Source organism: Amblyraja radiata, chromosome 4 (genome assembly GCF_010909765.2).
Source record: "Amblyraja radiata isolate CabotCenter1 chromosome 4, sAmbRad1.1.pri, whole genome shotgun sequence".
In the NCBI taxonomy this organism is placed as follows: domain Eukaryota; kingdom Metazoa; phylum Chordata; class Chondrichthyes; order Rajiformes; family Rajidae; genus Amblyraja; species Amblyraja radiata.
In genome coordinates this window covers 64,545,574-64,689,752 of record NC_045959.1, presented here as the reverse complement: position 1 = coordinate 64,689,752, position 144,179 = coordinate 64,545,574, and the positions used below count along the sequence as shown (strand labels likewise).

The window sequence follows — 144,179 nt, the reverse complement described above, 5'->3', positions numbered from 1 at the left end:
TTCTGTTTTTGGATTGAATTCTGTTTTTAATTTGTGTCATTGTGATGTCTTTAATTACTTGTTTTACTCCGATTATATGTTTTTATTCCGATTACTATGTAAGGTGTCCTTGAGATTTTGTATGAAAGGCGCCCATTAAATATAAAATTTATTATTATTATTATTATTAATCTTATTCAAGTCCAGTGGCAGCACAATAACCAGCCTTTGGGCAGGGAGGATTTGAATGCCAGGACCTGCTGCCAGAGAATGAATGATTGGACTCTGACATTCAGCACAAAGGGGAGATTGAGGTTAGATGATGGAACCCCAGGATTGCGGGTTTTATTGGGGGAGGCGGGGGCAGGTGCAGAAGATTAGCTCTGTTCCTGCTGGACATCACCCAAACTTTGCCCGTTCCCCTTTGCAGAACAAACTTAAGACAGCAGTCATTCAAGAAACTATTTTATTCCCATCAAGTGTAAAATAAAAAGTCCATAGGATTGGAGATGATAAGTTGAAACATTTCAACTAGATTATTAATGGTGTTTTTCTATACTATTAGTAAAAGTCTCATCTTGACCACTTCCTGTCTACATTGTAAATACATTTTAGATAAAAATACTACCCTATATCGTTATGATTTGTTTCGCCATCTTACTTACCGTCCTCCTCTCCTCCAACTGCCCCAAGTTTTTTTCCCGTTCGGTGAAATAATAAAAAAATTATGAATGTTTAAATAAATCGTGAGATCAGCAGATTGGTCTTCTCGCCTGTCAGTCACCGCGATGAAGGTTACGCCCCTTCTGGGGGGCCAGGAGAATAAAACCCCGGACATGAGTCAGTCACCCTGGAAGACCGTGAGTGAGAGTTGAGTCCAGAACTGTGAGTCTATGCTGTGAGTGAACTGAACTGTGAGTCTGCAAACTGTGCTGCTTGAATTGAATTGAAGGGTTGGTCTTCAAACTGTGCTGCTTGAACTGAATTGAAGGGTGGGTCTGCAAACTGTGCTGCTTGAACTGAATTGAAGGGTGGGTCTGCAAACTGTGCTGCTTGAACTGAATTCAAGGGTTGGTCTGCAAACTGTGCTGCATGAACTGAATGTCACGCTCATTCCGGAAGTCCTGCTCACTGCGGAAGTCCCGCTCAGGGGAGAGGCCGCGCTCAACCGTGTGAGTAGATTCAAGAGAGTTTTACTGTTATAGATATGTGTGAGAGTGTGTGATGGATGGTGTGAGTGTGTGTTTGAGAGTGATGGCGTGTGTTTGATATGGTGGGTGTGTGTGAGATGGAGGGTGTGTGTGTGTGTGAGATGGAGGGTATGTGTGTGTGTGAGATGGAGGGTGTGTATGTGCGTGTGAGATGGAGTGTGTGTGTCTGTGAGATGGAGTTTGTGTGTGTGATGGACGGTGTGTGTGTGATGGAGGGTGTGTGTGTGTGTGTGAGCCCACCAGCCGTGAGTGAGTCAACTGCCAACCTACCAGCCATGAGTGAGTCAACTGCCAGCCCACTAGCTGTGAGTGAGTCGTCTGCCAGCCCACCAGCCCTGAGTGAGTCGGCTGCCAGTCCACCAGCCATGAGTGAATCAGCTGCCAGCCCACCAGCCATGAGTGAGTCGGCTGCCAGCCCACCAGGCCCGTGTGAATTGGGTGCCAGCCCACCAGGCCCGAGTGACTGAGCTGCCAGCCCACCAGGCCCGTGTGAATTGGGTGCCAGCCCACCAGGCCCGAGTGACTGAGCTGCCAGCCCACCAGGCCCGAGTGACTGAACTGCCACCCAAGAATCCATTTGGCCCACAATGTCCATACTAGCCCTCTGGAAACCAGCCCCTTCATCCCATAACGCTCATACTAGCGCTCCAGAAAGCCCTCCCCCCCCCCACTCCCTCCACCCCCGCCCCCCTCCCCCACTGGCCACCAATATTGGAATTGGTGGAGAGGTGGAATATTGCATTGGGGGACCAGCCCTCCCGTGTGAACATGGGACCCAACGGGTCCCACTTAGTCTAATATTCTTACAATTCTTCTTTGTTTATTTATAAATCTATCAATTTTTTGGAAGAATCCATAACTGAAACATTGACTGATTAACTAAGCATTTTCTGTTTTTATTTCAGATTTCCAATAAATACAGCTGTAATATCTCTCATGTTTAAGTTTTATATTCATAGAATGATATTACAGAGGGTAGTATGGTGATGCTGTTATCCAAAGCTAAAGATGCATGTTCAATGCTGACCCTGGTGTTGTCTGTGCAGAGTTTGTATATTCTTTCTGTGACTGTACAAGTTTCTTCCAAGTGCTCCTAAGTTTGGAGGCTTTCTCTCACATCCCAGAGATGTGATGGTAGATTAATTTGCGACTCTAAATTACCCTTTGGTGAAAGTTAATGTTAAAAGGAATAAAATACTTTGGTTTAGTTTAGTTTAGAGATACAGCGCGGAAACGGGCCCTTCGGCCAACTGAGTCCGCACCGACCAGCGATCCCCACACCATCCTACACACACTCGGGACAATTTACGTATACACCAAACCAATTAACCTACACAGCTGTACGTCTATGGAGTGTGGGAGGAAACCGAAGATCTCAGAGAAAACCCATGCGGTCACGGGGAGAACGTACAAACTCCGTACAGACATCACCCGGGATCGAACCCAGGTCTCCCATGCAGCTAGCGCTGTAAGGCAGCAGCTCTATCGCCGCGCCTCTGTGGCCGCCCTTGCTTCATTTCATCATCATTGAAAACATTAGCGATACTGTGGTGCTGGTTTCCAATGGGCACGGTGACGGAAGCACCACACATCTCTGTCCTCCATGCAGCTGGCAAGTTCCTCGTTTGTCTCTACACATGCGTCTTCAATCAACATCTTCAGCATCGTCTTGATTAGCCGTCCAAGGTCACGTCTTCCATGGGTGGGTTCCCACAGCACAACCTAGTTTGCTGCCATTTCTGGGTGGCGGTGATTAACAGTGGTTGTATTCGGTGTTTGACTGAACTAGACTAAGGGGGTAACATTGGGATCGGAATTACATAACTATGTTTCAGAGGTTCAGGGAAGTAAGGAAAAGGAGAATGGGACCAATTGCTACCCAGAGAGCTAACATGGATCTCATATGCCAATTAAAATTGTTCAAAATCAATATGAAAAATGGAGGCCATTCAATCCATTGATCTTAGAGTCATAGAGTGATACAGTGTGGAAACAGGCCTACACCGGCCAACATGTCCCAGCTACACTAGTCCCACCTGCCTGCGCTTAGTCCATATCCATCCAAACTTGTCCTATCCATGTACCTCTCTAACTGTTTCTTAAACGTTGGGATAGTCCCAGCCTCAACTACCTCCTCTGGTAGCTTGTTCCATACACCCGCCGCCCGTTGTGTGACAAGGTTACCCCTCAGATTCCTATTAAATCTCTTCCCCTTCAACTTAAACCTATGTCCTCCGCTCCCCGATCCCCAGGGCAAGAGATTTGGTGCATATACCCGATCTATTCCTGTCATGATTTTATACACCTCTATAATTCACCCCTCATCCTCCTGTGCTCCAAGGAATAACCCAACCTACTCACCCTCTCCCTATAGCTCAGAACCATGCACCTGCACTTCTAGATCCCTCTGCTCTACAACATTCCCCACAGCCCTACCATTCACTGATAAGGTCCTGCCCTTGTTTGACATCCCACAATGCAACATTTCTCTGTATTAAATTCCATCAAGCATTCCTCAGCCCACCTTGCCAATCGATCAAGATCCTGCTGCAATCTTTCACAACTGATAATTGCTAATTTCTAAGCTTCCCCCAGTCTAGTTTCAGTAAAAACACTGAATCAAGAACTTGAAACAACTAATCTTTATTTTAACAAAAGCGCGTCACAGTTCAACTACTGTACCTATCCCACCACGGGTTCGATCCTCGTATCTGCCTGTTCAAGCACTCTAGGCCTTGCTCAGACAGAGACACTCCAGAAAGTCACACAGTCCCAAGCCCTCTCCCAGAAGATTGACCCTGGACCTCGTGGTAGCAAACTTTTATATGTCCCAGGAGCTTGAGGGGCCGAACCAACAATACAATACAATACAATACGGTTTTATTCGTCACATTGCACATAAAGTGCAAGTGAAATGGGGGTGGTCTCTTAATAATCCAATTACAGATATCGATTAACCCCATACATAACAGACATTTCCCTAACGCAATAATACAGCAGCTCAATACATTGTATAAGAAAGAAAGCTCTCGAAGGAAGCTAACAAGAACAAACATTGAAACATGTGCCCTGAGATGCAAACAATTTCTCCAAGGCTCAACAGTTCGACCAATCATCAATTAACAGGATGACCGTCTTGCAACATTATGTATACTATTTACAATGCTTTTGCAGCGATCCAATAGAAATGATGCATTTAAGGTTAGTTTGCAAAACCACTATAGATGTTATCAATTTAAGAGAAACAGGGAGAGCACCTGGACCCCATACCATCCTGCATATCAGTCTGAGCCTAGACTGGCTGGCACCAATCAAAGCCTGTAAAGTTCAGCTGACAAGGGTTAAGCAATTCTGACAAGTAATAATAATAATAAATTTTATTTAATGGGCGCCTTTCAGACATCTCAAGGACACCTTACATAGTAATCGGAATAACATATAATCGGAATATAACAAGTAATAAAGAGATCACAGAGACACAAATTAAAAACAGAATTCAATCCAAAAACAGAAAATCAAAAACACAGTGTGAGGGATCCTCCATTTTAGGGTGTCTTTAATTTAGTCAATATTAACACGACCATCTTCACTATCTGCAAAACCACCTGCTTTTGTATCATCTTGTGCTGGATAATTTGGTAGAGCTACCCAATAAAAATATGGATGTTCTTTCTTTGTAATCCTGAAAATTATTTCCTGTCAAGTTTTTATGAAGTTCCCTTCTGAATCCCACACTTTCAAACAGTACGTTCCAAATCACATCAACCGCACATTAAAATAATTATGTGCCATTTTTGCATTCCTACATTAAAAAATCCAATCAACCAATGATCATTTTAATAGCTTTCTCAATTTATTGCATCACCTTTTCATGTTTAGACTAATCTTTAGAGATACAGCGCGGAAACAGGTCCTTCGGCCCACGGAGTCTGCGTCCACCAGCGATCACCCCGTACCCTCACACTATCCTAAACACTCGGAACAATTTACAATTTTACTGAAACTAATTAACCTACAAACCGGCATGTCTTTGGAGTGTGGGAGGGAACCAGATTGCCCACAGGAAACCCATGCGATCACAGGGAGAAAGTACAAACATCGTTCAGACAGTCAGGGTCAAACACAGGTCTCTGGTGCTGTAGGCCAGTAACGCTACTGCTGCACCACTATACTGCCCTCTGCTGTAAACGTCGCCCAGGTCAGGGTTTGGTTATTCATTCAAGGGATGTGGGCTTTGTGGGTTGAGTTCAAGTGAGTTCAAGTGAGTTTATTGTCATGTGTCTCTGTATAGGACAATGAAATTCTTGCTTTGCTTAAGCACACAGAAAATAGTAGGCATTTACTACAAAACAGATAAATGTGTCCATATACCATGATATAAGCATTAAGTGCCTGTCCTTAATTACCCCAAAAGCTTTCGGATTTTAGGATCATGATCACTTTCATGCTGTTTTTTTCTCTTCATTATAAAATATGTTCACATTTCCTTATGGTATGTATATTCCATCTTCAGTACATTTGTGGATTTCAACAACTGGGATGTTCAGGAGCCTATTACTGTCCCACTCTTGTATACTATCGTCCCAAGTATCATGCTGCAATCTTTGTCCACCCATACCTATCAAGCCTTGGTTGAGCAGTAGTTCTACTCACAATTCTTGGCCGATGACCGTTTCATTTTCTCTCAAGTCTGGAAAATAAAAAGCGACCATTGAGAAGTATTCTTTGCTTTCAGTCACTGATCATTTTCAGTCTCAACATTTGTATTCCTTTAACCTTGGATGAACTTATTTCCGGATTGGGTGACTTTCTACTTTATTGACAGTTAATCTTTTATAAATATTCTCCAATTACTGCAAACACTTTGATCATTTACTGTAGTAGGTAGCCTTTTCTCGGGTGGAGACAAATGCATAGTTGTTTAGTACCTCCGCTGAGTACACCATCAGCAGATGACCTTCTTTCTCATCCCCCATCAGCCCCAATCCTCCTTTGACTGCCCTATTACTATTTATGTGATTACATTATAAAAAAACGAGTTACATTTACGGTATATAATGTGGTTAATACAGCAAAACATTTCAAGGAACTGCACAGAGGTATTAAACAAAATGTAACACCTAACAAATTAGAGGTATTATTGACCCTTCTCATGTGATTTAACCTATGTGGCAAGTGGACCACTCAAACACAATTATATTTCAAGGGTTTTATTACTATTCAATGCTTAGCCAAAACACATCCACAATTTAATAAACATCTGATGGATTAAATCCATACCCCACTACATGATGCATTTTTTGAAATCAAATAGGGGCAATTCATATGTAGTAATTTATATATCGTAAATAAACACAAAGTGCTGCAGTAATTCAGTGGGTCAAGCAACATCTCAAACCCCTTCTTCAGACTGGAGGTCTTCTTCCAGTCTGAGAAGGATTCTGACCCAAATCTTTTTCTCCTGAGATTCTGCCTGTCCCGCTCAGTTACTCCAGCACTTTATGTCTATCTTCGATATAAAACAGCATCTGCAGTTCCTTACTAGAAATATATAGTAAATGACAGGGTGCGAAGGAATATTGATGAAATGAGGGACCTTGGGATTCAAGTCCATAGTTCCTGTAAAGTGAAAGGTAGTAGTGAAGAAGGCACATGAAGATCTCACCTTCATAGGACAGGACATAGAATGTAATAGTTTGGACATAATGTTGCAACTTTACAAAACACTGGTTAGATCACACCAATGGCCTACCCCTTATTCTTAAACTGTGACCCCTGGTTCTGGAATCTCCCAACATCAGGAGAGTTTTTTCCTGCATCTACCCTATCCAATCCTCTAAGAATTTATATCTATATTACTAAATCTCTCTTCTTGACCGCTTTTGGCCATCTCTGCTGTGATTTCCGAGAGAACGCCGCCACCTATGGTCGTCATTTTTGGCCACCTCGCTCAGAGCCCCACTCCGCCGCATGTGTGCTGAGGATTTTTCCCATCGATGAAAAATGACAGAGATATTAATGTTTTTACAAAATTCCCCATTGTCTCTGCTGCCCCTGCTGGAGGGAGGGGGAGGGACTATAAAACCAGGAAGTGGTGTGCCTCAATCAGTCTCTGCAAGTGGTGTGCCTCAATCGGTCTCTGCAAGTGGTGTGCCTCAATCAGAGCTCTGAATAACACTGAACAAATGTCTCCACAGCTGTGAGTACCCATCATGTGGTTTGAAAATAAAAATATGGTTAGTTTGAGGAAAAAAGCACTGCCTGCAAATGGTTGTTTGGGTTGAAGTAAAAAGGCACCCTCTCTCTCTCTCCCCACCTCTCTCTCTCCCTATCCCTCTCTCTTTCTCTCTCTCTCTCTCCCCCCCTGTCTCTCTCCCTTTCTCCCTCTCTCTCTCCCCTCCTCTCTCTCCCCCCTCTCCCCCCTCTCCCCCTCTCCTCTCCCCCTCCTCCCTCCTCTCCTCCCTCTTCTCCTCGCTCCCCCCTCCCCCCCCCTCCCCCCCCTCCCTCTCCTCCCTCCCTCTCCTAAACCCCCTCCCCTCCACACCCCCTACTTCCCTCCACCCTCCCCCTCCCTGCTCCCCACCTCTCCCCCTCACCCCCCTCTCAGCACCCCCTCTCTCTCCCCCACACTCTCACCCTCTCTCTCTCCTCCCCTCCTCCCCCACCTTTCCACCCTCACCCACCCTCCCTCTTCTCCTCCTCTCCACCCCCCTCTCCCTCTTGCCTCTCTCTCTGTGTCTCTGTCTCTCTCTCTGTCTCTGCCCCTTCTCTCTCTGCCCTCACTCTCTAACCCCGCCCCCCTCCCTCTCTAGATGTGACTGCAAGTTGGGGGCTATGCGTCAGTAGATAGGGGGTGGTTATGGGGTAAAAGGAGCAAATTAATAATATTAATATAATATCAAGGGGGGTAATTAGCGTGAGTGCGGGGGGAGATAGTTAGTGTGTGTGACGCTGCATGCCGCCTCCCCCCCCCCCCCCCCACAACCACACGTTGGGGGAACAGACCCAACGGGTCTGCACTTGGTCTAGTGTTTCTATAAAATACCCTCTCATCCTTCTAAAGTCCAGTAAATACAAACCCAGTCGACCCATTCTTTCAGCATATGTCAGTCCCGCCATCACGGGAATTAACCTGGTGAACCTACAATGCACTCCCTGAATGGCAATAATGTCCATCATCAAATTAGGAGACCAAAATTGCACACAATTCTCTTGGTGCGATCTCACGAGGCCCCTGTACAACTGCAGTGGGACCTCCTTGTTTCTATGTCAAATCCTCTCGCAATGAAGGCCAACTTTCTTCACTGCCTGTTGTACGGCATGCTTACTTTCAGTGACTGATGTACAAGCACACCCAGGTCTTTCGCCTTCTCCTAATCTGACATAATTCAGATAATAATCTGCCTTCCTGTTCTTGCCACCAAATGGGATAATCGTACATTTATCCACATTATACTGCACCTACTATGCTTCTGCCCACTCACCCAACCTATCCAAGTCACTCTGCAGCCTCATAGCATCCTCCTCGCAGCTCACACTACCACCCAGCTTTGTGTCATCTGCAAACTTAGAGATGTTACATTTTAATTCCCTCGTCTAAATCGTTGTTATATTGTAAACAACTGGGGTCCCAGCACCGAATCTTGCGGCACCCCTAGTCACTGCCTGCCATTCTGAAAAGGACCCGTTAATTCCTACTCTTTGCTTCCTATCTGCCAACCAGTTCTCTATCCATCAATACCCTACACCCAATTTGCATGAGCTCTAATTTTGCCCATTAATCTCTTGTGTGGGATTTGTCAAAGGCTTTTTGAAAGTCCAGATACACCACATCCACTGGTTCTCCCGTATCCATTCTAATTGTTACATCCTCAAAAAAAATCCAGAAGATTGGTCAAGCATGATTTCCCCTTCATAAATCCATGCTGACTTTTACCGATCCCATCACTGCTTTACAAATGTGCTGCTATAACATTTTTAATAATCGACTCCAGCATCTTCCCACTACAGATGTAAGGCTAACTGGTCTATAAAACCCCGTTTTCTCTCTCCCTCCTTTTTTTAAAAGTGGGGTTACATTGGCTACCCTCCAGTCCACAGGAACTGATCCAGAGTCGAGAGAACATTGGAAAATGATCACTAATACATCCATGATTTCTAGGATCACCTCCTTGAGTGCAGACCATCAGGCCCTGGAGATTTAGCTGCCTTCAGTTCCAACAGCTTATCTAACACCATTTCCTGACTAATGTGGATTCCCTTCAGTTCCTCCCTGCCACTAGATCCTCAGTCCCCTCGTACTTCCGGGTGATTATTTGTGTCTTCCTTAAGGGCCTGTCCCACTTGGCGACTTTTTCAGCAACTGCCGGCGTCAATGGCTGACGTATCAGGGTCAGCAAAAGATTTTGAACATTTCAAAATCCAGCGGGGCCAAAAAAATGTTGCGACACTTGAGGAAACACCGCACGTCAATACATCATCACGCTGCGTCACATCGCGACTTTTTCCGGTGACCTGATACGTCAGTCAATGATGCCGGTAGTCGCCGAAAAAATCGCCCAGTGGGACAGGCCCTTTAGTGAAGACAGAACCAGTACTGGTTTAACTGTTCTGCCATCCCCTTGTTTCCCATTATAAATTCACCTGTCTCTGACTGTAACGGACCTACGTTTGTTTTCACTAATCTTTTCCGTTTTACATACCTAAAGAAACTTTTACAGTCTGTTTTTATATTCCCAGCAAGCTTTCTTTCATGCTCTTCCCCCCCCCCCTCTTAATTAACCCCTTTGTCCTCCTCTGTTGAGTTAAAAATTTCTCCCAGTTCTCTGGTTTGCCAATTTATATGCCTCTTCCTTGGACAGTGAATCTAATCGGAGAACTAGGGTGGGGAAGGGATGGAGAGAGAGGGAAAGCAAGTGTTACTTGGTTAAAGAAATCAATAGGGAGGTTGCATGAAAGGTCATAGGGTCAAAGGGCGTGATGCACGGAGTAGCGCAATCCTTCTGGAGTACAAGGCAGCTTCCGGCACACATGAGTAACACACGAAGCACGTACATTCTTACCTGTTACAAACCGCCAAAATGGTCAATTATTGTGCTGTAAAAAATTGTGGAAATAGAGTTAACCGTGAGGGATATTTGTCGTGCTTCATAATTCCAAAAGTGAGGAGAAATGATGGTAGAGAGAAGCACGAGCTGAAGGGCCGACAACAGTTGGCGAAGGGTTGGCGAACATTGGCCGTGCAGATATCAAGATTGAAAATATTGAGAATTACCTAATTATGCTAATTAAAGCATTCCATCTACATCTCTGGTAATGAAATCGTAGGTTCAATAATTGTATGGTAGAAAATGACGCACACACATACTCGGAGCTTTGCTGTGTTACGACATAAATGAATGAAATGGTCTCCGGTAAATGCTTGAATTTGTGCTTGCTCTGTCCTTTCTTCCTAAACAATGTCTGTCATTGCTTGGGAATTAAATTGTGTTCTCAAATGGAGCTCAAGTAAATACCCTTATTGTTTCAGATGGGGTTTCATTAAACGGTTTATTAGACATTTGTAATGTGCGTGAATCAAAGATGATATCTAGCACAATTGTGGCTGAAGGTTCTTTTCTCTTTGCAAAATTACTGGTGAATATTTTATTAAGTTGCAGTGCCTCCTGGAATAGGTTTAAAGTTAAATGCACAAACAATGATTTTAAATCAGTCTGAAAGTGCTTTTACACTGCAGCATGAGGATATTTTAGATGCAGTTTGGGTTCCAACCTGACAGCACCGTGGTCACATTGCATCTACCTGCTTGGAAAGATAATCTTGTTAACTTCTGCCTGCCTGGAAAAGTAATAATCTCTTTTGAATCGGCTACCCATACCTATCACTTACCACTTGTACTCCAGAAGGAGTTGCGTGGCAACAGTACGGGTTAGGTGTCCTGACCTCGCCAGCCGTGCAAGGGCCCTATAATACCGCTGGGTTATAAGCAGCCCAAGCGAAATATGACAGTGGAGGAAGCTCAGGATAGAAACATAGAAACATAGAAACATAGAAAGGTCAGTGTGGGAATGGGAAGGGGAGTTAAAATGTTTGGCAACCGGGAGATCATGTACACCGAGGCAGACTAAGCAGAGGTGTTCAGCAAAAGGATTGCTGAGTCAGCGCTTGGTCTCACTGATATAGAACAGTCCACACCTGGAACAGCGGATACAGTAGATGAGGTTGGAGGAGGTGCAAGTGAACCTCTACCTCACCTGAAAGGACTGTTGGGATGTTTGGACGGACTCGAGGGAGGAGGTATAGGGACAGGTGTTGCATCTCCTGCGGTTGCTGGGGAAAGTACCTACGGAGTAGGTGGTTTTTAAAGCGGAGATTTATTTTATTTATTTTTATTTACTTTTATTATTTATTTCGAACAGAATAAAATAATAAAAAAGCAAGTGTGAAACAGCATACAAAAACAAAACAAGAGTATTTATAAAGTGTCATAAACAATATCTATAAATAAATGAAATCGTATGTGTCCGAAAAGGAGCAGGAAGAAGCCAAAGCTTATTAATTCCCACCCCTTATTCAACTGCTTGTAATTATCTTATACAAATTTAGCAGCTATATGTACACCATATGTACACCAGCCACTATATGTACACCAAAATATTTACATTTATGCACTAATCAAATATTTACAAAGCCATACAAAAAAACAAAAAAAGAAAAAGAAAAGAAAAAACCCTCATATACTATACAATATCTTAGTCATATATACAACCCATCACTCTATAATCACCCTTCCCAATACAATCAGTATAACAAATATCCCACTCACAATCACCTATCCTCATCCCAATATCCTTTTAAACAAGTGTTTTTGTACATCTTTTTAAACTGAATTATGTTTGTGCTAAGTTTTTTCTCCTGTTCCAGACCATTCCACAAATTCACACCACAGATTGCTATGCACATACTTTTAAGAGTTGTTCTGACATTGAGTTTTTTTAAATTATGTTCCCCTCTCAAATTATACCCACCCTGTCTTTCCATAAACAGATTTTGTATATTTCTTGGAAGTAAATTTTTTCTTGCTTTGTACATGATTTGCGCAGTCTTAAATTTAACCAGATCGGTGAACTTCAGTGTATGTGACTTTAAGTATAATAAATTGGTATGTTCAAGATATCCAACGTTAATGATAATTCTTATTGCTCTTTTTTGTAATGTGCATAACGGCTGTAGGTTGGTTTTGTAGGTGTCACCCCATATCTCCACACAGTAACTCAGATATGGCAATATGAGTGTATTATAGAGTATGTAATGATTTGTGGTCCAGAATGTGTCTTGATTTTCCCAATATTGCTATAGGCTTTGCCAGTTTTGCTTTCACGTGGTTTATATGTGGTTTCCAGCAGATTTTGTGGTCTAAGATCACACCAAGAAATTTATTTTCATATACTCTTTCTATACTTATGTTATCTATTTTCAATTGTACTTCAGGGTTTATTTTATGTTTTCCAAATAGCATAATCTTTGTTTTGCTTAAATTTAGAGACAATTTGTTGACATCAAACCACTGTTTTAATTTATTCATTTCTGATGTGATGACCTCCAAAAGCTGCTTCAAATTGTCACCGGAACAAAAAATATTCGTATTTAATAGGTTCCTGATTAATAAGGAGCAGGAGAATGGGGCTGAGAGGGGGAAATAGAACAGCCTTGATGGGGAATGGCAGAGCAGTCTTGATGGGTCGAATGGATGGAATTTGCTCCTACATCTGATGAAAACAATGCCTGAAAGTCAGTCAGTCTTCTGCATGCGTCAGACTGTGACGTGGTAGACGTCTGCCGCCCTCCAATCATAATCACCCATCCCGCTGAACATTCTATCGCACATTAGGTGAACACAGGGCCGGATTTACGTATAAGCTAGACAAGCTGAAGCTTAGGGCCTTGAGATCTAGGGGGGCCTACTCACCTCGCTGCCTCACCGGACCCGTCGAACCTCGCTGATCATCCACCCACCGGGACCTCCTACTCTTTGCCCGCTGACCCAGACTCCACTCCCCCGCCCACCAGCAGCCCGCAGCCGTCGCCTTACCAGCAGCCTGGACTCAACACCGGGCCTGAAGTTTCCATGCTGCAGATTCCCACTCCCCTGGGTTTGACTGCGCTGGGTCCAAGTGCTAGGCCCCTCCCAAAGCTGGTAATCTCAATGGCTGTTCCACTGGGTCTTCCCCATTCCCCTCAAACCATGTGACCCCAGCTCTTCCACACCCACACTACAGTCTTCATACCCCCCTACCACCTGACCACCCACCACCCCTTCACCAGCCTTGGCCTCAGTCCACTCACCTGCCTTCCTCCGGCCCCAACCCCCATCCCAGCCTTATGTTCACCATCCCCCCTGACCTCCCCCTCTCAGATACCGAACGGTTGGTCCTCAGCAGAGGTCTCACCTTTGTCCCACTCCGTCCCCACCTCAATAAGTTCCACGCCCGCCGCGATTTGGAGCTCTTCTTCCGTCGCCTCCGTTTCACACCGTTCTTCCATGGGAAGGAGTTCTCGCCCCCATTGATGATCCCTTTTCCCATCCCCTCCTCTTGGACCCCCCCTCATGGCCATTGGTACAATGAAATTTGGGGGTCACCATCTTATGTCGGAACGGGAGAACATTCTCAGGGGCACCGCGGCTCCCGAAGTCCACAGGCTGAGCTAGGTGGAGATTCACACCGGCGGCCCTGGGCAATGGGTTCCCAGGGCTCCGTGATATTAAAATCAGCACGGCCCGAGGCTGGGAGCTCTGCAAACCACAGCTCCATAATGTTGAAATAGCAGGCCCAACACTCCAGAGCTTCAAACGGCGATCCAGGTAAGGCATCGCCACCTCCGTGGTGAACCCAATATGTATTTTAAAACCAACTGTTTAATGACAACATACCGTAGGATCTAAAAGTGTCACACTGTCACTGTCGGGTAGTCATGGTCCTCTAGTCGTGGGGGTGGAGGATTGGGAGGGGGGGGGGGGCTCACAAGTGAAATAGCTTAGGACCTCTCTTCATCTAAATCCGCACTGGGTGAACACCTCTGCTCAACCTGCCAAGGCCTACGCGATCTCCCGATTGCTAAACACTTTAACTCCCCCTCCCATTCTCACACTGACCTTTCTGTCCAGGGCCTCCTCCACTGTCAGTGTGAGGTCAAACGCAAATTGGAGGAACTGCACCTCATATTTCGCTTGTGCAACTTACAACCCAGCGAAATTATATTGATTTCTCTAACTTTAAGTAACCCTTGCTTTCCCCTGACTCTCAGTCTGAAGAAGGGTCTCATTCCCGAAAGGTCATTCTCGAAAGGCCTGCTCCAGCACCTTGTCTATCTTTGGTGTTTAACCAGCATCTGCAGTTCCTTCCTACACAATATTTCATTTGTAAGTAGTTCCCTGATTCAAAAATGTCTTATATCAACGCAAAGCCGGTGTTTTTTAATGCAGAGAGTGATAGTAAGAGAAGGAAAATGGGGTTGAGAAGGAAAAATAGATCAGCCATGATGGGGAATGGCAGAGCAGACTTAAAGGGCTGAATTAGGTTACTTTCCATCATCGATCTCTGTGCACTGTAAGTGGTCACAAGGTTAATTCCCGGGATGGCGGGACAGTCATATGCAGAGAGAATGGAGCGGCTGAGCTTGTTACTCTGGAATTTAGAAGGATAAGAGGGGATCTTATTGAAACATATAAGATTATTAAGGGTTTGGACACGATCGAGGCAGGCAACATGTTCCCGATGTTGCGGGAGTCCAGAACAAGGGGCCACAGTTTAAGAATAAGGGGTAAGCCATTTAGAACGAAGATGAGGAAACATTTTTTCACACAGAGTGTTGTGAGTCTGTGAAATTCTCTGCCAGGGCGGTGGAGGCTGACTCTCTGGATACTTTCAAGAGAGAGCTAGATAGGGCTCTTAAAGATAGCGTTGTCAGGGGATATGGGGAGAGGGCAGGAACGGGGTACTGATTGTGGATGATCAGTCACGATCACATTGAATGATGGTGCTGGCTTGAAAGGCCGAATGGGCTACTGCACCTATTGTTTATTGCCCTGATTATTCCACAATTCCTTATATCTTATACTCTAGTCGTTGGGTTATTTTCAAAGTAGAAATTGAAAGTTTGTTGATTAGTAAGGAGCAGGAGAATGAGGCTGAGGGAAAAATAGAACAGCCATGATGTAGATAGGCGGAGCAGACCCAATGGGCCGAATGGCCTGATTCTGCTCCTACGTCTTAGGAAAGAATGCAGAAGCAGAACCGATATTGCATTTAGATTACTTTTCTTTAAAAATATATATTTTTATTAAAAGCATATGTGCAAATAGTAATAAACAACACATTAGTTACAGAGTTCTAACATAGCTTCAATTTTAAAAGTTTTTTTTAAAGAAATGAAATAAAGAAAGAGATAAGAGAAACTATAAACTAATAGAAAGAAAGAAAGCAAGAAAGAAAGATTACAAATATAAAGATTATGGAGATAGATCCGGGAGATGTTGAGTATAATTGTTCATCCAACCCTAAACTTAAGTTTTGACTTTAATTTTGTGTTAAACCAGTTTACTTTTTTAAAAATTCAATAAATAGAGACCATATTTTTAAAAATAGTTCTGGTTTGTCAATTAAGACAAATCTTATATTTTCCAAATGCAAGGTCTCGATCATTTCCGTAATCCACATTTTAATTGTGGGTGTCAAGTCAAACTGAAATGAAAGAACAGGTGCAGAGAAATGCTATATTGAAATCACGAGACAGTGATTAAAGTGGGCGGAACCCCAGCCTGCCGAGTTCTGCCCGGGGCTTTCAAAAGGGCACATAGCACCAGAAGCCAGGGAAGAAGACGGAAGAGACTTGCGGGCGGCAAAACTTGAACAGTAAATCAAAAGGACTGTCCGAAAAGACTGCCGCGATAGCCAAAAAAGGCAAGCAGGACTGATTTTCTACAGACCCGATTGGCAGCCGGTTTTTCACCTGGTAAAGACTAAAACTGCTAAAAACTGCTAAAGACTAATCTGCCAAAATAAAAGGAGGAGAAAATAAAAGGTGGAAAAGAAGTGTTTGGTCTGAGTGAATCCAGTTCATCATTTCGGGGTAGATAAATCAAATCCCTTTCAAGCGGGGAATCTGCAAAAACATTAGAAGACTTGACAGTGAAAAACCGTTGTGACCAGGAGATCTGGAAACCTGGAAAAGAGACAGTTAAGTCAAGATAAATCATGGCTGATGAAGTTACTGGAAAGTCAGCTGAGCAGCTCAAGGTGGAGAGGACAACAGCAAAACGGGCATTCTCTCTCCTTGTTAACAGCATCATTAGGAACCATAAAGAAATGTCTGAAGAGGAGCTCAGGAACAATTTCAACAAACTCATGCAGGAGGCCGAAAAAGTCATGGAAGCCAATGACGATGTGGAGGCTGGACTCATTGCAGAGCTGGAGGCGGAGCTGGACGCAGATGAGGAAACTGTGTTAACTGAACAGCAAAAAGCCGACCTGGCAAAGACTGCAAAGGAGTGTGAGTCGAAACTAAAAGAGGTCAAAGGGCTCATCCAGGACACTCTATGGGCAAACTTTGGAAATGTTGAATTATCCACCTCACTACAGACAGCAGATGGTGCATGTGAACTTGCTGCTGCCACCGCACCATCAAATAGCAACCAAGAAGCATATTAGATTAGATTAGACTTTATTAATCACCTTATTCAGGGGAAATTCAGATGTCCTTGCAGCACACTAATAAAAATACAACATAGTATTCATGAAGAAATTCAACACCAAAACATAAAAACATCCCCCCACAGTGATTCCCACTGTGGGGAAGGCACAAAGTCCAGTCCCCATCCTCTTGTCCACCCAAAGTCGGGCCTATTGAGGCCTCCACAGTCGCCGCCACGGCGCCCGATGTTCTCGCCGGGTGATGGTACTCCGGCGTCGGGAGAACCCCCAGCGGCTTGGGGTGCCAGGAACGGCCGCCTTCCCACCGGAGCCCGCGGCTTCCAAGCCAACAGACCGCGCCAGATGGAGCTCCGCACACTGGCGATCTCGGTGAGAGATCCCAGGCTCCGGGATGTAAAGTTCAACGTCGCAGCTGGCCGCTCCGCAGAACCGCGGCTCCACGATATTTTCATCGGCGGTCCCAGCATACTGGAGTCCCAGCGCGGCGACCCAGGAAAGGCATCGCCCGCTCCACGACAGCGCTCCAGCGCTGCGCCGCCGCCAAAGCCGATGTTCTGCGCCGCTGCCAAAGCCAATGTTCTGGCCAGGTCCCCTCAGGGAAACGTCGCTTCAGGACCCGCTGGTAGGCCGCGAGGACAGGTCGAAGACGCTGCTCGGAGGAAGGCAACCACTCCGACCAGGTAGGGACTTGGAAAAGCAGTTTCCCTCTTCCCCCCCACCACCCCCCACACATAAAAAGATTTAGACCCCCTGACTGTACACTTAACGAACTAAAAATAATAAAAAAGAAGGGGAAAAAACGGACAGCTGCAGGACAGGCAGCCGTTCAGGACAGCGCCTCCTCCGGTATGAATTCATGCTTAACCACCTGCAGAAACTGGTAGAGACTGCAAAGGAGACGTACAGTCGGTGGAAACGTTGGGTCCCTCTGGATAAGCAAGAGAGCTTCCAGAAACACCTAAGAACACTCGAGCTTCTCGTCCCCAAGCTGGTTTCCAGGAAGGCTGACTTCATACAGGCAAGAATAAAGAAGGACGCTGAAGGATTAGCACAAGCGGCGAATGCTTTCAATTATCCTTCACCAGCCATCAGACTGAGACCCACGGCCCTTCCTAAGTTTACTGGAAACAAGCTTGACTTTTATAGATGGAGGAAGGATTGGGAAGCACTGCAAAAGCAAGGTGAACCCACTGGACCAAATGAGGTGAAGAAGGTTCAATTACTGGACAGTCTGGAGGACAAAATTACAAGAGACCTCCGCCTCACAAGTTATAACACTGCAGATGATATCTTTCGTGCCCTAGAGAACCGGTTTGGAAATCAAACAGCTATTGCTATTGAGATAGTGGAGGAGCTTCAGAGAATCCCACCTGTCAGAGGACATCAGCCCTTAAAATAGTGGAATTAATTCAAGCTGTGGAAAAGGCGCTTAAGGACTTGAGCGATCTCGGAGACACAGGCGCTATTAAAAATCCACTGATGACAAAATCAATTGAAACCAAGCTTCCAGAAACCCTCAAGAAGGAATGGCTGGTTTATTTAGCTGACAAGAGGAATGCTGTGGCACCAGAGAAACGGTTTGACAGTCTCTTGTCATTTCTCAAAGAGCAGGAGAGCATATACGAACAGCTCGAGCAACTGAGGGACGAGGAGCCGAGTAGAAAGGAAACTCGGACTGAACCAAGACATGCCAGAACCAAGTCTACCAAGTCAGGAAATGACCACACAGGTTGTGTAGTCTGTGGTGACGTAAAGCATAAAAGGAAGCTGTACTTCTGCAAGCAGTTTCGAGGGCTAAAGCTGACAGAGAAAAGAGCTGCAGTAAAGAAGTTGAGAGCATGCAAAAAGTGTCTTGAAGTTCATACTGCAAACCTGCATATCTGTGTAAAAATCAAATCTGCAAGGATGAACAGACTCCTGAGCATCATTTTTATCTGTGCCCCAATTATGAGATGAGGAAAAGCAGTGTGGATCAGAGAAGGAGCAAATTTGGTCCGGAGGAAGATAAAGGCAAGAAGAAATATACAGTGGACCAAGAGGAGCTTTTCAGCAAACTTCCACCAGAGTTGGCAAAACAATGCCGAGATGTGTTCTCCAACACTGCATCAAGAGCCTTCAACACTGCAAAGCATCAGCCAAGCCTCCTAAAGGAAGGTGGACTGCAAGAGCATCCAGTGATTATGATGCTTCTGGAGGTCGTAGCAAATGCTGGACAAAAGGTTGGGACATTAATTGACTTGGCTTCAGATACCAACTACATAACTCACAAGGCTGCGAGTAGACTGAACCTTAGGAGTGGAGACATCACGCTTATCGTCCATGGAGTTGGGGGGATGAAGGTCCACGTAGAGACGAGGCGCTACCTTCTAAAGATCCGAGTGAAGACTCCCAAGGGCACACTCAAGTCGCACCAGTTAGTTTGTTATGGATTGGACAGCATTGCAGATGTTCACAAACATGTGACACCACAGCAGCTGCAAAAGTTCTTTCCAGACGTCCCACTTGAGGAACTTGTGAGACCAAAAGAGATACATTTGCTCATAAGCCATAGAGAAGGTCAGCTAGCGCCTCAGAGGATTAGAACTGTTGGAGATCTCATTCTGTGGGATGGACCACTGGGAAAGACTGTTGGAGGTTGTCATCCTGAGCTGTTTGAGAAGCTTACCATGTCAGCCCACATGTCCAAAACACACTTCGCAAGATCAATGAGAGCAGCTGCTTTAAAGTATGAGGAGCTCACTGCCCCAGTCCCTGAGGAACTTTCACCAAACGGACAGGTCGCCGTCAAAGTCCAGAAGTCACGTACATCAACCGCCAATCGGGACTTCTTGGATTGGTGGAAGTGGGATAGCATTGGAGCAGCATGCGAGCCAAATTGCGGGGGTTGCCGCTGTGGAAACTGCCAGCCAGGCGGAAAAGAAATGACTCTTGCTGAAGAGAGAGAGCTCGAAGTGGTAAGGGAAGGCCTCACCTACGTAACAGGAGACCGTCACAGTAAAGACCCACATTGGCATGCTAGCTATCCTTGGTTGGAAGACCCAGCTTCTCTACCAAATAATAAAAGGACAGTGGAAGCCACATTTCTCAGGACGGAGAGGCAGCTATCCAGAGAACCTGAATGGAAAAGTGCCTACACAGCTCAGGTGCACGACATGGTGGACCGAAAGGCTGCAATCAAATTGTCCGAAGACATGATTGCAAACTGGAAGGGACCAGTGTGGTATGTGAGTCACCTTATTGCTCCAAACCCCCACTCTGTCACAACCCCAGTGAGACTAGTGTGGAACAGCAGCCAAAAGTGCAATGGTGTCAGCTTAAATGATTTGCTGATGAAATGTCCAGACGTCCTCAACCAAATTCGCGCCGTCCTCCTCAGATTCAGAGGCGGAATCTATGCTGCTCTGGGAGACATAAAGAAGATGTATAACTCAGTCTGGTTGGAGGACCGTGAAGTACACTTACACAGATTCCTCTGGCGAGATTCCGAGGATGAGGAGCTGGGAGAGTATGCTATCACAAGAGTGAACATCGGAGACAAACCTGCGGGGTGCATTGCACAGTTGGAAATGCGTGAGACTGCTAATCTTCCTTCTTTTACCCACCTCAAGGATGAGCAGCAAGTACTCCAGAAAGACAGCTATGTTGACGACATCCTGACATCTCACAACAGCCTCGACCAGTTGAGAATCATCACAGCAAATGTGGAACGAATCCTAAAAGCTGGTGGGTTTGAGCTCAAATCTTGGGTTCTGTTTGGCCAAAGTGGGAGGAAGGAGGACAGTGATGCTTTAAAGAAAAGCAAAACAAAAAGCATGATCCTACCAAACCAAATGCATGATGATGATAACAAGGCACTTGGTCTGGGCTACATTGTTGAAGAGGACATGCTCCACGTTATGGTGGGAATCAATTTCACCAAGAGAAAGAAAAAGATGCGGATTGGTCAAGGCCTTCTACAAGAGCAAATCAAAACTCAGACGCCAAATCCCCTAACAAGAAGAGAGCTTCTCAGCCAGGTAGCAGGGCTATATGACCCCATCGGCATAGTGGCTCCTGTTAAGCAGAAGGGAACGATTCTAGTACGCAGAGCTTTACAAGAAGCAAAAGAGGGAAGCTGTTTGGTCAGAGACACATGGGACATGGCACTCTCAGATGGACTCAGGGAGGATGCAATTAAGCTCTTTGAAGAGTACGTACAAGTTGGAAAAGTCAAGTTTGTCAGGGCACTGACTCCCTCTTGCTCCGCAACTGAACCCTTGGGAATCACCTTTTCTGATGGAAGTGAGCACACCTACGGGGCAGTGATGTACCAGAGATGGGATTCAGACCATGGCCCAATTGTCAGACTTGTGGAATCCAAGGCCAAGTTAACTCCCTTGGACCACAGAGGAGACGCTGTTAAAGCAGAGATGTGCGGAGCAGTGTTCGCCTCACGCTTAAAGAAGTAATTTGAGCTACACAGTCGAATTCAAGTGGAGAAGTGGTATCATCTTATGGATAGCCAAACAATCCTTGGTGCAATACAGCGAGAAAGCTACGGATTTCAGACATTCTTCGCCAATCGGATTGGAGAGATTCAAACAAGCACCAACATTCAGGGCTGGCGGTGGATTCCTGGCCCACAAAACATCGCTGATGTAATCACCAGAGGTGCCAGCCCTCAAGACCTTGATCAGTATTCGGAGTGGCAAAATGGACCGAAGTTCCTGGTATTCCCTGTGAGTGAGTGGCCAATAAAATCAGCTAAAGAACTGGCTGCCACTGCCAGAGAGAATATCAACAAGTTACAGAAGAAAGCTTTTGTTGCAGCACTATCAAGAGCCAAAGTAGAGAACCAAGAACCGGATTCAACAAACCCAAAGAGACCACCTGCAGGGTCAGCTATTCAGAACCTTGTTGATGTCAAGCGGTTCAGCATTCTAACTCGACTGATCAAGACAGTCGCATGGATTGGAGAGCAGCGAAGAGGTTTCTTGGCAAGAACAAAGCCCTAAACAATCCAAAGTGGGAGGCCATCTCTTTGACAGGAGTCATTACAGTAAGAGAACGAGAAAATGCTCTAAAAGACATTTTTTGTGCTGCGCAATTGGGCACAACTTTCCCAAGCACCACAACAGATCGACTGGTAGCCTATAAAGACCAAGATTTTGGGCTGATGGTTTGTGGTGGTAGAGTGCAGAGCTTTGAAGAGGATAAAGTTGCTGTTCCCATCCTGCCCGTTGAGGCCTGGGTGTCCATGCTGCTAGCTCGGGAGGCTCACAGGGAGAGTCATGACGGAGTGGCTGGGACCTTGCTTGAAATGAGAAGAAAGGCTTGGGTCATAAAAGGAAGGAGCAAGTGGCACACCACTCAGAGAAATGTTCACTGCCTGGAGACATTGTCTGGTTAAGTGACCAAAATGCACTGAGGGGGCAATACAAGCTGGGCAGAGTCGTCAGCTCCAATCCAGACCGCAAAGGCATCGTGAGAGACGTTAATATACGGATCTTTCCAAGTTACTCCATTCCTCTGACAAAGGCTTTGAAAGGAAGGGCAAGGCATTCCACTCAGGGGAAGGAGAGGATCCAAGCCACGACTGTTCACAGGGATGTTAGGCGGCTGGTTGTCTTACTTCCAGTAGAAGTACAAGACACAAATGCATCAGGAGACCAAGTTCAAACCTAGATTTCAAAGTTTGACTTTAAAGCGTCGATCTCCCAAGTGGTTCCATTGGAAGATCGAGTGGGAGGTGTCAAACTGAAATGAAAGAACAGGTGCAGAGAAATGCTACATTGAAATCACGAGACAGTGATTAAAGTGGGCGGAACCCCAGCCTGCCGAGTTCTGCCCGGGGCTTTCAAAAGGGCACACAGCACCAGAAGCCAGGGAAGAAGACGGAAGAGACTTGCGGGCGGCAAAACTTGAACAGTAAATCAAAAGGACTGTCCGAAAAGACTGCCACGATAGCCAGAAAAGGCAAGCAGGACTGATTTTCTACAGACCCGATTGGCAGCCGGTTTTTCACCTGGTAAAGACTAAAACTGCTAAAGACTAATCTGCCAAAATAAAAGGAGAAGAAAATAAAAGGTGGAAAAGAAGTGTTTGGTCTGAGTGAATCCAGTTCATCATTTCGGGGTAGATAAATCAAATCCCTTTCAAGCGGGGAATCTGCAAAAACATTAGAAGGCTTGACAGTGGGGGTTGCTGTTTTTTTCCAAAATTTGGGTATTAATTTTTTTGCAGTTATTAAACTGTAATCAAGAAAGTGTCTCTGGCTTATCGTAAAGTTTGTGCTATGTTCTGATAATCCTAATACTATTAATTTTGGATCTGGGTCCAGTTGATTATCGATAACTTTAGAGATAAATTTTTAAATGTCCGTCCAAAAATTTTGCTTTTTTATACAAGTTGCAAAAGTGTGAGAAATTGGCTTCTTGAAATTGACATTTAGAGGAGAAGAGAAGTACTTGGGAAGATCCTGTTTAATTTTGTCTTCGAATAGTGTAATCTATGTAATATTTTAAATTGTATTAAGGAATGTCTAGTATTTAACGAGCAGTGATATATATGTTTTAAACTTTCATCCCATGTGTCTTTCATTATGGGTTGAGCCAGTTCATCCTCCCATGCTCGTCTGTATGACTCTGATGACGGAATGTCAGTATCTAAAAGGGTATTATAAATATAAGATGTTGTGAGGCAAATGAAACTTTCACTACTCGTAATTTACTTAACTTTATTTAAGCTTTAAGCAACTTATTTCTTTAATACATAAACTCAGAAACGTCTGGCAAACATGGCTGATTCCGCAGGCATTTCCCGCCCAAAATACTTCGTACATGCGCACACTCCGAAAAAGTCCTGCGCATGCGCACACTCTAGAAGAGCTCCGCACATGCGCCCACTTCATTCTCCCCTCCTATTTATAAGTTGAGATGGTCAGGAGGTTTAATACGTCTTGATGACCGTCGCAGCACTGGAGCATCAGGGGATAATGGTGTTTCAATAGCTGGGGGTATATATATTGCTTGGTCATCAACTTCACTCATATTGTTATTTAGATTTACAATTTTAGAATTTCTTATAGAAGTTTCCATAGTTGGAAGTGTTGGAGGAAGTTCTCGATTAGTGTTATCAAGAAGTGACGGAGCTGATGGAGGAAGTTCTCGATTAGTGTTATAAATAAGTGACGGAGCTGATGGAGAAGACGGACATGGTGCAAGGTCATGAAGTGAGACAGTTGACTGACGTCCATCCCAATACTTGATAGTTGCATAAGAAGGGTTGACATCAGTCAGTTCAACTTCATCAACAAAAGGTTCATTCTTATTTAATCGGACATAACGGTGAAGCAACACAGGCCCAGGGCTAGTCAACCATGATGGCAGAGAAGTACCACTAGAAGAACGCCGTTTGAAGTTAAAGAACCGCTCGTGTGGAGTTGTATTGGTAGCAGTTGACGGTAGAGATCTGATGGAGTGTAATGCATCTGGTAGAACACATTCCCAATGCTGATCTGGTATATCATTTGACTTTAAAGCCAGTTTCACTGCTTTCCAAATGATTCTGTTATACCTCTCTACCTGACCATTTCCAATAGGATGATATGGTGTTGTTTTACTTGTTGCAATTCCTCTCTTAGAAAGGTAGTCCTTTAAATCTTTTGACATGAATGAGATGGCCCTATCAGAATGTATGTAACTTGGAAATCCACAGAATGAAAACAGTTGATCTAAACATTTGATAACCACAGCAGCTGACATATTTGGACAAGGAAAGGCAAATGGAAACCTCGAATATTTGTCAACTAATGTAAGTATATAAACATTTTGAGAGGAGGATGATAAAGGCCCTTTGAAGTCAATACTCAAACGTTCCATAGGTTGAGTAGCTTTGATCAATCTTCCTTCTTCAGGACGGAAGAACCTTGGTTTTAATTCAGCACAGATTCTACATGAAGCACACGTCATCTTCACATCTTCTGTAGAGAAAGGTAAGTTTTTGGAAAGAACATAGTGTAACAAACGAGTGACTCCAGGATGACACAGCCCATTGTGAAGATCAGTGAGTGCAGAAGAATGAACAGAGGCACAAAATGCTCGAGTTATTGTATCTGGAGCGACATTATCCTTACCAGGGCGGTACTCAATTGAATAACTATATGCAGATAATTCAATCCTTCATTCATGAATTTTACTGTTTTTAATCTTCGTTTGTTTCCGATTATCCAGCATAAAAGCTACTGAACGCTGATCTGTTCAAAGTGAAGTGCTGGCGAGCAAGGAAATGACTCAATTTCCTCACTGCTTCCATAATTGCTGTAGCTTCCTTTTCGACGGGTGGGTAGTGCAATTCACTACCTTGGGGAGTACGAGACATGAAAGCCACTGGTCGTCCTCCTTGATTTAATGTTGCTGATACTGCTAAATCAGAGGCTTCACATTCAACAACAAAGGGGAGATCCTCATCGATGGCGTGTAATGTCGCAGATTCCAATTGTTTCTTTAAAGAAGTAAAGGCACCAATTGCTGTAGAGTCAAGGGGAAAAGATTTTGCTCTAATCAAAGGTTGAATTTTGTCAGATAAGTTTGGTATCCATTTAGCATAATATGCAAACATCCCAAGAACCCTTCGTAGAGAGTTTAATGTAGCTGGAACAGGTATCTCTTGGAGTGGGCGGAGTCTTTCTGGATCAGGCTTGATTATATCATTTCCAACTCAATAACCAAGAATATTAATTGATGACACTGATGTATTGACAGCCTCATTTAATGTTAGCTTTTTAGAATGTACAACATTCTAAAACCGTTGTACATTTTCATCATGTTCAGCTTGGTCTTTTCCTGCAATAGTTATATTATCAAGATAAGGGAAAGTATATTTAAGGTTTTCCTGTTCAACAAGTTTGTCCATCTCTCTGAAAAATAGCCACACCATCAGTTACACCAAGAGGAACTCTGCAGTAGTGATATAACTTCCCATTTGCTTCAAACGCAGTGTATTTCTTCTCTGATTCTTTCAAAGGAATTTGGTAGCAAGCACTTTTTAAGTCAAAAGTAGAGAATATCTTATACTTAGCTAATGTATTGATAATCTCTTCTATTCGAGGTAATGGATATGCATCAAGCTCCGTGAACTGGTTTATAGTTTGAGAGTAATCAATGCAGAGCCTCTTTCTATGTCTCTCCAAGGGGTCCTTAACCACGACAACTTGTGCCCTTCAAGGGGAAGAACTGGGTTCTATAATCCCTTCTTGTAAAAGATTAGTTACTTCTGTGTTGATAAAGTTCCTATCATCTTTACTAAAATGTCGATTTGATAGCAATTGGCTTGCACTTGGAGGATAAATTAGTGAATAATGAAGGACATTCAACAGATGCAGCAGAAAAACCACACAATACTGGTGGCTTTGACAATACAAGATCAGGCATAGTTCCTTCATACATTATTTGAAGTGATCTGTGCTGTTTCTGGAAATCCTGACCTTGAATTATATCGCTACACAAATTTTTCAAAATACCAAGACATACAGATTTATAGCTAGTTTTGTTCGGAATAAAGTCTACAATACAAGATCCTATAATTTGAGAATTGAGAGTTGTCCGAGCCATCGAGATTTCTCTATTTGAAGGAATTATAGTTAGATTTAGTCGAGACACAACTTGTTCACATAAAACTTTCTGAACTGCCAGAATCAAGTAGTACATTAAGTGTATGGCCATTAATGGATACCGTTGTGGCTGCATGAGACAAGCTCTGAGGAAATGCAGCTGTAATTGCACATAAAGAAGGCGTATACATGGCAGCAGTCACAATTTTAGTAGTTGCTTTGGACTTGCGTACTCTAGAATAATGTCCCTTCTTGCCACAACTATTACAAGTTGCTTCTCGAGTAGGACATATCTCTCTCTTATGAATATTACCCCTGCAAAAGTAACAGTTCCTTTTTGAATAATTATATGCTGCAGCAAGGGCACCTTTATCAGTAGAAATTGTTTCAGTTTGCTCCATATTAGTACTTGGGTGAAATTATTTTGTAGTAGTTGCAGCAGAATACACATTAGATGAGCCACAAGCATCTGAATTTTTCTGAGCCAAGAGTAAGCTTGATTGTAAGCTGACTGTAAATCCAAGGTTTTGTGTTCTAATAGTGTCTGTCGTATTAAAGGCGATGCCAAACCATTGATAAAAGAGTCTCAAACAACTTCCTGTCGATATTGATCAGCCGTAACTGCTTTGAAGGCAGTCTTTACTAAGTCTTTGAAGTTCTTGTAAAAATTCATCAAGTGACTCACCAGGTTTTTGTTTCCAAGTAGCAAGGAGGTGTCGAGCGAATATCACGCTGGGTGTCTTAACGAAGAGTCTGCTTAGTACATCAATAGCAGAATCATAAGTTGCACATTCCTCTATGTAATCATATACATCAGAAGAGACGAAGCTTATTAATGTCTTGAGTCTGTCTGGTGCATCATTGCCACACTCATCAATGAAGTTATTTAGTATACGAAGCCAGTGCTTCCAATTCTTTGCAGCAGCAGGTGAGTTGGGATCCAGATCCAAGCGCTGTGGTTTCAATAGTTTCTCCATCCCTGTTTGACTTCTAAGATAAGTTGCTTAAATTGTTGTGAGGCAAATGAAACTTTCATTACTCGTAATTTACTTAACTTTATTTAAGCTTTAAGCAACTTATTTCTTTAATACATAAACTCAAAAACGTCTGGCAAACATGGCTAATTCCACAGGCTTTTCCCGCCCGAAATACTTCACACATGCGCACACTCCGGAAAAGTCCTGCACAAGCACACACTCTAGAAGAGCTCCGCACATGCGCGCATGCGCCCACTTCGTAAGATATTAATTTATTTGTATTGGGATGTCGGTTCAGCCATTCATCAAGGATTTCTGGACCCCTAAATCTATAATCTTGCGTATAATAATTTTACATAATTTCTAAGTTGTAAATATCTAAAAAAATTAACATATAATTCATACTTTTGCTGTAATTCCTGAAAAGAGAGAAAAGTCCCCTTTTGATAAAGGTCCCCCATCATTTTAATTCCATGAGTTTTCCATTGAACAAATCCTCTATCTAAGACAGACGGTTTGAAAGAAGGGTTATTTACAATAGGGAGAGATAAATTACCCCATTTTAAGGTACATTTTAATTGTTTCCAGATACGGATAACACTATGTATAATCGGATTTCCTCCATGTTTTTTAATTCAAATTTATTGGAGCTAAAAGAATCGAGCCTATGTCAAAAGGTAAACAATCCTCATTAGATTAAACATTTAGATTAATTTTCATCACTGATCTTGTGCATTGTAAGTAGTTCCCTGATTATTCCACAATTCCTTATATATTATACGCCAAGTCGTTGGGTTATTTCCAAAGCAGAAATTGAAAGTGTTGATTAGTAAGGAGCAGGAGAATGAAGCAACTGGGGGAAATAGATGGGCCATAATGGGGATAGGCGGAGCAGACTCGACGGGCTGAATGGCCTAATTCCGCTTCTACGTCTGAAAGTCAAAGTCTTCCGCGCGCGCCCGACTATGACGTTCCGGACGTCGGCAGCCGTCCAATCACAATCGCACATGCGTGACGCAGGACGTTCCATCGCACGTGACCTGCGGCACGCAGCTCAGCGCCGCGGCGCTTCTGCGTGCGTCCCATTATGACGCGCGGGAGCGTGTGACGTATGGAGGGGGGGGGGGGGGGGGGGGAAGCGAGCGAGAGAGAGCGCACGCAACGGCCGCAACATGGGGGGGACGAGGGGAGGCAGAGCGGCGGCCGAGCAGCGGCAACAACAACACCAGCAACAGCAGCACAGCGCCGACGACAGCTGACTCACCGGCGGCCACATCCCGGCCTGCTAAAGGGGGGTTAGGTAGGAGGGGGGGCTGGCTGCGTGGCGGCTTCCCAGCCCCACCCGACGGCGGCGGCGGGCGACCGTTGGCGATGTCCGCGCAATGGGTGTCCATGGGGAGTCACCTGCGAGGGGTCCTGGACGTGGCCCTCAGGGTCCCCTGTATCTTCCTCATCGACGCCATCTTGAACTCCTACTACGACGCGGACGAGCCGTTGCCCGTGGTGGCTCGGCAAGTATCGCGGCGGCTGTTGGGTGAGTGAGGGCAGTCGGAGCCACCGCCGCTGGGGAGGGAGGGAGGGCAGGCCCCGGAGTTACACTTGCTACTGGCAGGACGCCCGCCGCGTCCCCTCGCACAAGTTGATCTCTCCTATTTGGGTCGGGTGATGTTCTAAAAGTAAAGGTTACTGGAGTCAATTGCAGTCCTGTGGGAACGTGCGCAGAGTTGTCGGCCGATCATTTACTATCGCAATCCGGCTGGCAAGAAACATAGACATAGAACATAGAAATTAGGTGCAGGAGTAGGCCATTCGGCCCTTCGAGCCTGCACCGCCATTCAATATGATCATGGCTGATCATCCAACTCAGTATCCCGTACCTGCCTTCTCTCCATACCCTCTGATCCCCTTAGCCACAAGGGCCACATCTAACTCCCTCTTAAATATAGCCAATGAACTGGCCTCGACTACCCTCTGTGGCAGGGAGTTCCAGAGATTCACCACTCTCTGTGTGAAAAAAGTTCTTCTCATCTCGGTTTTAAAGGATTTCCCCCCTTATCCTTAAGCTGTGACCCCTTGTCCTGGACTTCCCCAACATCGGGAGCAATCTTCCTGCATCTAGCCTGTCCAACCCCTTAAGAATGTTGTAAGTTTCTATAAGATCCCCTCTCAATCTCCTAAATTCTAGAGAGTATAAACCGAGTCTATCCAGTCTTTCTTCATAAGACAGTCCTGACATCCCAGGAATCAGTCTGGTGAACCTTCTCTGCACTCCCTCTATGGCAATAATGTCCTTCCTCAGATTTGGAGACCAAAACTGTACGCAATACTCCAGGTGTGGTCTCACCAAGACCCTGTACAACTGCAGTAGAACCTCCCTGCTCCTATACTCAAATCCTTTTGCTATGAAAGCTAACATACCATTCGCTTTCTTTACTGCCTGCTGCACCTGCATGCCCACTTTCAATGACTGGTGTACCATGACACCCAGGTCTCGCTGCATCTCCCCTTTTCCTAGTCGGCCACCATTTAGATAATAGAAGACTTTCTCACCATCTTCTCTGACCTTCCTCTCTCCAATTTGGAAGGGTCTGTCCTCAGCAGGGGACCCCAGCGTTTACAACTAAATGACTTGCGAGTTCACCATGATATTGAACTCTTCTAACGTCTTTGCCCCCCCGGTCTCTGGCAAAGAGGCCTCATTGCACTCACCGCCCCTCAGTGATGATCCCTGAACATTTTCACTGCACCTTCTGGACTTCTGCTGGTCTTCTACCCACTCTGGACACTTCAATTTCCAACTGCTGGCATGACATCAACCATCTTGAGTCTCCACTCCCTTCACCCATCTTGATTTCTCCACTCCCCTCATCCACGCCTGTGTCAACCCCTCTGAACATGCACTCAATAACAATCCCAATATTGTCATCAAATCTGTACCATTGTCACTTCCTCGTATCTACCCCTTGACAGTGACCCCATGGATAAGCCACCAACTCCCAAGCCATCTCACCACCTCCAGCGATCTCCAACCCTGCACCTCCTTCCAAACGTCCACATGCAAGAGCCCTGGCAGACTCATTGTTTCTGCCTGCATCTGCCTGCCAAAATCGTCTCCAAATACTTTTTTCTTCTTTCTCAAAGGCAGTCATCATCATCAAAGACCCACACCATCATGACCACACTCTCATTTCACTCTTGTTGGGAAGTAGGTGTAGGAGTCTGAAAACTGACCACACGTTTCAAGTTTAGCTTCTTCCCAGCCATCATCAGGCTCTTGGACACAACACTAGCCAAACTATGGACTGTCTTTGGTTGCATTAAGGACTTTGGACTTTTTGTACAAGTATTAGGGTATGGAGAGAAGGCAGGTACAGGATACTGAGTTGGATGATCAGCCATGATCATATTGAATGGCGGTGCTGGCTCGAAGGGCCGAATGGCCTACTCCTGCACCTAATTTCTATGTTTCTATGTTATTAGTGTATTGATTTTTTTATTACATCTATTAGTAATGTGTTTGCAGGCCTTTTGTGCTGCTACAGGTAAGAATTTCATTGTTGAAACTAAGAAACTAAGAAACTTGGGAAAGTTAATGGAGATGTTTTGAAGACAGTCTGTATTATAGTTGTGAAGGTGCTGGACATCCAAAGACATTTGAAAGTGGATACATTTCACATGCTGGATCAGATACTTCCAAGGATATTGGAAAGCTATTTTAGAAATTGCAGGCTGAGATGTATGAATTATTGTTAGCCACACGCGAGGTGCCAAAGGACTGGAGAGTGGCTAATGTCTCTATTTAAAAAGGGCTGCAAAGAAAAATCTGGGAGCTATAAACGGTGAGTGACATCTGTGGTAGGAAAGCTACTATAAAGGATTCTGAGATATACATGCATTTGGAAAGACGGGTTGATTTCGGATAGTTATGGCCATCGTGTGTGGGAGAACGTGTCACAAATTTAATTGTTTTTTAAGAAAGAACCAAGAAGGTTGATGAGGGCAAGGCTATAGACCTTTTTGACTTTTGCAAGTGTTCTACATGGTAGTTTGCTCTGGAAGGTGAGCTAATGGGTTCTTGTGAGTGCAACGATTTGTATGAGAATGTACGAGGCATGATTAGTACGTTTGCAGATGACACTAAAATAAGTATACTAAAATAGGTGGTTGTGAAGATGGTTATCAAGAGTTGTGGCAGGATCTTGATCATCTGAGCAAGTGGACTGAAGAGGCAAATAGAATTTAATTTGGATAATGGGCCTATCCCACTAACGGGACATTTTCGGCGACTGCCGGCACCCGTCATAGGTCGGTAAAATTTTTCTACATGTTCAAAGTCCAGCGGCGACCAGAAAGACGCTATAACTCTTTGGTCGACTGAGGTGACTACTCACGACCATACAGGCGACACCCCGGCGACATGTCGCGGGGTGAAGCCTGTATGGTCGTGAGTAGTCGCCCAAAGACCTTGTTCCTCAGTCTGAAGAAGTGTCTCGACCCGAAACGTTGCCTATTTCCTTCGCTCCATAGATGCTGCCTCACCCGCTGAGTTTCTCCAGCATTTTTGTCTACCTTCGATTTTCCAACATCTGCAGTTCCTTCTTCTGGTCACTGCTGGATTTTCAGCATGTTGAAAATTTTCGGCGACCTGCAATGACCTACGACGGGTGTCAGCAGTCGTCGAAAAAGTTGCGTAAGTGAAACAGGCCCATAAGTATGAAATTTGGCATCTTGGGAATCAATCTAGGGCAAGACCTTCATGGTGCACGTTAGGGCCCTGAGAGTGTTATAAAACGGTGTGATTGAGGGGTGCAAATACCTAGTACCCTGGAAGCAGCTTTGCAGATAAATAATGTGGTGATGAAGGCTTCATCAGTCAGGCAGTTGAGTATTGAATTTGGGATATTTTTACAGTTGAGATATTGGTGAGGCTGCACTTGGCGTATTGTGTTCAATTTTGGTCACGCTGCTATAAGAATAATGTCATTAAGCAGGAAAGGATATGTAGAACATTTATTATGTTGTTGCCAGGACTTGAGAGCCTGGGCTCTCGGGAGATGTTAGGCAGGCTAGAACTTTATTTATTGGAGCACAAGAGACTGAGGGGTCATCTTACTGTGGTATATAAAATCGTAAGGCAATAGATAGGGTGAATGCACAAGGTATTTTTCCAAGGTTAGGCGAATCAAGAACCAGAGGGCATTATTTAAGGTTAGGGGAGAAGGCGCTAACTTGTTCACTCAGGATGATAACTATATGGAACGAATAGCCAGCGGAGGTAGTGGAGGCAAGTATAACAGCATTGAAAAAAACATTTGGACAGGTATATCGTTAGGAAGGATTTGGAGGGATATGGGCCGAACACTGGCAAATGTGGCTAGTTAGATGGGGCCTCTTGGTCAGCATGAACATGTCGGACAGTTTCCATGCTGACATAATATTTTACCCTAGGTAGACAAAAATGCTGGAGAACCTGAGCGGGTGAGGCAGCATCTGTTACAAAATTTTGAGATTTTAAAAATCAAGCCTGTAATTTATCCCATCAGATAAAGCATAAAAATAACTATTTTGAGACCTAATTCACTTTCATATCTTCAGTATTAAAAAAGTTATGGTCATTTTCATACTCGGATATTGCAATCGTGTTCGCTATTGCTTTTCCATGAACTTAACACAAAGACTTTAAGACTTTTGCCTTCCATCACAGTGAGGAGGTGCCTGGTGAACTCACTGTGGTGGATGTTAAATTTGTGTTTATTGTGTGTTTTTGTTATTTTTATTATATGTATGACTGCAAGGCAACAACATTTCGTTCAGACCGAAAGGTCTGAATGACAATAAAGGATACTTTGAATTTAACTTTGGTAGGGGAAAGAGGGAGAAAGCGAGGACTGCCTGAAATTGGACGTCAATGTTCGTACCACTGGGGTGTAAACTACCCAAGCAAAATATGAGGTGCTGCTCCTCCAATTTGCGGTGGGACTCACTCTGGCCATGGAGGAGGCCCAGGAGAGAAAGGTCGGATTCGGAATGTGATGGGGAGTTGAAGTGCTGGTAAAAAAGGGTAATATTTTACCCTTATTTGCTCGTTGCACAAGCATGGTAGGTTTAAATGACCTGTTTACAAGGACACCAAAGTGCCTTTAAACATCAACATTTTCCTGTTTCACTATTTAAAAAAAATACTCAACGTTCTTTCTAGCAAAGCAAATTACCTCGTTTTTAAAAGTTGTATGCCTGTCCACTTGGCTATTACATTGCTCATTTACTCAAGCTTCACTCTATTGAAACTGCTTTGCATCCTAATTGCTACTCACCTTGTCACTCGTTCTGTCATTGGTAAAGTAGGATTTTTTTTGTGGCTTTCGCCAAATAGTTAACCTAGCACGTGGTGAGGTGTGCCATAACAGTGACCCATTTGTTGCTCTACGAACCAAGGCCTGCCAACACAATTAGTATGTGACAATCTGTCGGGTATGGAAAAAAAAGACCGCAAGAGATGAAGGGAATTAAAAGAATGATAGATCTTCAAAAGATAAATCATAAATCACAAAGTAATAAGTTAATAGTCAGTTTGAAGGGAATCGTCTCATAGGGCTGTAGGGATCATATCATCTGACCTGCTGTGCATGTCGTAGTAGGCTATTGTCCAACATTAATAAGTAATTACACAGACAAACATAGAAAAATAGGTGCAGGAGTAGGCCATTCAGCCCTTTGAGCCCGCACCGCCATTCAATATGATCATGGCTGATCATCTAAAATCAGTACCCTGTCCCTGCTTTTTCCCTATATCCCTTGATTCCTTTAGCCTTGAGCTAAAGCTAACTCTTGAAAGCATCCAGTGAATTTGCTTCACTGACACTGTGGCAGAGAATTCCACAGATTCGCAACTCTCTGGGTGAAAACGTTTTTCCTCATCCCAGTCCTATCCATGTCACTCTGCAGCCTCATAGCACCCTCCTCGCAGCTCACACTGCCATCCAGCTTGTGTCATCCACAAACACGGAGATGTTACATTTAATTCCCTTGTCTAATTCGTTAATATATATTGTAAAGAACGGGTCCTAGCACCGAGCTTTGCGGCAAAGAGGCTTAACTGTCACATAATTTTGCCGTATCAAATTCCTTTGCTGCACCCATTTCTAAGTTTGCAGATGGCACAAAGCTGGGTGGCAGTGGTGAGCTGCGAGGAGGATGCTATGGGGTTGCAGGGTGACTTAGATAGGTTCGGTGAGTGGGCAGAAGCATGGCAGATGCACTATAATGTGGATAAATGTGAGGTTATCCAATTTGGTGGCACGAACAGGAAGACAGATTATTATCTGAATGGGAGACACAAAACGCTGGAGTTACTCAGCGGGACTGGCAGTATCTCTGGAGTGAAGGAATGGGTGACGCTTTTTTCCTGCACCTACCCTGTCCAATCCTCTAAGAATTTTATATGTTTTTATAAGATCCCCTCTCATTCTTCCAAATTCCAGCAAATACAAGCCCAGTCGACCCATTCTTTCATCATATGTCAGTCCAGCCATCCCGTTAATTAACCTGGTGAACCTACACTGCACTCCCTCAATAGCAATAATGTCCTTCCCCAAATTGGGGGTTAGTCCACTTCAGTTTTCTCTTCAGTATATAAAAGGCATGCTGAATTGAGTTCAGATTGGGTGATTGACTTGGCCACTGAAGGATTTACCATTTTTTAGCTTTGAAACACTCTGTTGCTTTAGCAGTATGTTTGGGATCATTGTCTTGCTGTAGTATGAACCACCGGCCAATGCCTTTTGAGACATTTGTTTGAACTTGAGTAGATAGGATGTGTCTATACACCAGCTTCTATAAGCAGTTGTATCATCAATGAAGCTATGTGAGCCAGTACCTTCAGCAGCCATAAATGCCCAGGCAATAACCCCCACCACTGTTTCACAGATGAGGTGGTATACTTTGGATCTTGGGCAGTTCGTTCTCTCCTCCATACTTTGCTCTTGCCATCACTCTGATATGTTAATCTTTGTCTCATCTATCCCCAAGACCCTTTCCCAGAACTGTGGTTGCTCATTTAAGTACTTCTTGGCAAAGTAACCTGGCCATCCTATTTTTGCGGCTAACCAGTGGTTTGCATCTTGCAGTGTAGCTTCTGTTTTTCTGTTCATGAAGACTTCTGCGGGCAGTGGTCAATGACAAATCCATACCTGACTCCTGAAGAGTGCTTCTGATCTGCTGGACAGGTGTGTGGGGATTTTTCTTTATTATAGATATAATTATTCGGTCATCAGCTGGACAGGTGTTTAGGGATTTTTCTTTATTATAGAGAGAAGCTACTGTCATCAGCTGTGGAGGTCTTCCTTGGCCTGCCAGTCGCTTTGCGATTAGTAAGCTCACCAGTGCTCTTTCTTCTTAATGATGTTCCAAACAGTTGATTTTGGCAAGCCTAAGGTTTGGCTGATGTCTCTTAACAGTTTTATTCTTGTTTCTCGGTCTCATAATGGCTTTTGACTTTCATTGGCACAACTTTGTTCCTCATGTTGATAAACAGTATTAAAAGTTTCCAAAGGTGATGGACAAACTGAAAGAAAGACTAGATGCTGAGAGTTCTCTTATACCTGCATTAAGGAGGCAATTAAACACACCTGAGCAATTACAAACGCCTGTGAAGCCATGTGTTCCAAACATTATGGTGCCCTGAAATGGGTGACTATGTATAAACACACCTGTAATTTCTACATGGTCAGACTAAAATGTATAAAAATAGCCTTTAATAAAACCTGACAATGTGCACTTTAACCACATGTGATTTTCTCTATTATAAATCTCAAATTGTGGCGTACAGAGGCAAATAAATAAATGATGGGTCTTTGTCTCAAATATTATGGAGGGCACTGTATGCAGCAACCTATACCCAGCCACTGACACTCTCCTCCGCTTAGCGGAGTTGGTCCTCACCCTCAACAACTTTACATTTGACTCCTCCCATTTCCTCCAAACACAAGGCGTAGCTATGGGCACACGCATGGGCCCCAGCTACGCCTGCCTCTTTGTCGGGTACGTTGAACAATCCTTGTTCGAGACGTACCAGGGCCCCATCCCCGACCTCTACCTCCGTTACATTGACGACTGCTTTGGGGCCACCTCCTGCACCTACACACAACTGACTGACTTCATCCACTTCACCACCAACTTCAATCCGGCATCCAATACACCTGGACGATTTCCGACACTTCCCTACCATTCCTTGACCTCACCATCTCCATCGCAGAGGACAGACTCCTGACCGACATACATTACAAACCCACTGACTCACATGGCTATCTGGACTACACGTCTTCCCACCCTGCCCCCTGTAAAGACTCCATCCCCTACTCCCAATTCCTCCGCCTACGCCACATCTGTTCCCAGGATGAGACATTCCATACCAGGGCATCGGAAATGTCCTCGTTCTTCAGGGAACGGGGATTCCCCTCCGCCACCATAGATGAGGCTCACACCAGGGTCTCATCCATACCCCGTAACACTGCTCTCTCTTCCCATCCCCGCACTCGCAACAAGGGCAGAGTCCCTCCGGTCCTCACCTTTCACCCCACCAGTCGGCAAATACAACACATAATCCTCCGCCATTTCCGCCACCTCCAACGTGACCCCACCACTCGCCACATCTTCCCATCTCCCCTCATGTCTGCCTTCCGCAAAGACCGCTCCCTCCGCAACTCCCTCGTCAATTCTTCCCTTCCCTCCCGCACCACCCCCACCCCGGGCACTTTCCGTTGCAACCGCAAGAAATGCAACACCTGTCCCTTCACCTCCCCCCTCGACTCCATTCAAGGACCCAAGCAGTCGTTCCAGGTGCGACAAAGGTTCACCTGTATCTCCTCCAACCTCATCTACTGCATCCGCTGCTCTAGATGTCAGCTGATTTACATCGGGGAGACTAAGCGTAGGTTGGGCGATCGTTTCGCCGAACACCTCCGCTCAGTCCGCAATAACCTACCTGAACTCCCGGTGGCTCAGCACTTCAACTCCCCCTCCCATTGCCAATCCGAACTCTCTGTCCTGGGTCTCCTCCATTGCCAGAGTGAGCAACAGCGGAAATTGGAGGAACAGCACCTCATATTCCGTCTGGGGACCTTGCGTCCGGATAGCATTAACATTGAATTCTCCCAATTTTGCTAGCCCTTTCTGTCTCCTCCCCTTCCTTAACCCTCTAGCTGTCTCCTCCCACCCTCCCATCCGCCCGCCCTCGGGCTCCTCCTCCTCCCCTTTTCCTTCCTTCTCCCCCCCCCCCCCCTCACCCCCCATCAGTCTGAAGAAGGGTTTCGGCCCGAAACGTCGCCTATTTCCTTCGCTCCATAGATGCTGCTGCACCCGCTGAGTTTCCACAGCAATTTTGTGTACCTTCGATATTCCAGCATCTGCAGTTCCTTTTTGAACACTATGCAGAGTTCAGTTTTCATTTTAAAGTTTTATATTCTGTTACTATTTTTATATTTCTGTTTTGCTGCCCATTGTTGTAATGGAAAATAATATGAATTTGCCCATGTTTGAATTTATGTAGCTGCTTTCTAGATTGTAAATAGTATGCATTCCATTAAGTTTGTTCATATGAATTTTAATTAGGGGAAACCATTGCTTGAAATATATCCATGCACATACATAATTAACATGTGTGTTATTTGTCTTCTGTGATACCAAATAGAGAAATAGAACATTGCTTGATGCAGATAAAACCGCCAATGTGATATACAATTGGATATGAGAACAAAGGAGATAGCAAACCGAAAATTGATTAAGGGTAGAGAGACATTTTTTTCTACAAAAAGACAAAAGTTAGAACAACTGAAAGAAAGTTGTTAATTATGTGATCAGGGCTTGAATATGTGATCCAATTATTTTATTTCAGTTGTTGAGCAACATTAGCTATTTTTGGTATTAATATATCTCCATATGTCTCTCTCAAGAAGCAACTACAGGTGCACAACCTTTTATCCGAAAGCCTTGGGACCAGACACTTTTCGTAATTCAGAATTTGTCGGCCTTCGGAATGGAAATTTTTTAGCGTAGATTTTAACGGCTGGCTCAGTGGTAGAGTGCTCGGGTCATATCCGCAAGGTCGCGAGTTTGCGCCTTGATCCCGGCAGTTACTCGGTCGCGAGTTTGAGTCTTCAATGTAGTTTTTTCTTGCAGAATAAATGTTTGTATGAAATGCAGTGTAGGAGAGGTGTACTGACTGTGTGGGCAGAACTTTGGAAGTGATTGCCCACCAGTCTAAAAAGCCGCTGTGTCTCCCTGTCCCTGGGATAGCAGGGGGCGATCAAACAGCACAATACCCCCCTCCCCCTCCAACTCCAGAGGAATCCGCTCCCCGATGGGCCGCTACGGCGACAAGTGGTAGTTTGCCCACAGCCCGAGCTGCGCCACCCCAAGAACAAGACGTACCTTGCACACCATCAGCTTCTGCCCCTACGTATTCCTCTGGAGTTGGAGCGGGGCTGGGCTGGAGTTGCTGCTGGCTGTGGGTCTCTGGGATCTCCGTGCTTGCAGTGGGCCTGGGGGTCGGTGTCCCGTTCGTCCTGACGTCTCCGGCAACCCCCCTGGACTGGAGCTGAGACTGGGAACTGTACCGCCCTTGGCCCCTCCCTCTGCAACTGCAAACAACCCCACTCTCCTGCAAGGGCGGTACAGTTCCCGGAGGATGGCAGGTGGCCGGAGACGTCAGGACCAACAGGAACCCACTCCCCGATGGGCCCCCTACGACGCCCCGAGCTGCGCCCCGTCATCCGCAACCCAGGTTCCTCTGTAGTTGGAGGGGTGCTGGGCTGGGCTGTTGTTGGCTGTGGGTCTCTGGGATCTCCGTGCTTGCAGTGGGCCTGGAGGTCGGTGTCCCGATGAGGGGGCGCAGCTCGGGGAACGGCTTCTGGTGGTCCTGACGTCTCCGGCCAGTTTGCAGTTTTCCTCTGGAGTTGGAACGGGGCTGGGCTGCTGCTGACGGTGGGTCTCTGGGATCTCCGTGCTTGCAGTGGGCCTGGGGGTCGGTTGGTTCTGACGTCTCCGGTGACTGGCACTGACCTGCTGGTATCGCCGACGTGAAGACAGTGCAAAGCCCCCGCGCTGGTGCAATGAGCGGGGAGCTGGAGAGGGGAGGGAAGGGGTCACACACATGGCCGGGAAGCAGAGGGGTGTAGGTGGGGTGAAACATGAAGGGAGCGACAATCTGCTGCTGCCTGCCCGCTGAGTTAAAAAGTTCCCACGCAAGACTCACGATACACTGTGTATCGTGAGTCTACCGTGGGAACTTTTTAACTCAGCGGGCAGGCAGCAGCATATTGTCAATTATTAACCCTCCCGCGCAATATACCCTCACCTTCTCTTTTATGAATGGGGATTTAGTTCCCCTTTCTTCGAAGACCGACCGGAGGTTCCGCTGTCACCTCTGCGGGCCACCCTCGGTGAACGTTTTCAAGGACCTTTCTTCAAGGACCGAAAAAATGTCCGCTATTCGGAGGTTTTCGTTATTTGGATCTTCGGATAAAAGGTTGTGCACCTGTATAACACATTCCTTTGCCTCTTGCATAAAACTCCATAAATTTTGGAAAGGAATCTGATTACATTGCAGTAGAACTGGCTGTCATGGGCTATTTTCTGTGTAGGACAATCAGGCTTAGAACATTTTCAGTAAGTTTTTTATTTTACCAATGCATATTTCCAAGTTTTCAGTATTAAAATTTGTAGTTTCAAATGATGTGCTATCTGACCTATTGCTCCAGACCAGTATTGGTTCCGTAGCAATTACTGAATGTGATACTTCAAATATGTGCACTATTATATTAAGTTTTGTTCTAACTTTTTGTTTGAATTGTGTCTATAATGGCAGTTTTTACAACATTCTCAAAATCCAACTTCGATAGCCATTAATTATCGGAGATGATTTGAAGGTATAGCCTAATGCACTCACAACACAAAAGACAGCGAAGATGAATCTTCCAGACGTCGTTTCTTGATTAATTAGTCATTTATTGAAGTAATACAAAACAAATAACATAACTTTCCATTCTTAATCGCTGTTCCATTCAAGTCATATAAATCACATACAAGTTTCTTATAAAGGTATGTTGTCTCGTAACATGTGTGTTGTAATCATGGTAGGAAACTATTTCCCTTCATACTCCGACACAAAAATAAAACTTCTAGTCTGCGCGAGACTCCTCGAACAAAATAACCCATCCCTACTACGTATCAAATCCCACCGACAAAAATACAGACAGATAAAGACTAAAATATAAAAAAATGTTAAACATGGCTCTTACAGTGTCCATTATAAATTGCAAGCTATTTTGCTTAGATCAGCTATTCCCCTAACAGATTACATCTGAGTCAACTCCTACATGTGACTTGTATTTCTTTAGATATTTCCTGTCCCGTCTCAATTACCTTTTGGAGCGGGTGGGGAAATATGCATGACAAGTTGTGGAAGTGGATATTCTTTCAATTTGAGCACACCTGAGATGGCTGTTAGCCGATTCAGTGGAGAAGTATTTAGGATTTTTTTCCTTTAATGGAGTAATTGATTCGATACGATAGAACCTTATTTATCCCAGGAGGGAAATTGATCTGCCAACAGTCATAAAACACAAGATACATGAAGGATTGGGGATGTGCAAAGATTTGGGGGGGGGGGGGGGGGGGGGGGGTGTCAATCAACCCCATGACTGAAGGGGGAGGAGTTGTACAGTTTGACAGGGAAGATGGATCTCCTGTGGTGTTCTGTACTGCATCTTGGTGGAACCAGTCTGTTGCTGAAGATACTCCACAGGTTGGCTTGTGTCACGGAGAGGGTGAGCTGTATTGTCCAAGATGCTCTGCAGTTTGAGGGGCATCCTCTCCTCCAAGCCCACCTCCCATGAATCCAACTCCGCCCCCAGGACGGAGCCAGTCTTCCTGTTGAGTTTGTTAATCCTGTTGGCATCTGCGGCCTTTTCCCTGCTGCCCCAACTCATCAGGATGTACATGCCCAATTAGTGAAGCTTTCTGCACTATAACGCTTAATGTTAAGTGGCAGAAACATTGCATCGATGTTTACAATAAGTGTTATTTGAAATGGTAGATACAACAGCGTCAACAAATTTATATATGCCAGACTGATAGTTGCAGAGACCATTGACATGAGTACTGGTAGAAACAAACTGCAGCCTATTGACTGTTGATAAGATTTTGAGAAATAGATTACTATTGATTGTGGAATATTACTTTTGAAGGTGCATGATGTGTCATGAAGAGCAGGGATGTTATAATGATGCGAAAAAGGATTAAGCATGTAGTTTAGATTGGAATCAACAATACATGTCCCTGGATTTGACGTTGATCTGTGGATGTACAGGACTTCAAAAAGATATGGGGCGATTTTTTAATACAGTTCAGTACGTATCATTATACATAATTACTTGGAAACTTCTTAGATAAGCCTTCTAACTTATTAGATAAACTTCTCAGATACACTACAAATCAATAGCAGTAGTACATTGAGTCAGTATACAAAATTGCCAGATTTAGTGCCATCTTCAAGTCCCAGTTGTAAGTGCAAGGTTCTTGGCCTGACCATGAAGGCCTGTTGTCCAGGCAGCTTTGCAGAGTTAGCCTGGCCATGTATAGCCATGGTGTCCTCAGCCGCTCCTCCATTGCTGCGGGCCGCATCCAGTCCTCTTAGAGCAGCACCCGGGCCAACGAAACCCAGGCTGTTGCAGGGCCTCTAGCAGGCCACTCCACCATCGATGCTGTGCACTACCACCCGCTGCCGTTCTGCTTACCAAGCCTCTGTGTTTGGAATTGCTTCTGGTTCCCTGTGCACGGGTGAGCTGGGCCTTCCGGGTGAGTCCTCGATCCCCAACAGGCAAGTCTGCAGGAGGTGAGCCAGGCCTGCTGGTGGGTCTAGCTGTAGCTTGCTGGGATACTCCCACCGCACAGCTTGCCTAGATTTGCTTTAGCTGCTTCAAGAAGTCTGCATATCTGCGTCATATTTAGCTTGCTGGAGAGGCAGCAAGTGCAGATAATGTGGCAACACAACATTTCCCAAAGTTGCTGAAATAAACTATCAATAAGAAATGGAATTGAATTTTTGATGTGAAGTGTTGCAGTTGAACCAGGGCAGGACCTGCAGAGTAAATGGTAGAGCCCACAAGAGTGTTGCAAGAACATAGAGATCGGAGAGTACCGATGCATGCTCCATGAAAGTGGTGAGTCAGACAGACAGTGTGATGAAGAAGTACTTTAGCGAACTTGCCTTCATTGGGAAGTACATTGAGCTTTCCTATCCATATACTTGTTCAAATGTATTTTTCTATCCTTCCAGAGCAGCCTATCATGTCGGCCTTGCATGTTGTACTTCCAAGACATAATAGAGAATTTGTCCATTGCTTAAAAGTTAAAGGATTCCTTTCAAAGGATAACAACCTACAAAGTAGAAAATACATGTTTAAAAGTAGTTGCCAAAAGATGAGGTGATATTTTGCTAGGATTAGTGTTGGGAACTTTTTTTCATTCAAACCTCTTTAGATTCTGAAGCAAACAACACTGTTGAAGGAAACTGCATCTGTGCGGTTGAAGGTGGCATTGTTAACATTTCAGCTTAAAGCCCCACATTAGAGAAGATGGCTAGTAAAAAGAAAGGTGGAAAATTGCCCAGTGGGTGATGGGTGGATTGAGGATGGGTAAAAGATGACTGGCAGACAGGAACCAGGAGGGGGAATGGTGGAGTAGAACACCAGAGGTAGGTGTGAGATAGGTAGAAACAGACAAGAGAGAAAAAGGGCAGATGGAAACAATTTTGCTTATTTTGGGTGGTGGAGGAGAGTGGAATGGTTGAGACAGCTGCTGGGAAGTGATAAGTAGGGACATGAACGTTACCAGTACTGGAATATGATAAGAAAATGACACTGGTAAACATTAGGGGAGAGATGAAAGCCAGATTGAGTCAAATGGCAGAGATGATCCAGTGGATGAGATGTGGGCAGTAAGTGGATGGAACCAGAAGGGGGAGGGGGACATAATTGGTGATGTGAGACTGGTGGGGTGGTATGGGAAAGGGAAAAGAAACAAAATATGTATAGGAGCTGTTCCCTTGATAAGGGCATTGTCTAATGTGCCTTTAAAGCTGTAGCAAGTAAGAATGTAATTATCCCGGTTCATATCCATTGCATTTGATAAATGAACATGCTTGACTCTTGGAAACACAAGGAACTGCAATTGCTGGTTTATAAAAAAGACAGTGCTGGAGTTACTCAGCAGGTCGGGCAGCATCTCCGAAGAACATGAATGGGTGACGTATCTGGTCAGGACCCCTCTTCAGATTGTGGCGGGAGAGAGGTGGCGGCAGGACAGAGCTTAACAAAGTGATAGGTAGATGTAGATAGATTGGGGGTGGGGGGGGGGGGGGGGTGGGGGTGATGGGTAGATGTTTGAAGGAATGCCAGAGATGAAGAGCCAAAAATGTGAGCTAACGATAGAAGTGAAAATTGTAAAGCCAGAGGAAGAATACAGGTGGAAGGGGTGAAATTGACGTGAATTCAGATGAGGCATAAAGGAATGGAGGGAGGGGGGTTGTCAGTTAGTTACATTGGTGAATCTGAATTTGGAGAATTCAATGGTCAAACCATTAGATTGTCAGCCACCCAAGCAAAATCTTGAGATGCTGTTCCTCCAGTTTGCATATAGCCTCTCTGGCAATGGATGAGGCCCAGGACAGAAAGAAGGTAAGTATAGAAAGGGGATTAAAATGGTTTGCAACAATGAAATCCAGCAGGACTTGGTAGATTGAGCGCAAGTGTTCAGGGAAATGGTTGCCTCGTCTATGCTGCCCGACTTGCCTCTGGTTTGGACACGCTAGAGGCAGGAATCATGTTCCCGATGTTGGGGGAGTCCAGAACCAGGGGCCACAGTTTAAGAATAAGGGGTAAGGCATTTAGAACGGAGATGAGGAAACACTTTTCACACAGTTGTGAGTCTGTGAAATTCTCTGCCTCAGGTGGTGGTCGGTTCACAGGATACTTTCAAGAGAGAGCTTAATAGGGCTCTTAAAGGTAGCAGAGTCGGGGATATGGGGAGAAGGCAGGAACGGGGTACTGATTCTGGATGATCAGCCATGATCATATTGAATGGCGGTGCTGTCTCGAAGGGTCAAATGGCCTACTCCTGCACCCATTGTCTATGGTGACGATTCTTTACCTTGTAATGGTCTTTAAGGTAGTAGTAAGATAAAGCAGCTGGAGGAAAGACATTTCTCTGGACACAGGTTTAGATGGAGTATCATTGTCTTTTTTTTCTGCTGGAAATGTGTGAATCCTATCATGTCAGTATGAAGAATGGTTCCAACTCAGTCATTTGTCCATTTCCTTCTACAGATGCTGCCTGATCAGCTGAATTCCTCCATTACTTTGTTTTATATATATCATGCAAGGGATTAAATGAAAATGTTATAAAATTGTATTTAAAATTTTCTCGTTATATTTGACAATGACAATCTTTTACAATGTCTTTCAGGTCTTTTAGTATCGTGTGTTGTTCTGATCCTATCGCAAAGGGCTCTCTTCAGACTGTACGTGTTTGGCTGCGTGGTTCTACTTGCTACAACTTCTGTCCTTATAAACTACTACACGACTCTCCACACAGACTTCTACAATGCATATTACTCTGCAGTGATTGGGATGCAGCTATTGCCGCGTAATGGTGCAACACTCTGGTTGGCCCTCATTGCTGTTCAACTCACACTTGGTATTGGATATGTAACGTTGCTCAGCATTCCATCAATCTTTTCTGCATTAACTGTGGTAAATTTCCTACTGCCTATACTGGGTCTGGCCTTGGAGTTACCAGAAGACTTTCAGAATCTGTTAGTTGCCTTTTCAGGCATGTATATAACAGCACAGACTTTACTTTACATTACAATGAATTTAAAATGGTTTTATTATACAGTAAGGTATGTTTATTTGCTGGTACGACATATGTATCGTATCTATGGATTACAAGTTATAGTGGAAGATACATGGAAGAGGATCCGTTTCCCTGATGTATTAAGAGTTTTCTGGTTGACTCGGCTAATGGCACAAGCCATCATTTTAGTTTACGTTGTTAAAGTAACGCAAGGTGACTCTGAGAACAAAAGTTATTTTATTTCCTGGAATGACAGTTGGGAAGTGCTCTGCAATCTTATAATAAGTGGTTGTGATTCAACATTGACTGTTCTCGGCATGAGTGCAGTCATTTCATCGTTAGCACATTATCTGGGACTTGGAATCTTGGCTTTCATTGGGTCTACCGAGGAAGAAGACAAACGATTGGGATTTGTAGCTCCAGTTTTATTTTTTATTTTGGCGCTACAGACAGGTTTGAGTGGACTGGAACCTGAAGAAAGACTAGTTCGCCTTAGTCGAAATATGTGCCTTCTGTTGACTGCAATCCTCCATTTCATTCATGGAATGACAGATCCTGTGCTCATGTCACTTGGTGCCTCCCATGTTTCCTCCTTCAGAAGACACTTGCCTGTTCTCTTGGTTTCCATTAGCCTTTTCATTCTTCCAATTATACTCAGCTGCACCTTGTGGCAGGTCCACACATTGAACACTTGGTTGTTTGCTGTGACAGCGTTCTGTGTTGAATTGTGCTTAAAAGTAATTGTTTCCCTTACTGTGTATACTTTGTTTATAATTGATGGATATTACAATGTGCTGTGGGAAAAACTAGATGATTATATTTACTATGTTCGTTCAACAGGGAACGTTATTGAGTTCATTTTTGGAGTTATAATGTTTGGAAATGGAGCGTACACAATGATGTTTGAATCTGGGAGTAAAATCCGTGCCTGTATGATGTGCTTACATGCTTACTTTAACATTTATTTGCAAGCTAAGAATGGATGGAAAACATTTATAAATCGGAGGACTGCTGTTAAGAAAATTAATTCTTTGCCAGAAATAAGAGGCAATAGTTTGCATGACATTGGTGATGTGTGTGCAATTTGCTACCAAGAGTTCACTACTTCAGCACGTATTACACCTTGCAATCATTATTTCCATGCGCTTTGCCTGCGCAAATGGTTGTACATTCAGGATACATGCCCCATGTGCCATCAAGGAGTGTACATTGAGGAGAACCAGAATGAAAGTGCAGTATTTGTCAATAATAATGGAAATGTTCCCCAGCACCAACAAGTGGTGGATCACTTAGTGATGGCAGATGCTGCTGTTGATGCTGACAGTGATCTCAATGAAGACAATGATAGCATTGAATATGATGAAGAGGAGTGGGCAACGCAGAATGGCAATGTCGGGTTGGTGGATGAGTACCTTGATGATGATACAGATGCAAGTGATGAATGAGATTGTAGATGCCGCAACTTTAAAAAAAAACTGCCAATGAAACATCAGGGAAGAAAGTGACGTTTTTTTGCTTGGGTGATTGTTGAAAGTCACTTCAGACCAGTGATCTGAAGGGTAGGAAGTGAAAATTACATTCCACTTATCACTGGAGTGCTGAATGGACAAAGCACAACAGCTGTGAAAGACACTGGTTATGGACAAGTAATTGTTTCAGCCAACTTATTTATTATGATCTGCTGTATGGTTTACCTCTTTAAAAATTGCTGGCCTCTTGTGCACCATAAATTTGTGTATACTGTACATGAAATAAAAAGTTTGACTTACATAATTGTTTGGTTTCCAAAAATGTTTGAGTTAATGCAAGAAATATTTAAGTTGCATCATAAGTATTTTCACCATATTTCCTTCCTCGCCAGCTCGTGAAATTAATACAGCATGGATCACCATTCTCTGATCTGTATGGGCATTTGAAGTTATCAAATTAAATGCTTAAAGTCCTTTTTGAAATAACATGTTATTTCTCATCTGTCCATTTTTCTCTTGGTCTACAGCATTTTTAAAAAACCTTGTTTATGTGGAACTGGCGTTGGGCTGAATATTTAAATTTCTCTTAGACATTTAACTCCATGTCAAATACTTAAATAGCATAAGTGCAATGGCACTGAATTCAATTTTATCTCAAGGATTTTTTGAAAAAACTGCTATTATTTCTCACCTTGAAATGATTTGTCATCTACATTGCATCACAGCAACCAAATAGATTATTAATCCAACTAGTTTGTGCAGATGTTCATGTCCCTCAAGTTGTATTCCATTCCACCTACCTATTCATGTTTCTGATATCCATGGGAACCAAAATTATTGTGCTTGGAGAACACTCAGTGGACTAAATATTGTTGGCATCTACAGTGCCCTCCATAATGTTTGGGACAAAGACCCATCATTTATTTATTTACAGCAATGTCAGGTAAATGAAAGTAGTCTTGTTTAGTATTTTGCTGCATATCCTTTGCATGCAATGACTGCTTGAACTCTGCAATTCATGGACATCACCAGTTACTGGGTGTATTCTCTGGTGTTGCTCTGCGAGGCCTGTATTACAGCCATTTTTAGCTTATGCTTGTTTTGGGGGCTAGTCCCCTTCAATTTTTTCTTTAGCATATAAAAGGCTTGCTCAGTTGGGTTCAGATCGGGTGATTAACTTGGCCACTCAAGAATCGACAATTTTTTAGCTTTGAAAAACTCCTTTGTTGCTTTAGCAGTATGTTTAGGATTATTGTCTTGCTGTAGAATGAACCGCCGGCCAATGAGTTTTGAGGCATTTGTTTGAATTTGAGCAGATAGGATGTGTTTATACACATCAGAATTCATTACGCTACTACCATCAGCAGTTGTATTAGCAATGAAGATAAGTGAGCAGGAACCTTCAGCAGCTATACATGCCCAGGCCATAACACCCCCACCACTGTGTTTCACAGATGAGGTAGTATGCTTTGGATCTTGGGCAGTTCCTTCTCTCCTCCATACTTTGCTCTTGCCATCACTCTGATATAAGTTAATCTTTGTCTCATCTGTCCACGACCTTTTTCCAGAACTGTAGTTGCTCTTTCAAGTACTTCTTGGCAAACTGTAACTTGGCCATCCTATTTTTGCAGTTAACCAGTGGTTTACATCTTGCAGTGTAGCCTCTGTATTTCTGTTCATGAAGTCTTCTGCGGACATTGGTCATTGACAAATCCTCATCTGACTCCTGAAGAGTGTTTCCGATCTGTCCGACAGGTGTTTGGGGACTTTTCTTTATTATAGAGAGAACTCTTCTGTCATCAGCAGTGGAGGTCTTCCTTGGCCTGCCAGTCCCATTGCGATTGGTAAGCTCACCAGTGCTCTCTTTCTTCTTAATGATGTTCCAAACAGTTGATTTTGGCAAGCCTAAGGTTTGGCTGATGTCTCTTAACAGTTTTATTCTTGTTTCTCGGTCTCATAATGGCTTTTGACTTTCATTGGCACAACTTTGTTCCTCATGTTGATAAACAGTATTAAAAGTTTCCAAAGGTGATGGACAAACTGAAGGAAAGACTAGATGCTGAGAGTTCTCTTATACCTGCATTAAGGAGGCAATTAAACACACCTGAGAAGGCATTTAAACACACCTGAGCAATTACAAACACTCATGAAGCCATGTGTCCCAAATGGGGGACTATGTATAAACACAGCTGTCATTTCTACATGGTGAAACCAAAATGTATAAAAATGGCCTTTAATAAAATCTGTCTGTGCACTTTAACCATATATGATGTTTTCTATTACAAATCTCAAACTGTGGAGTACAGAGGCAAAATAAATAAAGTAGGAGTCTTTGTCCCAAACATTATGGAGGGCACTGTATGTGCTTGTGATTTGCACTAGTGCAGAAAGGGTGCTGGACTGATGATGTACGTACTGTCAAACTGCAGCACTTGTGGTTTGGAAGGGTTGCTGACAATAGTGATCTAGAACTGGGAAGCAAACCTTAACTTGAGGGTTCTGCTTGCCATTAACCTGTACCATCAACAGCTACACGGGTTCACTGCTAGAGTCCAAGGAGTTCAGGTAGGTGTCTGCATTAACATTACAATTTTACATACTGCATTGTTCCAGCTCACTGTCAATGTTTACATATGCTGACGTAGTTTTTGCAATTCCCTTATTCTCATCACCGTAAAACCACATACTTTGATTCTCTTGTCCTCAAATTCACCATCTTTCCTGCAGTAACCCCATCCTTCTTTGATCTTTAAGTCATCCTTAAGTTCTAAAATGTTTATTTAGCGATTGGAAGCATTTTTTGTTTTTTGACCCACGGAACCTTGTTTTCTGCTTGCAAAATAGTTGCTACAGCTCAAATTTGGTAGTTGGGCCATATAATATCCCTAATTTAAGCTATTGCCTCAACCTGTGATGGTTCTTTTCTGAGGAAATATATTTTTATCACTTCCATCTAAGATTGATTAGAAACGGATTTGTTCTAATGACCCCTACTTTTTTTTTGCTCAAAAGTTGAAACCTTTCTTACACATGCAATATCCATCTTGTTCATTAATCTTTTATTCTCCAACAGGATCTGAGGTATTTTAAATCCCATTCATCTGCTTTACTGTGCAAATTGTTCAATCTTTCCCAATTGTTCCAATCTCTGCAGTTGCAGGTTTAACTTGCTATTTTCCAGCGATAGTAAAGGACTTTGCTGAAATTGTCCATCCAAGTTCCAGTGTGGTGAGATTGGTTTGGTTTAAATTGCTTAAAATTCCTCGACCTGGAGCTTCTAAAATGTATACTAGCAGGTATCAACCAGGTCCATGACCAATTCCATGATCTTTCCTGTGTTTCTCTTCTAACTGTGATTTAGTTCCCACTTGCTAGTTTCCTCCACATCAGAATATTGACATTTAATATTTAACATTTAAAAAAATCACTGCTGTGGAGACTGGTTAAATCACAAAAAACAAACATGTTCATCTTATCTGTAATTGGTATTTGCCGGTGATTTATTTTCCTATTATAGTTTGTTCAATTTCTAATGTTGACATGTATTGTCTTCAATCTACAAACTTCCTCAAAGCCCATTGTTCATCTACGAACTTCGCTCCAAAAGGTAGAACACCCTCTCAGGCCCCCGTGGCCCCCAGCAACACCATGATCTCAGTCACAGGCCAATGTCAGAAGATTCTTCATGAGGGTGAACCCTCGGAAAACGTCTTACCATGTTCCATCTTAAATGGCCGATAGTACTAGTCCATTCTAGCTAATTTGAAGCAGTAAAATTTTGGCCAATTATCCACTTCCCAATACTGTACACTAAAAAAGTAAATGTATCCCTTGATAGCATTCCAGCGTCAATCAGCAAACTAATCGTTGCATACGATGGTTCTTGATCCACCTAACATTGGACAAACCTGATGAATCATTACATGAGGCTGAATTTTAATATATTCCAGAAACATTTATAAAATTAAAGATGCTGTGTTGATATTTTATAGATTGCTATTGTAAATAAAAATTATAGAAACAAATGGAAGGTGAGGTGCAAAGTAGGTGCATGTTCTTAATATACCCACTCAATTTATCAAAAAAGTTTAGAGATTGTTTATTTCAGTGCAAGTTCCTAAGTATCTAAATTACAGTTAAACTTTTTTTTTCTGCCAGCTATGAAGATTAATTAAGTTCTGTGATTAAAAATTTTAAGGTGACCTCTTTTGCTATTTATTGTACCATTTTTCCTCACTTTCATTTACCTGACGCATGAAATATTGGAGACAAAAGAGATTGCACATGCTGGAATCTTGAGCAAAAAAAACAAGTGTAGATTATGCAACTGTTTTGCCGAGCATAATTATTCTGTACACCATGTCATTTGCTTCTCCCTCCATTCATTTTTCCCATACTTCCCCATCTGGTTTCACCTGCCCAAATTCCCCTTCTGGTTCCACCTATCAGCTTCTGACCACCCGCCCATGCACTGTTAATACATTGGTATTCTTTCACTTGCTTCATAGTCCTGATACTGCGTAATGACCCAAACTACAACAGTTGCCTCCATAACTGCTGCTTGACCGAGTTCTCCGTGTTCTGATTTTTGTTCTTTTTTCCAGCAGCTGTTCTCTTTTTCCGCGTCGTTGTATTTTTCATTGAACTAGTGTTATAGGCAACTTCAACATATTAACCACAAAATATTGCTTTATATTTATTTATTTTTTCAAATGAATATACTAACCAAATAATACTTTACCATTTCTTGCATTTTCATAATTTACTTTGTCACAATGTTGGTTTATTAACATTGATTGTATACAACATTGTGTTCAACTCAGTCGTTGCTATATATTTTCTGAATCAGCACCGGAACATGATTGTACATACATAGATGAACATGCTATTTTATAATAATTTACAATGGCCTGCTCCACGTAAACCACTCCATTACATCTAAGTTCATAATATGTCTATGTGGGTTAGAAATGATTAGATTAAATTTCACATTAATACTATAGTTCCTTGGTTGTTTGCTACTGTCACACTTCGTGGTCCAAAGCAGACTCGCCCATTATAACATAATTGACCATTTGATTTTTATTTACATAGGAACTGGACATTTAAACAACACTATTCCTCACACAAGAGATGTATTACAATGTTAGAAGCAATCAGGATTTGTATTTAATAATACAGTAATGTAAAATGTATTGTTTACATTTTGGGTAATATTTTTTAAAATCTCATTGAGGTATTTAACTGAATTTCTGATTATAATCTTGACTTATTCAAGTGAGTACTAAAGGGAAGCTATTTCCCTTTACAAATAGATGTTTTCCTTGGGTCAGGTAATTTCAGTGTCTAGTAATGGCAAGGGTAAAATTCACACTATGTCTATGAGTTCAACATCCATCTTGTATAACACAATAAACTAAGGAACTGCCCAAGTATCTGTCAGCTGCCAGTTAAGTTGTGTCAAATTGAGAACTAATAGATTGGAATGATATGATTGGTGATCAGCTATTAGGAAAGAAGACTTTCACGGTGTTATTATACATGGTGTTGCTCAGTTCACGCGTGTCCTCTTCTCGCACTGCAGCCATTATTTCCAATATTTGACTGTTAAGGAAACATTTCAGAAACGTTAATTTGGAAAATAATACGTTTCTAAGCATATACAGATCTTGTGTGCAGAGTTAATTTTGAGAGCAAATTAACAACATTCTATGGTAAATATTTTCCAGTTCCTGTAGCACAATGTTTCAGGAAAGCTGGCTTTGATAAGAATTATTCACTTGTTTTATGGTTTAATATTCATAAAATTCAACAGAGGACAAAGGGGTTAATAAAGACGGGGGAAAAAGAGCGTGAAAGAAAGCTTCGGGGGAATATAAAAACTGACAAAGCTTCTTCAGATATGTAAAAAGGAAAAGATTAGTGAACAAGTGTAGGTCCCTTACAATCAGACGTGGATTTATAATGGTAACAAGGAAATGGCAGAACAGTTAAACGAGTACTTTGGTTCTGTCTTCCCTAAGGAAGACACAAGCAATCTCCCAGAAATACTAGGGGACCGAGGATCTAGTGGGAGGGAGGAACTGAAGGAAATCCACACGAGTCAGGAAACGGTGGGGACTGAAGGCAGATAAATCCCCAGGCCGTATTTCCCGACAATGAAGACGCTATTTTTTTTTTACCCTAAAATAAGGCCGGAAAAATTACATGAGTCTTGGAGGCCGAAGGCTAGGCTTTTCATAGGCCTATAGCAGGTTGTCAAACTCATTTTACGTCACGGGCAAAATGCGACTTCATCGGGGAAATCATCCCACGTGCCGGATCGGATGCAGCTCGCGGTCAATGAGTTTGACACCCCTGGCCTATAGGAAGCTTTTCAGTACAAAATGGCAATCCAATCAGAAGCGACATGCATGCGCGCGGGGATTTTCGCCTGGTCTAGGTAGGAGCTGTGTAAATTTTGTTTAAGTTGTTTAAGACGACTGTCTCTTTGATGATAGTGATACTTCGAACAGCAGTAATGACCCTGATGAATTACCGGGATTATGCTTTGAAGATTAGAATGCTTTCTGTTTTTGTAATCTCTAATCTTTGTTCCGTGCACAATTAAATGTTATTTTATTCCGAACGCTATATATTTTTTATTACCACACCGGTGTATACATTATCTGTGTTTTGCACTGGAAATGGCCACCACATGGAAATGGCCGCCACAACGGCGAATGTCCGTTTTTTATTTTTCAAAATTTCGTGACTCAAAATGGGGTGCATCTTCAACGTAGGTGCGTCTTCATTGCCGGGAAATACGGTAATCTTGTGGAATTTTTTGAGGATGTAACAAGTAGAATGGATAAGGAAGAGCCAGTGGATGTGGGGTATCTGGAGTTTCAAAAAGCTTTTGACAAGGTCCCACACAAGAGATTAGTATGCAAAATTAGAGCACATGGAATTTGGGGGTAAGGTATTGACATGCATAAAGAAATGTTTGGCAGACAGGAAGCAAAGAGTAGGAATTAACAGGTCCTTTTCAGAATGGCAGGAGGTGACTAGTGGGGGTCCGGGACCCCAGTTATTTACAATATATATTAACGATTTAGACTAGGGAATTAAATATAACATCTCCAAGTTTGCGGATGACAAAGCTAGGTGGCAGTGTGACCTGCGAGGAGGATGCTTTGAAGCTGCAGTGTGACTTGGATAGGTTGGCTGAATGGGCAGATGCATGGCAGATACAATATAATGTGGATAAATGTGAGGTTATACACTTTGGTGGCAAGAACAGGAAGGCAGATTATTATCTGAATGGTGTCAGATTAGGAAAAGGGGCGGTCCAACGAGACCTGGGTGTGCTCGTACATCAGTCACTGACAGTAAGCATGCGGGTACGGTAGGCAGTGAAGAAAGCTAATCGCATGTTGGTCTTCATTGCGATTTAGGAACAAGGAGATCCTGCTGCAGTTGTACAGGCCCCTGGTGAGACTGCAGCTGGAGTATTGTGTGCAATTTTGGTCTCCTAATTTGAGGACATTCTTGCTATTGAGAGAGTACAGCGTAAATTCACCAGGTTAATTCCCGGAATGGCGGGACCGAGATATGATGAAAGAATGGGTTGACTGGGCTTGTATTCACTGGAATTTAGAAGGATGAGAGGGCATCTTATAGCAACATATAAAATTCTTAAAGGATTAGACAGGCTAGATGCAGGAAATAATTTTCCCGATGTTGGGGAGTCCAGAACTGGGAGTCAGTTTAAAAATAAGGGGTAGGCCATTTAGAACTAAGATGAGGAAAAACGTTTTCACCCAGAGCGTTGTGAATCTGTGGAATTCTCTGCCACAGAAGGTGGTGGAGATCAATTCACTAGGTGTTTTCAAGAGAGAGTTAGATGTAGCTCTTAAGGCTAAATGAATCAAGGGATATGGGGGAAAAAGCAGGAACGGGGTACTGATTTTAGGTGATCAGTCATGATCATATTGAATGGCGGTGCTGGCTCGAAGGGCCAAATGGCCTACTCGTGCATCTATGTTCCAATGTTTCTAAATAAATGTTCTATTCCTGGATTACATAACCCTTAGTTCTTTGCGGATTCTAGGTTCCTTTCTGTCTTAGACACTATTTGAATTTACGTGAAATAGCCAGTTCACCTCAGAAGGTTTGAGAGTTTCATGATTAACACCTCTAATAAATGCAATGGTTAATATGGTTTGCCCAACTGGGAAAGTCACAATGCTGGAGTAACTCAGCAGGCCAGGCACCATCTCTGGAGAGAAGGAATGATTGATGTTTTGGGTCAAGACCCTTCTTCAGACCAACTGAGTTGTTGGGAATAAATGCAATTGTAAAATTACGGAGACTATTTCATTTGTAAGTTATAACAGTTTGAAAAATAGTGCAGCAGCAAGCAGACAGAAGCATGAAAAGAAATGTACAAATGGGGGTGGCAGAAGGATAACAGGTAGGAGAAATCGGGAAAGAATTGGAAATGTAATGGAGGACCCCAGTGAGATGAAAGATTAGCACTCTGGCAGTTCTACCTTAATTAGGTAGAAGATTCAAACTTGCATGGAAATAGTTGAGTGATAAGTGCAACAAAATTCAGGAGAAACTAAAGGGTGTTCACAATATTTGAATTAGAGATAGATAGGTTATATAATCATGGAATAGTTACAAAAAATGCTCAACAGGCCAGGCAGCATTTACAAAAAGAGAATGGTCAACTTTTTAGGCTCTAGATCTAGGCCTTTTATCAGATCAACTCTGGAAAAGGGTATGAAAACCTGAAATATTAACTAGTAGGAAGTGGCAGCGCTCGCCTGCAGCTGCGGCTCGCCTGCAGTCCGTTTGTCTTTTCTTTTGTCCAGTTTCAGTTTATTTCAGTTTTTTAGTTGTGTATGTGTGGGGGTGTGGGAGAAACTTGTTTTTAGTCTCTTCCTTCGGGGGGATGTGACCGTTTCTTGTCGTATCCCCTGTCTCTGTCTGCACTGAGGCCTAATGGCGGAGCTGGCAGCCTCCAACTTGGACTGACCTCGAGGCTCCAGAGGCAGAGCCAGGACTTACCAACGCGAGGCTGGACGACTTTGGGACTGGTGGCGTTGCGGCGGTGGTGAACCGACTTTGGAGCCTCGGCCGCGGGCCAGTGGACGACAACATCGGGAGCTCGCAGGTCCCAGGTTGGTGACCGGTTTTCCAGAGCTCCCGTAACAACAGCTTCGTCTGCTGGACTGGAGGGTGGCAGCTTGGTCCACCCCGGGCCGTGGAGTTTGAACCGGCCCGTTCGTGGAGCTCGGATTCAGCCGCGGGACTTACCATCACCTGGCGGGGTAACAACATCGGAAGCCTGGATCGCCTCAATGCAGTGGGAGAACAAGGAGGGAAGAGACAAGGACTTTAAGACTTTTGCCTGCCATCAGTGAGGGCCTGGTAGACTCACTGTGGTGGATGTTAAATCTGTGTGTTTTGTTATTTTATTCTATGTTATGACTGCAAGGCACAAAGTTTCATTCAGACAGAAAAGTCTGAATGACAATAAAGGATACTTTACTGCTCTTTCCATACGTTCTGCACAGTTTGTAACATTGCCAATATGATTTTATTTCCAGTTTCCAATTTCTAATTTGTTTTTCCCACAATCATAAATTACTATGATGAATTAATAATGCCTTCCTTGAGGATTTGTCTTCAGTTGGTAAGTTGAGGTTGATGGCATCTAATTTTTAAACTCTTATTTTATGCCTGATGCTCTAAATTGAAATGAAGAGGTTTAGTTTCTTGATTTGGTCATTTACAGGCAATGCGACTAATACATTATATTTATCTTGGATGAAACACAAGAAAATGTAATAACACTACTAAATGCCAAAATATGATCTAGTTAATGAAGCATACGGAATAGCAGTTTCTTGGTCACACATCGTTAATCTCCAGCATAGAAACATAGAAACATAGAAATTAGGTGCAGGAGTAGGCCATTCGGCCCTTCGAGCCTGCACCGCCATTCAATATGATCATGGCTGATCATACAACTCAGTATCCTGTACCTGCCTTCTCTCCATACCCTCTGATCCCCTTAGCCACTAGGGCCACATCTAACTCCCTCTTAAATATAGCCAATGAACTGGCCTCGACTACCCTTTGTGGCAGGGAGTTCCAGAGATTCACCACTCTCTGTGTGAAAAAAGTTCTTCTCATCTCAGTTTTAAAGGATTTCCCCCTTATCCTTAAGCTGTGACCCCTTGTCCTGGACTTCCCCAACATCGGGAGCAATCTTCCTGCATCTAGCCTGTCCAACCCCTTAAGAATATTGTAAGTTTCTATAAGATCCCCTCTCAATCTCCTAAATTCTAGAGAGTATAAACCAAGTCTATCCAGTCTTTCTTCATAAGACAGTCCTGACATCCCAGGAATCAGTCTGGTGAACCTTCTCTGCACTCCCTCTATGGGAATAATGTCCTTCCTCAGATTTGGAGACCAAAACTGTACGCAATACTCCAGGTGTGGTCTCACCAAGACCCTGTACAACTGCAGTAGAACCTCCCTGCTCCTATACTCAAATCCTTTTGCTATGAAAGTTAACATACCATTCGCTTTCTTCACTGCCTGCTGCACCTGCATGCCCACTTTCAATGACTGGTGTACCATGACACCCAGGTCTCGCTGCATCTCCCCTTTTCCTAGTTGGCCACCATTTAGATAATAGTCTGCTTTCCTGTTTTTTCCACCAAAATGGATAACCTCACATTTATCCACATTATACTGCATCTGCCAAACATTTGCCCACTCACCCAGCCTATCCAAGTCACCTTGCAGTCTCCTAGCATCCTCCTCACAGCTAACACTGCCCCCCAGCTTAGTGTCATCCGCAAACTTGGAGATATTGCCTTCAATTCCCTCATCCAGATCATTAATATATATTGTAAATAGCTGGGGTCCCAGCACTGAGCCTTGCGGTACCCCACTAGTCACTGCCTGCCATTGTGAAAAGGACCCGTTTACTCCTACTCTTTGCTTCCTGTTTGCCAGCCAGTTCTCTATCCACATCAATACTGAACCCCCAATGCCGTGTGCTTTAAGTTTGTAAACTAATCTCTTATGTGGGACCTTGTCGAAAGCCTTCTGGAAGTCCAGATACACCACATCCACTGGTTCTCCCCTATCCACGCTACTAGTTACATCCTCGAAAAATTCTATAAGATTCGTCAGACATGATTTACCTATTGTAAATCCATGCTGACTTTTATGTGATGTCTTGAAAGTATGGCTTCTTAATAGCTTTCAATAATCATGAGAGAATTCTAGCAAAATACTTGCCATGAAACGTGAACATCTGAATCGACTGGGTGTTCGGAGTGGATGGGGGCAGCGGCCGAGAAACAAGGTTTTTCCCTGCTATGGATACTTACATAACATGGCATGGTTCATTTCTGTCCTTGAGGCAAGAACCCTCTTCCCACTTCTTCTTTGTTGGAAAAGTTGTTTTCACATATTTAGCGCCGGCATGAGTGTTCTTTACTCCACACCATGGTGCATCTTTTAAAAAAAAACAAATTACACCAGAGGTTTAAGAACCTGGGGCCAGGAGATAGCTCTGGCAGATAGCATTAAGGACAATCCCAAAAGGTTTTATAAATACACAAGGGGGGAAAAGAGTAACTAGAGAGAGAGTGGGACCCCTCGGGAATCAAAGCGGTCGCCTCTATGTGGAGCCACAGGAGATGGGCAAGGTCCTCAATGAGTATTTCTCCTCTGTATTTACTGAAGGCAAAGATAGGAGGACGGAGGAACTTGGGGGCAGTTAATGGAAGTGCCTTGAGAGCAGGCAGTGTTACGGTTGAAGAGGTGCTGATGGTAGACAAATCTCCAGGGCCTGAGCAGATATATCCGAGGACATTGTGGGAAACCAGAGAGGAAATTGCCGGAGCCCTAGTTGAAATTTACAAGTCGTCTTTAAATACAGGAGAGGTGCCGGAAGACTGGAAGGTGGCAAATGTTGTGCCTCTATTCAAGAAGGGCTGCAGGGAAAATGCTGGGAACGATAGGCCAGTGAGCTAAACATCTGTAGTTGGAAAGTTACTAGAGGGTATTCTGAGGGATAGGATATACAGGCATTTGGATGGACAAGGGCTGATTAGGGAGAGTCAGCATGGTTTTGTACGTGTGCTATCATGACTCACAAATCTGAGTATTTTGAAGACGTGACCAAACATTTTGATGAGGGCAGGGCTGTAGACGTATATATGGATTGGCATTCAACAAGGTTCCGCATGGTAGGCTGCTCCGGAAGGTAAGATCGCATGGCATCTAAGGAGAGATGGCTAAATGGATAGAAAATTTGCTTAATGGAAGGAAGCAGAGAGAGATGGTGGAAGGTTGCTGCTCGGACTGGAGGCCTATGATGAGTGGTGTGCCTCGGTTTGGTGCTGGGCCCATTACTGTTTGTCATCTACATCAATGACTTGGATGAGAACATACATGGCAAGATTAGCAAGTTTGCTCCAAAGTTGGTGGATCTGCAGATGGTTGTGAAAAATTGCAGAAGGATCTTGATCAATTGGCCAGATGGGCTGAGGAATGGTTGATGGAATTTAGGTGTTTGTGTTTTAGATAGTCTTAACACGGGCAGGACCTACACAGTGAATGGTAGGGCTCTGGGTAGTGTAGAGCAGAGGGATCTAGGAGTGCAGGTGCATGGTTCCTTGAAGGTCGAGTTGCAGGTAGATAAGATGGTCTAAAAGGCTTTTGTCACATTGGGCTTCATCAGTCAGGGTATTGCGTATAGAAATTGGAAGGTCATGTTGCAGTTGTATAAGATGTTGGTGAGATTGCATTTAGAGTATTATGTTCAGTTCTGGGCACCATGTTTTACGAAATGTGTTGTCAAGCTGGAAAGGGTACAGAGAAGATTTACAAGGATGTTGCCAGGGTCTGAGCTATAGGAAAAGATTGAGCAGGCTGGGACTCTATCCCTTGGAATGTAGGAGGATGAGCGGTGATCTTATAGGTGTATAAAATCATGAGAATAGATACATAGACAGTAGGTGCAGGCCATTCGGCCCTTCGAGCCAGCACTGCCATTCAATGTGATCATGGCTGAATAGAGCGGGTACACAATCTCTTGTCCAAAGTAGGAGAAACGAGAACCAGAGGACGTAGGTTTAAGGTGGAGGGTGTATGGAACAAGCTGCCAGAGGGGGTAGTTGAGGCTGGGACTGTCCCAATGATTAACAAATGGTTAGACAGGTACATGGATAGGACAGGTTGAGGGATATGGACCAAACGCAGGCAGGTGGGCTAGTGTAGCTGAGACGTGTTGGCCAGTGTGGGCAAGTTGGGCCGAAGGGCCTGTTTCCACACTATCACTCTATGACACACCCAAACAGATATCTATAATGAACAGATTCTGATCCAGATAATGGAATACAATAATTTTTCTTTTCTGGAGCTGGAGTTCATATATTCAAACAGCAGGAATAGGAGCAAGGGCAGACACCACCCAAGTCCGGAATGAGGATGGATCTCTGTCACTGAGGTGCCAGCTCTACTAAATACACCGCCATTCTAAATTTAGTCCTAAATGACCTCCTATAATTTTGACACTGTAACACTAGCCCCAGATTCTTCAGCCAACAGAATGTCCTCTATCTCAAATAACATTGACATGGAAGAGTAAAGCACAGGGCCAGAACCTTTGGCATATGATGTTTGTGCTCAACATGTTGCCAATTTAAACTACCCCAAGCTGCATATCCCTTCATAATTGTTGATCTAGCTACAAGCCTCAATCCCCACAATTATATCTGCTTTGACCACTAACTAGCCCTAGTCGCACATTTCTAGCACCCACCACTATATACATTTTATTTTTAAAGTTGTCACACACAACTCCTTTTAACTTTCTCCATCTGACCTTTTGGCTTTGACATTACCGTGCTAGAGAAAAGGACTGCATTCAGAGTGCTATAGACTTGTACATCAATGCTGTTATACTTTCCCCTTGTATTTGACCTCCCAGAGTGCAAAACTTCACGTGCCATTTCTCTGCCCATGTCTATAATTTATCGCTATCCTGCTGCATCATTTGACAGCAGCCTTCACTGTCTGCAACTCCACCAATTTGGTGCTATCAGCCAACTTACTAACCAACCCATCTACATTTAGGCAAAATAATTTTTAATATCACAAATAGGTCACATCACTGATCTCTGTAGAACACCAATCAGAGCTCGAGCCAAAGAAACATCCTTCCAGCTGTAAGCCAGTTCTGAATCCTAACTACAACGTCACCTTGTATTTCATGCATCGTAATCTTCTAGATCTTACTAAAATCCATGTTGACAACATTTTCTGCTCTACCCTCAGCAATTTCTTTTGTCAACTCTTTAAAACAATTAATTAAGTTTAAGATGTAATCTGCACAAAGTCCCTAATTAGCTCATTCTCCCAAAATGAGAATAAATTCTATCCTGAAGAATAGGGACATATTCTCCAATAGCCGTCCTATACATAGATGGTTGAAAGTACTGAAGAGTAAGTATCACCAGCAACTTGTCCTGGACTAGCCATAAGCCAAGGAAACACAACAACACCTCTACTTAGAAGGCTTAGTATGTTTGGCATGTCCCCGACAACTCCCATCAATTTCTACAGATGTACCATAGAAAGCATTTTATCGAGAGGCATCGCAGTATGGTTTGGAAGCAGCTAAATCCAAGACCGCAAGAAATGGCAGAGAATTGTGGATGGAGCCCAGAGCATCACACAAACCAACCTCCCTTCCATTGACTCTATCTACACTTCACACTGCCTCAGCAAGGCCACCAGCATAATCAAGGATGTCTCTCACTGCAGACACTCCCTCGTCTCCCCACTCCCATCAGGCAAGAGGAACAGTGTGAAACTCCAGATTCAGGTACATTTCTTCTCAGATGTTATCAGACAACCGAACCATCTTATGTTCTGGACAGTCAAAGCTGCCACAGCCAGACATAAAAACAGCTTTTTTTCCACGAGTAGTAGCTCTACTCAACCAAAAATATGTAGCCTCCTTTTGCTCTGGTATTTTATTTAATTCACATGTTTAATCGATAATGTTTTATTATTAATGTTTAATGTGTCATTCCTAACTATCACTATGTCATATAGTCACTTGCGGGCGGAGCACCAAGGCAAATTCCTTGTATGCGAATACCTGGCCAATAAACTCATTCATTTCACCAACTAGAGAGCAGTCACAAACTACCATCTACCTCTAACTTTAATCAGACATTACCTTGCACTAAACGTTATTCCCTTTATCCTGTATCTGCGGATGGCTCAATTGTAATCAACGCAGTCTTTCCATTGACTGGATAGCACAAAAGAAAAGCTTTTCACTGTACCTCAATACATGTGACAATAAACTAAACTACCATATTTTTGCAGTTCAACAGCCACCAATTTTCTAGCATATCTATTCTTCTTCTTAAATAAAGGAACAACATAGTTATTCTCAAACCTCTTCTGTGGCTAGAGAGAATGCAAAGATCTTTGTCATGGCTCCAACAAAACTCTTCTCTTGCCTCTCAATAACCTAGGATAGATCCTATCAGGCCCCGTGTACTTATCCACATTAATGTCTTCAAGAGACACAACACCGCTATCATATTGATCTCACTATTCTCCATGTCTTGGTGAATACCAATGCATAATTATTTAGTACCTAGACTAGTTCCTCTGACTCCAAGCATAAATCCCCTCATCTTTGAATGGTCCATTCACTTCTAATTACCCTCTTGTTTTTAATATAGGTATAAAAAGTCTTAGGATATGCCATACAACACAAGTATCTACCCAAACTTACTTTCACAGCCTTTGGCCCAGTTGTGAAAAAGATCATCAACCTGAAACATAAATCTATTTCCATCTCTGGGGCCTGAACCGACATTACAGCACTTCCTTATTTGAAAAACAGCTTACCGGTTTCTATCATCAGTCTTTCACTTGGGATAGATTTCATAGCTTCAAGGTTGGATTCTGTTTTTAAAGAGCTGAAAAAAGTTTGTAATTAGAGCAAGAAAATTAATTATGTGTCCATTCCAAAATAAGAAATAATCTAGATTTTAAATTGGGATATTTCAAATTATTCAATGGCAATTGCTCCGATATTGACTGAGCAAATTCAATCTTGCCTCGAGCTTGTAGTTCTGTAGAAAATCATTATAAGTCAGCAAGTCTGTGACTTCCAAACCAATGCATTGAAATACTTAAGTCAGATGAGCTGGAGGTCAGTTATCAATGCATCTGACCTCCTGCTCCATCTCTGGAGTCACCTTTGAGTCCAACAATAGGACACTATGATCAGTGACGGGTCTAGTCAATTGATATTCTGCTTGGATTTTTCCATAATTCGTCATATATTTGTTTACAATAAACTGTCAAAACTGGCAGCAAAATAAAATAAAATTGCTAATGCAGTGACTGACACCAAAAAGGTAATGTTTCTGTTGCTTCTCTCCTTACAATCCTATTTTTTTAAATATGTACAACTGGTATTCAATTAGATCTTTTTACTTCTTAGTTTCTTTTCCTTCAGTGTTCTGACTTAGGGTTTTGGACCTGACACATTAACTCCATTTCTCCTTCCACAGCTGCTGCTTGACATAAGGGTATTGCCATCATTTTGTTTATATTTTAGATATCCACGTCTGCTCAATTGTGACGATCATTAGGTCTCATCCAGTTTCATTGAACTGGTGTTCATTGCATTTATTCCTTTTGACTAAAGAGGTCCCAGCACAGATCTCTCCGCACAGACCTCCAGCCTGAATATTGTTCGTCCACTACAACCATCTATCTGTATTTATAAACCAGTTCTGAATCCATACGACCAGGTCACTATTAATCCTGTGCAGCTTAATCTTCTGGATCAGCCTACTATGGAGGATTTTATCAAACATTACTAAAATCTATGTCGACAACATCCACCTCCGTACCCTCAATGATCACCTTCGTTGCCCCCTCAAAAAACTCGATCAAGTAGTAAGACACGATCCACTGTGTACAAAACCATGCTGATTGTCCCGAAGTAACCTATTGTCTTCCAAATGGGAGTAAATCCTATCTGGAAGAATTGTCTTAATGGTTTCCCTACCAGTGATGTGAGGCACACTGGCCCTTAATTCCCTGGATTCTCTCTACTTTCCTTCTTAAAGAATGGAACAACGTTAGCTGCACTTCAGTCCTCCAGGATGCGCCTGCAGCTCCTGGAGGACTGCAAATGTCTTTATCAAATCCCCCTGCAATATCTTCTCCTGCCTCTCTCAAAAACCTGGGATAGATCCCATCAGGCCCTGGGCATTTATCCACCTTAATGTTCTTCAGGAACCCTAACACCATCTCCACCTTACACTGTCCTCAATGTCCCTCTCCTTGGTGAAAACAAATTACTCATATGTTCCTTTATATTTGAGAGTCCTGCTTCTCCCTGGTCACCCTCTTGTTTTTTTTAATATAGATAAAAATTGCTTCGGGATTTTATTTAATCTGTCTCGCCAAAGCCATTGCATGGCCGTTTTCACCCTTCTAATTGCCCACTTGAGTTCTTTCCTCCTTTCTTTTATCCCTCAATAGCCCTGACTGATTCAATTGAGGATGAAGGGATACAAGTAACATCAACAAATTTGCAGATGACACAAAGCTGGGTGGCAGCGTGAACTGTGAGGAGGGTGCAATGAGAAAGATGACTTGGACAGGTTGGATGAGTGGGCAGATGCATGGAGATGCAGTATAATGTGGATAAATGTAACCACTTTGGTAGCAAAAAGAAGGCAGATTATTATCTAAATTATGTCAAGTTGGGGAAAGGGGAAGCACAACGGGATCTGGGGTGGTCCTTGTTCATCAGTCAATGAAAGTAAGCATGCAGATACAACAGGCAGTGAAAGAAGCGAATAGCATGTTGGCCTTTATAACAAGAGGAGTATAGGAGCAAAGAGGTCCTTCTGCAGTTGTACAGGGCCCTAGTACAACACCTGTTTACAAATACACAGGACTAGATGTTAAAAGTCCAAAGTGCCAAATATCAATTTACTCCCGATGGTGATGGGAGCCTTCTGCACTCACCTATGCTCCTCCGATGTTGAGAAAGGCTAGGCAGACACGTCATTGGGGTTATCAAGTGGGCACCTACTTTCATCGACGTTTCGCTGATTGAACCCACGACGTCTCCAGTAGGCTCAGCGGTGCATACTGGCATCCCAGAACCACCCCCCTCTGCATCTGTCTAGTCGGTTATTTGGGAGACCAAATGGGGTCTTTCCTCTTCAGCCAGAGCCACTGGCTACTCCGCTCTGCCACCCGTGATGTTTCTTTGATGGCCTGGCGTAGGGCTTGTCCGCTGATCCCCAGGTCCTTCATCAGTCTTAAGGTAGATGTTGCCACGAATCCTCGACATCCAACTTCTACCGGGCAGATCTTAACTCTCCAGCCCTGCTGTTCTGCCTCCGCTGCAAGCTCTGTAAATCGCAGTTTCTTTCTTTCGAAGGCTTCCTGCACAGCATCCTCCCAAGGGACTGTGAGCTCCACAAAACACACCATGTGCTGAGAGTTCGACCAGAGCACAAGATACGGCCTCAAGTTGGTGATGGCTATCTCTGATGTAACTGTGGCGGTGCTGGCTCGAAGGGCCAAATGGCCCACTCCTGTACCTATTGTCTATTATCATTGCAAGCACTTTCTTTTTCTTTTACACCAAATTTACAATCAGTTTGCTCATCTGATGTTCCATTATTTGGCCATCCTCATCCTTCCTCCTCATTGGAATATGCCAGTCCTGAACTTCGATCAACTAGCCTTCAAACGACTCCCACATGTCAGATGTGGACTTATCCAATAACAGCTGTTCCCAATGCACCCAACTGAATTCCTGTCTAACAACGTTGTAATTTGCCTTACTCCAAGTTGGTACTTTTCCACTGGGTCCAGACTTTTCCCTATTCAAATCAATCTTAAAATGTATGGATCTGTGATCACTATCCCCAAAATGCTCTTCCACTAAAATACAACTCACCTGGCCAACATAAATTCAATGAATTTGTAAGTAGTTGACGATTTAGAAAAGTTGTGCCAATTATTGGAGCTGTTCAAGATTTGATCTCCTGTACTTAGTCCACAATGCATGTAATCTATCTATAGTGCATGTAATCTATCTTCACTTTGTTCTTGTGTCTGTGTGGGCCAGGGTTGTGTCAGCTTTCTGTCAATCTCCTTAATTCCTATCTTCTTTCAAACGCTAGGCCACAGCCGTCCCATTTTCACACATGCTACTCACATTTTCCCCACGAACGCGGTAAATATCTTCCCGTCGCATTTCAACCTATATTTCCCAAGTTACTAACCTTTTAAAAAGTTTCAAAATATTAAAGTTTTTCAAGCTCTCATTTTGAAGAAAATAATTCCGACTGACGTCACAATCCATTTGCACGCCCCCGGCGCGAGGGTCACTCAAGCACTTCAACCCGCTTAGCCCCGCTGGGATCCCTCATTCTACCCCTCCTCTCTCTAACCCCCTCCCTCTCTAGCCCCTCCCTCTCTAGCCCCCTACGAGGGGAACTACAGCACTCCAACCCGCTCGGCCCAGCTGGGACGCGCTCGGACCCGCACACTCGGCTCCGCTGGGGCCTGTTCGGACCTGCATGCTTGGCTCGGACTCGCTAAGCCCAGCTCCATCGGCTCCATTCAAAGAGGTGAGGGAGGGATTGGGGGAGTGGAGGAAGAAAAAATCCTGGGAAATTGAGGAGGGTGCAAGGCGGGATTGAGGAGGAGGTAGGGAGAGTTGTTCAAACGTCTACACTTGCTCTCATGCCCCCTCCCTCTCTACCCCCCTCTCCCTCTACCCTCCCTCCCCCCCACTCGACCCCCCTCCCCTGACTCTACTTCCCTCTCTCTAACTAGGTATGTTACAAAACTTATCTTCAGCGGCGCTGCAGTTCCGACACTGGCCATGTGCGCGATTTTGGCGCCTTAAGGGGGGGGGCGGGATTAAAATGCCGTTTTCTCCTGCCTGTCCGAGATATATTTTCTTGGGTTACTACCTGATGCTTAAAAATCGTTCCGACTGCTGTTCTCGGAATTAAAAAAAAAACCGCGGGACAATTTAAGCGCTGGAGTAAAATAAAAATCTAATTCTAACGCCGTCAACGGGACGGATCTCACGTACGGGACAAAACATAAGGTAAGTCGTGTATTTTACATATAAACTTGCTTCTTAGGATTACTTTAATCAAAATTTCATCAACGAAAATGTGATTAAGGCCCCATAAGAACCGGCAGTGTTTTTCCTGCCGATATATGGTTTAAATTCACCGCAACCGCAACGTTCCAAACGAGCGTGTTCCACAAAATCTCACTCGCAAGTTGATTTAAATGGCTATTAATTTACGGGAATTAAACACTAAATTCCTTCCATTTGGCCTATAAATTCATGACAATGAGATTTAAACATCATGTTATATTGTGAATTCTTGTGTGAATGTTATTTGGACACTTAGGCTATTAAAAATGTTAACCTTATCTTGTTAACCTTATCTTAAGAAATGGATAGATGTTTAGATCTAGTAATTGAATTTTATAATTAGCTACAATTAGGTAACTAATTATATGCTTTAATTTCAGGTCATCCAAGTAAGATTGTTTCATATTTGTTTCAGAATGCTTCAATCTATAATAACTGAAAATGTCTCTTAACTCTTAATTTATAAGAAAGTTATGGGCTTATGACTGTGACTGTCCTCGATCACAGCTTTTGAGTTAAGTCAATGGAAAAGCAATAGGGAACACGATGCTAATTTCAAAGTATGAAAATGGCCATAACCTTTTTAATACTGAAGATATGAAAGTGAATTAGGTGTCAAATTAAACTTTTTATGCTTTATCTGATGGGATAAATTGCAGACTTGATTTTTAAAATCTCAAAATTGTGTAACATTGCTACTCTAACTCCCTCACTCTTTATCCCTCTCCCTTTCCCTCTACCCTCCCTCTCTACCCCCGCCTCACCTCCCTCTCTACTCCCTCCCTCGCCACCCCCTCACCTCCTTCTGCCTCTCTACGGCCTCCCTTTCTACCCCCCTCATACCCTCCCTCTCTACCCTCTCCGCCTCCCCCTCTCCACCCCCTCCCTCCACTCTCACTCTCTAACCCTTCCCCCTCCCCTCCCTCTCTGCTCCCCTTACCCTCTCCCTCTCTACCCCCTCTCTCTAGCCACGTCTGTGCAGTTGGGGGCTATGCGTGAGTGGATAGGGCGGGGGATGGGGGAAATGGAGCGAATGAAAGTGTTACTTGAAATTAAAGAAATCAACCAGGGCTCTCACTTAACTTTTTTTTCTCTGTTGCCTGCCGGGCAACCTAGGCGGCTTTTTAGGTTGCCAAATGACAGTTTAGGTGGTCATTTCAGACGGCTTGCATGACACGTGCGATGATGTGCTCGGATGAAGCGAGTAGTTACCAGTCGGAATTATCGTCAATGAAACATTCACATATTATTTCTGCTTCAAATAAAGTCACAAACTAAACATATTCACCAATCAAGACATGATAGATACCACAATGACATGCAGCAAAATTACAACACAGTATCTCATCTCTTTTTACACGTTGCAATGAATGCAATTTCTATTATTTCTTTCCACTTCCAAACAAAAATCTGGTTGGATTATTCAGCGTATGATCAACCTCGGTGAGACGAAGTGCAGGCTCCACTCAGTTCGCAATAACCAACCTGATCTCCCGATGGCTCAGCACTTCAACTCCCCCTCCCATTCCGAATCCAACCTTCTGTCCTGGGCCTCCTCCATGGCCAGAGTGAGGCCCACCGCAAATTGGTGGAACAGCACCTCATATTTTGCTTGGGTAGTTTACACCCCAGTGGTATGAACATTGGCTTCTCCAATTTCAGGTAGTTCTTGCTTTCTCCCTCCTTCCCCGCCTATTTCCTTCGCTCCATAGATGCTGCCTCACTCGCTGAGTTTCTCCAGCATTTTTGGCTACCCACACGCTTGCAGGGAGAATGTGCAAATTCAACACAGACAGTGCCCGAGGACAGGATCGAACACAGATCTCTGGCATGTGAGGCAGTAAGTGCACCAGATGTGCCACTATATTTTATTTTCCAACACACAAAAAATTATACGTTGATAACTTTGGGTACTAAAAAAAAAGAAACTATCCATTTCCAGTCTTAAATCTCGAAGTGATGCTATATCCCCCTTTACAGCTACTGTATGTTTTAATTCAGTTCAAGACTATGGGGCAGTACATTGGCCATAAAATTGATGCCTAAAATTGCCAGAGACCCGGAATTGATCCTGAATATGGGTGCTGTCTGTATGGAGTTTGCTCCTTTCCCCTTTGATTGCATGGGTTTTCTCCGGGTGCTCTTGTTTCCTTCCACATTCCAAAGGTGTGCAGGAACCTTTGTTTATAGAGTACTATGTTTACATATTCTGTTGTGCTGCTACAAGTAAGGATTTCATTGTTCTAACTGGGGTGTGAGAGAATAAAACACTCTTGACTTACGTCGCTAATGTGTGGGATAGAACTAGTGTACGGGTGATCGGTGTGGACTCGGTGAGCTGAAGGGCCTGTTTCCACGCTGTATCTTTAAATTAAACTAAAAACACTAAAACCAGGGGAAATCTAAAGAAGGGTCACTACCCAAAATGTCTTCTATCCAGAGATGCTGGCTGCTCCATGGAGTTCCCCCGCACAATTAAAGCATGGAATAGACTTCACCCTACCATAGTTACCCAACCAGACGCAACTAAATTTAAGGTAGCTCTTATTTCCCAAGAACCCTTTTTTGCTTAAGTCCAAGTCAAGAGAGTTTTGTCATGTGTCCCAGATAGGACAATGAAATTCGTGCTTGCTGCAGCACAACAGAATATGTAAACATAATACAGAACAGGAGATAAAAGTTCAGAGTGTCTATATACCATAGACCATATATATATATACACAATAAATAAACAGATAAAGTGCAATAGGCTGTTATTTTTCAGAGTTTGGAGTTTGGTGGTGGTGGGTCCACTCCTTTTAAATTACATTTGGAATATTTTTGGAGGACCAGGAAACTAAGAAGCAAGAGTTACTCCAGGGAGTTACTTCAGGGAGTGATTCTGCATTGGTTATCAGCGATCGCGGCGAGTGGACCAGATCTCCCACAATGCAAAGGGAGGGAGAAAGTGGCCGACGCCGACCAGTTGCCGTGGCAGTGCGCATGTGCAGGGCGGCACATGCGCACAACCACTGCCGATGTGCTGGCCATGGTTGTGCGCATGTGCAGGCCGCGGCAGTGCGCATGTGTAAGGCGGCCGGCCGTGCCGGCGGATGAGGAGCGAGCGGAGAGCGGAGACCCAAAACCTGGACCCAGATATGGATGGTGGGCGGAGACGGAGAGTGACAGAGAGAGAGAGGGAGAGATAGAGGGGGCCTGCTCAGAATTAAACGATAGGTGTCCCGGTTGCTTGCCAAGCCAGGCAAAATGGCATGGCATTTAGGTTGCCCGGTGGCACTTTAGGTCGCCATTGGCACCCGGGCAACCGCTAATTTCGAGCCCTGTCAACGTTCAAATCGTGGGTTGTAAGCTGCCCAAGAGCAATAAAAGGTGCTGTTCCTCCAATTTGCGTTTGGCGTCACACTGACAGTGGAGCAGGCCCGGGACAAAAAGGTCAGATTTGGAATGGGAAGGGGAGTTAATTAATTGACCTGCTCCATTATAATACATTTGACATCAACACTACATTTGAAAATGTCCCAGAACCTGACTGCTGTTCAACAAAGCTCCCAGGTTTAATATATTTAGATGAACAGTCTGCAGACTTCAATTTGCATTTGTGTCATGATGATTATAAAACAAACAATGGAAAATCAGTTTGAAGAGAACCATGGACCAGGTTCCAGAATGTGAATGGAAGCAAGCAGATGGGAAACTGATCTCTTACATTACAAACCTTGCAGCACCATCCACCTTTGACACTGAGGATTCCAAGTGCCCCATGGTCACTTTGTGCCAAAGCCACTAATTTACTACAACATTTCAACATTGGATATTTTCCAAATTGGAATTGTCAGATTTACTCCACAGGTCAATGTTCCTGATCAGTAAACTATGTGCTTGATAGTGCATGGAACCAGAGAGCTGTTCAAATCCCTCTAAGGCATCTGTGGGATTTAAATCCAACTAACAAAATAAATCTGAAGAAGGGTACTGATCCAAAATGTCACTTATCCACGTCTTCCAGAAATGCTGTCTGACCCACTGAGTTGCAACAACTTGTCTTTTTTGGTCAACTAGCATCTGCAGTTCCTTCTGTCTCTCTCTTAATTAAATATTAATTAATATTGATTATAATATTAATATAATATCAAGGGGGGGGAATTAGTGTGTGTGTGTGACGCCGCAAGCCCCCCTCCCCCCGCAACCACACGTTGAGAGGATGGGACCCAACGGGTCCCACTTGGTCTAGTAATGTACTGAGTGATTTTTCCAATGGGCATTACCTAATGATGTCTGACATACTCTCCTTTCTTTTATTAATACAGAAAATGTCCTAACCAATGTTTGCAATTTAACTCAATTTAACTATTTGAAGCTGTTCATCTATTTCTAATGATTTTGTATGACAATTCTACAGATGGTATTTATAAATACATGTATATTGTGTTTAACCTCAAGTCTAGATATTAACTACAAAATGAATGGTTATCGATTACAAGATCCACTCAGGTTTTATTTACGTCTACATATTGTCAGATGTTTAATGTGGAATCAACTGTGAGATTATTTTGATTGTTTTGATAATAAAAGTATAATTTAGTTTTTTTTTTAGACTTCTTCTGATACATTGTGGAAACAGGCCCTTTGGCACACCGAGTCCACAGGGATCAACACTACCACTATCCTATTTGCTAGGGGCAATTTACAATCTATAGAAGAAAATGAATCTATAACTCTGCACGTCTTTGGAAAGTGGGAGGGAACCAGACCACCCCGGAGAAAACCCAGGTGGTCACACGGAGAACGTACAAACTCAGTACAGGATCAGGACCTGTAGTCAGGATCAAACCCGGGTCTGTGGCGTGCGCCACTGTGCTGCACTCAATTCATAGTATTAAATTGTGCATCTTCTTTACTAAAAATCATCTATGTATTAAGGTGGCAATTATTCAATTACTTTAGATTATATTAAACCCTTGCAAACAAATATATAAAGACCAAGCTTTCAAAGCACAGACATTGCTACCAGCTAAAATTAAAATCAAGACTTAAACCCATCAGTCAGGAGGATCATGTGGAAATATTTCCTTCAATTCTGAAGCATTCTTTAAGTTTTTTGAAATGGGGCTGAAATAGAAGATTTTCTATTTGATCTTTGGTTTGATCTTCAAGGTTAGATGAATGGATGAGAGCTCTAGGAAAAAATGTTCATTACTGTTCCCTAAACTCTTTAGACCCTAAAATGAAGCATTGGAAACAAATAATCCACCATAAAGTCCCATTCACACATGATCCCAATGTTTACTGACCTAATTGATTCATAGCAAGAGTTGATTTCATAGTGAGAGGATTTGAGTATAGGAGGTCCTGCTGCAGTTGCCCAGGGCCCTGATGAGACTGCACCTGGAATAGTGTGTGCAGTTTTGGTCTCCTAATTTGGGGAAGGACATTCTTGCTATTGAGGGAGTGCAGTGTAGGTTCACCAGGTTAATTCCGGGATGGCGGGACTGACATATGATGAAAGTATGGACGGACTGGGCTTATATTCACTGGAATTTAGGATAAGAGGAGATCTTATAGAAACATATAAAATTCTTAAAGGATTGGACAGGCTAGATACAGGAAAAATAGTGCCGATGTTGGTGGAGTCCAGAACCAGGGGTCACAGTTTAAGAATAAGCGGTAGGCCATTTAGGACTGAGATGAGGAAAAACTTTTTCAGCCAGAGAGAAAGGCAGTGGAGGCCAATTCACTGGATGTATTCAAGAGAGAGTTAGATAGAGCTCTTAGGGCTAATGGAATCAAGGGCTTTGGGGAGAAAGGGGGAACAGGGTACTGATTCTGAATGATCAGCCATGATCATCTTGAATGGTGGTGCTGGCTCGAAGGGCCGAATGACCTACTCCTGCACCTATTTTCTATGATTCTTGTTTCTGATAATACCTTTAATACCTTAAATAATTTTTAAATGTTAATTCTAGCCATCAAATCATCCTTTAAATGATGCTGCTCCTCCCTATCACTCTTACCCTCCCCAGCCCCAACATTGGTCAAAGGTAACTGCTCTCCTCTATTGTTCTTGTGTATTCTCTATTGCATACATGCCAGCAGTTTTTTTTAAAGCCCAGGGATCTGGATTCATTTATTACTTCTTTGCCTTTCTGCCTTTTTTTTTTCATTTCAATGCGCCTAAAAACCTAATCCAGTCTCTAATAACTAACATAGCTATGTGCTAAATTTTGTTTGATAATAATCGGTGTCTTGGGACATTTTACTTACCCAAAGGTGCTGATGATGTCAGAAAATACATTATAGGACATGGTGGAATTATACCGCCATCTTGTGGACAGAGTCTACAACTACTTTGGCACTAGCACCAAAGACTATATATAATGGATATATAATGAATATTGGCAATATTAAATATGATTCATTAACAAAATGCATTTTAAAATTTATGACAATGAGCTATCATTGCAGGATGGAATATCTTCAGGAAGCAGAATAGTAACAGGCCAGGTGTGTAACAAGGAACTGCAGATGCTGGTTTACAATGATGACAAGACAAAATGCTGGAGTAACTCAGCGGGTCAGGCAGCATCTCTGGAGAGAAGGAATAGGTGACGCTTTGGTTCGAGATCCTTCATCAGACTAAGGGTCATGGAGGGGGACACTGGAGATATGGGAAGGTACAAAACAAAGCAGAGCCTGCATTGATGACTCGAGAAAGGTGAAGCTCACCATGGTCATTGTTGGCTGGGGACGAGATGATAACGAAGGAATACAAACGGTGAAAAGAGCAAGGGGACCAGGGTGGGCGAGGGACAGAGTGAGAGGGAATGGAAGAGTCACTTGAAGTTAGAGAAATCAATATTCATGCCGCAGGGTTGTAAACTGCTGAAGTGATATACGAGGTGTTGTTCCTCCAATTTGTGTGTGTGTGGCCTCACTCTTTCAGATATTCGAGTTTCAGGAATATTAAATCAGGGCATAAACATAGGCATGATAATTCAGGCCTTTAAGCTACTAACAAGATGAGAAATATTTGCAACCTCACAGTAACTGCAATTCAAGCTTACCAGCCATTGATTCCTATATAGAGGCCCATTTCTAAAAGGGCAGCAGCTTCTTCTTTTGTGCCATCAAAAGAGTGCACCTACAATAAATGAAGTCAAATTAACAAGTCAGTTCCAAAAATACACTAACTTTATATTTGCTGGCTTTAATCATGAAATATATTATTGTTTGAAGTAGGATAGATAATAATCATATGTGTTTCTCAAAATATGTATGTGTAGGCAGATGGGAAGTGTTTAAATTGGCATCATGGTCAGCACAGACGATGGTGGGGGTGGCGGGGGGGGGGGGGGGGGGGGGGGGAGGAGAATCAGTTCCTGTGCTGTACTGTGGGTAAAACGACTGTGCATTCACCTTATCTATACCCATCATGGTATTATAAACATGGTCCTATGCTCCAAGGAATAAACCTTAGCCTGCCTAACCTCTCCCTATAACTCAGGCCTTCAAGTCTTGACAACATTCTCACCAATCCAGTTTGTTCCCATTCCAGTTTAATGACCACTTTCCTATAACAGGGTATTGTGTATTTATCCAAACAGGAGATTATGATAGGCTACAGGAAGCCAAGCAGTACATATGCCGCCAACGTAGAGACGTAAAGCTTCAAGTTCCTAGGAATAAATATTACCAGCAATTTGTCTTGGATCAGCCACATTGAAGCTATGGCCTAGAAAGCACACCAACACCTCTACTTCCGTAGAAGGCATAAGGGCCTGTTCCACTTACGCGACTTTTCAGCAAACTGTCTGTGACCTTCAAGCTCGGGGGCACTCGCCTGAAAAACCGCGAGCTGGAACAACCGTCAGCGCGGAACACACACACACACACAAACACATCGCAAAGGCGGGGGCCAGGGAAAGCGGGGGAGCGCTGTCAAATTCACATGGTGCAAAGCCAAGGTGATACCCGCGATGAACAGGAAGGCTAAAGACGGCTAGCACAGTGTACGGTAAGTCCTTTAAAAGAGCGGGGAGAAGGGGGGAGAAGGAGTGGAGACACTTTTAAAAAGCCAGACAACTTTGAATGTCAGAGATACACATCTGTGAAGTTTAGCGGGCATTTAACATTATCGGTCCGTTTTCCTTGATTCTGAAAACTCGTGCTTACGTTTTTTGTTCCCAAATGAGCCAATTAAAATGCCCGGTCAGCAAAGGTGATTGCCTACAGCTACCTCGACTACCTACAACAACATGGCGACCCCATTACCACTGCACTACGAGCTCAAAATTATTGATTTTCTCCATGCCGACCAATTTCTGGTCGCAGAAAAATTTTCAACATGTTGAAAATATTTCCGCGACCAAACTGAGGCCGCAAGTAGTAACCACTATGCGGGAACCCCTCTCGACCATGAAGGAGACTTACCAGAGACCACCTACGGCCATGTGTCGACTATGCTGCGAACTTGTGGCGAGTGTAGAGTCTCCTAAACTCGCCAATAAGGTCGCCTTAGTGGGACAGGCCTTTAAGAATTTTGGCATCTCCTAAACAACCCTCACCAATTTCTACAGATACTCTGTAGAAACCAATCCCCTCCAGTCACTCCCTCTTCAAGCAAAGAGTACAGAAGTTTGAAAATGCAAACGTCCAGGTCACTATCTTCCGAACTGTTATCAGGCTACTGAACAGTCCTCTCATCAACTAAAGTGCATTCCTGACCTCCCATCTATCCCGTTGAAGACTTCTGAACTATCTTTAGTCAGACTTTATTGAACTTCATTGTTATATCTTACACTAAATGTTGTACCTTTTATCTGTGTACTGTGGCGGCTTGATTGTATTCATATCGTTTTATTTAACTGGATAGCACTCAAACAAAAGCTTTTCACTGTACCTCAGTACATGTGACAATAATAAAGTAAACAAAACCATTCCTCAGCCCACTTAACTTGCCGATCAAGATCCCAGTATAAAACGATAATTTTTTCACTGTCATCTGCAACTTTACCAACTATGTTTTATACATAGTTCTTCAAAATTGTTTAATTAAATGGTAAACAACAATGCGCCAGGCATTGATCCCCGAGACATGATTTCCCATGCACAAATCCGTGTTGAGTATCCCAAATTAGTCCTTGTTTATCCAAATGTTGGCATATCATGCCCTTCAGAATCTCTTCCAGTAACTTACCCACCATTAATGTCAGGTTCACTGGCCTCTCCTTTCCTTGCTTTCCCTTGCTGCATTTTTTAAATAGTACAACATTAACTACTGCCCAGCCTTCCAGAACTTCACCTGTGGCCAAAGATGAAGCAAATATCCCTGCAAGGGCCTCCACAATTTCCACAAATCATGGGCTGGGTAGATTGGCATAAGCATTAAGGTTAGACTTACCACTCCTCCAACACATCTATCCATATTTCTCTTCACTATATCTACAAATGAAACAGATGAAATTTTTACACATTTTATTATTTTCATGCCCAACGTACTTTTATATTTTTGTGAATGCATAGAAAACAAATACAAAAACTAAGTTAAAGAAATCAAGCAGTTTCAACCTTAAATTTGGCCAGCCATTCAGGGTAAGCTGTGATTCCCTCAGCAAGACCACAAATAAATGTAAACTAACACGACTTTTCAACAGAATGCTTGACTAATCTTCCTGAATTTTTTGAGCATGTAACAAATAAAATGGATAAGTGAGAGCCAGTGGATGTAGTGTATCTGGACTTTCAAAAAGCCTTTGATAAGGTCCCACACAGGAGATTAGTGAGCAAAATTAGAGCACATGGTATTGGGGGTAGGATATTGACATGGAAAGAAAATTGGTTGGCAGACAAAGGAAACAAAGAGTAGGATTAACTTGTGAACCTTGAGGGAGCAGCTGAGCTTGTATTCACTGGAGGGAGTGCACGTAGGTTCACAAGGTTCACAAGTTTAATTCCAGGAATGGCGGGACTGTCATATGATGCGGGAGCGGATTGCCTCCACACGGAGGGCCCGAGCGCCGCCGGCTACGGGAGTCAAGGTCGTCCCGTCAATGGAGGGCTCGAGGCCCACGACCGAGGAAGAACAGAAGGAAGAGACTTGAATTTTATTTCACCTTCCATCACAGTGAGGAATGTGTAGGAGTCACTGTGGTGGATGTTCATGTTAAAATGTGTTTTTGTGTGATCTGTTGCTTTTTAATGTATGACTGACCTGGCCAATGAAATTCCTCGTATATTGCAAAACATACTTGGCGAATAAAGTGTGATTCTGATTCTGAATGGAGCAGCTGAGCTTGTATTCACTGGAATTTAGAAGGATGAGAGGATATCTTACAGAAACATATAAAATTATTAAGGGATTGGACACGCTAGATGCAGGAAACATGTTCCCGGTGTTGGGGGAGTCCAGAACCAGGGGCCACAGTTTAAGAATAAGGGGTAGGCCATTTAGAACTGAGGTGAGGAAAAACATTTTCACACAGAGAGTTGTGAATTTGTGGAATCAGAAGGCAGTGGAGGCCAATTCACTGGATGTATTCAAAAGAGTTACATAGAGCTCTTGGGGCTAACGGAATCAAAGGATATGGGGAGAAGGCAGGAATGGGGTACTGTTTGTAGATGATCAGCCATGATCACATTGAATGGCGGTGCTGGCTCGACGGGCCGAATGGTCTACTCCTGCACCTATTTTCTATGTATCTATGTAGAATGGCAGAGGCGGAGACAGTAGGCTGTGGGAGAGCTGGGAAGGGGAGGGGAAGGAGGGAGAAAGCAAGGACTACCTGAAATTGGAGGTCAATGTTCATACCGCTGTGGTGTAAACTGCCCAAGCGAAATATGAGGTGCTGCTCCTTCAATTTGCGGTGGGACTCACTGTGGCCATGGAGGAGGCCCAGGACAGAAAGGTCGGATTCGGAATTGGAGGGGGGGGGGGGGGGTTGTAGTGTTGGGCCACCGGGTTACTTAGTGCGAACTGAGCGGAGGTGTTGGACGAAGCGATCGCCAAGAATACGCTTGATCTCACTGATGTAGAGCAGTTGACACCTAGAGCAGCGGATGCAATAGATGAGGTTGGAGGAGGTGCAGTTGAACCTCTGCCACACCTGGAAATACTGCTTGGGTCCTTGGATGGAGTCAAAGGTGTAAAGCGGCAAGTGCAGCATTTCCTGCGGTTGCAAGGGAAGTACCAGGGGAGGGGGTGGTTTGGGTGGGAAGGAGGGACGAATTGACCAAGGAGTTACGGAGGGAGCGGTCTCTGCAGAAAGCCGAATGGGGAGGAGATGGGAAGATGTGGCCAGTGGTGGGATCCCGTTGCAGGTGGCGAAACTGTCGGAAGATAATCTGTTGTATGCGATGGCTGGTGGGTTGGAAGGTGAGGACAAGGGGGACTCTGTCCTTGTTACGAGTGGGGGGGATGGGGAGTGAGATCAATGTCAATAAAATTCAACAGGCACATTATAACATGCCAGTGAGGGATTGGCGGATATATGATAGAGGAAGATCATACATCATTGAAAAACAAGATCACACATCATTGAAAAACTCTTTTCACAACATTTCCATGAAAAAAACTCAATTATTTAGCTGCCTGCCACAGCTGATTTGTATCTCAATGCCCAGATGCCATAAGAGTTCCAGTGATCCCCAATCAAAAAAATAAAGACATTAGGAACTGCATATGCTGGAATCTTGAGCAAAATAAAAGTCCTGAAGGAACTCAGTGGATCAGGCAGCATCTGTGAAGGGAAACAATCCAGAGGATGTTTTAGACACAAAATGCTGGAATAACTCAGCGAAACAGGCAGCATCGCTGGGGAGAAGGAATGGGTGACGTTTCACATCCAAACCCTTCTTTAGTCAGTTCTTCGTCACCCATTCCTTCTTGAGTTACTCCAGCATTTTGTGTTTATTTTCATTTTAAACCAGCATCTGTGGTTCCGTCATACACAGAGGATGTTTCAGGTTGGATCTCTTCTTCAGACTGATAAGTCTGAAGGATACCGACCTGAAACATCGTCTGTCCATTTCCCTCCACAGAGGCTGTCTGACCTGCCAAGGTCCTCTACCACTGTATTTTATAAAGCAAAATATACTGAATTAATCTCCCATGAATAAAATTGCCAGCATTGAATACACTCAGATCAGCAACTAATGAAAACCTTACGCTGTCTATAGTTTACAGTTTCCTTTATTGTCACGTGTACCGAGGTACAGTGAAAAGCTTTTGTTGCGTGCTATCCAGCGTCTACACAATCTACTTCAACATTTTAGTTAGCTTACAACTGTGTTACAAAGCAGTTCACAAACTGCAATGTCGCAAAATTCCAGGTAGTTGGGATTATATTGGCGACATCATTAATACTGTGAAATAAATACAAACGTTGGTGAAAATATACATCAGGTCAGGGCAGCATCTGCAATGAAAGAAATAGAGTTACCTTTTCAGGATATTAGAACCGGTCAACTCTGTTTTCCTCTTCGTTGATGCTGTCTGATCTGCTGAGAATTTCCAGCATTCCCTGTTTTTATTTCAGATTTTCAGTGTCTGCAGTATTTTCATCGTTTTGCTTGAATGGATTAAATTAAACCTTTTTGATTTCAGTTTTCTGGTGCCACATTATGGCCTCATGTGGCCATAATTACCAGCTATACATTTCTACCTTTTTCTTGCAACCAATACATGTTAAATGATTTTGAATTTATCATTGCACGAATTAGCATGTTTGTCTTAAAATGTTGCATTTGCCAAAGAAAAAAAAATTAAGTTCAAAGCACTAACCATTAATGTGAAAATCATACGGAAACATCTGTTGAAGCAACTCCACAGTTCACAATGAAAATTTGGAAGTTGCTATCCAAGATGCACCACTCCACTTTGCAAAAAATGGCAACACACTCTGATTTACCATTCAAATTAATTGAATGGTATGACTTTCTTGCATTTGCTTGGAATGTGCAAACGAAACAAAAATCACCAGGTTGGTCTTTGGCTTTTTACATAATTTGTTAACCTTACAATAAATATTAATGACTACCAGTTTAACTCTCCAGCATTGAAAATGAACAACCTAATTTTTTTCAGGTTTCATTTGTATTAAATAATACTTTATAAACTCGCTTATAATCCAACCATTCTTTCCCCTTTTTTTTCCCTAATGATTGGACAATTAATTTATCACCCGCAATTATTTCCTTGTTCATCCTTATTCATTGTTATATTCTCTTAATCACACTCTGCACCCTTCAATCTGATTTGATTAACTTGCCCTCTTTTACTTGATCCTGGAGAAGATTTCCCTTTTACTCCTCCAGCAATGTGTAGAATATATCGGGGTGCTTTGCTAGGTTACAACAAATTCTCCGCCATTTAACAAGTTTGACTTTTCCCAAAAAATAAAGCTTATGCTATTCGACACAGAAAAACAACCTGAGAGGCAAGGATAAATTATAACAATTCAAAAAATAAGCCATGACTTGGTGCCAGTGCAAACATGGAGTCATTTTAAAAAGATTAACAACATTTGGAAGCTGTTGTATCAATTTGGAATACAGCACCAGAATTGAGGGTATTACTTGTATGGATGAAAATGTGTGTTTGATGGTGATGTTAGACTAACAGTTCACTAATTCAAATCCCATCATGACAAATTGTAAAAATTAACTCATTTATTGAGGACTGAAAAAGTAACAATGAATGCCAGCAGCCAAAAAATTCAGCAAGTATATTTTCTTAGAGATGTTGTCAGCATTCCGTTGCTTATGTTTTCAGACTCAAAAGAATGTAAATATCTTGTTATGCATCAAGAGTTATTACGACATTGCTGTTTGTCATCTTTATCAACAACTTGAATGAGAATGTAGAAGATATGATCAGGAAGTTTGCCAATTACACTAAAAGAGGTGGCATCGTAGTCAGTGAAGATAATCATCAAATAAATTACTGCGGGATCTTGATCAGCTGGGCAAGTGGGCCAAGGAATGGCTAATGAGATTTAATTCAGATAAATGTGAGGTGTTGCATTTTGAGAAGTTAAACCAAGGTAGGACCTTCCCAGTGAATGGTAGAGTCGTGGAACACAGAACGTAAAACAGTTGAGCACAGGAATAGACTCTTTAGCCCACAATGCACAAACATATTGAAAGTGGTATTATAGGAGGATGAGTGATAACAAAGGGTTTTTGAGGAGCTGGTCTTCATCAGTCAGGGAATGGAGTATAGAAGTTGGGACATTATTTTCCATTTATTCAAGACATTAGTGAGGCCGCACTTCAGAGTATTGTGTTCAGTTTTGGCCACCCTGTTACAGGAAAAATGCCATTAAGCTGGAAAGAGTTCAGTGAAGATTTACGTGTAAGATTGGCCAGGCTGGGATTTTATTCCTTGCAGCACAGGAGGCTGAGGAGTAGTTATAGAGATGGATAAAATCATGAGGGTGAATGCACAGAGTATTTTTCCCCTGGGTAGGACAATCATGAACTAGAGAGCATAGATTTAAGGTGAGAGAGAAAAGATTTAATAGGAATCTGAGGAGCATCTTTTTCCACACAGAGGGTAGTAGGTATATGGAATGAGCTGCCGGATGAAGTGGTTAAGGCCGTTACTATAACAACATTTACAGGAACATGGATAGCATAGATTGAGAAGAATATGGGTCAAATGTGGACAAATGGGTCTAGCTTAGATGGCACATCTTGATTAGCATAGATTGGTTGGGCCAAACGGCCCATTACTAATCTGTATAATTCGATGTCTCTGTGACACGGGCAATAAGTGTAATCTTGCCAAGGTTTAAATATAGAAACGCTTAGAAAATCAGGGGGATACGTTGCCTCAAAAAATAAACAACTAAATGATAATGAAATCAGGAAGTTGTTTATTTTTAATTTTGTTACTAGAAAAGTACAGCAATTTAAAGCTAAAAATGCACCTGTATCAGAAGGAAAGTAAACCCAGTGTACAGCAGAGGTATCAGCAAGCACTTGGGAATCAAGGGTAACAAACACTTCACCAAGGTGCATCTTATTCCTGCCCCATTTGAGATCAGCTTATTCATTACGAATCCAAATAAAACTTAAGTATGCAAGGACCAGTGGATCAAGTACTTGAAGCAAAGAAGCAAAGAACTTGATTTAATAATATCACAGAAACCTTTCTTGTAATTTCAAGCATACCTAGAAATTCTGGATGTGAATTTCTGCAGTGTAGAAACATGGGTAATTTAGTTGCTTCTGCCAAGTCAAATTGCTTTTCAAAATATCTGAAAGAAAAAGTATATTCTCATTATTTATTTTGACCACTTTTTTTTTTTTAAGTTCAAAAAAATTTACTTATTAGGTCTTAATGTCAGTTTACCCTCATTATATAACACAATAGTTGCATTCCTGAGAAACACCCCCGTAAGAAAATCTTGTTATAAAAACAATTATGTCAATGAGGGAAAAAGCGGGGTTAGGGACTCGAGAATCTCAGCCTTGCAGTAACATGCTTATTCTTCCTGCAGGATTTAAAAAATATAAAGGTCCTTAAAATAGACATGTGGTTTTTATTCCAGCAAGCTAAAAAATGCTAAAAGCTGTATGTTACATTGTTTAATAGAGTATCATTGCATACGTGTCAATAGAAGCAATTGCTTGTCAATTTCTATGACCACCCACAGTTACAGTAGCAGCGGTTTCCTTAAGAGACAATGGCGCCTGATTACAGCAAGGAGGCCCTACACTTTTTTTCTCCCTTGCAGCTATTTTTTCCTGCTTGTCAGTTCACAAAGTAAATTTATGTGGTTCTGTAGCTCCCGATCAAAATGGTGTTATAACCATTTTGGCACACTTAATACAAATGATGTTCCCTAATTCATCACTTCCATTATATCAAATTTGTGTTATGGAAACATGTGCTGCAGCAGAGCTACTTGTATATTAAAACATAATATACTCTTGGGCTTGGGAAATGGAAATTTTGAAAATGGAAAGATACTTCCATGAATGGGACAGGGAAAATAAAATGACATCTAGTTGAGATCAATATGCCTAATTACAAAAGTTTAAAACAAATCAATGTTTGGGGTTTGTACAATGAGCAAGGAAAAAAAAAGAATCAGGAAACAACATCTGTAACTTGTATTCCCCTGTTTTAATAAGAAATACACCAGTTTTATTCCCTATAGTGTCTAACAAATCCCCCAAAACCTGGAGAGTCCATTTTACCCTTCAGAGCTCATCAAATCTTATCATTGAATATAGAACAATACAACCTATCAACAGGCTCCTCAACCTACAATGTCTTAGCTGACCACAATGTCAATTTAAACTAATCTCATCAGCCTGCAAATAGTTTATATCCCTCCATTGAGAGACACTGTTCACCAGACTTGGAGTTTATAACATTGAAATGCCGACCCTTCTATCTGCCGCGGAGTTCACAGTTGTTGTTACTATGGCTGTTTACATTCTACCAAGCGCTAATGTCAAGCTAGCAATGATCACCCTGCTAACATCCATCAACAAACTACAGACTGCGCAGCCTGATGGGATTTTCATCGTGGCTGGAGACTTTAACCAGGCAAATCTAAAAACTGTCCTCCCTAAATTCCACCAGCGCGTCACATGTCCACGAGAGGTCAAAACACATTGGATCATGTATACAGCAACATCAAGGATGGATACAAAGCCTCCCCCCTCCCTCACCTCGGCCAGTCTGACCATCTATCCATCTTTCTCACCCCAGCATACTGACCTCTCATCGTGAAAACTAAGCCCAGTGTGAGAAACATAAAGACTTGGCCTGAGGGCGCTGCCGCCTTACTTCAGGACTGCTTTGAGCGCACCCAGTGGGATCTTTTTGCAAACCAGGACATAACAGACTACTCATCCACAGTCATGTTCTACATACAGAACTGCATCAATAACGTCACTGTCGACAGAGGTCAGGTGTTATCCAAACAGCAAACCATGGATGACCAGTGATGTTAGGAAGTTGCTGAGGGAATGCAACTCAGCCTATAGATCTGGCAATGATGAACTGTACAGCACTGCCAGATCCAAACTAAAGAGAGCCATCAAAGAGGCAAAGGCAGCCTATGGAAGAAGACTAGAGGGGCACTTTAACGAGAGGGACCCTCGGCGTGTCTGGCAGGGTATTCAGCAACTTACCAACTACAAGGGCAACGGAGGGCCAACCGGATCATCAAGTTTGCAGATAACACGACTGTGGTGGGGCTGATAAATAGCAACGATGAGTCTGCCTACAGGGATGAAGTCCAAAAACTGACTGTCTGGTGCACTAAAAATAACCTGGTACTCAACCCAACAAAAACAAAAGAATTGGTTATTGACTTCAGGAGGAGGAGAGAGGAACCTGCTCCTCTCTACATCAAAGGAGACATGGTGGAGAGAGTCACTGACTTTAAGTTCCTGGGAATATACATCTGCTAGGACCTCAAATGGCAAATGAACACCATCACTCTCGTGAAGAAGTCACAGCAGTGGCTGTATTTCCTGAGGTCTCTGCGGAGAGCAAACGTTTCACAGCCGCTGCTGCTGTCCTTCTACCGGTGCGCCGTGGAAAGTATCCTCTCCTATGGCATCCTGGTGTGGTTTGCTAGCTGCACTGTGGCTGAGAGGAGAGCGCTGCAGAGAATTATTAAAACTGCACAGAGCATCACAAACGTTCAACTGCCCTCCCTGGATGACATATACAGGGCCCGATGCCCGAGCCGGGCCACAAACATCAAGCAGGACACATCCCACCCTGACAACCACCTTTTCACTCTGCTACCCTCTGGAAGGTGATACAAGTCTCTGAAGGCTCGCACCGGTAGACTAAAAAATAGTTTCTACCCATGTGCGATAAAATAACTTAATTCTAACAGAGAACACTGGGGAAGCACAATATAATTCGGGGTGCAAGATAATGCGCAATATTCTTTTAAAATATTTTTAATACCTATTTATTATTTCCTTTACTGATTTTGTGTATAGGTGAGTCAATGGCTGTTGTGTTTTGTTCTTTTTAAACTGAAGGAGATGCAATGGAATTTCGTTGCACAGTATTGTGCAATGACAATAAACGTATTCTATTCTATTCTATTTCCAACCTGTTCATGTGCCTGTCTCATCGGCTTTCAAAAGTGCATTTGTATCTGCTTCCACCATTTACCTTGCACGTTCTATGTATCTCCTACTCTGTGTAACAAAATATTGCCTTATAAATAATCCTTAAACCTCCCCCCTCTCAACTTACACCAATGCCCTCTAGTATGTGACAATTCCACTTTGAGAAAAATATTCTATCTACTCTATCTATGCCTCTCAAAGTGCTACATACATCTATCAGGTAGTGCAATCTTTATTAAGGATGGCATAGACATCAATACCACCGCAAAGTCTGAAGAGGATAACATCGAAATCCGAACTCTCGAACTCAGTAATGTTATCATTACATCGGTCTACAAACCACCAGGTCTTGTCAAAGTTCATCTCTTAAAAAAGCAGACAGCTACAAAATTATTAAAGGTAAACCATGGCAATCTTTAATCGATTCGTCAGACGGGAGTGGCAAGATCTACAATGAGCTTAAACTTTGCTCAGAACTTCTCGGACTCCACTCACAGAACAAAGGAAAGTTAGCGCAATTATACATTTTTCTTATCAGTAAAACACTCCTACCAAGTCTGAATATGGCATGACTGAAAGATTCTATAGCCTTTTAGAATATAGGAAAAGCTGGGTCCAAATCAAGCTCATCCAATAACAAGTTATTACTTATACCTGGAGCGTCAGCAATTTTTTCAATCTTGGCTTCTTTATGGCCTTGAAAGAAGCACATATTATTACACAGGTTTCCATCTTAATGTCTTTATTAAAAAGACAACCTGTCCTCCATTTAATTCCATATAATTTGCAAAGTCATTCAGACTTGGCACCGAGCCATTCTTTTGTTCGACTAGACCATGCTTTTGTAGAAGAACTCCATTTTGTAAACTATATTACATTTGTTATATGGTTGTTATATGGTTATTTGACTATTAGCTCTTTCATTGTGGGCCTTTAAGTTTAAAGACCCACTAGACAGTCCCCAAAACAAACCACAGCACACAGCCACAGCACACAATGGGGCTACAAAGAGACCAATGCAGATGGAGTATCTGTAGAAGAATGGGTGGAAACTAATTAGTTTGGTCCATGACGCAAAACTGCCTCGCTCATTCAATAGTGGCCGATGGAAACAGGGATACAACCCAGACCTTGCAAAAACATCATGGGACTATGCAACAAGATCGTGCTAGATCCAATACCAAAGACACAACACCGCCCAATCGGTATACAAGTCATAGCAACAGTCACTCCCACCACAGCTCCATTTCGACGATGCTTCAACTACAAAAAGGCTGATTGGAAAGGCTTCTCTGAGGGTCTTGATGCAGCAGTATCATCACTAGAGCCATCAGCAGAAGCCTACAGCAGATTTGTTAAACTGGTCAAAGATACATCTAGAAAGAACATCCCACGTTGTTGCCGCACAAACTACATCCCTGGCCTCACACCAGAGAGTGCAGCACTGTTTGAGGAATACAAGCAGCAATTCCAAGCTGATCCATTTGCCGATGAGACCACTGTCACAGGAGAACAGCTGATGTCAGCCATCACCGCCAAACATAGCAAATCATGGCAGAACCTGTTGGAGTCAACTGACATGACAAATAACAGCAAAAAGACATGGTCCCTCATCTGTAAACTCATGCTGACTCGAAGAAGGCTGAACAACACTGCAACATCACAGCCAACCAAATTGCACATCAGCTACTACTGAATGGCAAAGCCACCAAGTCCACCAGGAAGCAAAAACTAGATTGCACTAAATACACCAGACCCGGTCTTCATAAAACCACTCCCAACAGAAGAGCTAGAGGCCGGTATCACAACTCTTAAAGATGGGAAAGCAATAGAGATCGATGGCATATCCACTGAGCAAATCATGTACTTTGGACCAAAGACACAAGAGTTGCTACTAAATTTCTACAACTTGTGCTCCGCCAATCTGACACTCCCAAAGCTTTGGCACCAGACTCGAGTAACCGCACTACTGAAGCCAGGGAAGGACCCCTCAGAGGCGAAGAGTTATTGACCTATCTCTCTACTCTGCCACACCTACAAACTATTTGAGAGACTCATCCTCAACTGCCTTGCTCCTTATGTAGATGAATATCTAATATCAGAACAGGCAGGTTTCCGCCAAGGCAAGTCCACAACAAGCCAGCTCCGCAACCTAACGCAACATATCGAAGATGGCTTAGAACAAGGGCAAATCACGGGAGCATTGTTTGTCGATTTGTCAGCAGCATACGACAGTATCAACCATAAACGACTCCTCTAAAGATCCTTGAGATGACAAAAGATCTGCATCTAACCGAGCTAGTACAAACGATACTCCAAAATCAAAGGTTCTTTGTCGGGAAAGGAGGGAAACGTAGCAGATGGCGACGACCGAAGAACGGCCTCCCTCAAGGAAGTGTTCTGGCACTGATCTTGTGCAACATCTACACCAATGACCAGTCGACTGACTTGGTAACTAAGCGTTTCATCTATTCTGATGATCTCTGTATAACAGCACAGGGTACACAGTTCCATGATGTTGAGACAACACTGACAGAGGCACTCACCGGTTTATCTTAATACTATGAGGAAAACCAGCTGCGTGCCAACCCATCAAAAACACAGGTCTGTGCATTCCACCTGAGGAACCAAGAGGCTAACCATCAACTACACGTCACATGGTCTGGACTCCCACTAAAACATTGCCCAAACCCAATCTACCTTGGAGTCACACTCGACCGCTGCTTAACATTCAAGGCACATGTGGAAAGAACTAAAGCAAAGGTGGGCACCCGCGACAACATATTGAACAAACTCACCACCACCAAATAGGGTACCATCTCAACAAAAGCACGTACATCTCTGCTGCAGAATACACCTGCCCTGCTTGGGAGAGATCTAAACATGCAAAGAAGATTGACTCATCCTTGAATGCCAGCTGCAGTAGCATCACTGGTTGCCTTCGATCGAGGGACATAAACACATTCTACCTACTGGCTGGCATCGCTCCTCCAGACATCAGGAGAGCTGTTGCAAGTAGGACGGAGCGTCTGAAACAACTGACAGACGATAGACTCCCATTATATAACCATTTTCCCCCTCCTAGGCGGTTAAAATCCCGTAAGAGCTTCCTAACCAGCGTCACCCCATTGGAAACAACACCAACTGAAGCTCGCCTCCAGATGTGGAAGAACAGGCTAGCCACTGTCCCTATTTCCACCAAGATGGGCATACCAGCAGCAGAGCGCTTACCACCAGGTGCTGATGAACAGTGGCTGAACTGGAGATGTCTCAACCGACTGCGAACCGGGGTCAGACGGTCAAGGGTGACAATGCACACATGGGGCTACATCAAGGGTACAACAACCTGTGACTGTGGCACACGGACCCAGACAATGCAAGACCTACTGCAATGTCATTGCTGGATAATCCATGTACGAATGCAGACCTTACACTTAACACTCCAATAGCGCAACAATGTGTACAGCAGAGGCGAGCCACTATATAGCATAAAGACACGATAGAAGATCTATCAGGTTGCCCGTCCATTCCAGAGAAAATAATCAGAGTCTGTCCATCCGTTCCTTATAGATAATGCATTATAATCTGAGCAACATCCTGGTGAATTTTTCTGCATCCTCTTCAAAGCCTCCACATCCTTCTGCGATGGGATGATCAGGACTGCAAACAATACTCCAAATGTACGTATAAAATGCCCTGGGATTCTCCTTATCTTACTCACCAAGGACATTTGCATTTAAGAGGGTTGAGTTTGAGGTTGATGTCTCTGGCACGGTGTAATATCTTCTTCATTTTGGAATTAAATCGAATTACGGGTTGGGTGATGCAGATATAACATCGCTTTTTGTTTTTCTTTCTGTTTTTGTCTTTTTATTTCTCTATGTTTTTCTTATTTATTTTACTTACTCACTCTTCGGCTACACCAATTTGGTAGTCTAGGGGTTCTATTCTTGCACATTCACTTTCTCTCTTTCTTGCTTTTTCTCTCTCCTTTTTTCTCATCTTTAGCTAAAAATTAAAATTGAAGCTGTACAATAACTGTACTATGTCATATGCCGCGGTTTATACTTTTGTACACTGCTTCTAATTAAAAAATAATAATAATAATATCTTCTTCAGGTTAGCGTCATGCTCGGCAACATCGCGGCTGTGGACTAAGATATTGTCAACAATGATGGCACCTGGATATTCTGCGAACCGTTGTTCCATTGCGCGTTGGAAGACTTCGCTTGCAGAGTTGATGCCAAAAGGCATCCTGAAAAACCTGTAGCGGCCAAATGGAATGGCAAAAGTTGTTAGGGCAGACGATGCCCGGTCCAGTGGTATTTGCCAGAAAGAGCTTTTGACGTCAAGGACCGAGAACACCATTCCATTTCCGATTTGCGCAACTACATCCTCAGTGGTTCTTATCTTGTTTAACTCCCAGAGTGACATTACATTCACCTTTGCACCAGTGTCGACCTTGGCGGTCAGAACCTTGTTGTTTATTACCATGGTCACCGCAGGATCCAGCAGCGTGCCTGAGGAGCTCAGGAATTACAGCACGGTTGAGTCGTTGTTTGTGTTATCGGAATCATTCCTGTGGGAAACATCGTCTTGCTCTTGGGAATCAGAGTCAGACAGCTTTTGTTGAAATAGGTTCAGATTTGTCCTTGAAGCAGTGTTCCCACGAGATCGACAACATGTGGCAAAATGATTAAACTTCTTGCAGTTGTGACAAACTTTCCAATGAGCGACGCAAAACTGGCACCCCCTAGAGTGGAAATAATTGCAGGCATATTGGGATCTTTGCAAGACGCGTTTAAAAATTTCTGCGGAGAGTAGTTGGCTAGATTTACGTTATGTTGCTGTTGAGGGCAGGGTCAAAATCTGCTAATGGGGCCACAGTCTCTGCCATTCGATACGAGTGAATGGCTTGATCTAAAGTCAGTTCAGCGTTCCGAAGCAGTTCAGCTCTTCACTTGCAGTCGCTCATTCCTCCCACAATTTTATCGCGTACCAGCTCGTTAGTCAACTCACCGAAGCGGCACCGTGTAGCCATGTGTCGTACATCGCTGATAAATCATTCGACAGGTTCGTCGACCTGCTGCTGATCGGTGAAGAATTGTGTTCTCTCGAGCATACGGTTCGAGGGCAAGTCGCATAGTTATCTAAACTTTCTCAGTAGGACCGTAGGGTTATCGATAGTTTCTGCTGGCACCAGGACCTGACAGTTCGCGTCGAAGTGTGCTGGGGCGAATTCGAGGTTGTCTGCATGGATCATTGCTTCCGGACCCGCTAGATTGAGTAGTAGCAATGTCTTCAGATCGTCGGGGTCGTTCCGGTGAACGAAACGGATGTAGTGAGCATAGACCTGCTCAAACATTCGCCAACGCTCGGCTATGTCAGAATCAAACACGAGGGGACTCGGCTTTCGGCAGGAGTTAGCCATGTTGTCAAAATCACAAATAAAAACTGATAAAGAAAATAAATCGCGGTTAACAGCCGAGGGTTGGACACAGTTATCTGACACCATGTAAGTACCTCACTCTCACACTGGTTATGGTATAAGCATCTTTAATGTTCAGCTCATCATCACATAAGTAGTACATCATATTCAGTCCACTGCAGCTACCGAAGGCAGTAGACGAGTTCTTACACTATAAAGCATGCATTAGATGGAGTTATAATTACTAAGCATTCTGATTGGCTAACATGCAATAGCCAATCTACACTGGTTTATACCAAAGATACACACAAAGTGCTGGATTAACTCAGCGGGTAAAGCAGCATCTCTGGGGAAAGAGAACAGGTGAAGTTTTGGGTTGGAACCCTTTTTCAGAATAATACTTAGCTAAACTGATCTTATCTGCCTGCACATGATCCTTATGTGCTTATCTAAAAGTCTCTTAAACGCCATTATCAAATCTGCCTCATCCACGACCCCTGATAATGTGTTCCAGGCCTCCGCCAACTCCTCAGCCATGCATTCATCTGTTCTATCCTCCTATAGCTACCCTCACTAGCACATGGGACCAGTAGTAATCCAGATTATCACCACCAAGGTCCTGCATTTTAACCTTTTGCTTAACTCCATGTATTCATTCTTTAGGACCTCTTCCCTTATCCTACCTATGTCATTCATGCCGACGTGCACAACACTTCTGGCTGCTTCCCCTTGAGCGTTTTCTGCAGCCTCTCCAATAATTTATTTCCTGCTTTCTAAACAATCCACACGTCCATTTTAACAATCCCTGTCCATTTTAACCTTACCTATGCTTCCTTTTCCTTTTTGACTAAATATACATTACTCATTGTTTGTTCCTCAACCTTGCCTTTCTATCTTAAAACATGGTGGCCCAGGAGTGCCAGAGAACTGCATTCCTATGCAAAATGGTCCAGGATCTCCATAATGGTGTTAAATGGACTATTGTAGGAGAAAATACCTCGCCCTGTGTATCTTGATGCAGAAATTGTTTCAAGGGAACTAGGATAATTTTTGCCCAGTTAAAATTATGGAGTGATGTGAAATAATCTGGAAATGATTGTTTCTCTGTTTCAGTACAGATGAAAATATTGATTTTCAATTGCATAATGTTGAAAAACTGCTTAGTCTTGAATTATTAGACATTTGTTCTCAAACAGGGAAATTTCAAGTGAGAAGAAAACATAAAATGAGATTAATTAATTGACGCCACTCATATCATGATAGAATAGGGATACATTTTGCCACTAAGGCTAATAGGTTAACTGCACCTCAAAAATAAACATGCACGATGACAATTTATACTTAGCCGCAACAGAAATTGTTTAAAGACTTCCATAAACCATTATTTTCCATGGACAGAGACTTTTTGTCACTTTTTAAACTACTATTTGTAGGAACATAATATGAGAGATTATCCATGATTTATTGAACTACACGTATTCACTTCACGTTAAAAAATGAATTGTCATTCGGAGCTCAAAACTCTGTGGTAACACTGACACATTGCATGACAGTAGGGAAAAATTTGACGGCACTGTTGCTTTCTTGTCTCATCGTTCCTGTGAAAAGCTTGAGAAGATGTTGTGATTGACAGGTGGCTGTTTCTCACCAAAAAACATAGAAACATGGAAACATAGAAAAAGAGGTGCAGTAGTAGGCCTTTCGGCCCTTCGTGCCAGCACCGCCATTCAATATGATCATTGCTGATCATCTAAAATCAGTACCCAATTCCTGTTTTTTCCCCATATCCCTTGATTCCCCTAGCCCCATGAGCTAAATTTAACTCTCTTGAAAACATCCAGTAAATTGACCTCTACTGCCTTCTGTGGCAGACAATTCCACAGATTCACAACTCTCTCCTTGCTCCTAAACTCAAATCCTCTCACAATGAAGGCCAACATGCCATTAGTTGCCACTGCATGCTGTATCAACATGCCACTGCCCGCTGTACCTGCATGCTTACTTTCCGTGACTGTGCGTCCAATGTATAACATAGAAAGAAATCTGTGGAGGGCTGAGAACAAAATATAATCGACGTTGGTTTAAACAAAGAACAATACTTACTTTAATTGAGTCTCTTTTGGACAGAATTCCAATCTGTCAAAATCTATGAAAAATAAAATAAATAAAAATAAGTTAAGTTTAGGTTCTAAAATTATCATTTAGAAGTGTCCTCTATCGTTCATTTACAAAAAATATTAAGGTTATTTTCAAAGAAAATAGAGCTAAAACAACTGTTCCATGATTTTATGTTAAACTTACCCAAGCCACACTCCCCAATGGCAACTACTTTCCCTTTGTTTTCTATGGCCAATGTTTTAAGATCACTCAGATATTGTTCTGGATTATTCTGCTCAAATTCACCACACCGTGTGGGGTGACAACCAACCGTACTGTAGAAAATATCTTTGAACCAATAAAATGAAAAAGAAATCATCAGTGAGATTTATATAAAACCATACATCAAGGCAAGAGGCTGTCTAAAGAATGAGAGATATCCAGGCTGCACTCCCTAGTTATGAGAAGGTTAACGGCTGCTCTCATTAAACTGTTTGTGGAAATATAGAAGTAACAAGTATACAGTGCCCTCCATAATGTTTGGGACAAAGACCCATCATTTATTTATTTGCCTCTGTACTCCACAATTTGAGTAGAAAAAAAAAAAAATCACATGTGGTTAAAGTGCACATTGTCAGATTTTAATAAAGGCCATTTTTATATATTTTGGTTTCACCATGTAGAAATTACAGCAGTGTTTATACATAGTCCCTCCATTTCAGGGCAACATAATGTTTGGGACACAGCAATATCATGTAAATTAAAGTAATCATATTTAATATTTTGTTGCATATCCTTTGCATGCAATGACTTCCGAAGTTGCGATTCATGGACAATCACTAGTTGCTGGGTGTCTTCTCTGGTGATGCTCTGCCAGGCCTGTATTGCAACCATGTTTAGCTTATGCTTGTTTTGAGGGCTAGTACCCTTCAGTTTTTTCTTCAACATATAAAAGGCATGCTCAATTGGGTTCAGATCGGGTGATTGACTTGGCCACTCAAAAATTGACAATTTATTAGCTTTGAAAAACTCCTTTGTTGCTTTAGCAGTATGTTTGGGATCATTATCTTACTGTAGATTGAACCGCTGGCCAATGAGTTTTGAGGCATTTGTTTGAACTTGAGCAGATAGGATGTGTCTATACTTTAGAATTCATTATGCTACTACCATCAGCAGTTGTTTCATTAATGAAGATAAGTGACCAGTACATTCAGCAGCCATACATGCCCAGGCCATAACACCCCCACCACCGTGTTTCACAGATGAGGTGGTATACTTTGGATTTTGGGCAGTTCCTTCTCTCCTCCATACTTTGCTATTGCCATCACTCTGAGATAAGTTAATCTTCGTCTCATCTGTCCACAAGACCTTTTTCCAGAATCGTGGTTGCTCTTTTAAGTACATCTTGGCAAACTGTAACCTGGCCGTCTTATTTTTGCAGCTAACCAGTGGTTTGCATCTTGCAGTGTACCCTCTGTATTTCTGTTCATGAAGACTTCTGCGGACAGCGGTCAATGACAAATCCACACCTGACTCCTGAAGAGTGATTCTGATCTGCTGGACAGGTGTTTGGAGATTTTTCTTTATTATAGATATAATTATTCAGTCATCAGCTGTGGAGGTCTTCCTTGGCTTGCCAGTCCCATTGCGATGAGTGAGCTCAGCAGTGCTCTCTTTCTTTGTAATGATGTTCCAAACTGTTGATTTTGGTAAGCCTAAGGTTTGGCTGATGTCTCTAACAGTTTTATTCTTGTTTCTCAGTCTCATAATGGCTTCTTTGATTTTCATTGGCACAACTTTGGTCCTCATGTTGATATATAACAATAAACATTTCCAAAGGTGATGGAAAGACTGGAGGAAAGACTAGGTGCTTGGAGCTCTCTTATACCTACATTAAGGAGACAGTTAAACACACCTGAGCAATTACAAGCGCCTGTGAAACCATGTGCCCCAAACATTATGGTGCCCTGAATTGGGGGACTATGTATAAGCACTGCTGTAATTTCTACATGGTGAAACCAAAATTTATCAAAATGGCCATTAATAAAATCTGACAATGTGCACTTTAACCACATATGATTTTTTTCTATTACAAATCTCAAATTGTGGAGTACAGAGGCAAATAAATAAATGACGTGTCTTTGTCCTAAACATTATGGTGGGAACTGTAGCTACACCTAAATTTGTACAGTATGCTTTCTAAGAGAAATACTTAAGCAGAATAAATTTCTTCTGTTACCACTTGTCTTTGCCAGTTCCAGGGCATCTGTACTATCTTGCAAACTGCCTCCTGTAATCATGAACTGAGGATTAAAAGAAAAATCATTAGGCAAGACAAAGTTTAAATGCGTATGCCTAGAAATATAATTGTATTCTTTCACTTGGCATATGCAATTTGACGGTTGAATGCAATCGTGATCCTTTCTAGATCAACAGCTAAGATGGGGGTCTGCTCAAACAATGACCCAGCCCCTGGCTTCCTGATTTTCCGCAAACCTCAAATATATCAATGTCCTCAAATGACCAATATCACCAAACACTGCCATCCTTCAATGCCAGGCTCCTTTTGATTCTCCTTCTACACCCCATGCACCCCCCGCCCTCCCCCTCCCAAACCTATACCCATACCCTCGCCACCAACACGACTCCATTACTCCAACCACCCATCTAGTTTTGGACACCATCTAGTCAGAGCACAACACCAGTGATTAATGCTGGGCTCCAATGCTTTCCCGCATTTTTGCCCATTTCCCCACTCCATTACCCAACCCAACACTAGCAAACAAAGGAGGGGAGCCAGGGATCTAAATGGTTAGAGATCGTCTGCTGTTAGGACAATCTAACAACCTTTAAAGTGGCCTGAAATTTCTCTGCCATATTGTGTAGTTTTTGATAATTTCCTGTTTTACATCCATAGGGAAATGCGGACAGATATTAAATTACACAGAGAATGCAAAAAGTTCAAGAAAGGATTAAATACAGACTAATTATTAGGAAATGCGTGATGTCAATATAATTCTTTCAAAAACTTTTCAAATAGTTTCCTTGAACGATCTAACAAAGGTTTAAATTTTTTTTAAATGTTAGTGTTAAGCCGATTCTTTAAAGACAAAATTCCAACGCATGACAGGCAACATCTCTGGAGAGAAGGAATGGGTGACGTTTCGGGTCGAGACCCTTCTTCAGACTGATGTCAGGGGAGTGAGCGGGACAGAGATAGAATGTAGTCAGAGACAGTTAAGGGCCTGTCCCACCAGCATGCGACTGCATGCGACAAGCGCGACCTAACATGGTCGCTTGAGCCGTACTGCCTCGTGGGGCCGGTCCCACTTCGATCGCCAGAGCCGTATGGAGTTGTGCGGAGCTGGTCCCGACATCGCGCGGAGCTCCAAAAAACTGACTGTGTTCAAAAATTCCGCACGGTAACAGCCTGCCGGCCTGCAGCCGCCTCAACGCCGTACGCAGCACCTCGACGGGCGTGCGCAGCGTCTTGATGCCGTACGTCACGCACGGACTTCGCTCGAACTTCACGTCACTCACTCGACCTCCGCGCGGCCCCCGCTTCCGGTTTGGTCGCGCTCGCCGCATGCAGGCGCATGCTGGTGGGACAGGCTGTGTATGGGAATCACTCGGCCTCCGCGCGGCCCCCACTTCCGGTTTGGTCGCGCTTGCCGCATGCAGGTCGCATGCTCGTGGGACAGGCCCTTAAGACTGGTTGGAGAACTGGGTTCTGAACTGGAATTCAGTGAAACGATCGCCGAGCCTGTGCTTGGTCTCGCCGATGTACAGATGTTTAAGGCGGACTGAGCAGACGTGTTCTTAAGGCGGATTGAGCGGAGGCGTTTTTAAGGTGGACTGAGCGGAGATGTTTTTAAGACGGACTGAGCGGAAGTGTATTCTCCCCCTCACATTCCCAATCTGACCTTTCTATCCTGGGCCTCCTGTTGGAGGAACAGCACTTCATATTTCGCTTGGGTAGCTTACACCCCAGCGGTATAAACATTGACTTCTCTAACTTCAAATAGCCGTTGCTTTCCCTCTCCCTATCCCCTCCCCTTCCCAGTTCTCTCACCAGTTTTACTGACTCTGACTACATTCTATCTCTGTCCCACACACTCCCCTGACATCAGTTTAAAGGGTCTCGACCAGAAATATCACCCATTCCTTCTCCACAGAGATGCTGCCTGTGCTGCTGAATTACTCGAGCATTTTGTGTCAACCTTTGATTAAAAGCAGCATCTGCAGTTCTTTCCTACACAAATTCCAAGATGTTATTTTATAATCAAGAGCAATTTTTTTAGCTAAGATATGGTTCACTCACGAGTTATCTCCAGCCATCTTTTAACAACTTATCCGCAAATTCCGCGTTTCTTGCAGGATTTGATACACATCAATCTGACAACTCGATCTTAATTCTGAATATCCAAACAATTTACAAATTGATCTTCAAACAAAATTGTTAAAAGCTGTTCCTCCACATAAAAGACAATTCGGTTTACCTTCTGAACTCCAATTTTTGCTGCTCTTTGGATTACATCCAGAAAGTCATCTGTAAGAGTCCACAAACAGATTCTGCATCTTAAAAATCCTCATTTGAGACAAGTAAATAAATGCTTTTGTTGTCCAAGCTGCTAGTAATTAAACAACACTTTGCACGCAGGAGGAGATGGTATCAGCATTATGGTAAATAGATCATAACATTTCAACACTATAGGTTTCATTGGTTGGCTAGGTTGAGTTTTAGCAACACATTGTGCAGAAATTGCAAACCAAATATGCAGCTTGTTCTTTTTTGAAGTAAAAGTGTTACTTTTCAAAATTTGCCCCAGTTTAGTTTAGTTTGGAGAAACATGTAAACAGGCCCTTTGGCCCAAGCCAATCTTCAATCACTTGGTCACACTAGTTCTGTGTTATCCCACTTTCCCACTGCCTACACACCGGAGCAATTTACAGAGGCCAATTAACCGACAAACCCGCATGTCTTTGGAATGTGGGAGCAAACGCTGTGAGGCAGCAGCTCTACCAGCTGTGCCATTGCTCCGCTTCTTTAGTCTGTTTTTTTTTGCTTCTCCTTGAAAACTTCAAAAGCTGTTCAGGATTTATCTAATATTTTCTGTCATATCCACCCACCCCACAATTCCTGCAATTTAAAAAATTTTTAATAAGAGAATACCTAAATTAAGTTCCTAGCTACTGTGTGTGTGTACGGACCTGCGTATTAATTTCAATGAGATTCATAAATAAACTAGACCAAGTGCTGGGTCTGCTCCTCCAACGCACCGGTTCCCTACCCGTAGCCCCCATAAGAGGCGTGGTCCTCCAACTCAAGCCATTCCCGAACGTTAAGATTCCAGCACTCCCCTGCCTAAAATGTATCTGTCAAATATGTCAGCAGGTAGCCACAGCGTACTGAGGCTGCACAAATCCACAATGTATCTATTTAAAATATTCTCCATACAGCACCAGCCTTGAAAATGCAAGAATGCCTGGAACGAACCTGTCAATTATCAAATCCCTCGCATTAGCCTGAGGCACAGCCATTCAAATTTGATATTGATTTACACGAATTACAAGTTGTGCGGTCAACCAAATTGAGGCAGTCCTATCTAAACAATCTTCCTGGATTAAAGGAAACGAGGAGAATGTGCCGTGTAGGGATAGGTTGGAAAGTTAAGATTGGATTCAAACAGGCTGGTTAAACTTTAGAGGTGGGTTGGCTTAAATAAGGATGCTGTCGCTTTAACCTCTGGGGTTGGTTCCAGTCTGTCAGGGCACACAGTTGGGAGCCGGGTCCGGATGACCGGGCGGTGATAATTATGAGAATTTGCAGCCATTTGAACCAAAGCCAAACTAGAGGCTTCACTCAGGAGTGAGTCACAGCTCCCCGGCTGACGGAACCTGTTCTCGCTCTCTTTGAAGGAGGTGCCACCCGCCCCAGCAAGTAGGCAAACGCGGAGCCAACCCGTAATATGAGTGAGAGAGTTTCTCAGTCAGATTTTGACAACAGTTGGGGTGGCGGATCAGGGAGAGAGCGAGCTGGCAATGTCGCTCAGACGGAACAGTTTAATAACGACCCATCAAAATCCACCCATCGGCCACTCGGCAACCTAGGCTGATCTGATCTGACAGCCCTCTCGATAGCTCACTGCGTGCCCAATCCTAACACAGAACTTCCACAAAACCTTTAGGCTTCGGGTAACACCTGCACAAAGAGCCTCTGCAAACAAGGGCTGGCGAACTGTGCTGGTCAACGTGCACTGGGCGAGATGGCTGGGGAAAACGCACTGCAACCACCGCAAACATGGAACAGCACAGACCCTCCATTCAATCTATCCAATACTAAAGGGCAGGTATTTCGCAGTTAAATGTCTTATATTGGATTGGCGGCTCCTTCACATGGCCAACCCTGTACTCCGTTTTCCTCGGTGATTAATCTTTGCCTTAATGGTACATGTCGGTAAAGCATCAGCCCACATCACACTGATACAGTCGCTGCCTGCCTCAGATTAAATACATTTTTACACATAAATTATGAATAAAGATAAGAAAATGTTTCAAACACAAGTAATATTTTCTTATTCCATTAGCAAACACATTAAGGTTTAAATGAAAATAATAAATCCTTTGTAGAATAGTTAATAATTTATACACAGTTTATACAGCACTGCGTTCGCTTTTTTAAATTCCGAATGACCTTTGACAAATCCCATGATTCCTTGCGTTTATCGAGATACCGAACTCGCTTATTACTAATGTTGTTAGGATAGTCTTGCTACCACCAGCGGTCACTCCAAGAGTACTCGTGGGCATAAACCAAAAAAGCATTGCCTCGAAACAGGTGTACAAACACCTGTTAACCCATTATTGTGGGACGGGCCAACAAACAATATTCTGGGTAGGATGCTAGGAAATTAAGTAACCAATTTCGTCCTATTAAAAAAAGGCCTTTTCTTTAGACTAGAGCCCTTGGAAAGCAGTGGACAAGAGGCTCAGTTGTGGGAGGAGGAGATCAAGGCTTATCAATGAAGATAGTTGTTAAGGCAAGAGTTGGCTACCTGGGATCACTGAGGATTATGAATGGTGGAGGGAATGGTATTTCTTAAGGAGACCCAAGCAAGTATTAACTTGCATGGAACAGCTGCCTAGGCCCTATCACGCCATGCTGAGGCAAGCCTCAGACACTTGAATACATGCTTCTGGAAAAAGTGTTGTGTAGTGTTAAGGGCCTGTCCCACTTACGTGTCCTTGGCACGCAAATTAAGCGACCTCGTGGTCGCGTTTAGCCGCGACGGTCCCGCGAAGGTCGCGCTGACTTCATTCGACCGCACAGCCGTCTGGAGCGCGTGACGTCATTTGAAGATGGACACAAAGCTGGAGTAACTCAGCGGGACCGGCAGCATCTCTGGAGTGAAGCAATGGGTGATGTTTCGTGTTGAGACTCTTCTTCAGTCTGAAAAGAAGGGTCTTGACCAGAAACGTCACCCATTGCTTCTCTCCAGAGATGCTGCCGGTCCCAGAGTTATTCCAGCATTTTGTGTCTATCTTCAATTTTCTTGGCCCCGCTCTGGGAGTCGAATTGGGGGCGGATCCAGACCGCAACGGCCGTGAGCCCCAGGCCGAGTTCGGCGATCGTTTGCCTGCTTCTGCTGCTGTTGCAGGTGAGGCGTTGCGTCGCGCCAGGTTCTTGGGCCTCTCCCACTTTGGCCGTCAGTTCCGCGGCAGGCCGTTGGCGCTAAAAGATTTTGTTCGCTACAAAAATTTCGGAGCCCCGCGCGATGTCGCACACAACTACATACCCCTCCATGTTTCTCAGTGGGACCGGCTCCGCACGGCCATACGATGCCCGTGCGCCTCAACGCGACCACGAGGTCGCGTAATTTGCGTGCCAAGGACACGCAAGTGGGACAGGCCCTTTACTCCTAAAATTTAGGTGCAACACCACAAACCCTGAATGCCATAAGACACTTATGGCGTTCTCCAAGTGATAACATACCAGACAAAGAGAATTTTGAATTTTAAAAAGTGTTACAGACTTCATATAATTTGCATGAGATCCTTGATTGTCAATATTTTTTATGGATAGAGTCGTAGAGACATACAGCATGGAAACAGGCCCTTCAGCCCAACCTGCCCATGCCGACCAGTCTCACCTGCCTGCTTTTGGCTCACATCCTTGTAATAATAATAATAATGGATGGGATTTATATAGCGCCTTTCTAATACTCAAGGCGCTTTACATCGCATTATTCATTCACTCCTCAGTCACACCCGGTGGTGGTAAGTTACTTCTGTAGCCACAGCTGCCCTGGGGCAGACTGACGGAAGCGTGGCTGCCAATCTGCGCCTACGGCCCCTCCGACCACCACCAATCACTCACACACATTTACACACATTCACACACAGGCAAAGGTGGGTGAAGTGTCTTGCCCAAGGACACAACGACAGTATGCACTCCAAGCGGGATTCGAACCGGCTACCTTCCGGTTGCCAGCCGAACACTTAGCCCATTGTGCCATCTGTCGTCCCGAGAACCTATCCGATCCATGTACCCGTCCAAATTATAACAGATCTTGAAGCCACCAAAAAATAACGACAAATAGGTGAAAATGCTCTTCCCTGATTATTTGATGACGTGGTAATGCTACTGGTATAAAAAACACTTAATCCTGAATTGTGTTGTACGCACAAATTTCACTAGAAATAAAAACTAATTCAAATTTGTGATTTTTATCCCACCATCACTATTAATGACCATTAAAGGGAACTGAAAGGTACCTTGCATTCATGTACAAAATTTCAAAATGTAAGCATTAGAACAATAGGGTGTCTTAACCATGTTAGCTTACAGTGCACGACCATAAAACGCAGCATTTCACAAACTATTTGGATAATCACGTTCTTTGAATATAGTATGAAAACATTATTACATAGATTAAATTATTAAACTTACCTTGGTGCTTTTGAGTACCACGATAAATCCCATGAAACATAGGATCAGTCAGATTTATACCAATGTCTGATAAGGGAATAAAATATTAAATAAATTAAAGAGATTACGGGATTAAACAGGTAAACAAAATAAACAACACTAAAGGCCATGAGAACATTTCAGAAAATCTATATCAATTATTTTACATTGAAAACAATAAGGTTTATAAATATCTTAAAGAAGCTTCATTAATATTTATATTGTGAATGCTTTTGTGTATTTCCCTGACATATTTTAGCATGAAAGCAATTCCCAATTAAGGATAAAAAACTGGTGTTATTGAATTACCATGAATTGGCCCACACAAGCACCACCTCAGAAAACAATCCAATTGAAAATGCATTCCCTGGAACAATGAAAACGGCAATGGATGCTGTTCATTTGTTAAAAGCAGCATTATAATTTATGAACAAAACACAACGTGCCGGTGTTGAGGAACTCAACAGGCCAGGCAGCAAGCAGGGAGGGAATGAACAGGCAATATTTCAAGCCAGAGCCCTTCTTTTGCTACAAGACTTTATGAATGTTTTTGTTTTGGCCAGCCACAGGGAAGCACACAACCACAGGTAACCCTAGGTAACCCTAGGGTCAGCCTTAGCTCATCTTTCAGGACCCTTGCCTTCCAGTTAGTAGATCCCAGTCCAAAGAGAAGTACATAATCTACCTTAACATTCTAAGGTTTCAAAGGTCTTTTATTGTCACGTGTACCAATTAAGTGATATGGAAATTACCATACAGCCATACGAACAAAAGCAACAAGACACACAAATAGATAAAAGTTAACATAAACATCCACCACAGCGGATTCCCCACATTCCTCACTGTGATGGAAGGCAAAACAAGTCCAATCTTCTTCCTCTTTATTCCTGTGCAGCAATGAGGATAGTGTTTCTTCTGTTCAAAGGAGAGTTCTCACTGGCATCCAGAACAATATTATATTCATTCCTCAACCAAATTCCATGCAATAGATTAACTGGTTATTGTCATATTTTATAGGGACCCACATGTGTTCAATATGCCTGTCATATTTCTGTGTTTGAATATTTGAATGTTTCCATCCCTTCCACAGTTCTAATTTCTAACAGTTTTTCTATTAAGTTTACCTTTCAGGACTGGTAACCTATATTCAAGAACTAACAGTGCTTCAAGCCTAGTTTTTTTTTCCAGAACAGTTACCACAACGGCATATATATGACAATGTAGAAAATTTCCCAAGCATGTCCTGTTCACATGAAGCAGGAAAAAAAACTAATTGCTATCCAGTCAGTCTATGTACAATTTTCAGCAAAGTAATGGAAGCCAATGCTGTCAGTGGCACATTATCGCCAAGAGACAATTTGACCTTTGCCAGAAATGTCCAGCTCTTCACCTCATCTCAGTGTTGTGCTGGAAAAGTCATCAAGATATACAATACAATACAATACAATTCAATACACTTTATTGTCATTTGGACCCCTTGAGGTCCAAACGAAATGTCGTTTCTGCAGCCATACATTACAAAACAAAAAGACCCGAGACACAACACAGTTTACACAAACACCCATCACATCGTTGTGATGGAAGGCAAAAAAAACGTATCTCTCCACTGCACTCCCCACCCCATGTCAGAGTCAAAGTCAAAGCCCCCGGCTGGCGATGGCGATTATCCCGCGGCCATTAAGCCACGCCGGGTGATGCAAGGTCGCGCACCGGGTCTTGGTGTTAGAGCCCCTGGCGTGCGCTCGCAAAGTCCCGCGGCCATTCCAAGCCACTCCAGGTGCTCTTCAACCCCGCAACTCGGGCGGGAGAAGTCGCCGTTGCGGAAGCCCCGAAAAGCGGTCACCCAGCAGGGACCCGCGGGCTCCCGGTGCCGCCGTCCGCCAAACCCGCAGTTGCAGCCTCCGAATCTCCGGTGGTCAGATGGCAATTTTTTTAGCAGCTCAATAGTTTTTTAATGTTTTTCTCTTCCCTGGATTATTAACACTGATTTATTGGGGCATCTACTCCTATACATGGCAGGGTTGTTCACTCAACAAATATTTGTGTTTACATGTGAACCAAGGCATTGGGGCAGGGATGAAGGATAAGACCAAAATTATTCTCACCCTCCTGCAGAGATCAATGATAGTCGTCAGAAACGATACACATTCTAACCAAACATACAAACACTACAACTTTAACCAGAAGATAGACACAAAGTGCTGGAGGAACTCAGTGGGTCAGGCAGCATCTCTGGAGAAGAAGGACAGGTGATGTTTCAGGTCTGGACCCTTCTTCAGACTTTCAGTCTATTCTTTTTCTCCAAAGATGCTGCCTGACCTGCCGAGATACTCCAGCACTTTGTGTCTCTCTACGGTATAAACCAGCATCTACTGTTCGCTTCTACACAACTTTAACCATGTCAGCTAATACAGCAGAGACCATAAATCAATTATGGTACCTGCAATTTAAATAGTAAGTGACTACTTTATATTTAAATTTAGATGAGTAATTTATAAATATTCCACAAAACAAATTAGTTTCATTAAAAAAGCAATAAACTTTACATGCTAGAAATAAAATTAAAATAGGAAATTAAAAAAAATTCAACAGGTTAGGCAGCGTTGGTACAGAAGATAGAGTTATTGTTTCAAGTTATACCTTCCTGATAAATCATAATAAAAGGTTAATTGCCAAGAATGTTAGCTCTTTCTCTCTGTGCATAAATCTCCCTGGAGAGGCTGGTGCTCACTCACCTGCGACCCCTGGTTAAACCCAACCTGGACCCCTGCAGTTCGCCTACCAAACAAAGGTGGGGGTCAAGGACAAGGATGCTCCTCAGTTTCTTCCCGCAGGCTATAAGACTGATAAACGGACTTTGCCCCCTGCCAAAGTATCGCGCACCAACCACCAACCTGGACACACTGCAGCAGAGCCACTGTCGTGTCGCTGCCGATCGGAACGCCTGTTGATGTTTAGTAGAGAGTAGAGTGTTTCATTTGTTCATGATATATGTATTTTATTTCTATTTATTTTTTACTGCACACTGAATGAACACTGGTTGAGCAACGTTTTTTTTTGTTTCCTCTGGGTATGTGACTACTCAGGAAAATGACAATAAAGATATAGTATATCTTTATTGTCATTTTCCGAATGGCCTACTCCTGCACCTAATTTCTATGTTTCTATGTTTCTATTATACCATCATCCACCTGCTCCATCGTTCCTATGCTCACCTGGATGAGTGTGATAACTGCGAGTCATGTTTTTTTACTTCTCCAGTGTTTTTAACACCATCCGGCCTGCACTGCTAGGGAGTAAACTGACGAAGATGCGGGTGGATGATCCATTGGGGTCCTGGATCACCAACTACCTGACTGGATGACCACAGTGTGTCAGGCCACAGAACTGTGTCTCAGACATGGTAGTGAGCAACACAGGGGATGATCTTCTCTCCCTTCCTGTTCACCATCTACACCTCGGACTTCAGACACAACTCGAAACATCACCTATCCATGTTTTTCAGAGATGCTGCCTGACCCACTGAGTCACTCCTGCACTTTGGGTCTTTTTTTGTACACCAGCCTCTGCAGTTCCAATGTGGGCGTTCAATCATTTTTTACTATTTTAAACCACAGTGATATAATTGAAGATACTGAGGAGGAAGAATACAATTACTGAGGAAAAGTTAGATGCAGGGTCCCATTACAAATATCACAATGACTTTGCCTCCATAGATGCTGCTCGACCTATCGAGTTCCTTCAGGAGTTTGTTTTTTGTTATATTTTAGCTCAGACTATGTTCAGAACGGTGGTGCTGCCCTACAGCGCTTGCAGTGCCAGAGACCCAGGTTCGATCCCCGCTACGTGTTCTATCTGTATGGAGTTTGTACGTTCTCCTCGTGACCACGTGGGTTTTCTCAGAGATCTTCTGTTTTCTCCCACACTCCAAAGACATACAGGTTAGTAGGTTAATTTGCTTGGTACAAGTGTAAATTGGCACTCGTGTGTGTAGGATAGTGTTAATGTGTGTGGATCGCTGGTCGGTGTGGATTCAGTGGGCCAAAGGGCCTGCTTTCGCACTGTATCTCTAAACTAAACTTAAATCAAAATGGGTAAATATTCGTCCAAACAAATTCAACGGGGCCAGAAAGCAATGGTTATAACTAAGCTGATTCACAATCCAATCAGTTCACAAGCAAGGGAAAAAATGATTCATGCTGTAGACATTTCACTTATTTTAGTTTGAAATCTCTTGCAGAATGTCAAAATGTTACAAATCACTGAGAATAAAGCAACCTATAATTCTGAATATAGTATTGTGTTCTGATATCTTGACAATAAATTATTCTGGGCTCCAGGGTAATAAAGTAAAAAATGAAAAAATAATTTTCAGAATCAGAATACTAAAATGCGAGGGATTAATTAAAGAATGTTGAATTCTTCAAACAGGAAAGAGAATAATGGAAAATCTCATTATAATTATTCAAGATAATAGGACATTGGCCTTAATATCCACCTACTGAATATTAGCACGCTGTGACTACAGAATGTATTATTGAACATAATAGATATATTATCATTCATCCCTAAAAAGGTTTAAAAGTTCTGATAATTGCGACAAATAAATCTCAAACTGTCAAAACAACCAGTATCCAAAACACACCATAAAAAAAACTAGATGCTAGAAGTCTGAAATAAAACCTGAAAATCTGGCAAATACTCCTCTGCGGAGTATGCGTGTCCTGTTTGGGAGAGATCATCCCATGCCAAGAAATTAGACCCAGCGTTGAATAACACCTGCCGCTCAATCACTGGCTGCTTGAAGCCCACCAACATAAACAACCTGCACCTCCTCGCTGGCATTGCCCCTGCTGATGTGAGACGGGAAGTCGCCAGCCGAGTAGAGATGACCAAGGCCACCAGTGATGAACGCCACCTCCTCTATGGACGTGTACCCCCGGCCCAACGGCTGAAGTCCAGGAGAAGCTTTCTCAGCCATGTCCAGCCCCTAATAACATCACGGGAAGAAACCAGACTCCAACTATGGACAAAAAGGTTTGAGTACGACCCCCCTCCTACTGACATGGGTATCCCTCCTTCTGAAGCCCTCCCTCCGGGCTCAGAAGCACCATGGGTCCAGTGGAAGACGCTCAACCCCCTGAGAACAGGAACAGGGCGATCAAAAGCTGCCATGGCCAGATGGGGCTATGAAACTGGCCAAACCACCTGTGAATGTGGAGAAGAGGACCATACAATGCAGCACTGCCTTGTCTGCCCCCTACTACCCAACCAGTGCAGCTCAAAGGATCTTGCAGTGTTCAATAAAAACGCAAAGGACTGTGTAAAGGAATGGGAAACTGTCATATAGTCAACCAGCTTCAAAGACACGAAAAGAAGAAGATAAGGTAAAGCAGCATGTGGAAAGAGAAAACTAGTCACACAGAAAATAGGTGCAGGAGTAGGCCATTCGGCCCTTCGAGCCAGCACCGCCATGCAATATGATCATGACTGATCATCCAAAATTAGTACCCCGTTCCTGCTTTTTCCCCATATACATTGATTCTGTTAGCCCTAAGAGCTAAACCTAATGACGTAGTATGTCTCCAAAGACGTACAGGTTTGTAGGTTAATTGGCTTAGTCAATATAAAAAATTGCCCCCAGTGGCTGTAGGATAGTGTTAATGTGCAGGGATCACTGTTCGGCGCGGACCCGGTGGACTGAACTAAACTAAACTAACTCTCTCTAAACTAAACTCTCTTGAAAACATCTAGTGAATTGGCCTCCGCTGCCTTCTGTGGCAGAGAATTCCACAGATTCACAACTCTCTGGGTGAAAAAGTTTTCCCTCATCTGAGTCCAAAACAGCCTACCCCTTATTCTTAAACTGTAACCCCTGGTTCTGAACTCCCCCAACATGGGGAACATTCCAGGATCCGAACTGAAACATTAACTGTTTCTCTTCTCACAGATGTTGCCTGACCATCTGAGTATGTTCACTAGTTTCTGTTTTTATTTCAGTGTTAAATTCACATTGATGTTGATTTAAATGCATTATAAATAAAAAGTATTTAATCCTAATTTTGCCACCAGGCCTTGGTCAGCAAAAGGTCTATTTCTGTCTAAGTAAACATATGCCATGTTTCTTTATGCTATTTTGTACACCGTCTTTTGCCTACTGACTGCAACATTTGCTAATATTTACGTCCACAGCTGTTCATGCTCTTTGGTAAGTAGAAATGAGATTCCACATGAATTTACCAACTATGCTTTTATCATTTTACTTCAACATAGTGGAGCTGTTAACAACTTTTGTTGCCGAATGTAACAGCAAAATATTATCTTTTGTATTGCAACAATCTTGCTTTCACACTATCTCCTATTATGATAACCGTGTTTAAAAGCGTTAGTTTCATCGCAATCATTCATTTAGATTGATGTTTATTCAATTGTCTTATTTATATCAGTCTATATTTATGGTTAAATGTCCTGGTCCTGAAATTCAATGTTTTCAACATAATTCAGAGGAAAACAGTCTTTTTTACGGACATAATTAAATCAATTTTTCTGCACTATTTTGAAAGAAAACGTGATTTAACATGAACTATATTTTAAACAGATCATACGCCAAACGCACTGCTGCAAAGGTGCATCTCATGGGAATTCTGTGACAACACATATCAGGATATGTATTTTGGGCAGTACTGTCATCTCCAAGTCACACGCTATCCTCACTCTGACTAAAGCCACTGCCACTATCAAGGCAAAGGACAGCATTCATCAACATTCCCAGTACAACTAAAGTGAGGGGATGTATCATCTGGGTGATGTCGCAACGAGAAGGAGATGGAAATGCTGGAGAGCATTCTGTGTCTATCTTCGATGTAAACCAGCATCTGCAGTTCCTTTCTACACAGGGAGAGAGTGTAGGTGGTTGACTGGATGAAGCAGGACAGGGTGAGCGATGTCGTTTAACGGAAGTGGGTCAGGCTCGGTGGGGAGAATTGCAGTCGCCGGGTGCTTCCCCTTCCGACCTGGGCGGTCCCCGTCGGCCGGGCGCTTGCACCCTGGCCCAAAGATCTTATAGCGGGCTATGGGATCTTTGCCCTGGCCGGCCGGCCGGCGTGTGGGCGCTTGAGCCGGGCGCCAGGCTGCAGGAGCTGCCGGCAAGGGCCTAGGGAACAGGGAGTCCCGTCCACAGGACGGCCCCCGGGAGGGAGGGAGGGAGGGAGGGAGCCGCCCGCCCACTGTCGCTAAAGGCCTCGGTCAGGCCGGGAGCCAGCCCGCGACCGAGCGTCCTCCTTGCAGGGCCGCCCTTCAGCTCCAACACTCACCGATGAAGGTAAAGGCCGCCATCCTCCGCACGGCGGGGAACTTGGCCGCCATCCGCTCCCGGAACTGCTTGCTCTTTCGCTGACCCCTGACCTGGGCGGGTTGAACCCGCACCTGAAGTCGGGGCAAGCGGGGACTAAACATCCGACACCCGGCGATGGACGACAGGTCTCTGGGCTTCTCCCCACCCCAGTGGTCACTCCCCACCCACACCGGGCAAAAGGTACAGAAGTGTGAAAACACACACCTCCAGATTCAAGGACAGTTTATTCCCAGCTGTTATCAGGCAATTCAGCCACAGAAGGCTGTGGAGGCCAAGCCAATGGATATTTTTAAGGCAGTGATAGATACATTCTTGATAAGTATGGGCGTCAAGGGTTATGGGGAGAAGGCAGGAGAATGGGGTTAGAAAGGAGAGATAGATCACCCATGATTGAATGGCGGAGTCGACTTCATGGGCTGAATAGACTAATTCCGATCCTACCACCTATGATAATTGAACCATCCTACCAATAACTAGAGAGCAATCCTGAACCTCATTGGTGACCCTCGGACTATCTTTGATTGGACCCTTACTGGCTTAATCTTGCACAAAACTTTATTCACGTTATTCCCTTTATTATGTAGCTGTACACTGAATGGCTCCATTGTAATCAATTATTTTCTTTCTGTTGACTGGTTAGCACATAACAAAAGCTTTTCACTATACCTGGGTACAAGTGACAATAAATAAACTAAACTAAACTAGAATGAAGCTTAGTGTAGTTTAGAGATACAGCACAGAAACAGACCTATTGGCCCACTGAGTCCAGACTGACCAACGATCACCCCGTATACTAGTTCTATCCTACACAATAGGGACAATTTACAGAAGCCAATCTACAAATTTGGACGTCTTTGAGATGTGGGAAGAAATCGGAGCAGCCGGATAAAATCCACGTGGTCACAGACAGCACCCGTAGACAGGATTGAAGCCGGGTCTCTTGCGCTGTAAGGCAGCAACTCTACCGCTGCACCACTGTAAGCCATCGGGTTAATGGTTGAACGACCTGCTGAAGCAAATGATCAACGGTACGCTGAAACCCGCTGTGCCAGTCTGTGTTATCAGATCACAAAACCTGCAGCAAGAAAAACAGAAAATGCTGGAAAATCTTAGACAATGGATAGGACAGGCTTAGAGTTATATGGGCCAAATGCAGTCAGGTGGGACTAGTGTAGATGGGACGTTGGCAGTTGGGCCGGAGGGCCTATTTCCACGCTGTAAGACTACGACTCTAGGTCAGGCAGCATCTAGGTTCATGTTATAGGAGCAGAATTAGGCAATTTGTCTATTCCGCCATTCAATCACGGTTGATCTATTTTTCCCACTCAACCCCATTTTCCTGCTTTCTCCCTGAAACTTTTGACACCCGTATTAATCAAGAAGCTTACAATCTCTGCTTTAAAAATATCCAGTGACTTGGCTTCCACAGCTGTCTTTGACATTGAATTCCACAGATCCACTACCCCTCTGACTAAAGAAACCCCTCCTCATCTCCTTTCTAAAGGTACGTCCTTTTATTCTGAGGCAGTGCCCTCTGTCCTAGACTCTGCCATGAGTGGAAACATCCTCTCCGCATTCACTCTATCCAGGTCATTCACTATTCGGTCATTTTCGATCAGGATCCGCATCATCCTTCTGAACTCCAGCGAGTACAGGCCCAGAGCCGACAAACACTCATCATATGTTAATCCAATCTCAGGGCTCATTCCAGTAAACCTCCTCTGGGCACTCTCCAATGCTAGCACATCTCTGCAAATGTTTCTGATTTCCAACTTGTGCAGTTTTTTTATCAAGTATTACTACAGAGGTATACAGCATGTAAACCGGCCCTTCAGCCCATCTTGTCCATGCTCACCAAGTTGGCAAACTTGGCTTAATGAACTTGAACCTGCCAGGTTGCAGGCAGAACAAAAATCTTCACTGGCTAAATGCCAAGCCTGGATTTTGCCATGGAAAGATTGACAATGAGCGTGTGCCCTTAAACAACTTCAACATGTCTTCTGGGATATTTTTGATGCATTTTCAGATTGGTACCAAGCAGGAAGAGTTTCAACAAACATAGTCCAGCACCTGATGGACTTGCTGGTGTGAAGACCATAGCAGATGTTATTCTTCCCTTTTGGAGAAGGATAAACTATTACCAAGGCAGAGATAGATTATGACAGATAGTTGAGAGCATTAATAAAGATGCAAAGAGAAGCAATACCAAGAAACTAAAACTGGATTGCTCTTTTAGATTATCCTATAGATAGCTAGTATAAATTTAATGGTCCAGATGGCCTATTTCTGTACTGTAACTTTTCTGTGACATCCAACCTCTTTTAATGATCCATGCACATGAACCCCCATGTATCTCTGTTCTTGTATATGTTTTAGAACTGTCAGGAATAAATAGGTTAACATTTGATGAGCGTTTGACTGCGCTGGGCCTATACTCGTTGGAATTTAGAAGAATGGGGGGGGGGCTAGGATAGAGTGGATATGGAGAGGATGTTTCCACTAGTGGGAGAGTAGGACTAGAGATAGCTTCAGAAATAAAGGACGTTATTTTCAAAAGATGAGGAATTTCTTTAGTCAGAGGGTGGTAAACCTGTGGAATTCTTTGACACAGAAGGCTGTGGAGGCCAGGTTTGTCGAAATAATTAAGATAGAGATAGATTCTTGATTAGTACGGGTGTCAGAGGTTATGGGGAGAAGGCAGGAGAATGGGGTTAGGAGGGAGAGATAGAACAGCCATGACTGAATGGCGGAGTAGACGATGGGCCAAATGACCTAATCCTGCTACTATCACTTCAAAGTATCAAAGGTATTTTATTGGTCACATTCACATACACCGAGGTGTAATGAAGTGAAATGCTTCTTGCCATTTTGCAGCGCACAAAGAAAGAATACAGACATAACACCAATGAGAGTCTTAAACACAAAGAACATCCCCCCACAATGGCTCCCACCATGAGGGAAGGCACAAAGTCCAGTCCCCAACCCCAGTTCACCCATAGTCGGGCCTATTGAGGTCTCCACAGTTGCCTCTACGGAGGCCCGATGTTCCTGGCCGTTCTCGCCGGGTGGTGGTGCTCCGGCATCGGGAGAGTCCTCACAGCGGCATGGGAACCCTGGAACGGCCGCCTCCGTACTGGAGGCCGCGGCTTCCGAACCCGACAAGGCCGCGCCGGTTGGAGCTCCTCAACTGGCGATCTCGTCGCGAGATCCCAGGCTCCCGGTGTAAAGTTCGGCGCCGCCGCCCGCAGCTGGTCGCTCCACAGACCCGCAGCTCCGCGATGTTTTACCCGGCGGTCTCAGCTCACCGGAGCTCCAGCGCGGCGACCCAGGCAAGGCATCGTATGAATGATCATATGATCATTGGTAGTATCTCATTTTTCTGAGGTATATGTCACACCTCTGTTTTAAATTCCATCAGCCTCTTGTCTGCATAGTCTGCAAATGTAACTATGCTGTTACAGTCAATTTCTATCATCTTCCTTGTTTGCCACATGCCAAGTTCATTATCATTAACAATTTTTTTAATCTTATTCTGTTCCAATTTTCAAGTCATTTATTTATAATAAAAAAGCAATGGCCCTGGCACCTACCTTTGAGAAATACCACATTTATTGTACTCCAGTCAGAAAATCTGCCACTTGAATTATTTACCCGACTTATCGTTACAACAAAGGAAACCATTTGGAGGCTAAGACCTGATAGAAATAAATAAAATTATGAGATGCATTGATAATGTAGAATGTCATAACTTTTTTCCCATTGTGGAAATGGCAAATACTAAAGGGCACAGTTTTAAGATGTGAGGGGCAACATTTAAAGGAGACTAGACTAAGTTGGAAATGTTGGGTCACAGCTCCACACGGGAGGGCTGGTCCCCCAATCCAATATTCCACCTCTGCACCAATTCCAATATTGCTGGCCAGTGGGTGGGTGGGGGGGGGGGGGGCTTTCTGGAGTGCTAGCATGGGTGTTGTGGGTCAAGTCAAGTCAAGTACAGTGAGTGCAGGGCCAACAATCCATTTCAAGTCAAGTCAAGTCAATCCATTTCAAGCACAGTGCAGGCCAAACAACTCATGGTATTGTCATTTCATTGTCAATTTTGCATCGCAGCTTCAAGCACGGGCAGGGCAGGCCAAACAACTCATGGCATTGTCATTTCATTTTTAATGAAATGACAATTTGGCATTGCAGTTTCAAGCACAGACAGGGCAGGCCAAACAGCTCATGGCATTGTCATTTCATTTCCAATTTTGCTTTGTAGTTTCAAGCACAGGCAGGGCAGGCCAAACAACTCATGGTATTGTCATTAAGGGCTAACAAATCATTTATTGCAAGTACATTGCAGACTCACAGTTGTGGCCTCTCCCTCGCAATCTTCCAGAGTAACTGACTCACATCCAGGCATCTGGGGTTTTGTAGTCCTGCCCCCCCCCCCCCCCCCAGGAAGCGTTACCTTCATCATGGTGATTGACAGGCAAGCGGACCAATCAGCTGATTTCAAGATTTTTTAAACACTCATAACTTCTTTCTTTTTTATCGATCGGAAAAATCCTCGGGGCTGCCCCAGCGGAGGAGGACTGTGAGTAAGATGGCCAAATATCATAGCGATATATGGTAGCGTTTTTTCTAAAATCAATATAGAGCTCAGACAGGAAGTGGTCAAGATGAGACTTTTAGTTATATAGATATGCAGAATAGATTTTTTTTAACGCAGAGCAGTGGGTACCTGGAATGAGCTGTCAGAGATGGTGGTGGAGGCAGATAGAATAGTGGCATCCTAGATAGGTGCATGGATGTTCAGGGAGGGAATGGAGGGATAAGGATGCAGGCAGAGGAGATTAGTTTAACCAGGTATGTAGGAAGGAACTACAGGTGCTGGTTTAAACCGAAAATAGGCACAAAATGCTGGAGTAACTCAGCAGGGACAGGCAGCATCTCTGGAGAGAAGGAATGGGTGACGTTTTGGGTCGAGACCCTTCAGACCCGAAACCTCACCCATTTCTTCCCTCCAGAATTGCATCCTGTCCCGCTGTTTGCATGTACGGCAAAGACATTGTGGCCCAAAGGGCCTGTTCCTGTGCTGTACTCTTCTATGTTCTATTTAACGCATCAAATTTTTGCTAGCTCCTAGTATCATGGGACTTTGGGAGAAGGAGGGAAAATGAACCTGCTCTCTACATTTTCCAGTACTCACGTAACCTATTCTACTCACATATGCCCATCAATGACTTTTAATTCTCTTTTAGTCATTAACCTATACTAAGGGGCAATTTATAGTAGCAAGTTAACCCATTAACACATCATCAGGATGTAGATTCTGCATTTCCCTCATCAACCTTTGATATGACTATCATATTTCATATCTATCATAATATAAAAGTATGTGTGTGTGTCTGCCTGACTTGTGGCTGCCAGCCTTTGATTCGTTACTACGCTAACACCAGACGCAGAATCGCTGAGATTTTTTCCATTTCGGTAGAGATTTCACTTTTCATTCCAAGTATCCACTCCTGATTAAATTTTGTCGTGTTTATGTACACATTTTTAATAAAATCCTTCTCCCCCCCCCCCCCAAAATTAAAAAAAAAAACAGGTTTCAGCCATAGAATGTTGGTGAACGTTCCATCGTGTGATGTCACAATGCCCAATGCTCACAGATGTCCAATCGGAATGGATCCATTTACATATGCCTTTGCACCAGCCCCAGCCCCTGGTGAACGTTCCATCGTGTGATGTCACAATGCCCAATACTCACAGATGTCCAATCGGAATGGATCAATTTACATATGCCTTTGCAGCAGCCCCAGCCCCAGCCTGTGTCGCAGCGCGTCATCACGTGTGTGGGAATAGAGAAAGAGGATTGGGGGTGATAGGGAATGGGGAACAGATGGACTGTCCCTACCCCTCCCCCTTCCACTCTCCCTCCCCACTATTTCCCCTCTCTCTCCCCCTCCCTCCACACTCTACCCCCTCCCTCCCCTACCCCATCTCCCTCCCCCACACCTCCCTCCCCTTCCCCCATCTCTCTTTGCCCCTCCCCCATCCCTCTCTCCCCCACCCCCATCCCTCTCTCCCCCTCCCATCCCCCTCTCCATCTCGCTCTCCTCAGCCCTCTCCCTCCTCCCCTCCTCCTCCCACCCCCATCCCTCTCTCCCCCAACCCCCTTCTCCCTCCCCACTCTTCCCCCTCCCTCCACACTCTTCCCCCTCTCTCCCCTATCCCATCTCCCTCCTCCCCCCTCCCCCTCACCTCTCTCCACCACCCCTCTCTCTTCCCCTCCCCCACCCCTCTCTCCTCTCCCCTCTCCATCTCCCTTGCCAAATACATTCTTGCCATAGAGGGAGTACAGAGAGGTTAACCAGACTGATTCCTGGGATGTCAGGACTTTCATATGAAGAAAGACTGGATAGGCTCGGCTTGTACTCGCTAGAATTTAGAAGATTATAGAAACTTACAAAATTCTTAAGGGGTTGAAAAAGCTAGATGCTGGGGAAGTCCAGAACAAGGGGTCACAGTTTAAGGGGGAAATCTTTTAGGACCGAGATGAGAAAAACATTTTTCACACAGAGAGTGGTGAATCTCTGGAATTCTCTGCCACAGAAGGTAGTTGAGGTCAGTTCATTGGCTATCTATCTATCTATATTACTAAAAGTCTGATCTTGACCGCTTTTGGCCTACTGTGCTGCGATTTCCGAGAGAATGCCGCCACCTAAGGCCGTCATTTTTGGCCACCTCGATCAGAGCCCACGTCTGCCTTCCTGGACCAGAGTATTTTTCCCATCGGTGAAAAATCAGAGAGAAATTCATGTTTTAAAAAAAATCACCATTCTCTCTGCTGCCCCTGCTGGAGGGAGGGGGAGGGACTATAAAACCAGGAAGTGGTGTGCCTCAATCAGTCTCTTCAAGATGGAGGTCTCTCTGAGCTCTGAATGACACTGAACAAATGTCTACACAGCTGTGAGTACCCTTAATGTGGTTTGAAAATGAAAATATGGTTAGTTTGAAGTAAAAAAGCACTGCCTGCAAATGGTTGTTTGGGGGGTTTGGGTTGAAGTAAAAAGGCACTCTCTCTCTCCCCCCTCCTCTCTCTCCCCACATCTCTCTCCCTATCCCTCTCTCTTTCTCTTTCTCTCCCCCCCTGTCTCTCTCCCTTTCTCTCTCTCTCTCTCTCTCCCCTCCTCTCTCTCCCCACCTCTCTCCCCACCCCCTCCTCTTCCCCCCTCTCCTCCCCCCCTCTCCTCTCCCCCCCTCCTCTCCCCCCTTCTCTCCTCTTCCCCCTCGCCTCTCCCCCCTCTCTCCACTCCCCCCTCTCCACCCCCCCCTCTCTCCTTCCCCCCTCTCTCCTCTCCCCCCCTCTCCTCTCCTCTCCCCCTCTCCTCTCCTCTCCCCCCTCTCCTCTCCCCCTCTCCCCTCGCCTCTCCCCTCTCCTCTCCCGCCCCCTCTACCCCCCTTTCCTCTCCCCCCCTCCTCTCCCCCCTCTCCTCTCCCCCCCTTCTCCTCTCCCCCCCTTCTCCTCTCCCCCCCCATCTCCTCTCCACCCTCTCCTCCCTCCCCTCCTCCCCCTCTCCTCTCCCCCTCTCCTCGCGCCCCTCTCCTCTGCACCCCTCTCTTCCCCCCTCCTATCCCCCCTCTCCTCTGCCCCCCTCTCCTCTCGCCCCCTCTCCCCTTCCCCCTCTCCTCTCCCCCCCTCCTCTCCTCTCTCCCCTCTCCTCTCCTCTCCCCCCCTTTCCCTCCTCTCTCTCTCTCTCTCCCCTCTTTTTCCTCCCTCTCCTCCCCTCCATCCCTCCCCTAAACCCCCCTCCCCTCCACACACCCCTACCCCCTTCCCTCCACCCTCCCTTCTCCCCACCTCTCCCCCTCCCCTCACCTCACCCCCTCTCAGCACACCCTCTCTCTCCACCTCTTCCCCCCCTCCCCTCTCCCTCCCCCCCTCACCGCTCTCCTCCCCCTCTCTCCTCCCCCTCTCTCCTCCACCCTCTCCCCCCCCCTCTCTCTCTCCCCCCTCCTCCCCTCCATCCCCTCCCCACCCTCCCTCCCTCCCCTAAACCCCTCCCCTCCCCTCCACACCCCCTATCCTCTTCCCTCCACCCTCCCCCTCCCTGCTCCCCACCTCTCCCCCTCACCCCCCTCTCAGCACCCCCTCTCTCTCCCCCTCACTCTCACCTTCTCTCTCTCCTCCCCTCCCCTCCTCCCCCACCTTTCCACCCTCACCCACCCTCCCTCTTCTCCTCCTCTCCACCCCCCTCTCCCTCTTGCCCCTCTCCCTGTGACTGTCTCTCTCTCTGTCTCTGCCCCTTCTCTCTTTGCCCTCACTCTCTACCCCCGCCCCCCCCCCCTCTCTAGATGTGACTGCAAGTTGGGGGCTATGCGTCAGAAGATAGGGTGGTTATGGGGTAAAAGGAGGAAATTAATAATATTAATATAATATCAAGGGGGGTAATTAGCGTGCGTGCGGGGGGGGGGGATAGTTAGTGTGTGTGACGCTGCATGCCGCCTTTCCCCCCACAACCGCACGTTGGGGGAACAGACCCAACGGGTCTGCACTTGGTCTAGTATTTAAGAGGGTGTTAGATGTGGCCCTTGTGGCGAAAGGGATCAGGGGGTATGGAGAGAAGGCAGGCACAGGATACTGAGTTGGATGATCAGCCATGATCATATTGAATGGCGGTGCAGGCTCGAAGGGCCGAATGGCCTACTCCTGCACCTAATTTCTATGTTTCTATGTTTTCCTCTCCTCACCCCTCTCCCTCTCCTCCCCCCACCTCATCCCTCTCTCCCCCACCCTCCTTCTATCTCCCACCCCCCCTCCATCTCTCCCCGTCCCCTACCCCTGTCCCTCTTCCACAACTCCCCCTCCACCACCCTCCCTACCCCTCCCCCCTCCCTCCCCACTCTGCCCTTTCTCTTACACCACCCTCTCCCTCCCCACCCTGCCCCCCTTCCCCCTCGCTCCCCCACTCCTTTCCCTCTGTCCCTCTTCCACCACTCCACCTACCCCTCTCCCTCTCTCCCACTTCCACCACTCCCCCCTACACCTCTCCCCCTCCCTCCCCATTCTTCACTTATCTCCCCCCACCCCCCTATCCCCCACCCCTCCCCATCTCCCTCCCCCACCCCTCTCTCTCTCCGCCCCCCTCCCCCCTTGCTCCCCCACCTCTTCACCTATCCCTCTGTCCCTCTTCCATCACTCCCCCTACCCCTCTCCCCCTCCCTCTCTCCCACTTCCACCACCCCATCCTACACCTCTCCCCCTCCCCCCATTCTTCCATTTATCTCCCCCCCAACCCCCATCCCCCACCCCTCCCCATCTCACTCCACCACCCCTCTCTCTACCCCCTCCCTTCCCTCTCCCTCCCCACCTTCCTTCCCCCTCTCTCCCCCTATACCCCTCTCCCCCTTCTCCTCAACACTCTTCCCCCTCTTCTCCCTCCCCTCCCTCTCCTCTCTCCCCTCCCCCACCCTCTTTCCCCCCTCCCCCACCCTTTCTCACCCCCTCCCGCACCCCTCTCCTCCTCCCTTTCCCCCTCTATCCCCTCTCCCTCTCCTCACCCCCTCTCCCCTCCTCCCCTCCCACGCCAACGCCCACCCTCTCCCCCCACCTCTCCCCCGACCCATCTCTGGCCTCTTCCACCACTCCCCCCTTCCACTCTCACCCTCCCCTCCACACTCTTCCCCCCTCTCCCTCCTCCTTCCCCTCCCTCCTCCCCTCCACCTCCCTCTCTCCCCTTCCCCCACCCTCTCCCCCTCCCCCACCCCTTTCACATCCCCTCCCCACCCCACTCTCCTCCTCCCCTTCCCCCCTCTCTCCTCACCCCTCTCCCTCCTCCCCTCCCACCCCTCCCCCACCCCTCTTCACCGCCAGCTTCCCCCATCCCATTCCCCTCTCTCTTGCACCACACCCCGCTACCCCTAACCCACCCCCTACCCCCTCTCCCCCCCTTCCTGCCCTCTCCGCTATTCTCCCACTCCCCACTCTCCTCCCACTTCCCACCCCCCTCTCTCTCCCCCTACCCCGCTCTCCTCTCCCTCCCAAATCTCTCCCGTTTCCTCCTCCCCCCTCTTCCCTCCCTCCCCTCTTCTCACCCTCCTCTCTCCCCACCCCGTCACCCCCTACCCCCACCTGTGTGTTTGGGGGGGTGGTTAGTGTGAGTGTGATGCCGCAGCTCCCCCCCCCCCCGCAAACGCGCGTTGGGGAAACAGACTCAACGGGTCTGCACTTGGTCTAGCCTATCTATCTATTTCACACAGAGAGTGGTGAATCTCTGGAATTCTCTGCCACAGAAGGTAGTTGAGGCCAGTTCATTGCCTATATTTAAGAGGGAGTTAGATGTGGCTAAAGGGATCAGGGGGAATGGAGAGAAGACAGGTACAGGATACTGAGTTGGATGATCAGCCATGATCATATTGAATGGTGGTGCAGGCTCGAAGGGCCGAATGGCCTACTCCTGCACTTAATTTCTATGTTTTTATGTCTCCCTCTCCTCACCCCTCTCCCACCCATCCCTCTCTCCCCCACCCCTCTTCCCTCTCTACCCCACCCCCTTCCTCTCTCCTCCCCCCGCCCCCTTCCCCCTACCCCTCTGTCTCTCTTCCACCACTCCCCCGTCCCTCTTCCATCACTCCCGCTACCCCTCTACCCCTCCCACCCTCCCCACTCTTCCACTTCTCTCCCCATTCTCTCCTCCCCCTCTCCCTCTCCTCACCCCTCTCCCTCTCCCATCCCTCTTTCCACCACCCCCTTTCCCTCTCTACCCCACCCCCTTCCCTCTCTCCCCCGCCCCCTTCGCCCTGCCCCTCTGTCCCTCTTCCATCACTCATCCCACCCCTCTCCTCCTCCCTCCCCACTCTACCACTTCTCTCCCCCCTTCCCCCTCCACTCTCCCTCCCCACTCTTTCCCCTCTCTCCCCCCACCCCTCTCCCCCTCCCTTCCCTCCCTCCACATCCCCCCCTCCTCTCTCCCCATCCCCCTCTCTCACCCCCTACCCCCGCTCTCCTTTCCCTCCCAAATCTGTCCCGTTTCCTCCTCCTCCTCTCCCCTCCCTCCCCTCTTCTCACCCCCCCTCCCCCCACCTGTGTGTTTGGGGGGTGGTTAATGTTAGTGTGATGCCGCACTTGGTCTAGTTATTATATAAAACTGAGTGTGTGTGTCTGCCTGACTTGTGGCTGCCAGCCTTTAATTCGCTACGCCAACCACAGACGCAGAATCGCCGAGATTTTTTCCATTTCAGTAGAGATTTCACTTTTCATTCCAAGTATCCACTCCTGATTAAATTTCGTCATGTTTATGTACACATTTTTAATAAAATCCTTCTCCCCCCCACCCCCCCAAAATTAAAAAAAAACAGCCCTCAGCCATAGAATGTTGGTGAACGTTCCATCGTGTGATGTCACAATGCCCAATACTCACAGATGTCCAATCGGAATGGATCATTTACATATGCCTTTGCAGCAGCCCCAGCACCAGCCCCAGCCCCCCCCCCCCACCCCCGCAGCCTGTATCGAAGCGCGTCATCACATGTGTGGGAATAGAGAAAGAGGATTAGGGGTGATAGGGAATGGGGAACAGATGGATTGTCCCTACCCCTCCCCCTTCCACTCTCCCTCCCCACTATTTCCCCTATCTCCCCTACCCCTCTCCCCCTCCCTCCACACACTTACACCTCCCTCCCCTACCCCATCCCTCCCCCACCACCCCCTCACCTCTCTCCCCCTCCCCCATCCCTCTCTCCTCCCCATCCTTCTCTCCCCCTCTCCATCTCCCTCTTCCCACCTCTCTCCATCTCCCTCTCCTCACCCCTCTCCCTCTTCTCCCCTCCTCCTCCCACCCCATCCCTCTCTCCCCCACCCCCCTTCCCTCTCCCCCACCCCCCTTCCCTCTCCCCCCTTCCCTCCCCCACCTCTTTCCCTCTCTCCCCCACCCCCTTCCCCCACGCCTCTCCCCCTCCCTCCACACTCTTACCCCTCCCTCCCCTACCCCATCTCCCTCTCCTCACCCCTCTCACTCTGCCCATCCCTCTCTCCCCCCACCCCCCTTCCCTCTCTACCCCACCGCCTTCCCTCTCTCCCCCCGCCCCCTTCCCCTACCCCTCTGTCCCTCTTCCACCACTCCCCCTACTCCTCCCTCCCCACTCTTCCACTTCTCTCCCCTTACCCCACCCATCTCCCTCTCCGTCCCTCACCCCCCTCTCTCCCCCTCCCTCCCCTCTCTCTCCCCACCCCCTTTCCTGCCCCTCTGTCCTCTTCCAACAATCCACCTGTCCTCTTCCCACAACCCCCTACCCCTCTCCCCCTCCCTCCCTCCCTCCCCACCTTCCACTCTCTCCCCCTCTCCCTCTCCCACTCTCCATCCCCAATATTTCCCCGCTCTTCCCTACCCCATCTCCCTCCACACTCTTTCTCCCCTCCCTCCCTACACCATCGCACCTCCTCCCCTCCCCCCACATCTCTCCCCTCTCCCCATCCCTCTCTCCTCCCGTAGCCCCCCCCTCTCTCCTCCCCCTCTCCCTCCCTCTCCTCACATCCCTCTCCCCCCCCCCCGTTCCCTCCCCCACCCGCCTTCCCTCCCCCACCACCCGTTCCCTCTCCCCATTCTCCCCCTCCTTCCACCCTTCTTCCCCCCTCTACCCCTTACCCCCTCTCCCTCCTCTCCCTCCCCCCTCCCCCCCACAACCTCTCGCCCCCCCCTCTCCCTCCACACCCCAAACCCGCTCTCTCCTCCCCCTCTCCATCTCCATCTCTTCACCCCTCTCCCTCTCCTCCCTCTCCTCCTTCCAACCCATCCCTCTCTCCCCATCCCCCTTCCCTCTCTACCCCACTCCTTCCCTCTCTCCCCTTGCCCCCTTCCCCCTACCCCTCTGTCCCTCTTCCACCACTCCTGCTACCCCTCCCTCCCCCTCCACTCATCTACTTCTCTCCCCCAACCCCTCTCCCCCCCTCCCTCCACACTCTTCCCCCTCTCCTCCCTCCTCCTTCCCTTCCCTACTCCTCCTCCTCACTCCCCCTCCCTCTCCCCCCTTCCCCCACCCCTCTCTCCCCCTCCTGCCCCCTCCCTCTTTCCCCCTTCCACCACTCCCCCCTACACCCCTCCCTACCTCCGCTCTCCCCCTCCCTCCACACTCTTCCCCCTTTCCCTCCTCCCTCCCCTCCATCCTCCCTCTCTCCTCTCTCCCCCTCCCCCACCCTCTTTCCCCCCTACCCCACCTTCTCTCACCCCCTCCCGCACCCCTCTTCCCTCCTCCCTTTCCCCCTCCCTCCCCTCTCCCCCTCCCATCCCACGCTTCCCCCGCCCCCTACCACTCTCCCCCTCCCTCCACACTCTTCCCCCTCTCTCCCCGTCCCCCACCCCACTCATCCTCCCCTTCCCCCACTCTCCCCCCTCTCCATCTCCCTCTCTCCTCACCCCTCTCCCTCCTCCCCTCCCACCCCAACCCCCACCCCTCTCTCCCCCCACCTCTCCCCCCCTTACCCATCTCTGCCTCTTCCACCACTCCCCTACCCCTCTGCCCCTCTTCCGCACTCTTACCCTCCCCTCTCCCTCACCACTATTTCCCCTCTCTCCTACCTACCCCTCTCCCCCTCCCATCCCACTCTTCCCCCGCCCCCTACCACTCTCCCCCTCCCTCCACACTCTTCCCCCTCTCTCCCCTTCCCCTACCCCTCCTTCCCCTCCCTCCTCCCTCCTTCCCCTCCCTCCTCCCTCTCTCCCCGTCCCCCACCCACCGCTCCTCCCTTCCCCACTCTCCCCCCTCTCCATCTCGCTCTCACTCCTCACCCCTCGTCCCCTCCTCCCTCCCACCCCCTCACTCTCCCACCCCCTCGTTCACCCCCATCTCTCCCCCCACCCCCCTTCCCCTCTCTCTTCCACCACCCCCCTACATCTCTCCCCCCTTCTTGTACTCCCCACTCTCCTCCCACTCCCCACATCTCCTCCCCCTTCCCATCACCTCTCACCTCCCCCTACCCCGCTCTACTCACCCTTCCAAATCTCTCCCATTTCCTCCTCCCCCTCTCCCCTCCCCCCCCCCTCTTCTCACCCACCCCTCCCCTCTCCCCACCCCATCTCCCCACCCCCCCTCCGCCCACCTGTGTGTTTGGGGGGTGGTTAGTGTGAGTGTGATGCCGCAGCCCCCCCCCCCCCCCGCAAACGCGCGGTGGGGAAACAGACCCAACAGGTCTGCACTTGGTGTAGTATCTATTAAAACTGTGTGTGTGTGTTGTGTTGTATGTGTGTGTTATTTTGCATGTGAAACGTATCACCTCGAAAACCAGACGCAAAAACGCGGAGATTTTTACATTTCGATAGGGATTTAACTTATGAGTTCAGAAATCCACTCCTTCGTCAATTATTTCCCCACATTTTGAATAAAATTTATCACAAAGTTCAATTTTTTAAATCTAAACGGCTCTCACCAGCTGCTGATGTCACAATGCCCACATGCCGACCAATCCAGGCCCACCTGCGTCCTGGCACCGCCCCCCCGCCGCTGCACTCCCTCAATAGCACGAACGTCCTTCCTCAAATTAGGGGACCAAAACTGCACACAATACTCCAGGTGTGGTCTCACTAGGGCTCTGTAGAACTGCAGAAGGACCTCTTTGCTCCTATATTCGATTCCTCTTGTTATAAAGGCCAACATGCCATTCGCTTTCTTCACTGCCTGCTGTACCTGCATGCTTACTTTCATAGACTGATTTACAAGGACCCCCAGATCCCGTTGTACTTCCCCTTTTCCCAACTTGACGCCATTTAGATAGTAGTCTGCCTTTCTGTTTTTGCTACCAAAGTGGATAACCTCACATTTATCCGCATTAAACTTCATCTGCCATGCATCTGCCCACTCCCCCAACCTGTCCAAGTCACCCTGCATTCTCATAGCATCCTCCTCACAGTTCACACTGCCACCCAGCTTTGTGTCATCTGCAAATTTGCTAATGTTACTTTGAATCCCTTCATCCAAATCATTGATGTATATTGTAAATAGTTGCGGTCCCAGCACCGAGCCTTGCGGTACCCCACTAGTCACTGCCTGCCATTCTGAAAGGGATCCGTTAATCCCTACTCTTTGTTTCCTGTCTGCCAACCACTTCTCTATCCATGTCAGCACTCTACCCCCAATACCATGTGCCCTAATTTTGCCCACTAATCTCCTATGTGGGACCTTATCAAATGCTTTCTGAAAGTCCAGATACACTACATCCACTGGCTCTCCCTTGACCATTTTCCTAGTTACATCTTCAAAAAATTCCAGAAGATTAGTCAAGCATGATTTCCCCTTTGTAAATCCATGCTGACTCGGACCGATCTTGTTGCTGCTATCCAAATGTGCGGCTATCTCATCTTTTATAATTGACTCCAGCAGCTTCCCCACCACCGATGTCAGGCTAACTGGTCTATAATTCCCTGTTTTCTCTTTCTCGCCTTTCTTAAAAAGTGGGATAACATTAGCTACCCTCCAATTCACAGGAACTGATCCTGAGTCTATAGAACATTGGAAAATTATCACCAATGCGCCCACGATTTCAAGAGCCACTTCCTTAAGTACCCTGGGATGCAGACCATCAGGCCCTGGGGATTTATCAGCCTTCAGTCCCATCAGTCTATCCAACACCATTTCCTGCCTAATGTGGATTTCCTTCAGTTCCTCTGTCACCCCAGATCCTCTGGCCACTACTATATCAGGAAGATTGTTTGTGTCCTCCTTAGTGAAGACAGATCCAAAGTACCTGTTCAACTCATCTGCCATTTCCTTGTTCCCCATAATAAATTCACCTTTTTCGGTCTTCAAGGGTCCAACTTAGGTCTTAACTAATTTTTTCCTCTTCACATACCTAAAGAAGCTTTTACTATTCTGCTTTATATTCTTGGCTAGCTTACCTTCGTACCTCATCTTTTCTCCCCATATTGTCTTTTTGGTTATCTTCTGTTGTTCTTTAAACATTACCCAATCCTCTTGCTTCCCACTCATCTTTGCTACGTTGTACTTCTTCGCTTTAATGATTATACTGTCCCTTACGTCCCTTGTCAACCATGGTCATCCCTTTCTCCCCTTGGAATCTTTCTTCCTCCTAGGAATGAACTGATCCTGCACCTTCTGTAATATTCCCAGAAACACCTGCCATTTTTGTTCCACTGTCATCCCTACTAGTGTATCTTTCCAGTCAACTTTGGCCAGCTCCTCCCTCATGGCCCCATAGTCCCTTTATTCAACTGCAACACTGACACCTCCGATCTACTCTTCTACCTTCCAATTATAGATTAAACCTGACCATGTTATGGTCACTGCCTCCTAATGGCTCATTAACCTCAAGGTCCTTTATCAAATACAGTTCATTACATAACACTAAATCCAGAATTGCCTTCTCCCTGGTAGGCTCCAATATAAGCTGTTCTAAGAATCCACGCAATTTTTCCATTAGTACCATTGTTGCGGACAATGATGCAGTAATCACCTATTTCTAGTTTGTGTAAGAAAGAACTGCAGATGCTGGTTTAAACCAAAGATAGATATAAAAAGCTGGAGTAACTCAACAGGACAGGCAGCATCTCTGGAAAAAAGGAATGGGTGATGGTTCGTATGGGAAATGTTCTAACTTGGGCGTACGTTGACTGCCACTGAATGGTAAAAAATGTATCTCTCATTGTGAATGGTTTCAATACCAGGACCACAATGGATCACAAAGAAAGCGTTTGTGAACCACTGTGGTCCTTGTGTTGATACCATTCACAATGAGAAATATTTGTTTTACTATTCAGTGGCAGTCAGCATACACCCAAGTTAGAACATTTCCCATACTTTTCTCAAATTTTTCTTATGATATTGGTCATTTGGCTCAAGATTCTATGCCATCCATCCCATTTCTCCACTTGTTTTCCTGTAATATATTCTGCCCCACATGCCCATCAACTCCAGTCTGATTGTCCTACACCAACACAAGAGGTAATTTTCGATACCAATGAACTAATCAAGCATCTGTCTCTGAGATGTGGTGAGGAACTGGAGCACTTGAAGGAAACTCAGTTACACAGAGAGATTGTGCATCCTCCTAAAGGATAGCACTGGAAGTCAAGATCGACCCAGATTGCTGGAGCTGTGAAGCATCACCACGATATGCAGTGCTACTATGTAGAATAGTTTGTGAGTAGTTGGAGAGTTTGGAGATTATACACTCTTTGCTCCTGTTAGTGGCAGACGTGGGACAGGGAATTACTATTGAAGTCATGGTGCTCCAGTTATCAGTGTCAATCATGCAGGCTGATCTGATCTGGATTGAAGTTTGTCTGCTGAACATCACCTATCCAGATGTGGAAGTCACTTCATTCCACTTTGATTTGAAATTTATTAAACAAAACAGAAATAAAACAGGTTTGGGACATACAATCCCTCATGACAGTTTTACCATTCAGTAAAATCATAGCATCACATATTCCTTGATTCTCATGGTAATTATATATCCATCAAACTATTTCTTGAACACATCCAAGATTGAGGGTCCATAGCCCTCTTGGAAGAGAAATTCCAAAGGTTCACCCCTTCCTGATCTTCATTCCTGATGTCTTCTTTTCACTGTCCAGAATGGCAGATCTCTTATTTTGCGTAGCTGATTCGTGATTCTGGAAACCTAGCCAAGAGAATCATGATCCCCGTGATTACCCTGTATACATCCTGTAAGCAGGATAAATGACTCTAAAAATGTAATTATTGTGGCCTTGTCAAACATAAGGGTTAGCACTACACGCTACGAATCCCAGCTGTGGAGACACTGGTATCGTTGTCTCGTTGTAGGACATTGATCATTCTTTTAATCTGGATTTTTAACTCATATATCGTGTGATTTTTTAATATAATTTATGATGCTTTTATGTGATATACTAAGATTTTATATGTACTTTATGATATATTTTTTAATATGCATTGCATTTTTATGTAATGTTGCCCCTTGTCTGGACCTCGAGTCCGTAATAAAGTGTATTATTATTATTATTACACCCAGTCGGTTCAATCTTTCCTTGGGTGGAGGGGCCAGTTCTGGACAGAATATTTCTAATGTAGTTTTGTCTTAAGTCATATAGTGTGGAAACAAGCCCTTTGTCCCAATTTGTCCACACCAACCAACTTATCCCATATACACTAGTCCCATCTGCCTGCATTTGGCACACATCCCTCTAAATCTGTCTTCTCCATGTACCTGTCTAAGTGTTTCGTAAATGTTCCAATGGTCCCTGCCTTAACTACCACCTCTGGCAGCTCGTTCCATACACCCACCACCGTTTGTGTGAAAAAGTTACTGCTCAGATACCTATTACATCTTTTCCCTTTTACCTTCAACCTACGTCCATTGTTTCTCTATTCCCTATTCTGGGCAAGAGACTCCTGTTCTATTCCTCTCATGATTTTATACACCTCTATAAGCACCCCTTATCCTCCTGCGCTCCAAGGAAAAGAGTCCCAGCCTGCTCAATCTTTCCCCTTAGCTCAGACCTTCGAGTCCTGGCAACATCCTCGTAAATCTTCTCTGTACCATTTCCAGCTTGAATTGAATTGAATTGAATTGAATACCTTTATTGTCATTCAGACCTTACGGTCTGAACGAAATTTCGTGCCTGCAGTCATACATACAATCATACAATAATAAACAACAATAAACACAAATTAACACCACCACAGTGTATCCTCCAAGCACCTCCTCACTGTGGTGGAGGCAAAAATCTTAGGGTTACTGTCTCTTCCCTCCTCTTCTCCCTCTGCGCTGAGGCGATTCCCCACCGGGGCGATGGCACAACAGTCCCGCGGCTCACCGAACCCCGCAAACGGGCCGGTTCAACACCGCGGCCACGGGGGTGGTCGAAGCTGCCTCCTCCAGTCCAGCACACGCAGCCGCTGGCCCGCGGCTGAACCCCGGACTAGGTCACCGCCGCAGAACGCCGTTCCCAGCCACCGGAGCACCGTTCCAGCCCGAGCCGGATCGCCCTCACGTGAGTACCGTTCTCCCTCGGGCTGGGCCACTCCGTCGGGAGTGCCGTTCCTACCCTTAGGGCTGGGCCACTCCGACGGGAAGTTGCCGCTTCCTCCCTCGGGCTGTGCCACTCCGACGGGAGTGCCGTTCCTCCCTCGGCTGGGCACTCAGCGGAGTGCCGTTCCACCTCGGGCGGGCCACTCCGACTGGGAGTGCCGTTCCACCCTCAGGCTGGGCCACTCCGACGGGCCACAGCCCCTCACGGGAAAGTCTCTCAGCCCCTCGCCAGGCCAATCTCACGAGAGCGCAGTTCCAGCCCCGGGCTGGGCAACCCTCACGGGAGCTCAGGGCGAGTCCTGTCAGCTGCCTCCAGAGTCCCGAGGTCGCCAGCTCCGCCATTAGGCCTCAGTGTAGACGGAGGCAGAGAAGGGGGATACGACAAAAAGGTCGTATTCCCCCGAAGGGAGAGACAGCAAGCCCCGTTTCACCCCCCACCCCCCCCCCCACATAAACACGACCTAAAAACCAAAAACGTAACTAGACAAAACGAAAAAATACAACACAAAAAAGTAAAAGACAAACGGACTGCAGGCGAGCCGCAGCCGTTCCCGGCGCCGCCACTTCCGGATGGTAATGTATGATGCTTGACAACATCTTTTCTATAAGATGGTGCCCAGAACTGAACACAATACTGTAAATGCAACCTCACCAACGTCTTATATAACGGCAACATGACCTCCCGACTTCTTTACTCATCAGTGCCCTAGATAATTGTAACAAGCTGTTATAACTCCCTCATTCAATTTATCTTGCAATAAAGCCACATAACATTTGCCTTACAAATTCCCTGCATACCTGCATATTAAATTTTGAGAAATTTAAGGATGTAGTACATCCAGATCCCCCTGAAAACCAACCAGCTTGTTACAATTATCTTTCCAACTCTCGACTTGAAAAAGTGCCTTGCCTTTCTATTTTTACTATGTAATGTATGATGCCACATTTTCCATATTTTATTCCCTCTGCTTTGACTGTATTCATCCACTTAACCTGTTGAAATTGCCATGCAGCTTCTCAGCATCCTCCTCACAGCCCACACTGCAATCCAGTTTTGTCACACCAGCAGATGTGAACAAACTACACTTGATCTCCTCATCCAAAAAGATATGCAGCAGTCTGAAGTGGAACCATTCATCACATGGCACTTATTCTTTGTCAGACTCTGTTGTGTTTATGTGGCTGATCCAATTAAACTTATGTTTTCTAGTGATCCTAATGGTGTTGATGGCGAGGACTATAATGCTGCTATTGAAATCCAAGGGGAGCTAAATTTGTGTTTTCTGCTTGGGATGCTCTTTTTCTGGTAATTCTATTTGCAAGAAATTCTACATATCCTTGATTATCATCCTTTTTGATCTGTGCTTTCACACCTTACCCTTCCATATCTCTATTTCTCTCTCTCACCTGACTCTCAATGTGAAGAAGGGTCTCGACCCAAAATGTCACCAATTCTTTCTCTCCAGAGATGGTGCCTGTCCCACTGAGTTACTCCAGCATTTTGTGTCTATCTTCAGTGTAACTCAGCATCTGCCATATCGTTTCTGCAAAACATCCCTGTTCAGTATCTGCTGCAAGTGGTGTTATTAGAGATGTTGTGAATGGAACTGAACTGCTCCATTCCTGAACTTGCGATGTAGTGAATATCATTGTTAAAGCAGCTTAAGATGATGGGGTCATCGGGGGAATGCGACTTTTTCGTGTCGTATCCCCCTTCTCTGCCTCCGTCTGCGCTGAGGCCTAATGGCGGAGCTGGCGGCCTCCAACCTGCGACCGACCCCGAGGCTCCGGAGGCAGAGCCAGCCAGGACTTACCAACGAGAGGCTGGCCGTCTTCGGGGCTAAGGCAGCGGTGGCCCGACTTGCTGGTGTGGCGTTCTGGCTTTCGGCGGCGGCCTGGAGCTGATGCAGCGGGGCTCGGAGCTGAGACTGCGGGACCCGGAGCTGGGGCAGCGGCTCGGAGCTGAGACTGCGGGACCTGGAACGGCGACTGCGGGACCCGGAGCTGGGGCAGCGGCCTGGAGCTGGGGCGGCTGCCCGGAGCTGGAGCGGCGGCCCGGAGCGGAGACAGCGGGACCCGGAGCTGGGGCAGCGGCCCGGAGCTGGGGCGGCTGCCCGGAGCTGGGGCGGCGGCCCGGAGCGGAGACTGCGGGACCTGGAACGGCGACTGCGGGACCCGGAGCTGGGGCGGCTGCCCGGAGCGGAGACTGCGGGACCTGGAGTGGGGGCGGCGGCCCGGAGCTGATGCTGTGGCGGGCCGTCTCGGAGCGGAGACGGCGTTCCGGCTTTCGGCGGCGGCGACATCACCACGGAGGTCCGCTGGACTAGAGAGCGGCATCTTCGGCCTGGATCGATCGCCTCAGCGCAGAGGGAGAACAAGGAGGGAAGAGACGGAGACTAAGACTTTGCCTCCATCACAGTGAGGATGTGCTTGGTGAACTCACTGTGGTGGATGTTTAATTTGTGTTTATTGTATGTTTTGTTATTGTTGATTCTGTGTATGACTGCAGGCAACATAATTTCGTTCAGACCGAAAGGTCTGGATGACAATAAAGGATCTATCTATCTATGTCAAGATTTGATCTGAGATACTTTACTCTGATGGCATAGGAGTCGGGAAAATGTGGCTTCTGACAACTACATCCAATTTTCTTTGAATCAGAAATTAGTTCAGACGTTAGAGAGTTTTTACTTTGATTCCCATTGACCTTAACTTTGTTAGAGCTCTGTGGTGACATTCACTCGGCCGTTGCAGAATGACAAGGCAACTTCCTTACTTCTGGCAGTCAACTCTTAAATCAAGATCTGGATCATAAGATTATAAGCATTAAGAACAGGCGTATATGATTCAGTCCCTTGAGCCTGCTCTGTTATTCAAATATTTCAAGGCCTATCCAACCTTCCTCATCCACTAGCCTCAGCTTTCCCAAAACCCCTTGATTCCCTTCTGCACAAAAATCAAGCTCAGTTTGAATATATTCAAAGGATTTAACTTCCGCTTTCCGGCCCAAGGACTCATAATCCTTTGAGAATAGAAATTCTTCCTCAATTCATTCTTAAATGGATGCCCCATTATTCTGAGACTGTGCCTTTTGGTCCAAGACTCTCCTGCAATTGCAACATTAGCACTCAATCTCTCTAAGAATCTTAAACGAAAGCGGAAAATGCTGGAAATACTCAGCAGTTAGGAGGAGAGACAGTGTTATCATTTCAGATTAGAGTACCTCAAAAGAACCTCTGACCTAAGAATGATAAATATTTCAATAAGATTGCCTCTCTTCTAAACCTCAATGCCTACAGATCAACCTCCTCAACCTTTCCTCCTCAGATATTGCCTGCAGATTTGGGATCATCCAAGGGAAACTGTTCAATACTAATGCATCTTTCCTTTAATCCGGGGACCAAAACTATTCACAGTTGTTTTTAATGTGGTCTAATTTGTGCTTAATATAGTTGCAATAAAACTCATTACTTTGATACCGTCAGATAAAGTCTAGCATTCCATTAGCTTTCTGATTGCCGATTGCTAGCTTTCTGTCTTTCACATATACGAACCATCAAATTGATTTGTGCTGTAGTTTTCGGCAGGCTTTCTCCATTAGAAAGTAACATGTTTTATTATTCTTCTTTTCAAAGTGAACAGCTTCACTTGCTCTCACGTCGTGCTCTCTTTGCCATTTTTTGGCCCAGTCGTCGAACCTATCAATATCCCTGTGTAAACTGCGTGTATCTTTGCCACAGCCTGCTTTTCCACTTACTTTTGCATCATCTGCAAATCTGACTACACTAAATTCACTTCCTTTCTTAAGTCCAAATACAGTAGATTCTGTAAAAAGCTGTGACCCAGCATTGATCTCTGAAGCACCCCAATTGATTGTAAATAGTTGAAAATTACCCCTATCCTTATGACTATCTGCTGGATAACCAGTTTTCTATCCATGCCAATAGTATTATCTCCAATACCACAAGCTTTTTTATTGCAAAGCAAACCATTATTGAGTATTTTGTCAAATGCATTTTGAAGATCAAATATATTGCAATTCCTTGTTCTCCTATATTCAGTCTGGTTGATACCTCCTCAAAGTTCTAATAAATTATGTGGAGCATTATTTCCCCGTCATGTAGTTGTGTTGATGCTGTTTGATCAGATTTTGACTTTCTAAATGCTCTGTTATTAATTTATACTGACATTTTTCCAATAATCAAAAATCAAGCTAACTAACTAATTGTTGGCATTGTTTTGTCTCCCAACCTTTTTGAATAAGGTTATTACATTAACAAATTTCCAATCCTCTACTGATCCTCCAGAATCTAAGGATTTTTGGATCATGGCTGTGGTAGCATTTGCAGCCAAACAATATGCTAGTTCCATAGCTAAGCATTTCTCTGGAATGAGCAGAGGTCTACCTAAGCACTTGCAACATATGGCTCCTAACATAATCCAGTTCAATAGTAATAATGTATTGAGCACAGTTTCTAAATGTTATCACTTTTTTCCTTATTCACTACATTACTGAAATTGTACCATAAGATCATGAGATAGGAGCAGAATTAGGCCATTCGGCCCATCAAGTCTACTCACCAATCAAATTATGGCTGATCTATCTCTCCCTCCTAACCCCGTTTTCCTGCCTTCTCCCCATAACCTCTGACACCTGTACTAATCAAGAATCTATCTATCTCTGCCTTAAATACATCCATTGACTTGGCCTTCACAGCCGTCTGTGGCAAAGAATTCCACACATTCACTCCCCTCTGACTAAAGAAATTCCTCCTAATTTCCTTCCAAGAAGAACATCCTTTAATTCTGATGCTATGACATCTAGTCCTAGAACCTCCCACTAGTGGAAATATCCTCTCCACATCCACTCTATCCAAACCTTTCACTATTCTGTACGTTTCAATGAGATCCCCCCTCATTCTTCTAAACTCCTGCGAGTACAGGCTCAGTGCCGTCAAAGAAAATGATGGTCAGGTAAACGATAAAAAAACGACGGTCTACTTTGTATGGTGAATGTGGGATTAGTTAGACCTGTTAGGATTGTTTCAAATTGAAACTTTAATAGGCACTACAATGAGATATTTTAATTGTCTTTATGGACTGAATTTGAGTTGGCATATTATAAGAAACTCAGATGCAATTCTATTAATGTTTATTGCTAGGGTAGGAAAATTGTATTCATACTGGTTCCAGCATTTAGAAAGAATTAAACTAAGAAGATCAAGATATTACAAAATCCATCAAGAATAAAAAAAAGCTAATAATGAAAATATTTTCAAATAGGATTTTATATTAGCAAGTTGGCATTAAATTAAGTTCAGTTCAACCTTTGAACATTCTGTAATTAATAATCTCAATGTCAATCTCACTATTAGATTTAACAAAGCTTAGATAAGACATGATGGAATTAAATGGATAGAATTTCATAAAGCAGTTAATGTGCAAGTCACTATTGCTAGCCAAAGAAAGCAATGAACAATCTTGATGAGAACCTTGTTCAAAAGGGAACTGCAGATGCTGGAATATCGAGGGTACACAAAATTGCTGGGGAAACTCAGCGGGTGCAGCAGCATCTATGGAGCGAAGGAAATAGGCGACATTTCGGGCCGAAACCCTTCTACAGTCTGAAGAAGGGTTTCGGCCCGAAATGTCGCCTATTTCCTTCGCTCCATAGATGCTGCTGCACCCGCTGAGTTTCCCCAGCAATTTTGTGTACCCTTGATGAGAACCTTTCTGGGTATTCTTGTAATAATGCATTTTTAAAGGTAAGCATTAAAAACAGCGAGGTTGTTTACTATCAAGCTGATGACATTATGTCATTTATATTACAACAGAAAAATGTGTTGCTTTGAGCAACTTCAGCCATCTCGTTGAAAATTAGACAAAATATGTTAATTTAGTACATTAAAACGACTGAGATAAGGCTTTTGTAGCAAGAATGATATAGCAAATAAATCATAATGTCGAGCAGTAATATCTAAAGCCATCACTGCCGCAACATCTTCCATACATGCCTTGGTGTATCAATTAGAAAATGTTTTAAATAATCTTAAAAATATATTTTTTTAACTATGCAAAATACATAGGCTTAGATCGTAATGGAAAATATATTTCCAACTCTAAAAACTAAGCAAAGTTGTTTCATATTGAACTGGTAGTCTTATTCTCCACCTGTCATCCAAAGTAACAGAGGAAAACAGTGAATCAGAGGTAAATCCACAGGGAACTCATCCCTGTCTTCACATCAGAACCTCCATAAACAAGGGCTGGTAAATTAAGATCAGGATAATATGGCAGTAGTTGGCCTTGTCTGCTTCTCACTTATAGGCTGTGGGCCAAGCATCGAATCGAATTTGACTTTCGTGACCCATCTCTGGGATCTACTTGAAATTTGGCACAGATTTAGATAAATATAATTGAGAAGGAAGTCATCATTCGTCAGTGCCAAAAGTTGAACATTAATTAATTAAGCTAATTAGAAAATGAGATCGAAAAAGTAAGTGCCATCTAGTGTTCAATGCTCATATTAAGGGCCTGTCCCACTGCGGCGACCTAATTGGTGAGTTTAGAAGAGTTTGCCCTCGACTCATACTCACAGCATGGTCAACACGAGGTCCTAGGAGGTCTTTGTAACTCTTCTTCATGCTCGAGAATAGTCCCCGTGTACTCGAGGCCTCAGCTAGGTCGCGGCATATTTTTCAACATGCTTAAAAATGTCCGCAAGTTAAAAAAATGCGCCATGGAAAAAATCAATACTTTTTTACTCTCAGGTTTAGTCGTAGTAGGTCGGCATGTTATTCGTAGGTAATCGAGGGTAATCGAAGGTAATTGAAGGTAGTCAAAGGTAGTCATAGATAGTCTTCAACATAGTCGAAGGGAGGTCGAAGGGGATCGAAGGAGGTCGTCTTCACTCTCCACTATTCGGTGTCCAATTTTCCCAAAGCTAGTCGAAGCTAGTCTTCAACATAGTCGAAGGAGGTCTTCTACATAGTCGAAGGAGGTCTTCAACATGACACTTTATCAAACTCTCCTAAACTCTTCCGAACTCGCGAATTAGGTCGCCACATTGGGACAGGCCCTTTACTCCATGGGGAGCCTAATTCCATGCTGCTGTCTATTTAAACCATATATTATTATACCATATCTTATATTACTAAAAGTCTGATCTTGACCACTTCCTGTTGTTCTGTATATTGATTTTAGAAAAAACGCTGCCACTTACAGCTGTGATTTTTGGCCATCTTACTCAGAGCCCTCCTCCGCTGCGCAGGACAAGAGGATTTTTCCCATCGATGAAAAATAAAAGATTTATTAGTGTTTAAAAAATGTTGAGATTCTCTCTCCTGAAGGCCACGCCCCTTCCGGAGGGACTATAAAACCTGGAAGTGTTGAGTGCCTCAGTCAGTCTCTGCAAGATGGGGGAAGCGAGAGGGTCACGTCTCTCAGTCTGAGCTGTGAATAGCACTGAACACATGTCTACTAATCTGTGAGTGGTTTTACTGACCTGTCAGTGCCCTTAATGTGGTTCGAAAATATAGTTTGGATATGCTAAATCTGTGTTGCCAGTGGTTTGGAAATGCTAAAGCTGTGTTGTCTTTGGTTTGGAAATGCTAAAGCTGTGTTGCCTTTGGTTTGGAAATGCTAAAGCTGTGTTGCCTTTGGTTTGGAAAAGCTAAAGCTGTGTTGCCTTTGGTTTGGAAATGCTGAAGCTGTGTTGCCTTTGGTTTGGAAATGCTAAAGCTATGTTGCCTTTGGTTTGGAAATGCTGAATCTGTGATGCCTTTGGTTTGGAAATGCTAAAGCTGTGTTGCCTAATTAAAGTTGCCTTGCCTAATTAAAGTTGCCTTGCCTAATTAAAGTTGTCTTGCCTAATTAAAGTCGCCTTGCCTAATTCAAGTTGCCTTGCCTTCTATTTAATTCAAAGTCTAATCTTGACCACTTCCTGCTTGCGCTTTATATTGATTTTAGAAAACACGTTACCACATACGGCTGTGATTTTTGGCCACCTCACTCAGAGTCCCCCTCCGCTCATCAGGTGCCGAGGATTTTTCCCATCGATGAAAAATAAAGGAGTTATTGATGTTTAAAAAATGTTGAGATTCTCTCTCCTGTCAATCACGCCATGACGACCACGCCCCTTCTGGTAGGAGGGGGGAGGGACTATAAAACCCTGAAGTGTGGGCGTGGCTCAGTGTCTGCAAGATGGAGGAGGGAGAGGTCACGACTCGCTGTCTTTAGTGGCCTTACACCCTACTTGAAATGGTATGAAACTGCACTTGAATTTGTTGGCATTGCACCCTGCTTGAAGTGGTAAGAAACTGCACTTGAATTTGGTGGCCTTGGACCCTGCTAGAAGTGGTCAGAAACTGCACTTGAATTTGGTGGCCTTGCACCCTGCTTGAAATTGAATTTCAAGGAATAGCCGTGAGTCAACTGCCAGCCCACCAGCCGTGAGTGAGTGAGCTGCCAGCACAACAGGCTTGAGTGACTGAGCCGCCAGCCCAAGAATCCATTCGGCCCACAATGTCCATACTAGCCATCTGGAAACCAGTCCCTTCAGCCCACAACACCCATACTAGCGCTCCAGAAAGCCCACCCCCACTGGCCACCAATATTGGAATTGGTGGAGAGGTGGAATATTGTGTTGGGGGACCAGCCCTCCCATTTGATGCTGGAACCCAACGGGTCCCACTTAGTCTAGCATATATATATGCTCCTGAACCCGCCTCATTAATGAGTGAGGGCAGTTCCTGTGGGTTCCCCCATTTACTGACCCCCACTGACTGCCAGTGTGCAGAGTGGGGGTCACGGCAGTAGTGGGATTGGGGCAGTGCCAGGCTGGGGGAAGGCTACGGCATCTTCTACTGAGAGGATAATGCCTAACCCTCACTCACCGCCCTTCCAGAGCTGCCCACGGCTGGAGTTGGAGCCGCTTTGGAACCGGCTGCAGGCTCCGTAAGTGTGGCCGCTCAGCGTGTCCACCTCAGCCAGCATGCCCTTGGATCATGATGGTGGGGAGCACGCCACCCGGGAATCCTTCAGCACCCCCATAGCGTTGGGTTCATCAGTCCGCCCACTCTCTCGCTGCAGCACCGGCAGGCCGACAGCCCGACAGCTTGACTGATCCTTCACAGCACTCACCGTCAGGCCGACAGCCTGACCAACCCTTCACAGCACTCACCGGTGGGCCGACAGCCCGACCGACTGACTGACCAACCAACCCTAATCCTAACCTTAGCTCTACATATTATTTATCATTTTTATTTAACAGTTCACATCATAACTTTACAAAGATAAATCAATTGTAAAACAAAATTATCAGCAAGGTTAGCATTACCTTTATTCCTTCAAAACCTTGCTATTGTTTTGATGTAATTAGGAGTCATCCATGATCCCAGAGTGCTCGTTGCCTAGCTTCCATGAAACAAAGTGCGTGATTGGTCAATTGGCGTCCGATGAAATGTCGAGCGTGCTTTGATTGGACAATTACTACTCGGAAAATTGGAGGTTTTTCTCATTTTAAAAATATGTGCAGGTTTTGTTCTTGACATGTTTCAGGAATGATTTTTATAATATTTTTACACAAGATGTTAAAAATTCAGGTAGTTATGTGATTTGGGTCACAAACTTAAACGAAAAAGCACCCCAGCACACAGCCTATTAAGGATCAGAGATCTCTCACATGCCTAGAATGCTGTTTAGGTTAAATTCCAAAATCTCCCTAAACTCTATAAATCCCTGAGATATCAAGACTCTAACAATTCTGTCCCTATTGACATCCTTAAATTTAGTTTGTACACCACTGGTAGCCGTGCATTTACAGTACCTTGCAAGATCCTATGTTCATAAATTGGCTCTCAAAATCTTTACCTCTCTACCTTTTTTCCTCCCTCTGTACACATTATAACTACCTCCTTTTGTTGCATCTCATCTACTATTTTTCTACCTCTTAGTGCTGGGAAAACAAAGTTAGACTGAAACAATAATAAATCAGCAGATAGGATCACAATAGATTTAGTTTAGTTAGTTTAGAGATGCTGCGCGGAAACAGGCCCTTTGGCCCACTGAGTCGGTAACGACCAGCGATTCCCGCACATTAACACTATCCTACACACACTAGGGACAATTTACATTTACACCAAGCCAATTAACCTACATACCTGTACGTCTTTGGCATGTGGGAGGACACGAAGATCTCGGGGAAAACCCATGCAATCATGGGGAGGACGTACAAACTCTGTACAGACAGCACCCGTAGTCGGGATTGAACCCAGGTCTCCAGCGCTGCAAGCACTGTTAAAGGCAGCAACTCTATTGCTGTGCCACCGTGCTGTCGTATTCTTAACTTTAATCGGAGAATAAATCAGTAAACAAGATTCACCAGACGGATTCCTGGGACAATGAGTCTGTCATATGAAGGGAGATTGAGGAGGCTTGGTCTCTATTCTCTAGAGATTAGAAGAATGAGAAATGACCTGATTGATACATTATTATTCAAGGGCTCCATAGGTTTGCTCCAAGCTGAAGAGGGAAAATATCATTACTCTGATGCTAGTTAATCATGGAATTCTCTAACCCGGACAGCTGAGGAGTTTCAATCATTGATTTCATTCTAGACAGAAATCAATAGGTTTCTGTATATTGAAGGAATCTAGGGATTATGGGGATAAAGTAGGAAAATGGTGTTAATGGAGAAGATCAGGAATGGACGTTAATTTGTAGAGCAGACATGAAGGGTATACTGGTCGAATCCTATAACTATTTCTTATGTTATTGTTTTCTTATTATCTTACATTCATGTGTCCCACAGACAAATAGAGAATTTAAAATTTAACCAAAACAATAAAGCTACTCTAGAAAGTCATTAGGAAAGTTTAAAATATAGTCTGACATAAACAAGAAAATTAGAAAACACATATCTAATTTTTAAAAGTGTGAATCAGATTGTATGCTGTTGACGTGCCGAGTAGATAATGGAAATGACTTGGACTGTCAAGACATGAGTCACTTGCCAGGCGATACATACCCTCAGATCTGCTCATGTATTTATCTAGCTAGTCCAGTTGAGTTACTGGTCAAGGATGATTCTCGGAAAAATGAAAATGGTGTCTCACTGCTGGTAATGCCATTAAGTATCAAAGGAATACACGTGTATGGCTTAATGTACAGTATGATCTGATTTGATTGCATAGCATGCAAATAAAAGCTTTTCACTGTAGGCCGTGGGCCGAACATCGAAAATGTGTCTAGAATTTAACTTTCGTGACCCATGTCTGGTATCTACTTGAAATTTGGCACAGAATTTGATAAACTATCATTGAGAAGGAATTCGTCAGTGCAAAATGTTGCACACTAATTAATTAAGCTAATTAGAAAAAGTAACAGCGCCCTCTTGTGCTCAATAACAGGTAGCTGTATATTAGTCTATGGGGAGCTGGATTCCGTGCGGTGGTCTATATAGCGGGTTCTGTGGTAGCGCCGAGACTCGAATGGGAACATTGAATACTATTACGGCAATTACACAGGACGGGTAACTTCACCACGGGAATTTCAGTCTTTTAATCCGTGATCTACAGGGAGAGGACGCTGGTGAATATGAGGTGACTTTTGGAACAAGGTCAGGAGGTGAAACTCAGGCAAAAGTCCAATTGGAGGTGTACGGTGAGTGAGACTGCCGTGGAGGTCCCGAGTTTCACCGGCTCCCAAACCCACCTAATCAATGTGTGGTTCCCCAGTTTACTGAACCCCACTGATTGCCAGTTGTCCTCTGGTAGACACAATTGCTGGAGTAAATCAGCGGGTCAAGCAGCATCTCTGGAGAAAATGGATGGGTGACGTTTCGGGTCCAGACCTTCCTTCAGTTTGAGAGTGAGGGGAGAGAGAAACTAAAGATATCTGTGCCTCTCAGTCTGAAGAAGGGACTCGTCCCCAAATGTCACCTATTCCTTTTCTCCAGAGATGCTGCCTGTCCCGCTGAGTTACTCCAGCAATGTGCGTCTACCAGAGGAAAGTAACTTTGTTTTAGGTACTTTGCATGAATCAGTGTCCGATCGCTGGACTTGATCTGGTTGAGTAAGTACACTGTTCATTACGTCTTAGCGGCCTCAATCACCCATCTCGGAGAATGAAGCACGACCCGTGGTATATTTTGGGGTCACGGTGAGGCGTATTCCCTCTCTGTACAGCAAGATCATTCCTCACTGCTTTGCCGGGAACCTGTTGATTAAAATCGATCCAACCACCACACTCGCTGTAACTGAAAGGAACAGGTAGACCTGTCTCATCCCTACGGTAATCGATGAGATGTGTTGTATTCCAGTACACGCGATGTACGAAAGAAGAACACTACAATCTCACAATAATAATCATGTCTTGGACCGGTCTCCTTTTTGGAGAACATTGTTACTTTAGTACAGTTGCATATACTTTGCATATTCAAAGTATTCTTATCCAGAGTCTTCCTCAAAGTTAAACTCTTTCAAACGTATGCATGCTCAGTAATCTACAGTTCACTCCCTTGTAAAAATTAGATGGCAACTTGCTGAAAGCTCACGGCAATCATCAATCATACTGTCATGGTATGGCATTTTTTGGTCTTGTTTCTATGGCCATTTGCTAGAGTGGAAACACCATCTAGATTTTTCCTGGTGTTGAAAATTCCAGCTTTCTGCCAGACTCTTGATGGTCTGAACCTCAACTTCATTTACATCTTTGGTTCATATTCCTTGATATTTTTACCTATAAATTCAAGACATTGACATTTTCAATTAACACAGCGTCTACCGCATTCCATAATTCCAGATTTTTACAAGTTTTTGCATTAAAAGATAGTTTCCTATCAACAAAAGTAATACTTTATTTGCCTTTCCAACTCCTTTTAACATTTTAAACAAATAAAACAGGTCCAAAACTTCAAAACATTAAGGAACTTAAACCAAAATTATTCAATGTCTTGTTCACCCCTTTAAACTCTGATACCATTCTAATCAATGTTTCACTTGCTGGTGAGAGCCTGCCCACAGTTTACAGTAATTATTTAATATTTGTGAACAAAATTAATTATAATCTGTGGGTTGTTGATAGCGAGGAGGGTAGTCTTAGACTAGAGATGGGAGACTAGAGCAATGGCAGATGGAATTTAATCCTGAAAAGTCTGATACATTTTGGGGAGGAGGAACTTAATGTAAGGATAGGACATAAAGTATAACCAGTTGGGAGTATTAAGGAACAATGGGACCTCGGTGGATGAATCCAAAGCCACCTAAAGGTGGTAGCACAGATAGATATGGTGGTAAAAAGACATATGGGATTCTTGCCCATTAACAGGGCCAAGAATATAAGAGCAGGGACTTCTCAGGACAACTTTATACAATAAAGTTGCAAGTCAGGTCAGGTTGCAAGACTATAGGAAGAATGTGATTGTACTGGAGAGAGAGTAGAGGAGATTCTCCATGATGATGCCTGGAATGGAGTTTCCCAGTTTTGAGGAGAGACTGGATAGACATAGGTGTACAACGGAAATCTTGTCCATGCCAAGCAAGTTGGCATATTAGGCTGATCTCATTTACCTACATTTGGCCTTTATTCCTCACAGCTCCCTATCCATATACAGTATCTTCCCAAGTGTCTTTTAAAAGTTGTAATTCTATCTGCTTCTGTTGCTTCCTTTGACAGCTCATTCCAGATACGGCCTACGTTCTGAGTGAAAAAGATTCCCCTGAGATCCATCTCTCCCCTCTCACCTCAAGCCTACGTTTTTGAAACCTCTATCATGGGAAAAAGACTGTGAGCATTCACCTTATCCAAAGTCAAAGTCAAAGTAGCCTTTATTGTCATTCAGACCTTTCGGTCCGAACGAAATTTCGTTGCCTTGCAGTCATACATATAATAAAAATGACAAAAACACACAATAAACACAAATTTAACATCCACCACAGTGAGTTCACCAGGCACCTCCTCACTGTGGTGGAAGGCAAAAATCTTAAAGTCCTTGTCTCTTCCCTCCCTGTTCTCCCTCTGCTCTGAGGCGACCTGTGAGCTCCCGACGCTGTCGTCCACCCGAGGTCGGGTCGCCGCTGCTGCTGGAACGCCACAGCTCCGTTGTCGGGTCGCCGCAGCCTGCCGCCGGAACGCCACAGCACCGCTGTCGTGTCGCCGCTGCCGCTGGAACGCCACAGCGCCGTTGTCGGGTCGCCGCTGCCTCTCCATGCCTCTCATGACGGTGAACACCTCAATAAGGTCACCCTTCAATATGCTCCAATGGAAAAAGCCTCAACCTGTCCGACCTCTCCCTATAACTCAAGCCCGCAAGCTTAGGTAATATCCTGATAAATCTCTTTTTCACCCTTTCCAAGTTATTTACATCCTTCCTATAATTGGGCAACTAGAATTTCACACAGTACTCTTAAGTGTGGTGTCTATAGTAACTTGTATAGCGAGATGAGAAGAACTTTTTTCACACAGAGAGTGGTGAATCTCTGGAACTCCCTGCCACAGAGGGTAGTCGAGGCCAGTTCATTGGCTATATTTAAGAGGGAGTTAGATGTGGCCCTTGTGGCTAAGGGGATCAGAGGGTATGGAGAGAAGGCAGGTACGGGATACTGAGTTGGATGATCAGCCATGATCATATTGAATGGCGGTGCAGGCTCGAAGGGCCGAATGGCCTACTCCTGCACCTAATTTCTATGTTTCTATGACATCATGATTTCCCATCATATGAACTCAATACTCTTCCCAGTGAAGGCAAGTGTGCCAAACACCTTCACCACACTATCCAATTGACTCACCACTTTTAGGAAAGCATGTACCTGTACTCCTAGATTTCTCTTTTCTGCAACATTCTCCAGGATTCTACGATTAACTGTTTTAGTCCTGCCCTGGTTTGACATACCAAATTGCACCACCTCACCATTGTCAGAATTAAATTCCATTTGCCATTCCGTGATCCACCTTTCTAACTGATCTCATGTCTATTATACCGCCTATTTTGGTATCACCTGCAATTTTACCAACAATGTTAACTACATTTTCATCCAAATCCTTAATGTATGTAAGAAATGACAGCGGGACCCAGCACAGATCCCTATGGCACTCCATTGGTCACAGTACTCCAATCAGAAGAAACACCCTCCAGAACTACCCATTGTCTCCTTCCTCCAAGCCAGTTTTATATATTGGTTAATATTTCTTGGAATTCATTTGATCTAACCTTCCAGACTAGTCTACCATGTGGTTTCCTATCAAAGGTCTTGCTGGTCCATATAGTCCGCATCCATTACCCTGCCCTCATGAGTACTCAGGATAGGCTGGGTTTGTTTTCCTAGGAGTGGAGGTGGATGAGGATGGGGGGGGGGGGGAGGGGGGGGGGGAGGGGAACCTGAGGGGCATAGATAAGCTGAAGAGTACAAAACTTTTCCCCACAATAGTGGTATCTAAACCAGAGGGCATTAGTTTAAGGTATGAAATACAATCTTTAGGGGGGATCTGAGGAAGCTTTATTTCAACCAGGGTTGAAATAGAGTAGATTTATAGTTTGTTTTTGTTGTTTTATGGGAAATATGTCATTTAAATATTTACTCTTTCTGCCTGCTTTGATGTTTGGATGTGGTCATTGAAGGCTCCAATGATGATACATGTTTACAAGCCATAGTGAAGTCTCGTAAAGCTGTGGCAATAGTGCGTGGGAGAACAAGTCATCGTATTGAGAGAAATTTGAAAGAAAATTGATAAAAGCAACAGCATTATATATCAGGAAAGTTATGGAGAGAAAATACTATTAAAAGCGTGTGTTAATTTGCCTTTAATAGCATTGTAGTTACGTAAGCAGCAAACATGAATGAATCAAAGTACTTAGGAGTTATTTTTCAAGTATTGTTGACAAAGGAAATGCAGAAAGCAGTTGGCATAATATAATACTCCCACAAGCAGCAATATCATAAATACTGGCCTGCCTATTAATTTTGAGTGAGAAATAAGGACACCAGGGATAACTCCTTTGCCCTGCTTCAGAACAATACCATGTAACCTGCTACATCTACCTGGGGAACAACAAAGTCTCAGTTTAATATTCTGTCCAGAAGTTGGTGCCTCCAGCAATACAGT

The 144,179-nt window shown here is 44.5% G+C and overlaps 2 protein-coding genes across 5 annotated transcripts; one reads left to right on the top strand and one right to left on the bottom strand.

Moving 5' to 3' along the window:
* The first annotated feature begins 28,578 nt into the window (after nucleotides 1-28,578).
* rnf139 (ring finger protein 139) lies at nucleotides 28,579-47,150 on the top strand. The gene is made up of 2 exons (XM_033019658.1): nucleotides 28,579-29,000; nucleotides 44,987-47,150. Exons 1-2 carry the CDS (start codon nucleotides 28,838-28,840, stop codon nucleotides 46,819-46,821), a joined length of 1,998 nt encoding a protein of 665 aa, XP_032875549.1. The 5' UTR covers nucleotides 28,579-28,837; the 3' UTR covers nucleotides 46,822-47,150.
* Nucleotides 47,151-51,530: 4,380 nt separating this feature from the next.
* On the bottom strand, nucleotides 51,531-109,183 carry tatdn1 (TatD DNase domain containing 1). Of its 4 annotated transcripts, none has more exons than XM_033019653.1 (12): nucleotides 109,026-109,182; nucleotides 101,695-101,760; nucleotides 97,244-97,332; nucleotides 94,984-95,047; nucleotides 92,949-93,092; nucleotides 92,751-92,793; nucleotides 82,280-82,365; nucleotides 76,509-76,549; nucleotides 74,173-74,249; nucleotides 62,797-62,867; nucleotides 58,245-58,371; nucleotides 51,531-52,449 (listed from the first exon to the last, which is right to left on the bottom strand). In XM_033019653.1, the coding sequence occupies exons 1-12, from the start codon at nucleotides 109,165-109,167 to the stop codon at nucleotides 52,347-52,349; spliced, it is 1,053 nt and encodes a 350-aa protein (XP_032875544.1). In that variant the 5' UTR covers nucleotides 109,168-109,182; the 3' UTR covers nucleotides 51,531-52,346. The 4 variants fall into 4 exon arrangements, with proteins under 4 accessions (XP_032875544.1, XP_032875545.1, XP_032875546.1 ...); XM_033019654.1 differs by having other exon boundaries at nucleotides 97,244-97,293; nucleotides 109,026-109,174; XM_033019655.1 differs by lacking the exon at nucleotides 92,949-93,092 and having other exon boundaries at nucleotides 97,244-97,293; nucleotides 109,026-109,183.
* Between the last annotated feature and the right edge of the window lie 34,996 nt (nucleotides 109,184-144,179).

Bases quoted from the DNA above. Each gene is read 5' to 3' on its own strand.
- rnf139 (XM_033019658.1), top strand. From the start codon at position 28,838: ATGTCCGCGCAATGGGTGTCCATGGGGAGTCACCTGCGAGGGGTCCTG. The intron at 29,001-44,986 runs GTGAGTGAGGGC...AATGTCTTTCAG, and splicing joins AGTATCGCGGCGGCTGTTGG to GTCTTTTAGTATCGTGTGTT.
- tatdn1 (XM_033019653.1), bottom strand. From the start codon at position 109,167: ATGTTTAGTCCCCGCTTGCCCCGACTTCAGGTGCGGGTTCAACCCGCC. The intron at 95,048-97,243 runs GTAAACCGAATT...TTTAATCCTCAG, and splicing joins CAAAAATTGGAGTTCAGAAG to TTCATGATTACAGGAGGCAG. The intron at 93,093-94,983 runs GTAACAGAAGAA...ATTGGTTCAAAG, and splicing joins GGAACTGGCAAAGACAAGTG to ATATTTTCTACAGTACGGTT.